Genomic DNA, 144,179 nt, shown 5'->3' with positions numbered 1-144,179 from the left:
TGCGTTATTGTATGTTTTGAGATGTCCACGTAAAATTTCATAGTGAACTGTCAGTTTTGTTTTTCTCCATCTCCTCTCAGCACTCCTGCAGTCTCTCTTTAGTTTTTTAGTTTCTGCATTTCTCCACCGAGGTGTCGATCTTGTCATATTTCTTTTTATTGAGAGTGGAGCCACCAAGTCCAGCGTTGATTTTATTTTATGGTTAAAATTGTCAACAATAAAATCACATGGTGCTGGTAAAATTTCTGCAGGAGTGCTCTGTAAAATCTGGATAAAATTTGCAGCCACTTCAGAAGTTAGGTAGCGTTTCCTCACTGTTCTCACTGGGGCCTCCTGCTGGTTAAAACTGGTGATTGTAAAAAACACACCAAAATGGTCAGACACAGCCAGGTCCACAACAGAGGGCGCACCAATGGACAGGCCATAGGTTATGACCAGGTCCAAGGTGCGCCCTCTGCTGTGGGTCGGCTGCGTGACATGTTGATTAAAATCAAGGCAATGGAGAAGGTTTAAAAATTCTCTCGACATAAGATCTGAGGAATTATCTATGTGTAAATTAAAATCACCGGTTATTAGTATTCTGTTATACATGCTATGTGTTATTGACTAGCTCTGAGAATTCACTGTTAAGAGGTGGACTAGCGGGGTGGTCTGTAGACTGTCATACAGAGGATGGGGGGGCTGCTAAAAACAAAGGCATGATACTCAAATGATAAATATTTGTTAAAGAAGACTTCATTTGACAACATGGTGTCTTTGGTGATTGACGCAGTTCCGCCTCCTCTTTGTCCCCCTCTAGTAGAAAATAAAAAGTTAAAATTTGGTGGGGAAGCCTCAGTGAGGCCTCTGTAAGGAGAATGCTGTCTAGGTTGTTATCTAAAATTACAGCGTTAATGATAAAGGATTTGTTTAAAAGACAGCGCACGTTCAGCACAGCTATTTTAATGTCTGTGTTGAACGTGCGCTCATCATGTCTTTCTAAAGGAATGTTAAAAACACAGCGTGGTCTAAAAAAACAGTCCTGGGTGTAATTTGTCTGTGTGAGATTCTGGTTTTGATGGTGTGGATGTTGTTCTGTGCCTCAGGTGAAACTGAACAGGGGGCGTGTGTAGTGTAGGAGGGGGAGGGTGAAGGTGAAGGTAAGTGAGGGGCAGAGGGGGCGTGTGTAGTGTAGGAGGGGGTTAACATTGACTCCCAATCCCATTTATCTGGTGACGTGTTGTGTTAGCCTAGCTCCCGGGCGCGGTGCTAATGTTGCCAATTCAATATATGTCAGGTATATGACAGCCAGACAGACGTTTCTCCATTTCCTCACAACGCCACATCAATGCCCTTTTTTGGTAGGAGGAAATGAGGCGGAGTCAAAATCTGACAAGATGGCGACTCCCAGAGGCGAGTACGATACAAGTTGAGAAAACAGGCCTCGACGGAGAAGCTACATCGATTTTTTTATACAGTCTATGGTCAAGAGCTTAAGATGAGCTTAATCAACTGGAGACCCTCCCAAATGACTGCTGAGGTTGACTTGGACAGCCTCCAAGACAGTGGTAGGGGCATCACCAGAGATGGAAGAAGTATTCTTCACAGGGTTGCACCAGCTATGTGTAAGTTCAAACAGGCTAGTTTGAATACAACTTACACCTAGTCCATAGTAAGTGTAAACATTTATGAGGAATTTGATCTATACTTGCACTTTTGTTTATACAGAGTAATACCGACCTGCTGGCAGCAGACTTGCAACATGACATGGACAAAAACGAAGCCCTTAGTCCTTCCCTAATGCCAAGTTCCCGCTACAAGACTTTCAAACTTGTCAGTTTGCTGCACTGTTCAAACTAAACAATCTCCGGCAAAACATGTTGCATCTGCTTGTAAAGCTTTACATAATGACGTAACACATTCAAAGGGGTGTCCCATTTCATAGGGGTATATTTTCAACCTTACCCTACCCCTTGTAACTCTGTTTCAAATGACAAGGGGCAAGGGGAAGGGGTATGGGTAGAAATGAGAAATGGGATTGGGCCTAAGTTTCTAACTCCATAAAAAGCTACGATAGCCGGTTTCCCAAACTTAGCTGTGTCAGGAGTTTTTGAACTGTAAGGCCTGTTTTTGCCATGGGGGGTCCTCACTGTGCATATTGGACTTCTCTGGACTGCAATACCTGTTTGGTCCATATTGGTACCTCAATGCATGTTTGCTGATCACATGTCAGATTTTAAGTTGTCAATGACTGAATCATGGGCTTGTTAACCTGACTATATAAGCAATCTGATCCTTTGTGTTTTTGCTTAATCTTGAATTGACACTAGGCCACAATTTATGTGAGTTGATTTATTGAGTATTGTCTCTTTGTTCTCTGGCTACTGAGCCTTGACAAATAGTTTTGTTCTGTATACTTTTTCTGAAACCACCTTGTTGAAATTTTTGTTTTGGATATGAACATTTTGCCTCGATGTTTTTTGGATATCTGTGCCTAGCTTGGCACCTAAAGGAACTTTCATTATACCTTACTAGATTATCCGTGTCTCTGCAGTTTTCCAAATCATCTGTAGCCTAGGGGGCAAGGATCCTCTCCTCTCACAAGGAAACCTGAGTTCAATTCCCTGGAAAGAAGGCTGTGTAGATGGTAACAACAATTTTATTTCATTTAAACATCATTCCCTTTTTTATTTTGGCCTGAAGCATTCTGCATGTGAGCTAACTTAATTGCGACTTGAATTAGGATCCATAATATTTTTGGCATTTAACTGTAAGCCCCACAGCTAGTGGGTGTTTGAGCTATGTCTGGGGTAGGCCGTATTTGGTGTGTGTGTGTGTGTGTGTGTGTGTGTGTGTGTGTGTGTGTGTGTGTGTGTGTGTGTGTGTGTGTGTGTGTATGTGTGTGTGTGTGTGTGTGTGTGTGTGTGTGTGTGTTCACCATGAATACTGTAAGTCTACTATTTAAACAATTCAAAGTAGTGCATACAATTATACCTATGCATGTGTTTACTCAAACAGGTTTAAAGACAAATAGATTAATTAAGAAAATGAATTATTAAATTAAATATTATCAGGAAGACAGCTCGCTCTCCCTGTTTACCGTAACAACAAGCAATGCACAAAACGACACATTTACTCACACAAAAATATAAAGAGAGACATTCACGAGGAAAGCTAACCCTACCCATTCTCTTCCCGTTTAGCCGCAACTGCCCTCCTTAAACCGGAACAGCTGCGCTCGGGGAAGTGACGTTAATAACGGGCTGCTTTGGGCTCAGGCGCTGAATCATCAATGTTGTGATGTTGTGGTATAACAGTTCTAGTTAACAGTGGACACATTGCACCGTTTTGGCTTATTTTTTAAGTGTGAAATCATCCTTTGCCTTTTCCAGTTGTAGTGGTGTGCATCTGCAAAACGGTCCATTTGGAACAATGATCCCTGCCCTGAACAGGCCGCATAACGCGTGAAATAGGAACCAAATGAATCATCGAGGCAGAGATTTTGCCTTGAGGCATTTTTGTAACTCGATTAAATAGGTGGTTTTCCACAATGGTCAACTACCCTGAATGAGGCGGGTCTATCTCGCCAAAATCGCCCCTAATTTGCATGTGAGTCGCTCAGTATGTCACGACCCTGGCCACTGTTTGCTTATGATTGTGGTTTTTGTGTTTCTTTTTGTCCTTTTGGTGTGCTTGGTGGTTTTTCTTTTTGTCTGTCTCTGTGTTCTTTTCTCTCCCTCTCCTCTGGTAGCTGCTGAGGGGAGGGCGTGGTTACTGAGGAGACAGCTGTCACACCTGCAGCCCATCGAGGAGACAGCTGACACACCTGCTGCCCATCACCGGCAATCACCCCGGCTACTTATGCTCAGCGCAGCCTTCCAGTCCACGACGGATCGTTGTATCAACTCTAGTGAGAAGACGCCAGCCATCTGAAAACTTGTGTAAACTATTTTTAGCGCATAGCTAATTCTGTTTTTCCTGTGTACACTACAGACACCAGCCCAGAGCCTGAACCAAGCCTGCCTTGCCAAACGACTCAAACCTCCAACCTGGACCCTGAGACTCGCCAACCTTCACAGACTACCCCCGCTGCATAGCCTCAAACCATATCTGTGTTCCACTCAATAAATTCTCTCGTTTTCCACTAATCCTTGTCTGCATTTGAGTCCCTGGTCCCCGGAGCCTGACACAGTAGGCCGTTTGACCGGGTAGAAAATGGCCCTGCTGGAGAGCAGGGCCTATTTTGTCCCCTGAGATATACCTGATTGCTGATTGGATGTAACTCTCAGCAGGATGTGATGTGTACAGATGCCACCACAACATATTGATTTATCCAGTGGTGTAGAAGAACGCAGCGCAGAAAATGATCTATGCACGGATTCAGAGTGATACGTCACCTCCGGAATCTCGAAAATCCCTCTCTGGCCTTTTTCTTGGAATGGAAAAACGGCAAGGGAACGGTCACTTGAGAGGGCGTGCCCTGAAACTTTCCGGGAGGCCACTCTACAGGGCTAATGGAAACACGCCTATTGTTTCAGCCCTAGAAATGAGCATGGGCCTTTATAATTCTCACTGTTGTGTGGACATAGCGTTTACTAGGTTCCATTGTCATCTCAGAAGATGCAACAATATTTTCTCTCTCTTCTTCTGTCTCAGCATAGCAGCACCTAGGTCTTGTCTGTGCACCAGGCAATGCAGTAATGAGGTGTTCTGTGACTTTTTTTCTCCCTGCAACATGCCAGCCTTTCTGTCTTCTCAACCTCCTGGTTTATAAATTAAGCACTGACATCCAAAATATATTTTGGTGTGGGAAGTAGCGTTTGTAAGACTAAAATATCTTCTGTGGAAAACATGTCTGCAATACACCAAGTTATTAAACTCAATCGGAACCAGAGGGATTATATCTGTTGTCATGGTAATAAAAGTGGAATTCAAGTGGAGATGAGGGATGTGGCTGGCAGTCAGTGACTGTGTTTACACGGACATGAATATCCTGTTTATGATCAGGTTATTGGAGTTTCATCATGTAAACACCATAATCCATTTTCAGAAACCAAGTCAAGCTTATCCCATTGATGAGGAACCTGAATATGCTACCTGGAATACTAACGGCCGGCCTTCTGGTATCTCCTCTTTCCTTTTGAGGTTGCACTGTGAGACACCGCATACCTTCTTGGGACCATACGCATTGATGTGTCATCCTGCAGGAGCTGGACTACCTGTGCAACCTGATTGGGCTGCAGGTACCTCCTCATACTATCAGTAGTGACGATTACAGTAGCAAAACAAAAAACTAGAGAGTCAGGAAGGATGAGGAAAGAGCAATTGTCTGTGGCCACCATATCAAAACCATTCTGTGTGTGCGTGCGTGTATGTGTGTGCCTCCGTGTTGGCGTGGGAAGGGAATAGTTCTATAATAAATGCAGTTCATTTGCAACTGTAATTACCAGTTGTTGTTACTGAGAGAGAAAACTCCTTCTGTCTGATTGGCATCCTCGTTTCTCATCTCACCGTCTTTCTGGATGACTACCAGGACCCACCTGCTTGTCTGTCTGTCTGTCAGATGTTCTTGCTGGCTTCCCACCAGGATGTCTATCTGGTTTTCCCCCTCATGGAGCTGAATGACTACATCACAGCTGTCAGATTAAAATACTCACATATGGTTTTCTATTGCATTTTATTTTACCATACAGTAGTTTTTTAGCTGCATGTTGTGAGGTGTGGTGCCTTCGCTTCAAGAATTCATCAAGCCTCTTGAAAACAGAGTGAGTGAAGAACATGGTGTCCATGGTGTTGGCTGTCTGCTCGGCTGGCTGTGTGGCATTCTTGCCTCTATCTATTCCTTCTGTCTTTCTCCTTTTGCTTATCTGTCAGTCTGTCTGGAATTCATTGGGGCAGACAGCACAGCCTGTTCAAAATCTGCTCAAAAAGTGAATGCAATGGAACATATGAGTCCAGTGTACAACACAAAATCCAAGCCACTGACCTTCTTTTAGCTATTTATTAACCACTCTTTGTTCTTTCTCTCTTTGCAGCCGTCTGTCTAAGCCCCACCACTCAGTCTGCTTTCATCTCCAAAGCTAGGACTACATTATTCATTATGAAAATTGACTTGGCATAAGACATGTGGGCTCTCTCTCTCTCTCTCTCTCTCTCTCTCTCTCTCTCTCTCTCTCTCTCTCTCTCTCTCTCTCTCTCTCTCTCTCTCTCTCTCTCTCTCTCTCTCTCTCTCACACACACACACACACACCTACACTCACACACACACAATTACAAAGTGGTTACAGTACCTTTTTAGTTGATGGAACATTTGAAGAAAGAAAAATAAATAATACATACCCTATCATAACAACCTAAATAACTAACAAAAGTTATCATGTTGGTCACATTTCCCCAATATGTTGCCTAACCCCTCCTTGAACATCATTTGAGAGTAAAAGTGAGAGTGAGAGTGATTCTGATGACTTTCAATTAGTGTATTCAACCATGGTGATTCTACTTTGATTTGTAGGGTTTCTGCTGCCCTGAGGTCCGTGGGGAGCTTGTTCCACCATTATGGAGCCAGAATAGTGAATAGTAAGGATTTTGTTGAGCAGTGGCTGTGCCCCCATCATAGTCACGGAGAAGCAAGCCGTTTGGCAGCAGCAGAGTGTAGCAAACAACAGCAAAGTTTAAGGAATAGATTCAATTCTGTGTTTGCTTGTGTCTGCTGATGACACAACTGTGGAGGGTCTTATCAGCAACACTGACAAATCAAACTATGAGGTGAACCAACTGGCCACGTGGTACAAAGATAACAGTCTCTACTTAAATGTAGGGGAAACTAAGGAGATTGTTATTGATCTCACATCCAACATCTATGCTGACCATCAACGGTGCAGCTGTAGAACTGGTGGGCAGCACCAACTATCTGGGTGTGAACATCACCAAGGACCTCTCCTGGACAAATTACATTGCATCACTCATTTACAGCTCCCACCTAGCCACCAGCATTGGGAGTGACCCATCATTCCTCACACAGCATCTTCAGTTTCTGGTCATCAGGGGGAAGATACCGCAGCTACTGGTGCGAGCATAGTGCATGTAATATCTCAGCATAGTGTATGCTTAATGTTAGCATGAAGCCCCAGCATTGATGATCTGCAGGGACATATCCCTAAATGATCGTCTTTGTTTTCAACACCAGTCAACTAACATTAGGCTGATGATTTTATTGTAAAGTCTTACTGGTGGCATTTAGACAGGGTGTTTGTGAGTGGCAGCAGTAATACAGAAGATGAATACACAGATGTTCAGAGAGTGCACTACACATTTGCCATTTAATTTCTCCCTGAGCCAAATAAGAGCTACTGCTACTAAAAATATATGTGTGCTCTGTATCTGAGGTGGAGCAGCTGTTGAAAGAGAATAGAAGTCTCAGCAGGGCTGATAGGCAGGAGAAGGTGTATTTATCCTCCTGCTGAGAGCAGAGCTATTCTGCAGTGCTCCATCTCTCACTCTGCTGTTCAATCCAAAGGGGAATCTCCCCCATTTGTTTCGCTGTGGGGGGTATCTCATTTGGCTTGAGATAAACTTGTTGATCTTGACAGCCTGTAAGCTTCATGTGAGCCTGTAAGCTGTGATGGTAGGTAACATGTGCATTATTGCCTGTGTGAGCTCTCTCTGTAATTCTTAGAGATGGTTGTGTAAAAACATGTTCAGGACTCGATAAACCACTGGTTAGTAGATTTGCGGTTACCATCTTTACTTATTATTCAAATAAATTTCTGAAGTTCAATTAAATGGTCAAAATTTGTTTTATATACATTTACCGCAATTTCAACACAATATGAAATATATGGCATTATAAGTGAACAATACAATGAATTTCTTATTCAACAAATCCCTTCTTTTGTAAAGAATAGTAATAGATTTAGATAATTTCCGTTTGGTATATTATATATGTGGCTTCCAACAAATATTATAATCTATGATCACCCCCAAAGATTTTATTTCATATACTCATATACTTCAATTTCAACTCCATTTAAGTTGGCCCTGGCAAAACTTAACACCATACATTTTGTTTTATCTTCATTTAATGATAACTTATTAACATCAAACCATTTTTTTTGACATAATCAATTCCCTTTCCACTTTTTTTGTCATGAACGGTACAAGGAGTAACACAGAGAAACGGGACCCAAATGCCGACACGAGAACTGAATACGATTTAAACAAGTATTTAATTAACAAAAGATAAACAAGCGTGTCCAGTGTACAGGGGGAAACGGTGTAGGGTCCAGGGAAAGGGTACAAAACGGGATCTCGGGAAACTAAAACGAAAAGGAACATAGAAACAATTAGCAACAAACAAACAATCACGGAGGGAATAAGCAATCAGAAAAACCGGGAGCCAACCACTGAGACACGGTACCACATAAATAGGGAAACGGTCTGGTGCCGAATATGTCCCACATCCGGCTTTTTATACTGCAGGGGAGGTGATTAGTGGAATCGGCCACAGCTGGGCAGAACCACGCCTTCCAGCTCCAGACAAACACAGAGAGGGGAGACACATGCAGGGAAAAACTGACAGGGGGAGACAAACACAAGCCCAAAAGGGAGAAGGGAAGGACTGGCAGGACTGGGATCCTGTGGGGTGGTCACAGGCTTCAGCTGGGAGACGTGGAAGGTGGGATGGATCCTGAGAGAAGCAGGAAGCTTGAGACGGACGGCACTGGGGTTGATGATAGCCTCGACCTCAAAGGGACCAATGAAACGGGGAGCGAGCTTCTTGGAGGTGACATTAATTAATCTGGTCATTGGGGACACAACCTGGCTGTATTTTTGGATGAAGTGACGGTAGAAATTTGCAAAACCCAGTAAACGTTGTAATTGCTTCCTGGAAGATAACGTCGGCCACTCTGTCACAGCTTGGACCTTTGCTGGATCCGCCTTCACCTGCCTGCTTTCCACGATGTTACCCAGGAATGTCATTGACATGAACATGAAAATCAAAATCTTGTCCAGGTAGACAAACACAGAACGGTTCAACATGTCACAGAGAACGTCATTAACTAATGCCTGGAACAGCAGGGGCATTAGTTAAACCAAAGGGCATCACCAGATACTCGAAGTGACCAAATGGTGTATTGAATGCGGTTTTCACTCGTCTCCCTCCTCAATCCTAACAAGATGATACACGTTGGTATCCAATTTGAAGAAGACGGTGGCGCCATGCAGCGGTTCAAACGCGGAATTAATCAGTGGCAGAGGGTACTTATTTTTAACAGTAATGTTGTTAAGCCCGTGGTAATCTATACATGGTCGCAACAACTTGTCCTTCTTGGCCACGAAGAAAAAAACCCGCTCCCAGGGGGGAGGAGGAAGGACGAATGATCCCATATTTAAGGGAGTCGTTAATGTAAGTCTCCATGGACTCACGTTCAGGTCCTGACAGGTTATACAGACGACTGGTAGGGAAGGGTAACAACTCAATGGGACAATCGTAGGGACGGTGAGGTGGCAGGGATAACGCCTTGGCTTTGCTAAACACCTCGGCGAGGTCATGGTAGACTGGTGGCATGGAGGACAGATCTGGAGGTTCAGGCAACAAGGGTCTGGGGTCACTGGGGCACCTAGAAGGGGCCGAACGAACGTGTCTTCAAGTGTAACAAATTTCAATTTACTTGATACTGTACAAATATTATTTAAATAAAGTATAAATAACCAACCACTTCTAACACATCACTCTCACAAACTCCACCAAGGAACATAGAATTTCTTCTGTCAAATGCTAAATCATAAATATTGTCTTCATCTCTAAGGTTTATTTCCGTCTGCCAACTTTGGGCCTATGTTAACAAAAAATCATTGAACTCATTAACAATTTCATCTACATTTTCAATGACTGAATTGTCATTTCTTACATAATGTGTTGGAAAATCATTTTTACTACAGTTTTTAATCATATCATTGAGGGAGCCTTAATTGTTATAATTTTGTACAGTTGATCAGAACAGTCTTTTTTGTAATCTCATAATGAAGGTCAATCTATTTTTATATTTTTTACACTTGTCCTCCTTTTCCTTTGTTCTATGATAAATTCCCTAAAAAGCCTATTTTTCTTTTAACAAGTTTTCTCTAAACCTTTTGTTAACCATGGTTTTCCCCTCTTTTGGGGATTTTGTCTAATTTTTTTCAACGGACAATGCCTGTCAAGAATGTATCTAAAAATGCATCATATGGTTCATTAGTATTCTCTACATAAACCTCCTGCCATGATTCTTAAGTTCTGCCTCTGGTGATTTTATTCTTACCATATTATTAGTCTGACTGCTTGTTCTTACTTTTAACTTGTTGTTCACTTCTAACACTGCAAAAACAGGCAAGTGATCATTTACATCAGTCACTAATAGACCACTAATTATTTTCCCCTCATTTATAAAAACGTTACCAATAAATGTTGCAATATCCTTTATTATCCTGTTAGGTTTTACAAAGAACAGATATAAAATCAAGCTAATCGTAACATTAACAAATTCTGTAGTATTCATATGATCATTCGATTTCAGCAAATCAAGGTTGAAGTCACCACATACCAAAATCACCTTATCATTATGTTTTTCATATAATTCAGAAATCTTCTTGTTAAATTGATCAATGCATGGACCTGATTTTCTGTAAATGCAACTAATTAATATGTTTTTTGATCTTTTAACCTTAATTTCGGCCATGCATTGGAATTACTGTGAGCAACTCTTCTGCCACAAATTGTTATCAACACCACGGACATAAATTGTGAGTTGAGCTATGTCAGTTATGTCCGTGCTCTCGTCAAGAGCGACTGAGTATGCATCAAAACATTTGTTATAAATATGTTTTCCTCTCAAACGCGGGACCCAGCAGGGCTGTCCGCACTCACCCTTGTTTTTCAACATAGCCATCAAGCCATTAGCCATTAGTCATCTGGCCTAGAAGCTAGAATGACTTGGAGGGCATCACTTGTTTTGGCCTAGACCACAAACTCTCCTTATATGCGGACGACCTCCTCTTATTTATTTCAAATTCCACATCCTCCCTCCCCCCAGTTTTATCAATTCTGGATCAGATTGGACAACTATTAAAAAGTGAGTTATTTTTTTGTTAACAGCTTGGCGAGATCACTCCCACAATCCATTTCTCCCTTTAAGGCAGCTGACAAGGGGTTCAAATATTTAGGGGTGTTTATCACCAGCTCCTTCAGGGACCTTTTTCAGAAGAACTTCCAGCCGCTACTAGATAAATGCAAGTCAGACTTGTCTAGATGGGCGGCCCTCCTCCTGTCCCTTGCAGGCTGGGTTAAGCTTATTAAGATGGTAATTTTACCAATGTTCCTGTATGTTTTTCAACACCTTCCAATTTTGTCCTAACAAATCTTTTTTTTTACTAATCTGGACTGACAACGTAACGCCTTTATTTGGCAGAATAAACCCGCCTATATCAAAACACATATTCTTCAACTCCCTAAACCTGAAGGGGGACTAGCAATCCCTAATTTCCGCCACTACTTTGGGGCTTGCAACATTAATAAACTTTTATATTGGCTCTGTGTCGAAGTTGCAGACATCTGCCTGCCCTGGGCTCATACTGCGACAACATCTTCTTCCTGTTTTTTGCATTCTACGATTTGCTCACAGCTGCCCAGAAGGTCTCACCTAATCCCGTTGTCACCAATACCATTAAAATCTGGCTCCAGTCCAGGAAGCAGTACGGCTTGCAAAGGGCTTCGACCCTTGCCCAAGTTTTGAATAACTTAACGACCTGTATGATGAAGATATTTTTGCGTCCTTTGCACCTATTTTAGAAAAATACAGCCTGTCTAATAGGCACTTTTTATCCAAAGCAATTCCCACATTTTCCGAACTGCCCTACTGAAGCTGAGATGGACTAATTCCTGTCACTCAACACAAACGACTGATATCTCCTTTATTTATAATAAGATTCCTCTTCTAAGCCCAGTCCCTACTGTATCATCTAAAAATGTATGAGAAAAGGATTTGCGGGTAGACATTACAGATTACAATCTAATGCTGGTCCACTCATGCTCGATTTGTGCCGGGCACTGCCTATCACAGTGGAAGGTGCTTCATAGAGCCCATTTCACAACGCTAAATTGGCTAAGATATGTCCTAGTCACAGCGATGCTTGTAACAATTGTAAGCAGTCCCCAGTCGACCATGCACACATAATCTGGACGTGCCTGAATCTTACCGAATTTTTAGAATAGAATAGAATTACTTTAATGATCCCAGCCTGGGAAATTATTTTGTAACAGCAGTAGTAGTGGGTCAGCAAATAAAAACTTTGTACATAAAATAAATAGAATCCAATATATACATAGTGTATATATACAGTGCACAGTGTGCTATAAACAATAAACAATAATAATATATACAACAAAATATGGAAAATATACTATAACAATAATAAAAAAATAAAATGAAAAAGTAGAGAGAGCAGAGTTCTCTGTCAGGCAGAGGTGATAGAGTTATTATAAAAAGTGATGGATTGTGGCAGGAAAGATTTCCTGTATCTGTTGCTACGACAGCGAAGCTGAAGCAGCCTTCTGGAGAAGGTGCTCCGCTGTCTGACCAGTGTGAGTTGGAGAGGGTGGAGAGGATTATCCATGATGGATAACAGTTTTTTCAGTGTCCTCCTCTCCACCACAGTCTCCAGAGTGTCCTGTTTGCAGACAATCACAGAGCCAGCCTTCCTGATCAGTTTGTTGAGTCTGTTGGTGCCGCTGGCTCCAATGCTGCTTCCCCAACAAACCACAGCAAAGAAAAGTACAATGGCCACCACAGACTGATAAAAGATCTCCAACATCTTGCTGCACACCTTGAAGGATCTCAGCTTCCTCAGGAAGTAAAGTCTGCTCATCCCCTTCTCGTAAACAGCTTCAGTGTTAGATCTCTAGTCCAGTCTGTGGTTGACGGTAACACCCAGGTACTTGTAATCCTCCACCGCCTCCACATCCTTTCCCAGAATGCCGTCATCCTCTTCTTCCTGAAATCTATCACCATCTCTCTGGTCTTGCTGATGTTCAGCCGCAGGTGATTCTGTCCAGTCCACTTCACAAAGTTGTCTACCAGTGCCCTGTACTTGTCAGAAAACTTTTGCAGGTGACACGAATCAGTGTTTTACTGAAAGTGGTGTATAAGGTGAACAGGAAAGGAGACAGTACAGTCCCCTGTGGGGCTCCTGTATCACTAAACACCACACCAGACAGAACACTGCCCATACGGACAAACTGTGGCCTGCCTGTGAGGTAGTCAGTAATCCAGGAGATCATTGTCTCATCCACTCCCATCACCTGCAGCTTCTCCCCCAGTAGCAGTGGCTGAATGGTGTTAAAAGCACTAGAGAAATCAAAGAATGTGATTCTCACAGTACCTCCTCCACCATCCAGATGCGAATGGGCTTGTTGCAGCAGGTAGATGACAGCGTCATCAACTCCCAAGTGGGGCTGGTAAGCAAATTGCAGAGGGTCTAGCAGGGCTCTCACCTGCCTCCTCAGGTTGACCAAACCAGTCTCTCCAGCACCTTCATGACGTAAGATGTGAGAGCCACTGGTCGATAGTCATTAAGGTCTGATGGTGGCGACTTCTTTGGAACAGGAATCAGGCAGGAAGTCTTCCAAAGCACTGGTATTCTCTCCTGACCAAGGCTCAGGTTGTAGAGGTGTTGTAGGACAGGAGACAGCTGGCTGGCACATGTCTTCAGGATCCTGGGGCTGATACCGTCATACTGGTGGAGTCTTTCCAGCTGTCCCCTAACCTGGCCTGCAGTCACAGTCATGCGGGGGAGGCTGCTGATGTCTTCAGTGGAGGACGAGGAGGTGAAGGTGGAGGAGGAGGAGGCAGAGGAGGAGGAGGTGGAGGAGGAAGAGGTGGCGAGGGAGGAGAGGTGCTGCACAGGAGAGCTCACAGCATTTGGATTGAGGGGGGAGGGGAGGAAGCATTTGGGGCAGTGAGGGTGTGTGGGGGTCTGGAGGTGTCATGGAGACGACAGAAGGCTGTGAGCTGAACCTATTGAAGAATCTGTTCAGCTCGTTTGCCCTCTCCAGGCTGCCTGATGACTTTCTGCCGCTCATCTTACATCCTGTGATCTGCTTCATACCAGTCCAGACATCCCTCACATTGTTCTGCTGGTGTTTGGCCTCCAGCTTCCTCCTGTAGACGTCTTTACAGGTCCTCAGCATATCCCTGAGTTCATGCTGCACTCTCCTCAGCTCTTCCCTGTCTCCAGACCTGAACGCCCTCTTCTTCTTGTTAAGAAGGGCTTTCAGGTCATTGGTGATCCATGGCTTATTATTAGGGAAGCGCCTCACAGTCCGGGTTGGCATGGTGGTATATTCACAGAACCTAATGTATTCTGGGATGCAGTCGGTCATGCTGTCCAGATCCTCTCCATTGGCTCGACAAGTTCATCCCAGTCTGTCGACTCAAAGCAGTCCTGTAGTGCGTCAGTGTCCTCCTGAGTCCACCTCCTCACGCTCCTAGTGTGGACAGGCTGCCGCTGAACAAGGGGAATATACTTAGGGGTCAGCAGAACCAGGTTGGGGTCAGATCTTCCAAGAGGGGAAAGGGCTGTGGGACTGTTTGCATCCTTAGCATTTGCATACAACAGATCCAGTGTGTTACAGTCTCTGGTGGGGCAGTCAACATACTGGTGAAAGGTTGGAAGGGTTTTATCCAGTGAGACGTGATTAAAATCCCAGTGATGACAATAAATGCATTAGGATGCAACGTCTGTAACAGCGGAGTGGATGACGTCACAGGCCAGCGCTGCATCAGCTGAACGAGGAACATACACACCAATAATGATGGCAGACATGAATTCCCAGGGCAAATAATAAGGCCTCATCCCCACAATCAACAGTTCAATGTCCGGGGTACAGAGACGTTTCTTCATGTGAACATGCCCGGGATTACACCACCTCTCACTCACGTACAGTGTAATCCCTCTTCCATTTTTCTTTCCGCTGCTTGTCACGTCCCTGTCCGCCCGAACAGTGCTGAAGCCGGGAATCGCCACGCTGTGGTCCGGGAATGTTTGAGTGAAGCCATGTCTCCGTGAAACACAACACACTGCACTCACGATATTCCCTCTGAGCCTTTATCAGCGCGGCGAGCTCGTACGTCTTGTTCCCCAGAGACCTCACGTTTCCCATGACAATCGCCGGTACAGCCGGTCTGTGTCTCCACCTCTTCACCCTCCGTTTCACTCCAGCTCTGCAGCCACGGCGTCTCCTCCGCAGCTCCTTCAGGACCTCAGGTCTGGCTCCGGGCAGCAGTACAGGTTCACAAAGTGCAATCAGCTGGTCGCGTGTGTAAACAATGCGCTCAGTGATGCACTCCTGACCCTCCGTTGCTAGGGTTAGCAAAACCATTACTAAAACAAAAACATCACAAAAAGTGCCGTAAAAGTATAAAAAAGAAAAAAAAAGAAAGGTGTTTGCCTCTCCCAGTCTCCAGAGAAGAGTCGCCAAAAGTTCTGGCAAAAACCAGAACAAAAACACAACAAAAACTTTTTAAAAACTTAAAAACCCACGGGAGCAGCTGTTACAGGCTGCCACCTAGTACGGCGCCATAGTCAGATATATTCCAAACATGCTCTCAACACAAATTTGGAACCCAATCCCCTGACTGCTCTGTTTGGACTCCCTCTGTCTAAAAATCTGCCCATCACTACACATTGTGCCGTGGCCTTTACCACCCTGCTAGTCAGACGTAGTATTCTCCTTAAATGGAAATATGTTTCTCCGCCGACTCATAATAGTTGTGATATGTGAAATTTTACAATGTCTACAGTTAGAGAAGTTAAGGTGTTTCACAAAAGGGATTTTTGACAGCATTCCACTACTTACAGTAATAGTCTTACTGTTACTCCTAACGATGCTGAGGAAACTTCCTAGTGCTTTTTTGTCTTTGTTTTTTCACTCTAAAGCAGACACACTGTACAACTGTTATATTTGTTCTTGTGTACCTGTCTGCAGAACTCAGTAATAATAAAAAATAATAATAATAATAATTGGGTTTTTAAACTGCATGTAAATGCACTGTCTGTTGCCTCACAGCAAGAGGGTTTCGGGTTCAAAACTGGGCTGGGGCCCTTCTGTGTGGTGTTTGCATGTTCTCCCCGTGTTCGCTTGGGTTCTCCGGCTTCCTCCCACAGTCCAAAGACATGCATGTGTTAGGTTAAGATGTATGGATGGGTCATCTGATAAGGGCATTTTCAGAAACATTGATATAGTTTAAAAGAGCATAATATTAATGTAATACTTTGTGATCATACTTGAGAGTTACAGACTGGGAATATTGTCGGATGTACTGTATATGTGACATGTTATCGAAATAGATGATTCTTTATCAGAAATAAATACAGGTATGTGTTCACTGCTTTATCTTTACCTGAGGAAGATCAACTGTGGTTGACATAGTTCCAGTCATCTCCACATCTAATAAGACAGTAGTGTGCTGGGGTTTATTTTCTATTTGTTAAGTTATTCAATACTCATGTAATTTTCTCAGTCAATATGTTTGTACTCTTACTCAAGTAATTATTCTGATAAGTACTTTTTCTTTTATTTAAGTGCAGTTTTTAGATACTCTACCCACCTCCTGTTGATAGAAGTGGGCAGTCATTAATGGATCAAGCTTATTATTGTCAACAAATCCCATGAAAGTAGACCAAAATTAAAAAAAATGGATTCTCCTCAGTGTTCCCTGTGGAGCCGAAGCCTGATATAGATTTGTTGTTTACAGACCTTCATTGTTGTTGCACAGGGTGACGTGTCCCTTCATCACCATGAACACACACTATACTAATCTGATTCAATCCAACTGACTCTGACTCTGCTTGGATTGTTGACCTCCACTCCAACCTGACCTGTTTATCAGGAACAAAGCTCCCACCAGTAAAGGCCTTAGTCAGAGAAAAGGCTAAGTTCTTATATAAGATGCACATGCTGTGCATTAGGATCGTTCGGGTTATGTTCTACAACTCCAGTCATGGACTCACACCTTGTTTCAAGTGATGACAGACTACATCAGTACTGACTGAAAAGAGCTGAAATAAACCCCAAATTATCTGCATAACCTTTATATAAAGTAGAAACTGTATTCAAGATCTTTGAGAATTACATTATATGGTTTGACCTGTCATCAAACAGGGTGTGTATGCAAAGCCACTGTATATAAAGAGGAACAAGTGTTCGCTGTAACAAGGATAGCATGAGAACAACAAATAAAACATCAGAAACAAACCCTAAGTCATCTCCATAATCCAGTCTAGTACGTTAATCAGGAAAGATGGCACCACCAACTTCCCTTGTTGTAAGATGAGAAAAGGAACCTGCAGCACATCCCTGTGATGAAAGCACAAAGACACGTAGTTTCCTCAATAAGTAAAGGAAACACTAACATGTCTGAAATGCATTGGCCCACATCTCGAACATCTTGATACATTTCAGCACCATGATGTGTCAGCAGTCTGCACCTAGTACTCATCCTACACCAATAGAAGCCCATACTTCCACATATTCTGCAGGAGAACAGGATTATGTTGCTTAAAGGAGCACTGTGTATGTTTTTCTCCCATCTTGTGGCAAAATTGTCAATTGCATTCAAAGGAATAGCGCTCCCTAAAACCTCGCCTTTTACATGCATGCGCTGCAACCTGGATGCAACTATGATAGCTGCTATGTGCCAAGAAGCTATGACATCATAGTAATGAGAAAAGCTTGTGATTTAGACAGTGACATGGACTTATCTGTTGAAAAGAAAGCAGGTGACTTCAGCCTCCCTTTTGAAATCTTTCTCCTTCATTAGCTCTTTCCACCTGGGAAAAACTACCCTGATGTTTGCCCTCGTTTTCTACCGGTCGCCAGTCATGTTGCCTTCAATTCTCTTTTTTTGCTTTTTTGGCGACGATGATTCCCTCTCCTGTGGCGTGGCATAAGTATGATCTTGCATTATGAACAAAAGTGCAGTACAGGCTTTCAAATTTGCCAGGGCAGTGACAAGCATGTTTCAATGAGCTTTTCTACAGTCTTCCACAGTCACGCTGGCTCTGAGCAAAACCGTGTTTAGCCTTACTGGTACCATGCAGCGCCTTATGTCCCTCTTGACCATTCATAGTTTTTTTATAGACCGGAAGGACGTAGAAGCCTCCATAGAGCTTACCGTCCTATATAAATACAGATAAGAAATTTTTCACTCAGGAGGATAAGTCAGATTGTTGGAATAGGTAATTGTACACCGATGAGGACTTATTTATGAATGAAAGAAGTTGATTTGAGGTAATAAATTACTTAAAACACTACAAAGTATCTATTTAAACCAAGGGAAGATGGTAGATAAGGAAAGCAGTGTTAGAAAGGACCAACACCAGGCCTTCAGAAAACAAAGCAATGGACCAAGTGAGATCAAGAGCTGGACCTTCCTCTTCAAGTGTAGCCATGCCAGAGAGCACTACTCTGGACCAGAGAACACCAGGACAAGGAACCTAAAGAGACCAGATAATACCAGAGCCTGCAGTACATAGAAGAGTTGTTGGTGACCAGTGTATCGCTTTTAGTGTGCAAGGTTGTGCAGCAGAGGCTACAAACAACTTTGGTTTGATGTTCTGCTCTCACCTGCCACATAATCCTCAATTTTGGGCCACAGTGATCACTAGGGAAGTGCACAACATGGGATATAATGATAATGCCAAACTAGTGACCTCATTGTGATTCCAACTAGCTTAACAAATACAGTACAGTTTTATTTATTTGTTCTGGTCCTTCATCATTTGGGCTTAGCATGACTACACTTAGTTAAATAAGGTCTTCCTGTATGAAACTGATAAAAAGAAAATACAAATTATAATAATCCAATATTTTACATGAATTGCACAATTTGCATGTTCTCCCTATGTCACTGTGGGTTTTCTCCTTGTCCTTCCTAAACCCAAAGACATACTTGTCCTGTGTGACCGGTGTCCTGTTCAGGGTGTACCCTGCCTGTTGCCTAATGTCAACAACAGTTATGAATAATGGATGGTTTGGATGAATCTCACAGTTGTGGCAATATTTAATTTAGGTTGAGTAAACAATATAATAACACAATTTAAACTCTCAACTGCAGGATTGAAAGCATTGAAAGGATGAGTTAGACATTGTAATATTTGACTTTAATTTTTTTAACATGTGTGTGAATTTGCTAACATCAAAGAACCAAAACATCAAAGTTGCAAGCCAGAAAACCAAAATGGTGAGCCCAAAGATGTTATTAACACTAGAGCTCAGGAAAACTGCATAGTAAGGTCATAATTATTCTGTGGTTTTGTCACTAGGTGTGATCCTTTTACATGTCAGTAGTCATGTGGTCCATTGTTAATGTAAAAGTTTGGATTGTAGTCGCTTTAAGTTTGCTGATATTCGTTTGTAGATTACAAAGATGCCTGTGTGATCACCACAATTTACAGTATTGACCTATATCCGCACTGTGGAGATAGGTCTGGCTATGCCAACCGTATAGAGGAAAAAACGGTGAGTCAGAATTATATCAATGTAGGTCTTATTTGTGAATCATGTCACTAGAATTTAGATTTATGTTTCATATTTATTCATCATCCTGTCTCTGTAGGTTTGCTTCTGCAGCCACAGAATTAAGCAAATAAAGAAACAAATAACTGCATGCAAAAAATAACTGGAGACCATTTTCCACCTCTGCCTTCATTTTGATCTAACACACCTGTAGCATTTCCTGACTGTATCTTGCATGGTTAACACAGCTATCACAGTGACAAAATCTGTTCACAGACAGACAGACATATAAACACTTGGCAAAACACTCAAAACCACCTCTGTTTTAGCTATCTACAGTAGGTGTCTCCAGAACCATGATGCAAACACACACACACATACAGATATGCAGCTAGTAATCATGCTTTACCTGAGGCATACAATTCTCCAGTATGAGTAAATTAGTAAACTGCTATCTCTGTAAAAAAAAAAAAAAAAAACGTCTCATTTTGCAACACTTATTAGTTTGATCTGTTTTAGAGGAGAAAAATATTTAAATGGCAATAGCGGACAATTATGTAATCCAGTTTCTGCACTCTGCAGACATTTTATAAATTATTTTCTTTCCTGTTCAGATGTATTTGGTTAAAATTGCATGGGTAAAATTGCACGCCTGCAACTGTGAGGGTTCAACCTGCCTTGGATGGAAGGAAAAGGAACTAGAGAAGTAGAGAGAGAAAAAGAGAGATCCATGTGTGCTCATCAAACATGAAAAAGCCGCCTTGGTGCCAGCAACACCCCAGGATAGATTTTAATTTTTGATAATGCTAATGCACTACATCTCTCTGTTTGTGCATGTGTGTGTGTGTGTGTGTGAGAGAGAGAGAGAGAGAGAGAGAGAGAGAGAGAGAGAGAGAGAGAGAGAGAGAGAGAGAGAGAGAGAGAGAGAGAGAGAGAGAGGGAGAGGGAGAGAGAGAGAGAGAGTCTTGCCCTGTACTGAAGGCCAAGGGCAATCTAATCACACTAAAGAATGTTCTTGGCCACGCTGTACCCTGTTCATTGTTCATTCCCGCAACCATCACACACTGCATGCATGACTTAAGATATTATTTTCTGTATGTGCTACCAGGCAATTCATTTTTTGTATTTCTTACCATGTTGCTGTATATCAGATGTAGGCCACAAAATATAAATTTCATGTAAATCAGAGTGTCTGTCACATAAGCTTTACTTGCTGCTGTCAGTAGGTGGCGCTATGACTCTGACTCAATATAAATTCTCTAGGATAAGTTAAGAAAAACACCATACCTGTAAAGTACCTAAAATGGCGGGTTGTCAGAATGACTTATGACATTATCGTTTGAGATATCAACTATTCCTTCACGATTAAGCGTCACATTAGTGGGATAATTATACCAACAATATATGAAATTAATCCAATAATCTCTGTAGAGTTCAAAAAAGTTTGCATAAGATAAATGAAACCCACAAAAAATTCAGAATGGCCAACTTCCTATGGGGTGGAGCTCATGGAAGGTGAATTGAAATATGTCAGAATTTATTTAAGCTATGTAGGTACCAAATTTGTGAATATCTGAGCAACTTTGTTTCAACTTGTCCATACGTTAGGGGGGGGCTACCTAAACACCAATAAATCAAAAAATGAACATAGACGCACAAAATCCAAGATGGCCGACTTTCTGTCTTGCAAAAAAAATTGGTCGTCTGTCTTTCGGCTGACGTACAGATGCATTACTTGGAACCTGACAATATGGATTTACAGTACATATGACAATTCTCGTGTGAGCTTGTGTTTTAGTGAGAATAAGGCTGCTGTGCAAGGTAAGGCAAGTCTGCCTAGTTTGACAAAATGTTTAAATAACTTTAGAACTAGACTTTAACATATGGCTCCTCTACGAGATGGAGCTACAAGATGACTGACCTGTCCTTGTTGATGTACTGATTTTTCTGCTTTCATAAAGGTAGGCTATGTATTAGACTGCATGAGTTTTAGCCAGGTGTACCTAATAAACTGGCAACTGAATGTAGAAGAACTTCCTGTAAAATTATATTTTAATGCAGTCATTTACCGTTATTTTGAAAATATTACTGACTGCCAAGTGTAATGATTCATGCTTTGCTGTGTCAAAAATGAACATCTCTGTTCATTAGTGAATAAGACAATCTCATCTTATTTAGTATGATTCAGCAACCAGAGGGCACTGTCATTGCATCCAGGGCTTAACACCACTCAACACAATTGTTTAAAAAAATGCAAACAAGCAAGAATATTTCTTCTCCTTTACAGGAGTGTTAACTTGTGCAGCACGCCTTTTCTCCAGCACTGAAAGTTCCTGAACCTATTGCTTACAAATTTGGAAGAACTCAGAAACAGTGGTAACTGTAGGGCTTTGAATGCACTACTCAATAAGTGCTTAGTGCCTTTGTAATATAAATAGCAGATAGAAAGTACAGAGGGTTCAGTACAACAACTTAAGTACTTAAATCAACTGTATTGCTGCAAAAACAAAATCTAAATTTGAATGATCTTTTTCCACATGAATGAGCCAACTCAAAACCTTCAGTATGTAAACTGTGGGCAGGGAACCTTTACAGATTCATGTTTGCGTCTGTGTACTGTATGAAACCACAAAAGGGCCTGCATCACTGTCCCTGATGCAAAATGGGTAGTATTCTCTTGTTACCGCCACCATTAATTGTTACTAAACCGAACACACTCAGTGACCGGCCACAACTACTGTTTATGTAGCCCAGTGTATTTTAAATTTCTGCAAATGGACGGTGATAGTTGACCCACTACTGCCAGACTTACTTCATTGTTTCCTGTGTATCATGTTCAACAGAATGATACAATTGGAGTTAAAGCTGTTTTAAAACCAGGGGCTAAAGGGGGCTCCCTACTTCTGGTTCTCTTGCTTGGAAACACCCACCCCCGGTGTGTAAAAGCCTTAACCTTTACATACTCTCACATAAATCCTACATTATTTAGCCTATTATAGAAATGTGTGATGACTAAGGTCGACCTCACAAGTGTTATGTGCCAAAAGTGTAAGTTAAGACAGTTACAGTATGTTATACTTATGGCTAAAAATCTGTGTGATAGAACAACTCTAAGTGCATTTGAATTCCAGGATCTTTAAAACAACTTAACATTAAGCTAGACATGAACTGGTTGCATGTCTTATCTATCTATCTCATGCTATCAGCAGCTGGACTGTTGCACCATTGTACTAACCCATGCTAATGGAATGACCAAGAACACTCACATCACACCAGGTATTAGCAAACCCTCTGCTGTATTGCCAATTAAATACCCCCAATCTCACACATACATAGTGCCGCACAGGTGCATACACACAAACACACGCACGAACACACACACACACACACACACACACACACACACACATATTTTTGACTGTGTTATATACATTCTTTGACGCACATGCATTCATCGGTCTCTCTGGTGTGACAACACTGTCAACACCAGAAGCTGGCTGAAGAGGAGGAGGACGGAGAGGAGGAGGCTTGTGCTATGCTGAGTGGTGATTGGTAGTTGTCATACCAACGAGGGAGGGCCTGGTTAGAGGCTGGTGGGGGAGGAGCCATAGACTGATTATAAAAACCTTGTGAGCAGCAGCTTCTCCTCTCCTGAGCAGTCTCCACTGTATTTTTATATAGTCAGTCAATCCTGTTATCTGGCCGGCCAGGCAGCTCACAGTACTCTGTGTGGAGGAAGGAGGGAGGGTGGAAGGGTGAGCTGTCAGAGGGACTGGAGTTGGTCCATTTTCTCCGTCTGTCCATCACAGTGATAGAGCTGCCTGCATCTTGTGGATTTATCTCAGAGTGAGTGACGCCTGGAAGGCGAGGGAAACCTAAGTGGAGAGGAAAAGAGTCTACTTCCCCCCTCCATCCCTCCAGTGTGTGGATGACCTGTGCTCTTCTGTAAGTAGCTCTGCTGCAGCCACATCCATTCACATTTTGCATGAAGACATATTGACCCTGCAGCATGGGTCAGAGGTCAGGGGAGTTGGATAGATTGCTGATTTAGGGCTCAACTTGAGCTTTTGTTCATTATTTTTTCATCAAGATTCCTCATTAGATTACTGAACATATCAGGAGGGTCTTTCTGCGCTCCATTAGGGTATCTTAAATGGTTATTTTACTCTCTTTTTGGTCTGAAGCTCTGTCTCAAGGTTGAACTTTAATGGTGTTCAGTGTGAGTGCATTTCTGAGCAATACAAACTATTGTTGTAACTGTTGTAATTGGTATTAAGCTATGCCTCTTAATGGGAGAAAGCACATTTTGTTCCATACAAAACTATTTGCTATATTGATAGTTCTGTGACTAATGGAAATCACATAAAGTCACACTGTAGTTATCACTTATTTACTTATAATAACCGTGATAATAGAAGGCTCTTCCGTGTCTTAATTTGAAATGTATGTAACTGTTGCTTCTGTTTTGTGTCCACCAAAGCCAAAAGAACATCTTTGGATATTTTCAGATAACACAGCCACCCACAAACCAACCAACACACTCACTTGTCCACCTTTCTCCTCTGAAATGAGCCTTATGCATTAGTACTGACATGTAAACTGACACTGGAGCACTACTCATGTAGCAGTACAGAAGTCTGTCCATAATTACTGTACACACAACACTGTTTACCTATAAGGGCCTGCGGGTGTAAGTGTGTGTGTGTGTGTGTGGGTGTGTCATTGTCATGAAGCAAAACATCTTCTAGAGGGCGTCGTTCAGATTCAAAAGTTACTCCAATAAATTTTGAAAAAAAAGTTTATGACAACAACAGACATGGTGACAACGGAGGAGATGACTATCACTTTCGGTACTTCAGGATGTCCGTCTGGGCTTTTAATGATTTGCCCACTCCTGCTATTCACGGCACTTTTTGAATACAGTGCCGGACACTGCCCCCACGATTGCCGGTGGTACTGCAACATATCCGTATGCGTAACTAACTTAGAGCATAAATGAGCCTTTAGGGTCCTCAAAAGTATCCACGATAGAATCTATTATTTTTATTTTTCATGTTACAGCATGTAGGTTTATTTGGAATTAAGTTTAATTTTAATGCAGCTATGACATGACCATTAGTGATGTCCAAATGAAGCCATGAGTCCACTAGATGGAGCTCTCTCAACTCTCATCAACAAAGGGTTGAAAACACACTGAATTACCATTCATCGAGCCCTTTTCTTTAAACCAAGAGCTCCATCTAGCGGGGTCAACAAATACAAGTAATGGTTTATGGTGCTTCATTTGGACATTACTAGTGATTATTAGCCAGATTTTTAATCTGACCATATAATAAACCTCTGTTCCGAACAACAGTAACTAGCCATGGCACATCTGTCAAGCTTTAGCTTTCTCAAAATACCGTAGCAGTGTGCATGGGGCTTTATAGGAGTGGGCTTAATGACCAGAATCCAGAGAGTTTGCATGATTCTGCCAATTTTTTCTCACCTTTCTATAATTAAAACACAGGTATAAAGAATTTATTTAACAGTGTGTTTTATCTGCTCCGGTGTAAACAGTTAATGTTAACATGCCTTGCTGACTAACTTACTGCCTAGCACAGTAGGAACCTAGTGTTGTGTCCAAGCCACAGAGTATTATATCCTTAGCTAACTATTATTATGTGGGACTACAGTTCCATTCAGGACCAACACATTTACTGCATGGAAGACAGTAGGCATATGGCTGCAAATACATCAGAGTTTAGGCTAAAGTTAGTAATTCGCCTGCTCTTTATGTGATTTTGAAAGGTTTCTAGGGCTGCATTCCTAACGAATCTGGCATCCCCATTCATTTGAATGTGGGTGTTGCACTTAGGCTGCAGTGGTGGGAACCACAGGTGATGCCAAAAAAAAGTGACCAGTCATGTAACCTTAATTTTCCGAACCCATCGGTTATTGGTCCATATTGATGATTTAGCCTCTTGGGCAACAACCAATATTTCATAATTTCTCATTACCCAGGCCAAGACTTCCTCTTCCATGTCCAGGTCCGATGACCTGATGTCCTTGAGACGTGAAAATGGAAATGGTTTTGAGAGACAACGTCTCATATGACATACATTTTTGTTTTAAAGCTGACGAAAAGCTTAATTGTTATCAAATGATAGCCAGTGGTTTCAGAAATTGACCAATGCGTTCTCCCTTTTTGCCAGGGACAGTGACAATGAGAAGAAGATAAATGAGAAGGTGTTTTTGTCTAATCTCTCTGAAATCAAGAACCCAGTATTTCGAACATTTTTTTTTAATCCATAGCTTGACGGGTGTAGCAATAGTTAGTGGAGCACGTTTAGGGGCCGAAGGTTGAGTTGATTTAATGTAGTATAGAAACAACATTTGTAGATTAAAACACTCAAAAAACTCCAACTCCACCGCTGAGCGCCGCTGTTTTGGAGTTTACCCTGGTGGACAAGAGGGTCGCCTCCTTACAGGTGGTAAGGGGGAAAACTCTGACTGTTGTTTGTGCATATGCACCAAGCAGCAGAACTGTCAACTGATCACCCTCTGGTGATGAGTTGGGTCGGAGGATGGGGGAAGATTCTGGACTGATCGGGTAAGCCCAAAAGGGTGGTGCGGGTGAACTAGGAATGTCTGGAGGAGGCCCCTGTCCGAGAGATCTTCAACTCACACCTGCAGCGGAGCTTTTCTGGCATCCCTGTGGAGGTTGGGGGCATTGAACTGGAGTGGGCAATGTTCAAAGCTTCCATTGCTGAAGCTGCAGCGGTGAGCTGTGGCCTCAGGGTCTTAGGTGCCTCAAGGGGCTTTAACCCTTAAACACCGGGGTGGACACCGGTGGTAAGGGAAGCTGTCCGACTGAAGAAGGAATCATTGGCATTGGTGGACACAAAACAGAAGCAACAGTTACATATGTTGGGATGGGCTGTCTTGGTTGACACGTCTCTTCAACATTGCGTGGAAGTCTGGGACAGTGCCAAGGGAGTGGCAGACCGGGGTGGTTGTCCCCTTGTTCAAAAAGGGGGACCCCAGAGAGTGTGTGCCAATTACAGGGGTATCACACTACTCAGCCTCCCTGTTAAAGTTTACTCCAAGTTGCTGGAAAGGAGGGTTCCTATGGTCGAACCTCAGATTGAAGAGGAACAATGCGGATTCCGTCCAGGACGTGGAACAACTGACCAGCTCTTCACTCTTGCAGGGATCCTGGAGTGGGCCTGGGAGTATGCCCATCTGGTCTACATGTGCCTTATGGATCTGGAGGAGGCATATGACCGGGTCCCCCAGGAAATACTGTGGGAGGTGCCACAGGAGTACGGTGTGAGGGGGTAATTTCTGTGGGCCATCCAATCTCTGTACACTGAAAGCGAGTGCTGTGTCCGGATCCTCAGCAGTAAGTCGGATTTGTTCCCAGGGGGGGGGGGGGGGGTTCGACTCCGCCATGGGTGCGCTTTGTCACCAATCCTGTTCGTGATTTTCATGGAGAGGATATCGAGGCGTAGTCAAGGTGGGGAGGGGTTGCAGTACGGGGGACTGAGGATCTCGTCTCTGCTATATGGAGATGACGTGGTCTTGATGGCATCATCGGTCAGTGACCTTCAGCACTCACTGGATCGGTTTGCAGCTGAGTGTGAAAAGGCTGGGATGAGGATCAGGACCTCTAAATCTGAGGCCATGGCTCTCAGCAAACTGGTGAATTGCTTACTCCAGGTAGGGAATGAATCCTTACCCCAAGTGAAGGAGTTCAAGTACCTCAGGATCTTGTTCACGAGTGAGGGAACGATGGAGCGCGAGATTGGCAAGAGAATTGGAGCAGCGGGTGCGGTATTGCAGTCGCTCTACCGCACCGTTGTGACAAAAAGAGAGCTGAGCCGGAAGGCAAAGCTCTCGATCTACCGGTCAATCTTCATTACTACTCTCACCTATGGTCATGAAAGCTGAGTCATGACCAGAGAACGAAGCCAAAATGGGTTTTCTCAGGAGGGTGGCTTGAGTCTCCCTTAGAGATAGAGTGAGAAGTTCAGCCAGTTGAGGTGGTTCGGACATCTGGTAAGGATGCTCCCTGGGCACCTCGGAGGGGTTCCAGGCACGTCAAGCTTGGAGGCGGCCTCGAGGAAGACCAAGGACCAGGTGGAGACATTATATCCCCATACTGTCCTGGGAACGCCTCGGGATCCCCCAGTTAGAGCTGGTTAATGTGGCCCAGGAAAGGGAAGTTTGGGGTCCCTTGCTAGAAACTGCTGCCCCTGTGACCCGACCCTGGATAAGCGGTTGAAGATGAGAGAGATGAGAGAGGGAAATGAGGCGGAGTCAAAGTCTGACAAGATGGTGACTCCCGTAGGGAGATGATTCGATCAAGTTGAGAGAACGGACCTCGATGGAGAGGCTACGTCCATTTTTCATACAGTCTGTGAGTTCCTGTCACTACCCTCGAAGAACTGTAGCAACAACACTCAATGGACTCTTGTTCATGTGAATGTAATGCTTTCGTTGTAGTATATATGTTTTTGTGATCGGTGTTAACTGTTCTTATGTGTGTACATGCTGTATTAATGAATTTCCTCAGCAAAGGACAATATATTATACATGTAAGCATGTCAAGTTAAATACAGAACACTATTTTTAGACCCAATCTAAATCTATACAAAAGTATGCACATAGTATTCTGTCAGTCTTTGAAAGCTTTTAGTCTTTATTTTGGTTTTCAAATTGGTCATATTTGAATTCAAGTTGTCCTTATGACACTAGCAGAGCCCATGTACACATAGTACAGTTTCTTTTTCTGAACAGTTTTCTGTTTTTTCTCTATCTTTTGCTCTCTGATAATGGTTGTAACTGTGAGTCCAAAGTAGCAATCTCCTGCCTTAACATGCTGCAGCCGAAGCACAATGTAATGTTTATATAAGCAGCTTATTATTGAGTCCCTGATTCATCACACAGCCCTGGGCCCACTCAGCCATGATAATGTGAAGATAGACCTTACAGTATTTAACAATAGCCCTGGCACCAGCACTAAACCCCATTCACTGATGAACAAACATATGCAAGCATTTGGTCAAACACAGCAAATGGAAGGTAGTTTGCATTTCACACTGCACCGGCTCCTGTGATGAAACACTGGAAGGTTAAATCATGCAAACAAGGATATTTTGTGAAAACAAATCCACAACCCAGTCCCCAGAGTTGTGGGGACAAGAATAAGCATTGGCATTGTATGTTTCCGGAAACCACAGAAACGTTGAATCTAAATGTTTTTGCAACCGATGGAACCTGCTCTCATGTTGAATCTACTTGTTTTGGTTAAGACATCAAAACTACATGGTTCGGTTTAGGTATCTAAACTACATGGTTAGGCAACAAAACTACTTGGTTAGGGTTAGGCATCAAGAACTTGATTAGGTTTCACAACCTTGATGTGATAGCTGTAATCTACTGGTGGAGCCTGTTTCGCCAACAACACAAAGATCACTAACATAAGATATATTGGCTCAGTTACTGCTTTTGTGTTTTTGTGTGAAGGGTGAAGGGTGAATGGTGTGGGCAGTGTACTGTTTTATTTTTGCCATTTTCATTCCATTGTAAGCAGCTAAATTTGCCAATAGCACCCAAGAACATTGTGTTCCTATCACATCATCATCATCATCCTATTACACTATTTTAATTGTACAGTACTTCCCCATAGGTCAGTGCACAGTCAAAAAGTATATTTATATTCAGTGTTACTCACCAAAATCCAATGGGTGAATGCAGTGCCTTTCTCATAAAAAAATTGTAAAGCTGATCTTCAATGGTACATTGTTAAAATTGTCTATTGAGGCAGGAGGTCTTTCCACTATTAAAATAATAGCAGATTTTTCAACAAATTTTCAAGCAGTTTGGTTTGTTACAAATGCCAGACATGTATTGATGATGCAGGATAATTAGCTAAATTAATAATGCAGGATTTCATAAGAAAATACCTTATCTTGTGTAGATAGTAACAGTATGCAGCTTTAAGCCGTGGTTCTGAACCCTGTCCCTGTGCCCTGTCATTGAATCTCTAAAAAAAGATCTAAAGGACCTAAATTGATGCTGGGCATGCTTTCCTCACTCACGCCCAGTACGCTTCAAAAGATCTTCACAGGTGGGTGGGCGGTGCATTCACAGCCGAGCTATCCAGCTTATTTAAAAAGGTCCATCGTATCTGTGGCTGCCAATGCTTTATTAAGAATTATGTTTTCAGGCACTGTCTGGCGGAGAGAAGCTGTTGATGATTGGTAGGGGCATCCTGAAGTCCAGGATTTGCATCTCTGGGCAGATCAGTTGCCTGCGCATGCGCTTTACATAATTGCAGGCCTCTTTTTCCCAAGTTGCTAGTCTAGTGATGTAGCTATGATGGCTTATTAGAGGTTGACACTGACACTGGCAGAAGCCACCTTGGGAAATGTCTAATGTCTTGTGTTTGAGCGGTGTGAGGTAAGCTGTGAGTCACAGAGCTGTCAGAAGCAGAACCATAAGCCACAACCTGAGGGGAAGTCCCAACACATCAGAATATTTACACACAATATGTGATATAAAGTAATCGGACAGATGTTAAGGTTTAAAACTTCCCTGACATGTGTAACTAATTTAATAGGCATGGTATTTTTGGTCTGCTTGGTCCAATAATTAAAAAGTAGTTATATAATATTATTATTTTAAGTAATAAAGTAAATAACCACTTAAGAAATATCTAATGATCACTAATGGAATTAGCAAGTAGAGACAGCATGTGTCAACCATGGATCATTCAAACCACCCACATACTAAGGTAATCCTCACACTGAAATAAATTACCCACTCTTACTATGTTCATAGCATTTACAGTCTGCAAATAACCTTAAATAAACTAGATACTAAATTAAGAAGTTGAGGTGCTCGCATATTAAGTTATATTTGTGCCACAATTATGAAGGAGAAATGTGAGATTTTGAGCACAGAAAAATAAATTTTGCGAGCACATGAATTCTATTTTGAAAAGAAGTTATACATGAGCAAAACAACATTTCATTTGAGTAAACAAACACCTATTCTGTGCTCAATAGATGTGTTTTCATGTTTGCGCGTATCCATTTTAACTTGCATTAATAAGCCCTCACACTCAGTTTTACTTATATGCTCTCTCAAAACTCTTGCTCGCTGCGCTGCAGACCGCTGCACACGTGCTCTCAATCTCTCCCTTAAATGCGCGCTCAACTTTGCCTTTACGCTCGCTTAACTTGGCACAGCCAAGATTCCAACTAATAAGAGATCTAGAAAAGCTCAATGCAGATTGGCTTTTTCGCCTCCAATCAGCTCACTAGTAGAAGTATTACAATGTTTATCCCGGACCCATTCAGAAACATCAACAGACCACAGTGGAGCACAGTGGAATTGTTCGACTAAAGCTGGATTATTAATTTTTATTATTTACTATTGTGACCGAGGGTTATAGTCGCCTATACTTGGGTAGAATAAGAAATAAAAGATAGGGAAACCCTGAATGGAACAGTGTACTTTATTTCTTCCGTCAGACGCACACATCGCTGACACTTCCACCATGTCCCCTTCAAAATAAAAGCACTCAAGAAGAAACTAGATAAGACTATTACTACAGAGTATTATAGTGCTGCTGTATCATGTTGTTTGGATTATCATTATATCTTCATGTATCTTGAGACATCATGTGCAGCGGTCTGCAGCGCAGCGAGCAAGAATTTTGAGAGAGCATATGAGTAAAACTGAGTGAGAGGGCTTATTATTGCAAGTTAAAATGGATAAGCGCGAACATGAAAATACATTTATTGAGCACAGAATATGTTTTTCTTGCTCAAATTAAATGTTGTTTTTCCTTGCATATAATTTCTTTTCAAAATAGAATTTATGTGCTTGCAAAATTTATTTTTCTGTGCTCAAAATCTCACATTTCTCCTTCACAAATGTGGCACAAATATAACCTCATACTCGCTAATGCCAAAGTAACAACCAGCTGAATAATGCTAAGAGTAGCTGCTAATACTACTTCCAAAGCCTGGGCTCCAACAGAGTTGGAGCAATAACAGAAGTCTTGAGCTGGTTTATTTTAGGACATGTGACCACCTGATTGGGAAACCGAACTAATCTACACTTAGTTGCAACATTTTAGTAAAAACTGTATCCTCCTTTGTATAAAAAGTTAGCCAGTGCATCACTGAATGTTGGTGCGTCAGCAATTGTCTGGGCACTTCTGATGTAGCACTTCCAGTTCCTTTAATAAAGTGTCCACCATGTGTACAGATATGTATTGAACTGCCTGAGAGTTACATGAATGAATGGAATGCACATTATTACTACTAAAGCAGTGGATATGGCTGCAACAATTCATATCAGGGGGAAAAAAAATCAAAATTGTTAGTCACATGGTCTGACTACAGTGTGACTGAAGTCCACAAACATGGACGTTTCTAGAATTTGATGTTTCTGAGAAAGAAAGTGAAAACTACTACTTGAAACTACTTGAATAAGATGTGGACATGTTGCAGTTCAGAAACTTCCTGCTGCACTTAATATTTACCAGTGGTGACAGCAACGCTGTTATAGAGGGCTGCAGGGGTGAGGTATTTTTCTAGGCCGACCCAGAAGTTAACATTGCATATGGGGCACCAGCTCTACCTGATGAGCTAGTGGGCACCCCACCACATACCTTATTCAAAGCAGCTAACCAAAAACCCATTCAAAAACCCCAGTGACTTTGAGACGAGGGAAACCGAAAGAGAAATGCTTATTTTATTCTACAGAACTATTGTTTTTACCGTGTGTGTGTGTGTGTGTGTGTGTGTGTGTGTGTGTGTGTGTGTGTGTGTGTGTGTGTGTGTGTGTGTGTGTGTGTGTGTGTGTGTGTGTGTGTGTGTGTGTGTGTGTGTGTGTGTGTGTGTGAGTGTGTGTCATCATGGAAAATTGTGACACTTAATGTAGCAAGAACAACCACAATGACTATTTTCCTTTAGATTATTAGGGAAGGGGTCACTGGCTCCCTACTTTATGCCCCTGGCCTGATTTAATGTTGCAGTTAGTCCCAATATGGTTTCTAGTTCTTCCTGTCAGCAGGAAGTTCCCCAATCTAATTTTATAGTTTGCCCTTTTGGCCTTGTCCGAGTAATTTCATGCTTTCTGTCACAACAGACGTCCATTAGACGGATCCTGTCTGGGGACATAACTGTCTGTGTTGCTGCTACCTCCTGCCACTCTCTTTCTCCTGACTCTTCTTCTGATTATCTTTTTTCTCTCCTCCTTTACCCATGAGGCTTTTCCCTCTTTCATTCCTGCTGTCCCTGTGAGCCTAATTTGCTGCTTGTTTCAAGTTTTATTTGGCAGCTAAATCAGCAGCAGAGACATTTTTTATTTCAGGCGTGCCTCACATGGCGTGGTAACATTTCTCATCGTCTGCATCCCTTCTCACCTTTGATATCTGAGGGTGAACTGGACTGGACTAGACTGCTGTGTAAAAATGTGGTTGTAGTCTTCTGTCACCATCCAGACCTTGAGAATTAGCAGGAAACAGATGCATGAATGGATGCTTAGAATGAGTTGTTGTGTATTAAGCACGTGGGACTATTTCTTTCTTGTACTATACGTATAAATATTTGTAAATCTCCAAATAAAAGAACTACCAACACATTTGTGGCCTGTTGCATAAACCATGGTGGCCCATGATATAGAATGCCAGTCTGATGTTGACCCCAGCGCTGTTGTTATTTACTTACAGCGTCTTCACACAGTAGGCCTACTGTTCACATGGGGCCAGGGAGTGACATGTATACAGACACAGATAGGAAGACACAGTGTTTTATTGTTGGTGTCAACACTGTCATTTCTTCTGCTTGTGACAGAATCATTATGAGCACCTATCTTATTAGTATCTCACTATTCAGAGAAAAATTCTGAGGAGAAGTGAGTTGGATGAGGAGCTAAGGACAATTAGAGATAAACAAGGTCAGAAAAAGATAACTATATCAGGCAGAGAAATGAGGCGTGTGAAGTATAACAGGGCAAATAAGGCAGGGATTGTTGTCTAGTGAGACCCTTTTCCAAGTTAAGATGGGATTGAGGGAAACAAAAGGTAATTTTGATTATGGCTACAGCCTGGACACAAACAGAAGAAGAGGAGAATGTGACATCATATTTCTAAATTATTTTGCGTAGCATGTCCTAAATATATCAAGTAAGTGCATGCTGGATTTTATTTGTAATTAATTACAAGGACATGGGCTCAAGCCCGAGGTAGATTGTTAGTCTTGGCTTGACGTTTTTCTCCACAGGACGGCACAGAGAGCCATCTGGCAGAATTGATTATCACTGTGGGACAACAGGAAGAAAGCCCTCTGTGTTTCTTCTATCTTTTAAAGCACCACACAGGGCTGGAGCCAAGCCTCTGTAACGTGCCCTTTTAAGAGAGTTCAGGGTGAAGATCGCTGCAGCCTGTAGGGACTAAATGGGAGGTGTTCAAAACTGGCTTCATGTAGATGGTAACATTTATCATTTAACAGATATCATCATGACAACTTCTCCAGTTGACTTTTTACATTGAGACAAATGTTTTTTGTATTAGGTTACAGGTTACATATAAGGTTGACATATTAGAGTCAAAGGATTCTACAGACCAGATACAAATCAGAAAATACTGGTAACAGCCTTTGAGGAAATATATGAGTTAAATGTTGTATAAATCAGAGTCTGAATGGTATATGAACAAACCCCTCTGTATAGATTGTTTTGAAAAGACGGCATTTAAAGTAACATAAAATTCTGTCAAATGAAGAATAGTATTGCTTCAAGATGAAAAATGACAATGTGTAATGTGAAAGGCGTTTCTTGTAGTGCAGTTTCCCTCAGCTCTACAGACACTTTTAGAGTCTTTTTAAGGAACTCTGCTCTCATCAACCTTGTTTCCAGCAGCATCAGGCAGCTGTTATCAGAGGGAAAAGTTCTGTTAAACCTGCTGAACACCATCTTCACAGCAGAACAACACAGTTAGAAACTAGCTGCTGACCACAGTGGAGTAGTCAGCAGATAAAAAAGACAGATGTTTTTCTCAGAAGCTGGTGTCAAAAGAAACAAAGCAGCTGACAGTAATAATTGTTGTAAGGACCATGACAATTTCAGCCTTGTACTTCACAACTTAAAAAAGCTACATGACATTATTACAGTTACAGCTAAAGGACATTATTACAGTTACAGCTACAGGACTTTATTTGTGTTACAGCTACAGGACTTTATTAAAGTTACAGCTAAAGGACTTTATTACAGATACAGCTAAAGGACATTATTACAGTTACAGCTACATGACTTTATTACAGTCACAGCTACGGGACTTTATTACAGTTACAGCTACAGGACTTTATTACAGTTACAGCTACAGGACTTTATTACAGATACAGCTACATGACTTTATTTCAGTTACACCTAAAGGATTTTATTACAGTTACAGCTACATGAATTCATTACAGTCACAGCTACAGGACTTTATTACAGTTACAGCTACAGGACTTTATCACAGTTACAGCCACAGGACGTTATTACAGTTACAGCTACAGGACGTTATCACAGTTACAGCCACAGGACGTTATTACAGTTACAGCTACAGGACTTTATAAAAGTTACAGCTAAAGGACTTTATTACAGTTACAGCTACAGGACTTCATTACAGTTACAGCTACAGGACTTTATTCGTGTTACAGCTACATGACATTATTTGTGTTACAGCTACAGGACTTTATTACAGTTACAGCTACATGACTTTATTACAGTTACAGCTACATGACTTTATTACAGATACAGCTACATGACATTATTACAGTTACAGCTACAGGACTTTGTCTCTGTTACAGCTACAGGACTTTATTACAGTTACAGCTACATGACATTATTACAGTTACAGCTACAGGACTTTATTAAAGTTACAGCTACATGACTTTGTTACAGTTACAGCTACAGTACTTTATTACAGTTACAGATACAGGACTTTATTACCGTTAAAGCTACATGCATTTATTACAGTTACAGTTACAGGACTTGATTACAGTTAAAGCTAAATGCATTTGTTACAGTTACAGCTAAAGGACGTTATTACACTTACAGCTACATGACTTTATTACAGTTACAGCTACAGGACTTCATTAAATGTTACAGTTACAGGACTTTATTACAGTTACAGCTACAGGACTTCATTACAGTTACAGCTACAGGACTTTATTAAAGTTACAGCTAACGGACTTTATTACAGTTAAAGCTACAGGACTTTATTCGTGTTACAGCTACATGATATTATTTGTGTTACAGCTACAGGACTTTATTACAGTTACAGCTACATGACTTTATTACAGATACAGCTACATGACATTATTACAGTTACAGCTACAGGACTTTGTCTCTGTTACAGCTACAGGACTTTATTACAGTTACAGCTACATGACATTATTACAGTTACAGCTACAGGACTTTATTAAAGTTACAGCTACATGACTTTGATACAGTTACAGCTACAGTACTTTATTACAGTTACAGATACAGGACTTTATTACAGTTAAAGCTACATGCATTTATTACAGTTACAGGACTTGATTACAGTTAAAGCTAAATGCATTTGTTACAGTTACAGCTAAAGGACGTTATTACACTTACAGCTACATGACTTTATTACAGTTACAGCTACAGGACTTCATTAAATGTTACAGTTACAGGACTTTATTACAGTTACTGCTACAGGACTTTATTACAGTTACAGCTACAGGACTTTATTACAGTTACACCTAAAGGATTGTATTACAGATACAGCTACATGCATTTATTACAGTCACAGCTACATTACTCCATAAAAGTTACAGCTACATGACTTTATTACAGTTACAGCTACATGACTTTATTACAGTTACAGCTACATGACTTTATTACAGTTTCAGCTACAGGACATTATTACAGTTACAGCTACAGGACTTTTTTACAGTTACAGCTACAGGACTTTATTACAGTTACAGCTACAGGACTTTATTATAGTTACAGGACTTTATTACAGTTACAGCTACAGAACTTCATTACAGTTACAGTTAAAGGGCGTTATTACAGTTAGAGCTACATGACTTTATTACAGTTACAGCTACAGGACTTTATTACAGTTACAGCTACATAAATTTATTACAGTTACAGCTACATGACTTTATCACAGTTACAGTTACAGGACTTCATTAAAGTTAAAGCTACGGGTCTTTATTACAGTTACAGCTACATGACTTTATTTCAGTTACAGCTATAGTTTGTTTTTATTACAGTTACACCTTCAGGACTTAATTACTCTTACAACTACAGGACTTTATTACAGTTACAGCTACATGACATTATTACAGTTACAGCTACAGGACTTCATTACAGTTACAGCTACAGGACTTTATTACAGTTACAGTTACAGGACTTTATTACAGTTAAAGCTACATGCATTTGTTACAGTTACAGCTACAGAACGTTATTACAGTTACAGCTACATGACTTTATCACAGTTACAGTTACAGGACTTCATTAAAGTTAAAGCTACAGGACTTTATTACAGTTACAGTTACAGGACTTTATTACAGTTACATCTACAGGACTTTATTACAGTTACAGCTACATGAATTCATTACAGTTACAGCTACAGGACATTATTACAGTTACAGCTACATTCCTCCATAAAAGTTACAGCTACATGACTTCATAAAAGTTACAGCTACAGGACTTTATTACAGTTACAGCTACAGGATTTAATTTCAGTTAAAGTTACAGGACTTTGTTACAGTTACAGCTACAGGACTTTATTAAAGTTACAGCTACAGGACTTTATTACAGTTACAGTTACATGACTTCATTACAGTTGAAGCTACATGACTTTGTTACAGTTACAGTTACATGACATTATTACAGTTAAAGCAACATGACTTTGTTACAGTAACAGCTACATGACTTTATTACAGTTACAGCTACAGGATTGTATTACAGATACAGCTACATGCATTTATTACTGTCACAGCTACAGGACATTATTACAGTTACAGCTACATTACTCCATAAAAGTTACAGCTACATGACTTTATTACAGTTACAGTTACAGGACTTCATTACAGTTACACCTAAAGGATTTTATTACAGTTACAGCTACAGGACATTATTTCAGTTACAGCTACATGCATTTATTACAGTTACAGCTACAGGACTTAATTTGTGTTACAGCTACATGACGTTAATGCAGTTACAGCTACATGACTTTATTACAGTTAAAGCCACAGGACTTTATTACAGGTACAGCTACAGGACTTTATTACAGTTAAAGCTAAAGGACTTTATTACAGTTACAGCTACAGGACTTTATTTCAGTTACAGCTACAGGATTTTATGACAGTTACAGCTACAGGACTTTGTTACATTTACAGTTACAGGACTTCATTACAGTTACACCTAAAGGATTTTATTACAGTTACAGCTACATGACTTTATTTGTGTTACAGCTACATGACTTTATTACAGTTACAGCTACAGGACGTTATTACAGTTACAGCTACATGCATTTATTACAGTTACAGTTACAGGACTTAATTTGTGTTATAGCTACAGGACGTTAATGTAGTTACAGCTACATGCATTTATTACAGTTACAGCTACAGGACTTAATTTGTGTTACAGCTACAGGACGTTAATGCAGTTACAGCTACATGACTTTATTACAGGTACAGCTACAGGACTTTATTTCAGTTACAGCTATAGGACTTTATTACAGTCACACCTAAAGGACTTTTTTACAGTTACAGCTACATGACTTTATTAAACTTAAAGCTACAGGACTTTATTACAGTTACAGTTACATGACTTCATTACAGTTAAAGCTACATGACTTTGTTACAGTTACAGTTACATGACATTATTACAGTTAAAGCAACATGACTTTGTTACAGTAACAGCTACATGACTTCATTACAGTTACAGCTACATGACTTTATTACATTTACAGTTACAGGACTTCATTACACTTACACCTAAAGGATTTTATTACAGTTACAGCTACATGACTTAATTTGTGTTAAAGCTACAGGACGTTAATGTAGTTACAGCTACATGCATTTATTACAGTTACAGCTACAGGACTTAATTTGTGTTACAGCTACAGGACGTTAATGCAGTTACAGCTACATGACTTTATTACAGTTACAGCCACAGGACTTTATTACAGGTACAGCTACAGGACTTTATTTCAGTTACAGCTACAGGACTTTATTACAGTCACACCTAAAGCATTTTATTACAGTTACAGCTAAAGGACTTTATTACAGTTACAGCTACAGGACTTTGTTTCAGTTAAAGCTACAGGACTTTGTTAAAGTTACAGCTACGGGTCTTTATTTCAGTAACAGCTACATGACTTTTTAGAAGTTACAGCTACAGGACTTTATTACCGTTACACCTTCAGGATTGTATAACAGTTACAGCTACATGACTTTATTTCAGTTACAGCTACAGTTTGTTTTTATTACAGTTACACCTTCAGGACTTAATTACTCTTACAGCTACAGGACTTTATTACAGTTACAGCTACATGACATTATTACAGTTACAGCTACAGGACTTTATTTCAGTTACAGCTACAGGACTTAATTACAGTTACAGCTACAGGACTTTTTTACAGTTACAGCTACAGTTGTTTTTTTTTTACAGTTACAGCTACAGGACTTTATTTCAGTTACAGCTACAGGACTTAATTACAGTTACAGCTACAGGACATTATTACAGTTACAACTACATGACTTCATTTCAGTTACAGCAACATGACTTAATTACAGTTACAGCTACAGGACTTTATTACAGTTACAGCTACAGGACTTTATCACAGTTACAGCTACATGACTTTATTACAGTTACAGCTACAGGACTTTGTTTCAGTTAAAGCTACAGGACTTTGTTAAAGTTACAGCTACAGGACTTTGTTTCAGTAACAGCTACAGGACTTTATTACAGTTACAGCTACAGGACTTTGTTTCAGTTAAAGCTACAGGACTTTGTTAAAGTTACAGCTACAGGACTTTGTTTCAGTTACAGCTACAGGACTTTATTACAGTTACAGCTACAGGACTTTATTACAGTTACAGCTACAGGAATTTATCACAGTTACAGCTACAGGACTTTATTACAGTTACAGCCACAGGACTTTTTTTTTTACAGTTACAGCTACAGGACTTTATTACAGTTACAGCTACAGGACTTTGTTACGGTTACAGTTACATGACTTCATAAAAATTACAGCTACAGGACTTTATTACAGTTACAGCTACAGGACGTTAATGCAGTTACAGCTACATGCATTTATTACAGTTACAGCTACAGGACTTAATTTGTGTTACAGCTACAGGACGTTAATGCAGTTACAGCTACATGACTTTATTACAGTTACAGCCAAAGGACTTTATTACAGGTACAGCTACAGGACTTTATTACAGTTACAGCTACAGGACTTTATTTCAATTACAGCTACAGGACTTTATTACAGTCACACCTAAAGCATTTTATTACAGTTACAGCTAAAGGACTTTATTACAGTTACAGCTACAGGACTTTGTTTCAGTTAAAGCTACAGGACTTTTGTTAAAGTTACAGCTACGGGTCTTTATTTCAGTAACAGCTACATGACTTTTTAGAAGTTACAGCTGCAGGACTTTATTACCGTTACACCTTCAGGATTGTATAACAGTTACAGCTACATGACTTTATTTCAGTTACAGCTACAGTTTGTTTTTATTACAGTTACACCTTCAGGACATAATTACTCTTACAGCTACAAGACATTATAACAGTTACAGCTACATGACATTATTACAGTTACAGCTACAGGACTTTATTACAGTTACAGCTACAGGACTTTATTACAGTTACAGCTACAGGACTTTGTTTCAGTTAAAGCTACAGGACTTTTGTTAAAGTTACAGCTACGGGTCTTTATTTCAGTAACAGCTACATGACTTTTTAGAAGTTACAGCTGCAGGACTTTATTACCGTTACACCTTCAGGATTGTATAACAGTTACAGCTACATGACTTTATTTCAGTTACAGCTACAGTTTGTTTTTATTACAGTTACACCTTCAGGACATAATTACTCTTACAGCTACAAGACTTTATAACAGTTACAGCTACATGACATTATTACAGTCACACCTAAAGCATTTTATTACAGTTACAGCTAAAGGACTTTATTACAGTTACAGCTACAGGACTTTGTTTCAGTTAAAGCTACAGGACTTTTGTTAAAGTTACAGCTACGGGTCTTTATTTCAGTAACAGCTACATGACTTTTTAGAAGTTACAGCTGCAGGACTTTATTACCGTTACACCTTCAGGATTGTATAACAGTTACAGCTACATGACTTTATTTCAGTTACAGCTACAGTTTGTTTTTATTACAGTTACACCTTCAGGACATAATTACTCTTACAGCTACAAGACTTTATGACAGTTACAGCTACATGACATTATTACAGTTACAGCTACAGGACTTTATTACAGTTACAGCTACAGGACTTTATCACAGTTACAGCTACAGGACTTTATTACAGTTACAGCCACAGGACTTTTTTTTACAGTTACAGCTACAGGACTTTGTTACGGTTACAGTTACATGACTTCATAAAAATTACAGCTACAGGACTTTATTACAGTTACAGCTACAGGATTTTATGACAGTTACAGCTACAGGACTTTGTTACATTTACAGTTACAGGACTTCATTACAGTTACACCTAAAGGATTTTATTACAGTTACAGCTACAAGACTTTATTTGTGTTACAGCTACATGACTTTATTACAGTTTCAGCTACAGGACGTTATTACAGTTACAGCTACATGCATTTATTACAGTTACAGTTACAGGACTTAATTTGTGTTACAGCTACAGGACGTTAATGTAGTTACAGCTACATGCATTTATTACAGTTACAGCTACAGGACTTAATTTGTGTTACAGCTACAGGACGTTATTGCAGTTACAGCTACAGGACTTTATTACAGGTACAGCTACAGGACTTTATTTCAGTTACAGCTACAGGACTTTATAACAGTCACACCTAAAGGACTTTTTTACAGTTACAGCTACATGACTTTATTAAACTTAAAGCTACAGGACTTTATTACAGTTACAGTTACATGACTTCATTACAGTTAAAGCTACATGACTTTGTTACAGTTACAGTTACATGACATTATTACAGTTAAAGCAACATGACTTTGTTACAGTAACAGCTACATGACTTCATTACAGTTACAGCTACATGACTTTATTACATTTACAGTTACAGGACTTCATTACAGTTACACCTAAAGGATTTTATTACAGTTACAGCTACATGACCATATTTGTGTTACAGCTACATGACTTTATTACAGTTACAGCTACAGGACGTTATTACAGTTACAGCTACATGCATTTATTACAGTTACAGTTACAGGACTTAATTTGTGTTATAGCTACAGGACGTTAATGCAGTTACAGCTACATGACTTTATTACAGTTACAGCCACAGGACTTTATTACAGGTACAGCTACAGGACTTTATTTCAGTTACAGCTACAGGACTTTATTACAGTCACACCTAAAGCATTTTATTACAGTTACAGCTAAAGGACTTTATTACAGTTACAGCTACAGGACTTTGTTTCAGTTAAAGCTACAGGACTTTGTTAAAGTTACAGCTACGGGTCTTTATTTCAGTAACAGCTACATGACTTTTTAGAAGTTACAGCTACAGGACTTTATTACCGTTACACCTTCAGGATTGTATAACAGTTACAGCTACATGACTTTATTTCAGTTACAGCTACAGTTTGTTTTTATTACAGTTACACCTTCAGGACTTAATTACTCTTACAGCTACAGGACTTTATTACAGTTACAGCTACATGACATTATTACAGTTACAGCTACAGGACTTTATTTCAGTTACAGCTACAGGACTTAATTACAGTTACAGCTACAGGACTTTTTTACAGTTACAGCTACAGTTGTTTTTTTTTTACGGTTACAGCTACAGGACTTTATTTCAGTTACAGCTACAGGACTTAATTACAGTTACAGCTACAGGACATTATTACAGTCACAGCTACATGACTTCATTTCAGTTACAGCTACAGGACTTTATTACAGTTACAGCTACAGGACTTTATCACAGTTACAGCTACATGACTTTATTACAGTTACAGCTACAGGACTTTGTTTCAGTTAAAGCTACAGGACTTTGTTAAAGTTACAGCTACAGGACTTTGTTTCAGTTACAGCTACAGGACTTTATTACAGTTACAGCTACAGGACTTTATTACAGTTACAGCTACAGGAATTTATCACAGTTACAGCTACAGGACTTTATTACAGTTACAGCCACAGGACTTTTTTTTTTTACAGTTACAGCTACAGGACTTTATTACAGTTAAAGCTACAGGACTTTGTTACGGTTACAGTTACATGACTTCATAAAAATTACAGCTACAGGACTTTATTACAGTTACAGCTACAGGACGTTAATGCAGTTACAGCTACATGCATTTATTACAGTTACAGCTACAGGACTTAATTTGTGTTACAGCTACAGGACGTTAATGCAGTTACAGCTACATGACTTTATTACAGTTACAGCCAAAGGACTTTATTACAGGTACAGCTACCGGACTTTATTACAGTTACAGCTACAGGACTTTATTTCAATTACAGCTACAGGACTTTATTACAGTCACACCTAAAGCATTTTATTACAGTTACAGCTACAGGACTTTATTACAGTTACAGCTACAGGACTTTGTTTCAGTTAAAGCTACAGGACTTTGTTAATGTTACAGCTACGGGTCTTTATTTCAGTAACAGCTACATGACTTTTTAGAAGTTACAGCTACAGGACTTTATTACCGTAACACCTTCAGGATTGTATAACAGTTACAGCTACATGACTTTATTTCAGTTACAGCTACAGTTTGTTTTTATTACAGTTACACCTTCAGGACATAATTACTCTTACAGCTACAGGACTTTATTACAGTTACAGCTACATGACATTATTACAGTTACAGCTACAGGACTTTATTTCAGTTACAGCTACAGGACTTAATTACAGTTACAGCTACAGGACATTATTACAGTTACAGCTACATGACTTCATTTCAGTTACAGCTACAGGACTTAATTACAGTTACAGCTACAGGACTTTATTACAGTTACAGCTACAGGACTTTATCACAGTTTCAGCTACATGACTTTATTACAGTTACAGCTACAGGACTTTGTTTCAGTTAAAGCTACAGGACTTTGTTAAAGTTACAGCTACAGGACTTTGTTTCAGTTACAACTACAGGACTTTATTACAGTTACAGCTACAGGACTTAATTACAGTTACAGCTACAGGACTTTATTACAGTTACAGCTACAGGACTTTATCACAGTTACAGCTACAGGACTTTATTACAGTTACAGCCACAGGACTTTTTTTTTTACAGTTACAGCTACAGGACTTTATTACAGTTACCGCTACAGGACTTTGTTACGGTTACAGTTACATGACTTCATAAAAATTACAGCTACAGGACTTTATTACAGTTACAGCTACAGGATTTTATGACAGTTACAGCTACAGGATTTTATGACAGTTACAGCTACAGGACTTTATCACAGTTACAGCTACATGACTTTATTTCAGTTAAAGCTACAGGACTTTGTTAGAGTTACAGCTACATGACTTTATTACAGTTACAACTAGAGGACTTTATTACATTTAGAGCTACATGACATAATTACAGTTACAGCTACAGGACTTTATTACAGTTACAGCTACATGACTTCATTTCAGTTACAGCTACAGGATTTCTTTTCAGTTAAAGCTACAGGCCTTTTTACAGTTACAGCTACAAAACTTTATTACAGTTACGGCTACATAACTTTTTTACAGTTACAGCTACAGGACTTTATCACAGTTACAGCTACATGACTTTATTACAGTTACAGCTACAGGACTTAATTACAGTTACAGCTACAGGACTTAATTACAGTTACAGCTACAGGACTTTATTACAGTTACAGCTACAGGACTTTTTTACAGTTACAGCTACAGTTGTTTTTTTTTTACAGTTACAGCTACAGGACTTTATTTCAGTTACAGCTACAGGACTTAATTACAGTTACAGCTACAGGACATTATTACAGTTACAGCTACATGACTTCATTTCAGTTACAGCTACAGGACTTAATTACAGTTACAGCTACAGGACTTTATTACAGTTACAGCTACAGGACTTTATCACAGTTACAGCTACATGACTTTATTACAGTTACAGCTACAGGACTTTGTTTCAGTTAAAGCTACAGGACTTTGTTAAAGTTACAGCTACAGGACTTTGTTTCAGTCAAAGCTACAGGACTTTGTTAAAGTTACAGCTACAGGACTTTGTTTCAGTTAAAGCTACAGGACTTTGTTTCAGTTACAGCTACAGGACTTAATTACAGTTACAGCTACAGGACTTAATTACAGTTACAGCTACAGGACTTTATTACAGTTACAGCTACAGGACTTTATCACAGTTACAGCTACAGGACTTTATTACAGTTACAGCCACAGGACTTTTTTTTTACAGTTACAGCTACAGGACTTTGTTACGGACAGTTACATGACTTCATAAAAATGACAGCTACAGGACTTTATTACAGTTACAGCTACAGGACTTTATTACAGTTACAGCTACAGGATTTTATGACAGTTACAGCTACAGGACTTTGTTAGAGTTACAGCTACAGGACTTTATTACAGTTACAACTAGAGGACTTTATTACATTTACAGCTACATGACATAATTACAGTTACAGCTACATGACTTTATTTCAGTTACAGCTACAGTTTGTTTTTATTACAGTTACACCTTCAGGACATAATTACTCTTACAGCTACAAGACTTTATGACAGTTACAGCTACATGACATTATTACAGTTACAGCTACAGGACTTTATTACAGTTACAGCTACAGGACTTTATCACAGTTACAGCTACAGGACTTTATTACAGTTACAGCCACAGGACTTTTTTTTACAGTTACAGCTACAGGACTTTGTTACGGTTACAGTTACATGACTTCATAAAAATTACAGCTACAGGACTTTATTACAGTTACAGCTACAGGATTTTATGACAGTTACAGCTACAGGACTTTGTTACATTTACAGTTACAGGACTTCATTACAGTTACACCTAAAGGATTTTATTACAGTTACAGCTACAAGACTTTATTTGTGTTACAGCTACATGACTTTATTACAGTTTCAGCTACAGGACGTTATTACAGTTACAGCTACATGCATTTATTACAGTTACAGTTACAGGACTTAATTTGTGTTACAGCTACAGGACGTTAATGTAGTTACAGCTACATGCATTTATTACAGTTACAGCTACAGGACTTAATTTGTGTTACAGCTACAGGACGTTATTGCAGTTACAGCTACAGGACTTTATTACAGGTACAGCTACAGGACTTTATTTCAGTTACAGCTACAGGACTTTATAACAGTCACACCTAAAGGACTTTTTTACAGTTACAGCTACATGACTTTATTAAACTTAAAGCTACAGGACTTTATTACAGTTACAGTTACATGACTTCATTACAGTTAAAGCTACATGACTTTGTTACAGTTACAGTTACATGACATTATTACAGTTAAAGCAACATGACTTTGTTACAGTAACAGCTACATGACTTCATTACAGTTACAGCTACATGACTTTATTACATTTACAGTTACAGGACTTCATTACAGTTACACCTAAAGGATTTTATTACAGTTACAGCTACATGACCATATTTGTGTTACAGCTACATGACTTTATTACAGTTACAGCTACAGGACGTTATTACAGTTACAGCTACATGCATTTATTACAGTTACAGTTACAGGACTTAATTTGTGTTATAGCTACAGGACGTTAATGCAGTTACAGCTACATGACTTTATTACAGTTACAGCCACAGGACTTTATTACAGGTACAGCTACAGGACTTTATTTCAGTTACAGCTACAGGACTTTATTACAGTCACACCTAAAGCATTTTATTACAGTTACAGCTAAAGGACTTTATTACAGTTACAGCTACAGGACTTTGTTTCAGTTAAAGCTACAGGACTTTGTTAAAGTTACAGCTACGGGTCTTTATTTCAGTAACAGCTACATGACTTTTTAGAAGTTACAGCTACAGGACTTTATTACCGTTACACCTTCAGGATTGTATAACAGTTACAGCTACATGACTTTATTTCAGTTACAGCTACAGTTTGTTTTTATTACAGTTACACCTTCAGGACTTAATTACTCTTACAGCTACAGGACTTTATTACAGTTACAGCTACATGACATTATTACAGTTACAGCTACAGGACTTTATTTCAGTTACAGCTACAGGACTTAATTACAGTTACAGCTACAGGACTTTTTTACAGTTACAGCTACAGTTGTTTTTTTTTTACGGTTACAGCTACAGGACTTTATTTCAGTTACAGCTACAGGACTTAATTACAGTTACAGCTACAGGACATTATTACAGTCACAGCTACATGACTTCATTTCAGTTACAGCTACAGGACTTTATTACAGTTACAGCTACAGGACTTTATCACAGTTACAGCTACATGACTTTATTACAGTTACAGCTACAGGACTTTGTTTCAGTTAAAGCTACAGGACTTTGTTAAAGTTACAGCTACAGGACTTTGTTTCAGTTACAGCTACAGGACTTTATTACAGTTACAGCTACAGGACTTTATTACAGTTACAGCTACAGGAATTTATCACAGTTACAGCTACAGGACTTTATTACAGTTACAGCCACAGGACTTTTTTTTTTTACAGTTACAGCTACAGGACTTTATTACAGTTAAAGCTACAGGACTTTGTTACGGTTACAGTTACATGACTTCATAAAAATTACAGCTACAGGACTTTATTACAGTTACAGCTACAGGACGTTAATGCAGTTACAGCTACATGCATTTATTACAGTTACAGCTACAGGACTTAATTTGTGTTACAGCTACAGGACGTTAATGCAGTTACAGCTACATGACTTTATTACAGTTACAGCCAAAGGACTTTATTACAGGTACAGCTACCGGACTTTATTACAGTTACAGCTACAGGACTTTATTTCAATTACAGCTACAGGACTTTATTACAGTCACACCTAAAGCATTTTATTACAGTTACAGCTAAAGGACTTTATTACAGTTACAGCTACAGGACTTTGTTTCAGTTAAAGCTACAGGACTTTGTTAATGTTACAGCTACGGGTCTTTATTTCAGTAACAGCTACATGACTTTTTAGAAGTTACAGCTACAGGACTTTATTACCGTAACACCTTCAGGATTGTATAACAGTTACAGCTACATGACTTTATTTCAGTTACAGCTACAGTTTGTTTTTATTACAGTTACACCTTCAGGACATAATTACTCTTACAGCTACAGGACTTTATTACAGTTACAGCTACATGACATTATTACAGTTACAGCTACAGGACTTTATTTCAGTTACAGCTACAGGACTTAATTACAGTTACAGCTACAGGACATTATTACAGTTACAGCTACATGACTTCATTTCAGTTACAGCTACAGGACTTAATTACAGTTACAGCTACAGGACTTTATTACAGTTACAGCTACAGGACTTTATCACAGTTTCAGCTACATGACTTTATTACAGTTACAGCTACAGGACTTTGTTTCAGTTAAAGCTACAGGACTTTGTTAAAGTTACAGCTACAGGACTTTGTTTCAGTTACAACTACAGGACTTTATTACAGTTACAGCTACAGGACTTAATTACAGTTACAGCTACAGGACTTTATTACAGTTACAGCTACAGGACTTTATCACAGTTACAGCTACAGGACTTTATTACAGTTACAGCCACAGGACTTTTTTTTTTACAGTTACAGCTACAGGACTTTATTACAGTTACCGCTACAGGACTTTGTTACGGTTACAGTTACATGACTTCATAAAAATTACAGCTACAGGACTTTATTACAGTTACAGCTACAGGATTTTATGACAGTTACAGCTACAGGATTTTATGACAGTTACAGCTACAGGACTTTATCACAGTTACAGCTACATGACTTTATTTCAGTTAAAGCTACAGGACTTTGTTAGAGTTACAGCTACATGACTTTATTACAGTTACAACTAGAGGACTTTATTACATTTAGAGCTACATGACATAATTACAGTTACAGCTACAGGACTTTATTACAGTTACAGCTACATGACTTCATTTCAGTTACAGCTACAGGATTTTGTTTCAGTTAAAGCTACAGGCCTTTTTACAGTTACAGCTACAAAACTTTATTACAGTTACGGCTACATAACTTTTTTACAGTTACAGCTACAGGACTTTATCACAGTTACAGCTACATGACTTTATTACAGTTACAGCTACAGGACTTAATTACAGTTACAGCTACAGGACTTAATTACAGTTACAGCTACAGGACTTTATTACAGTTACAGCTACAGGACTTTTTTACAGTTACAGCTACAGTTGTTTTTTTTTACAGTTACAGCTACAGGACTTTATTTCAGTTACAGCTACAGGACTTAATTACAGTTACAGCTACAGGACATTATTACAGTTACAGCTACATGACTTCATTTCAGTTACAGCTACAGGACTTAATTACAGTTACAGCTACAGGACTTTATTACAGTTACAGCTACAGGACTTTATCACAGTTACAGCTACATGACTTTATTACAGTTACAGCTACAGGACTTTGTTTCAGTTAAAGCTACAGGACTTTGTTAAAGTTACAGCTACAGGACTTTGTTTCAGTCAAAGCTACAGGACTTTGTTAAAGTTACAGCTACAGGACTTTGTTTCAGTTAAAGCTACAGGACTTTGTTTCAGTTACAGCTACAGGACTTAATTACAGTTACAGCTACAGGACTTAATTACAGTTACAGCTACAGGACTTTATTACAGTTACAGCTACAGGACTTTATCACAGTTACAGCTACAGGACTTTATTACAGTTACAGCCACAGGACTTTTTTTTTACAGTTACAGCTACAGGACTTTGTTACGGACAGTTACATGACTTCATAAAAATGACAGCTACAGGACTTTATTACAGTTACAGCTACAGGACTTTATTACAGTTACAGCTACAGGATTGTATGACAGTTACAGCTACAGGACTTTGTTAGAGTTACAGCTACAGGACTTTATTACAGTTACAACTAGAGGACTTTATTACATTTACAGCTACATGACATAATTACAGTTACAGCTACAGGACTTTATTACAGTTACAGCTACATGACTTCATTTCAGTTACAGCTACAGGATTTTGTTTCAGTTAAAGTTATCCTCAAAGCAATTTCAGTCAAAAACAACTGGACTGGTTGTTTGTCTAGGAAGACGTTTCACCTCTCATCCAAGAGGCTTCATCAGTTCATGTACGCATCTGACCAGGCTGGGACTGATCCAACTAACTGGTGTGGAGATCCAGGTATTTAACCTCTCACAAGGCCGATGATGTCACTGAAACCCTTTGTGCTCCAAGTGCCCACGCCCGTCGTTAGAGTGACAGTCGGTGGTGGGCAGTTGGTTTTGACGTTGTTAGTGCTCTATTGAGTCTGAACGACAGTCGTTGGGGTCACCCGGGCCATGTGTGAACAGTTGTCCTTTGAGGTTAGATTGTTGAATCTCCTGGGAAGGGATGAAAGGGCGGCATTGTAAATTGGAGATAAGTGGTGTCTCAGACCCCCTCCTCTGTTTAGCGATGGTTTCTCCACTTTTACATAGATGGCTTCTTTTACTCCTCTTTCAAACCATCTGTCCTCTCTGTCCAAGATTTGGACATTGCTGTCATCAAAGGAGTGGGCTTTCTCCTTGAGGTGTAAGTGGACAGCCGAGTCCAGGCCTGAGGAGTTAGCTCTCCTGTGTTGAGCCATGCGTTTATGCAGTGGTTGTTTTGTTTCTCCAATGTAAAGATCTTTGCATTCCTCGTTGCATTGGACAGCATAAACCAGGTTGCTTTTGTGGTGGTGTGGTGTTCTGTCCTTCGGATGTACTAGTCTCTGTCTGAGTGTGTTACCGGGTTTGAAATACACAGGGATGCAGTGTTTGTTGAAAATCCTCCTGAGTTTCTCCGATACCCCAGCCACATATGGGATGACTATGTTGTTTCTCTTGTTTTCTTTTTCTTTCTCAACCACTTTGGTTTTCTTTCTGGAGGCAGCTGCCGTTTTAACAAAGGTCCAGCTGGGGTAGCCACAAGTTGTGAGGGCGCCTCTCAGGTGCTTGCGTTCTTCCCCTTGGGTCTGTGAGCTTGTGGGTACGTTATCAGCTCTGTGTTGCTGTGTTCTGATAACTCCTAGCTTGTATTCCAGGGGGTGGTGGGAGTCAAACAGTATATATTGATCTCTGTGAGTGGGTTTTCTGTGTACCCCTATGTGGAGGCTCCTGTCATTCTCCATATGGACGTCACAGTCCAAGAAGGGCAAGCTGTTGTCTTTAACTTCCTCTCTGGTGAACTTGATGTTTCTGTCCACTGAGTTGATATGTTCAGTAAAAGTTTGCACCTCTTTGGATTTGATCTTAACCCATGTGTCGTCCACATATCTGAACCAATGGCTTGGGGTTACTCCTTTAAAGGTTCAGTCTGAGATGCAAACAACAAAGGCTTACACCAACTAGCCTATGTTTGAATTCCACTATGAGAGGGCATAGAGTGGAGAAAATCATAGAAAAGGCTCAAAACCAACTCCTCGGTGAGCGAATAAGGCAGGTCAATTTCACCATTGAAGGGCTTAAAGAGAAAGCGGACCTCTCACTCCAGAAACTCACATCAATCCTACCTGTCTCTATCATGGAAAGTGTTGTGGATTTCACCCAGAAAGCCCAACTATCTCAGCACAACAAGAGCAAAGAGAGACAAACCAAGAAATTTCACAATTTGCAATCCCGGGACACTGGCAAAAACACAGAAATACTCACTTGGAGGCAAAAAAATGACTTTTCAGCAAAGGAAGAAACACAAAACCGATGGGTTAAGAATTTGTCGGACAGAGATCTTTCCCACCCAGAGAAGGAGGTCTTAGCCAAGGGCTTGAACTTTGCCATGACACCAAAAGAGGTACCCGTTGCGGAGTTGATTACGGCTACGGAATCAGCTATAAAGAAAAACAACCTTAATGGAACTGAGGCTGAACAGCTAAGGTTGAAAGTGTCAGCAGCGTTGTCCCAGGCTAAGGTCCCCCCATCCAACCTCACCATTGAGGAGAGAAAAGCAGTAACGGCACTGAGCAAAGACCACAGCATCACTATCCTTCCAGCAGACAAGGGTAGATGCACAGTTGTTCTCAATACAACCGATTATCAGGCAAAGATCTCTGCATTACTCAGTGACTCTAACACAAACTCTGAAACGAGACCCTACCAGCGGTTACAAAAAGAAGGTGATAGAATGTCTACAGCAACTACAAAAAGAAGGCGTCATTAGCAAACCACAGTATTACAGGCTTTACCCCCAGGACTCAACCCCCTGCTTATATGGACTCCCAAAAATCCATAAAGAAGGGGCCCCGCTCAGGCCCATTGTCAGCAGCATAAACTCGGTCACTTATAACATTGCCAAGCATGTTGCCAATATTCTGGCACCACTGGTGGGAAACACCCCACGCCACATCCAAAACTCCATGGACTTTGTGAACAAAGTCCGAGACCTAAAAATGGATCCAGATGAAACCATGGTGTCCTACGATGTGACTTCCTTGTTCACCTGTATTCCAACCATGGAGGCCTTGGCCACGGTAAGAGAGCGGCTCACACAGGACATTTCCTTACAAAACCGAACAAATCTCAAACCAGACCACATTTGCCAACTTCTGGATTTGTGCCTGAATACCACATATTTCCAGTTTAATGGCATTTTTTACAGACAGAAACACGGCTGTGCCATGGGTTCACCAGTATCCCCTATTGTGGCAAATCTGTACATGGAGGAGGTAGAGGGCAAGGCGTTGAACTCCTTTAAAGGAGTAACCCCAAGCCATTGGTTCAGATATGTGGACGACACATGGGTTAAGATCAAATCCAAAGAGGTGCAAACTTTTACTGAACATATCAACTCAGTGGACAGAAACATCAAGTTCACCAGAGAGGAAGTTAAAGACAACAGCTTGCCCTTCTTGGACTGTGACGTCCATATGGAGAATGACAGGAGCCTCCACATAGGGGTATACAGAAAACCCACTCACACGGATCAATATCTACTTTTCGACTCTCACCACCCTTTGGAACACAAGCTTGGCGTTATCAGAACACTGCAGCACAGAGCTGATAACGTACCCACTAGCTCACAGGCTCAAGGGGAAGAACGCAAGCACCTGAGAGGCGCCCTCACAACTTGTGGCTACCCCAGCTGGACCTTTGTTAAAACGGCAGCTGCCTCCAGAAAGAAAACCAAAGTGGTTGAGAAAGAAAAAGAAAACAAGAGAAACAACATAGTCATCCCATATGTGGCTGGGGTATCGGAGAAACTCAGGAGGATTTTCAACAAACACTGCATCCCTGTGTATTTCAAACCCGGTAACACACTCAGACAGAGACTAGTACATCCGAAGGACAGAACACCACACCACCACAAAAGCAACCTGGTTTATGCTGTCCAATGCAACGAGGAATGCAAAGATCTTTACATTGGAGAAACAAAACATCCACTGCATAAACGCATGGCCCAACACAGGAGAGCTAACTCCTCAGGCCTGGACTCAGCTGTCCACTTACACCTCAAGGAGAAAGCCCACTCCTTTGATGACAGCAATGTCCAAATCTTGGACAGAGAGGACAGATGGTTTGAAAGAGGAGTAAAAGAAGCCATCTATGTAAAAGTGGAGAAACCATCGCTAAACAGAGGAGGGGGTCTGAGACACCACTTATCTCCAATTTACAATGCCGCCCTTTCATCCCTTCCCAGGAGATTCAACAATCTAACCTCAAAGGACAACTGTTCACACATGGCCCGGGTGACCCCAACGACTGTCGTTCAGACTCAATAGAGCACTAACGACGTCGAAACCAACTGCCCACCACCGACTGTCACTCTAACGACGGGCGTGGGCACTTGGAGCACAAAGGGTTTCAGTGACATCATCGGCCTTGTGAGAGGTTAAATACCTGGATCTCCACACCAGTTAGTTGGACCAGTCCCAGCCTGGTCAGATGCGTACATGAACTGATGAAGCCTCTTGGATGAGAGGTGAAACGTCTTCCTAGACAAACAACCAGTCCAGTTGTTTTTGACTGAAATTTCTTTGAGGATAACGATGACCTGGACGAATGAGAACATTCACAGGCTTTCAGTTAAAGCTACAGGACTTTGTTAGAGTTACAGCTACAGGACTTTATTACAGTTACAGCTACAAAACTTTATTACAGTTACAGCTACAGAACTTTTTTACAGTTACAGCTACAGGACTTTATCACAGTTACAGCTACATGACTTTATTACAGTTACAGCTACAGGACTTAATTACAGTTACAGCTACATGTCATTATTACAGTTACAGCTACATGACTTCATTACAGTTACAGCTACATGACTTTATTACAGTTACAGCTACAGAACTTTATCACAGTTACAGCTACAGGACTTTATCACAGTTACAGTTACAGGACTTTTTTACAGTTACAGCTACAGTTGTTTTTTTACAGTTACAGCTACAGGACTTTATTACAGTTACAGCTACAGGACTTTATTACAGTTACAGTTACAAGACCTTATTACAGTTACAGCTACATGACTTCATTACAGTTACAGCTACAGGACTTTATTACAGTTACAGTTACAAGACCTTATTACAGTTACAGCTACATGACTTTATTACAGTTACAGCTACAGGACTTTAATACAGTTACAGCTACATGACTTTATTACAGTTACAGCTACAGGACTTTATTACAGTTACAGCTACAGGACTTTATTGCAGTTACAGCTACAGGACTTTATTACAGTTACAGCTACATGACTTGATTACAGTTACATCTACAGGACTTTATTACAGCTACAGGATTTTATTACAGTTACAGCTACATGACTTCATCACAGTTACAGCTACAGGACTTTATTACAGTTACAGTTACAGGATTTCAATTCAATTCAATTCAATTCAATTCAAAAAACTTTATTTGTCCCCGGGGGGCAATTCAAGCCACACAGAGCAGCCTATAACGACAGTGCAATTATACAAAAAGCTGCAGTTACAGCTACAGGACTTTATTACAGTTACAGCTACATGACTTGATTACAGTTACATCTACAGGACTTTATTACAGTTACAGCTACATGACTTGATTACAGTTACATCTACAGGACTTTATTACAGTTACAGGACTTTATGACAGTTACAGCTACAGGACTTTGTTAGAGTTACAGCTACATGACTTTATTATAGTTACAACTAGAGGACTTTATTACATTTACAGCTACATGACATAATTACAGTTACAGCTACAGGACTTTATTACAGTTACAGCTACAGGATTTTTTTTCAGTTAAAGCTACAGGACTTTGTTAGAGTTACAGCTACAGGACTTTATTACAGTTACAGCTACAAAACTTTATTACAGTTACAGCTACAGAACTTTTTTACAGTTACAGCTACAGGACTTTATCACAGTTACAGCTACATGACTTTATTACAGTTACAGCTACAGGACTTAATTACAGTTACAGCTACATGTCATTATTACAGTTACAGCTACATGACTTCATTACAGTTACAGCTACATGACTTTATTACAGTTACAGCTACAGAACTTTATCACAGTTACAGCTACAGGACTTTATCACAGTTACAGTTACAGGACTTTTTTACAGTTACAGCTACAGTTGTTTTTTTACAGTTACAGCTACAGGACTTTATTACAGTTACAGCTACAGGACTTTATTACAGTTACAGTTACAAGACCTTATTACAGTTACAGCTACATGACTTCATTACAGTTACAGCTACAGGACTTTATTACAGTTACAGTTACAAGACCTTATTACAGTTACAGCTACATGACTTTATTACAGTTACAGCTACAGGACTTTAATACAGTTACAGCTACATGACTTTATTACAGTTACAGCTACAGGACTTTATTACAGTTACAGCTACAGGACTTTATTGCAGTTACAGCTACAGGACTTTATTACAGTTACAGCTACATGACTTGATTACAGTTACATCTACAGGACTTTATTACAGCTACAGGATTTTATTACAGTTACAGCTACATGACTTCATCACAGTTACAGCTACAGGACTTTATTACAGTTACAGTTACAGGATTTCAATTCAATTCAATTCAATAAACTTTATTTGTCCCCGGGGGGCAATTCAAGCCACACAGAGCAGCCTATAACGACAGTGCAATTATACAAAAAGCTGCAGTTACAGCTACAGGACTTTATTACAGTTACAGCTACATGACTTGATTACAGTTACATCTACAGGACTTTATTACAGTTACAGGATTTTATGACAGTTACAGCTACAGGACTTTGTTAGAGTTACAGCTACATGACTTTATTATAGTTACAACTAGAGGACTTTATTACATTTACAGCTACATGACATAATTACAGTTACAGCTACAGGACTTTATTACAGTTACAGCTACAGGATTTTTTTTCAGTTAAAGCTACAGGACTTTGTTAGAGTTACAGCTACAGGACTTTATTACAGTTACAGCTACAGAACTTTTTTACAGTTACAGCTACAGGACTTTATCACAGTTACAGCTACATGACTTTATTACAATTACAGCTACAGGACTTAATTACAGTTACAGCTACATGTCATTATTACAGTTACAGCTACATGACTTCATTACAGTTACAGCTACATGACTTTATTACAGTTACAGCTACAGAACTTTATCACAGTTACAGCTACAGGACTTTATCACAGTTACAGTTACAGGACTTATTTACAGTTACAGCTACAGTTGGTTTTTTTACAGTTACAGCTACAGGACTTTATTACAGTTACAGCTACAGGACTTTATTACAGTTACAGTTACAAGACCTTATTACAGTTACAGCTACATGACTTCATTACAGTTACAGCTACAGGACTTTATTACAGTTACAGTTACAAGACCTTATTACAGTTACAGCTACATGACTTTATTACAGTTACAGCTACAGGACTTTAATACAGTTACAGCTACAGGACTTTATTGCAGTTACAGCTACAGGACTTTATTACAGTTACAGCTACATGACTTGATTACAGTTACATCTACAGGACTTTATTACAGTTACAGGATTTTATTACAGTTACATGACTTCATCACAGTTACAGCTACAGGACTTTATTACAGTTACAGTATTTCAGTACAGGATTTCAATTCAATTCAATTCAATTCAAAAAACTTTATTTGTCCCCGGGGGGCAATTCAAGCCACACAGAGCAGCAAATAACGACAGTGCAATTATACAAAAACATTTTAACCTAACAAAAGAATAAAGTGTAAGAGAAGAGTAAGTGTCAGGATGTTAGTGTGTTAGTACAGGTAGAATAAGTGTCAGGATGTTAGTGTGTTAGTACAGGTTAGATATGGAGGACATCGTCGGCGTGAGATGTAGAAAGACATGCGTGTATCAGATGTAAGCAGACATGTGAACGGTTGTATAAGATGTAAACACGCAGTAAACTGTTAAAACAGGTATAAACAGAACTGTAGTGCCGAAAAGATATAAGTGGACAGTGATCGGATTCAGATGAGGTCAGACACCTGTTTATTACAGTTACAGCTACATGACTTTATTACAGTTACAGCTACATAACATTATTACAGTTACAGCCACAGGATTTCATTTCAGTTACAGCTACAGGACTTTATTACAGTTACAGCTACATGACTTTATTACAGTTATAGCTACAGGACTTTATTACAGTTACAGCTACAGGACTGTATTACGGTTACAGCTACAGGACATTCCTAAATTACAACTACAGGACTTTATTTCAGTTACAGCTACATGACTGTATTACAGTTACAACTACATGACTTTACTACAGATACAGCTACAGGACTTTATTTGTGTTACAGCGACAGGACTTTATTACAGTTACAGCTACATGACTTCATTACAGTTACAGCCACATGACTTCATTACAGTTAAAGCTACAGGATTTTATTACAGTTACAGCGACATAACTTCATTACAGTTACAGCTACAGGACTTTATTACAGTTATAGCTACATGCCTTCATTACAGTTACAGCTACAGGACTTTATTACAGTTACAGCTACAGGACATTATTACTGTTACAGCTACGTGACTTTTTAGAAATTACAGCTACAGGACTTTATTACAGTTACAGCTAAAGGACTTTATTACAGTTACAGCTACAGCTACAGGACATTATTACAGTTACAGCTACGTGACTTTTAAGAAGTTACAGCTACAGGACTTTATTACAGTTACAGCTACATGACTTTATTACAGTTACAGCTACAGGACATTATTACAGTTACAGCTACATGACTTTATTACAGTTACAGCTACAGGACATTATTACAGTTACAACTACATGACTTTATTACAGTTACAGCTACAGGACTTTATTACTCTTACAGCTACAGGACTTTTTTTTCTGTTACAGCTACAGGACATTAATACAGTTACAGCTACAGGACTTTATTACAGTTACAGCTACAGGGTTTTATTTCAGTTAAAGCTACAAAATGTTGTTTCAGTTACAGCTACAGGACTTTGTTACAGTTACAGCTACAGGACTTTATTACAGTTAAAGCTACAGGACTTTATTACAGTCACAGCTACTGTACTTTATTACAGTTACAGCTACAGGACTTTATTTCAGTTACAGCTACAGGACTTTATTACAGTTACAGCTACATTCCTTTATTTCAGTTACAGCTACAGGATTTTATAACAGTTACAGCTACATGACTGCATAAAAATTACAGCTACAGAACTTTATTACAGTTACAGCTACAGTTGTTGTTTTTTTACAGTTACAGCTAAAGGACTTCATTACAGTTACAGCTACAGGACTTTTTTTTACAGTTACGGCTACAGGACTTTTTAGAAGTTACACCTACAAGACATTATTACAGTTACAGCTACATGACTTTTTAGAAGTTACAGATACAGGACTTTATCATAGTTACAGCTACAGGATTTTATTACAGTTACAGCTACAGGACTTTATTACAGTTACAGCTACATGACTGTGAGAATGACGACAATTACAGCCGGATGATACAGCAAAAAAATGATCCATAGGCAAGGTTTGAGGTGGGTCATCAAGGCGATTCTTTATTCATTGCCCTTGGCAAACCGTATAGGCACATCAGGATCACCAAACAAAAGAGAACCCCAGGCTGCCAAAATGGCGCCTATTTATAGGGTGTCAACCTATTACCCTGGAAGAATCCATTCTCCAGGATCCCCTGCCTAAAACATTTTTAACCCACCATTGTTTTTATTTCTGTATCTGCACCACATCATCTGTGACTTATATACATCCTACTCTACATCCACTGACAGAGAAAATACACCAATACACTTCATATTACCTCCACTAAAATACAATGCACACATTTACCATCCCCACACCAATTTACACTTGGCTGCCCCCGGAACTATATAAGTGGCGTCCGTTTCCTGGGGAAGCCTTTTGCCTGCACACCCGGAAGACAAAAGACTGGTGAGTACACAACACTCTTGATTTATCCACTGCACACTCATTAAGCAACACAATACACATTTTTAACTTAGCTCCTTGTTTGATCAATTAACAACTTAATAGGCACATTTAACCCCATGTCCCTCTGCTCTAGGTAAACTGCGTGGCCTACACAGCACCTATCAGCCAGATCAAGACCCGCCAAACATCAATCACATGGCTACAAATCCAAAAATAGTGTTAAAATGTATTGTGCAAATCTCTAATAAAGTGCTGTTGCTCTTCTTAAAGTGTCTGTGCAATTATTAAAGTGCATCTTTATTCATACTCGGTCTAAAGTGTGTGGTGCCATGTGTGCAAAACTGGTGACGATGTGCTCTTCGTCACAATGACATTATTACAGTTACAACTACAGGACTTTATTACAGTTACAGCTACAGGACTTTATTACAGTTACAGCTACAGGACTTTATTACAGTTAATTCAATTCAATTCAATTTTATTTATAGTGTCGAATCATAACAAAAGTTATCTCAGGACACTTTACAGAGTAGGTAAAGACCACACTCAATGACTTCTTTATGATTTACATAGACCCAACAATTCCCCCGTAGAGTGCGGTGGCAACGAAAACCTTCCCTATTACAGGCAGGAACGTCAGACAGACCCAGCTCTGTGGAGGACGGCCATCTGTCTTGACCGGTTTGGGAGAAAGAAAAGGAGAGAGAGAGAGAGAAAAGACGGACAGATGGACAGAGAAAGACAAAGACAGACACAAAGACAGAGACGGACACACTTCCAGTAACTATAATATCTATAGTAATGTGAATATGATTTATGTGTTATGGCGGTTAATACAGCAGAATATTAGAAACAAGCACAGCTAAGGTTATAGATTATAATAGTAGCAGGAAGCGTCGCAACACGGCAGCAGGCACCACCACGATCAGCAGAGACCTGCGAGACGACAAAGCACAAATAACTCCAGGGAAAAAGTTGAATTAGAAACATGCATTGATGAGACATGAATGATACAGGCAGAGAGGAGAGAAGCTCAGAGTATCTGGAAAAGTATTATCCCCCGGCAGACTAGGCCTATAGCAGCATAATTAAGCAGAACAAAATCAGCTTAAAAATAACATTGCTAAGGGCTTGTAAGCCCTAGCTGTAAGCTTTATCAAAAAGGAAAGTTTTAAGTATAGTCTTAAATATGGGGACAGTGTCTGCCTCCCGAATAACGATTGGGAGTTGGTTCCACAGGAGAGGAGGTTGGTAGCTGAAGGCTCTGCCTCCACTTCTACTTTTGGAGACTCTAGGAACGACAAGTAGCCCTGCATTCTCAGAGCCTAGCGATCTAGTCGGGTAATACGGTACTATGAGCTCTTTAAGATACGATGGAGCCTGACCAATAAGAGCTTCGTAGGTAAGGAGAAGGATTTTAAATTCTATTCTAGATTTTACAGGTAGCCAGTGCAAAGAAGCTAATACAGGGGAAACATGTTCTCTTTGATTTGTTTTAGTTAGTACACGAGCTGCAGCATTTTGGACCAACTGGAGACTCATAACAGACTTATTGGAGCAGCCTGATAATAAGGAGTTGCAGTTGTCCAGCCTAGAAGTAACAAGTACAAGGACTAGTTTTTCTGCATCTTTCTGAGACACAATGTTCCTAATTTTCGCAATATTATGCATGTGAAAATATGCATTCCTTGTTGTAAATTTTATGTGGGAAACGAAGGACATATCCTGATCAAAAAATAACACCCAGATTCCTTACTGTGGTGCTGGAGGACAACACAACATCATCCAGAGTAACAATGTCTTTAGCTATTGAGTTTCGGAGGCCTTTGGGGCCAAGTACAATGACTTCTGTTTTATCTGAGTTTAACATCAGAAAATTGCAGGTCATCCAGCTTTTTATTTCCTTAATGCACATTTGAAGTTTACTGTGGTGCTGGAGGACAACACTGGTTTGATCGACAAATATAATTGTGTATCATCAGCATAACAATGAAAGTTTATGGAGAGCTTCCTTATAATATTTCCTAAGGGAAGCATATATAAGGGGAATAGAATCAGTCCAAGGACAGAACCCTGTGGGGCTCCGTGACTAACTTTAGTGTGAATGGAGGATTTGTCATTAACATGTACAAACTGAGATCTATCTTATAAATATGACATGAACCAGCTCAGTGCGGTTCCTTTAAAGCTACAGGACGTTAATACAGTTACAGCTACAGGACTTTACTACAATTACAGCTACAGGACGTTAATACAGGTACAGCTACAGGACTTTATTACAGTTAAAGCTATAGGATTTTATTTCAGTTAAAGCTACAGGACTTTGTTACAGGTACAGCTACAGGATTTTATTTCAGTTAAAGGCACAGGACTTTATTACAGTTACAGCTAAATGACTTTATTACAGTTACAGCTACAGGATTTTATTTCAGTTAAAGGCACAGGACTTTATTACAGTTACTGTTAAGCGCACTACGTTACGGGGATACGTTTCCAAAGTCACAGGTGGGCACGTCACAACAAAACACAGGTGAAATGATAGTGGGAGTGTCATTTACCTTGATTGAAGCGCGGGCCAGTTATAGCGTGCACTAATACATCCCAATTAGTCCAAACGAAATGGTGAATGAGCACGGCATATAAACGGGAGCAAGAACTAGTTTGCATGTTGTCTCGTCGGGAGAGATGCGCCACCGGTAAGCTGCTGTTTTGGTCCATTGAGCGAGCCACGGTTTTAGTTTGCTTGTCTGTTTATGTTGCGCTGTACTACCGTTGTGTGTTGTGTGTATATATGCAGTTGTATGCTTGATAACGTGGTGGTCACGCCGATGGAACATTGGTTACCGTCTGATGCTTAAATGTTTAACTGCTTGATTGTGTCCGAGGCTATATCGCGGTAAATGTTTTAAAGTTGTAGCATCTCCATAGTCACGAGTGCACTTCCTGTTTGCGGTGCAGGCTGGGTAATGTAGTTGATCACTCTTACATAGGAAATGGTCTGCTATTCTTAGCGCTGCTATTTAAAACTACTCACTGTTTCCATTTAAAGCCAACATATTGAGTGTGTGGCTTGTGTGTGCAATGTTTGTGTGGCAGTACAATGCTTAATGTATGTTTTAATACACTGCAATGTTTCTTAGGCCTGGAATTGCTGCATATTCGGTTTAAACACTAATTATACTATACTATATTATTTTATCTATATAATGCTATATTATTATAACACTAAAAAACTATAATGTAATTTATGAATGTATATTTATAATATTCAGAATTTATATATTATGTAGCTTTTACAAACTAGTTTTTCTATTCTACAGGTTTATAACCTGTAATTTGTGGATCAACAACTGTATGGAAAATCAAACAAAAGAAATAAAAAACCACAAAGAGTTATAACAACGTGTCCTCTTCTGACGCCCCGTTCGGTGGGGAGAATCATCAAAGAACCGAACAGTTATAAACCGCGGCCCGCTGCACTGGAGAGTGCAGCGAAAATAGCCAAAGACTGCTTCATCAAGGAAGCTCAATCAACCAGCTTGCCTCTCACTTCTGCAACTGCCCAAGTTCACCACTAATCAAACTGCCCATTAACTAAGGATAAAGGAGCTTGCACATATTGGCAATAACAGCTCTGCACAAAGGGAGTAAAAGATGGCTGACTTGGACAGGCTTAAAAGTGTGCGTTCAAGAGCACAAGCTTCATTCACAAAAAGAGCCCACTCTCTCACCAAACCCGGACTATTGGAATCAACTGAAATTCTCAAGGAATGGATGGTGTTCAAGATTGACTTTTCCAAAGTCACAGATGCGGGATATGAGTATGCTGAAGCCCTGAGGGAGTCGACGGATGCAGAGATCAAGGCATCTGCTGAACAAATTGATGCTAAGACAGCTGAATGTGAGGACAAGTTCCTCGAGGTGAAGAAAGCCTCCCAGGACACCTTTTGGACCAGCTATGCAGAGGAGGCATTCTTCAAGCAAGCCAAAACGGCTGAGTCAGCCGTCAGCCAGGCAGAGGACGAGGAAGCTAACCCTCTGAAGTCAATCAAGGGCCGCAGGCTGAGGAATAGAGGTCTTGAAAGAGAGGTCACTGAACTCGGAGAAATGCTGATCGAGTGGAAAGAGTTGGTTCCTAGTTCGAAGGCAGTAGAGCTCAGGACACGCCACAAGGCACTAAAGAAGAGAGTCCTGGCATTGAACGATATACTGGTGGAGGATGAAGCAGACCAAGTAAAGGATGGAGAAGGAAATCTGGGAGATGATGGCAGCGTGGTTGGTGATCCGCTAAGAGATGCTTCACCCCTTCTTGCTGACATGTCTGGTGGTTTCAAGCTAAGGCCCAAGATGAACATGGGGGCATCAAACATGAGCACCCGGCCTCTGCTACGTCCAACCCAGCCCCTCTTACAACAAAGCAGCCCTATGACCCCAAGAAACCCCGACCTCAAGCCTCAAATCAGCCTTGAAAGGGCACGGCTACCCACTTTCTCTGGTGACATGAGGGAGTATTACCGCTGGAAGACTGAGTGGGAGGACCTACAAGAATTGGGTAACCCCCAAGGTGCAGAGTGTATAAGAAAGTTCCACTTATTAAATAGTCTCTACGAGAAGGTCAAGAAGGATCTCGTCCTATCTAGCTGTGGATCCGCTGATGAGATGTTCTGGCTGCTGGACAGCAAATACGGGAACAAAGCAAAAATAGTCCTAATGATAACCAATGAGGTCCAGTCTCTTCCCCCTGTCAAAGGAAACAGTCCAAGAAGAACCATTGAATTGATCCAGGCTGTGGAAAGGGCACTGTGTAACCTCCAGATTCTTGGTGAAGAGGATGCTGTAAAGAACCGTGTTGTAGCTCAATCTCTTGAAAGCAAGCTTCCCAGTTTACTCAAAAAGGAGTGGATTATGCACAAAACTGACCCAGCAAACCAGTTCTCTCGACTGAACCACTTTGATTGCCTCCTGAGATTCCTCAAGAAACAGGAGGAGATTCTTGAAGAGTTGGATCAGTTGGAGCCAAACCCTGCAGACAAAGGCCCTGTGGAAAAGGGTGCTGCAGACTACCCAGATAAGAGTGGGAGGAAGGGTGCTGCAGACTACCCAGATAAGAGAGGGAGGAAGGCTTTCACCAAGACCACAGCAGGTCAGAAGGACAACAATCCCAGCTGCACTGTCTGTGAAGATGACTCCCATGCTGGCAGGCTATTTGCATGTAGGGTCTTCAGAGAGCAAGATCTCTCAAGCAAAAGGACTCATTTGAAGAAGCTAGGGCTGTGCTCCAAGTGTTTGAGGCCCCACCCTATGGATGGGAAAGGATGCACACCCAGATACCTCTGCCCAAAAGCAGACTGTCGGAGAGAAGGGGTGTCGGACCACAATTACCTTCTGTGTCCTAAGCCACCGACTCCAAAGAAGGACAGCAGCAATGGGGAGCAGAGCACTATAAAGACTGGAGGAAAGAAACTTGGCTTAACCAGCAAACAAGAGGAGTTTCTGGCAGAGCTTACTCCAGAACAAAGAGAAAAGTATAAGAACGCATTCTCAAACAAAATATCCTCAACTGTATGCGCCAAGGCTGGAAATGGACTGCAAGAACATCCAGTGGTGATGATGCTGATGGAAGTAACAACAAACTCGGGTTGCCTTATTGGCACCCTAATCGACCTCGCATCTGACACCAACTATATCACAAATGAAGCAGCCGATCGCCTTGGACTATGCGGTGAGAAAATCAAGCTCATTGTCCATGGAGTCGGGGGGATGAAGAAAACGGTCCTGACCAGAAGATATTCCCTGCGGCTGAAGGTGAAGACATCCAGAGGAAAAGTGGCAGAACATAGAATTCTCTGCTATGGCCTGGAAAATATCGCAGAGGTGACCCAACCAATCACTGCTGAACAACTGCAGAAGTTCTTCCCCAGTGTACCCAGAGACGAGCTGATCCGTCCCACAAAGATTGACCTTCTCATTAGTCACCGGGAAGGTCGTCTTGTACCCCAGTCAATCAAGATTGTGGGGGACCTCGTCCTCTGGGACGGCCCGCTGGGAAAGACTGTCGGGGGAACCCATCCCGATCTCATTGAGACCGCTGACCTGGCTGTGTACCACTCTGAAACTCACTTTGCGAGGACCATGAGATCAGCGGTGATGGCATACAAAGAGACCATCATACCTCAAGAAGAGGAAGGAAATGTGCTTGTCCGGAGCACCACAACCACCAACAAAGAGGTCTTTGAGTGGTTTAGGTGGGACAGCATTGGAGCGGCGTGCAGTCCTCAATGTGGCGGCTGTAAGTGTGGCAGGTGTCCCCCTGGAGGGAAAGAAATGACCCTCAAGGAAGAGCGGGACCTGGAGAAGATAAAAGAATGTCTGACATACGTGCTGGCAGACAAACACAGCAACTCTCCACATTGGGACACAGCCTATCCCTGGAAGGCAGACCTCACAACACTACCAGACAATCGAAGGGCAGTGGAGGCTACCTTCAGAAACACTGAGAAACGTCTGGAGAAGGAACCTGTGTGGAAGGCTGCATACAAAGAACAAATACACGAAATGGTCTCAAGAGGAGCTGCTGCAAAACTCACAAGAGACGAAGTCAACAGCTGGGAAGGACCCAAATGGTACATCAGCCATCTGGTTGCACCGAACCCACACTCCTCCTCAACCCCTGTGAGAATTGTGTGGAACAGTAGCCAAGAGTTCCGAGGCATAAGTCTAAATGATCTCCTTCACAAGGGTCCCGATGTCCTCAATCCCATCAGAGGTGTCCTTCTGAGGTTCAGGAGTGGACTCCATGCCGCACTGGGTGACGTAAAAAAGATGTACAACTCCGTGTGGCTGAAAGATGATGAAGTCCACCTCCACCGCTTTCTCTGGAGAGACAAACCTGAGGACGAGATTGAGGTGTTTGCAGTTGTCAGAGTCAATATCGGTGATAAACCCGCAGGATGTATCGCCCAAGTTGCCATGAAGGAGACGGCCAACCTTCCTCAGTTTGCTGATATGGTTGAAGAACGGCGAGCTCTGACTGAGGATAGCTATGTCGATGACATCCTAACTTCACACGATGACCTCAAGACGCTGGAAAGGATCACAAAAGGGGTAGAGGAGATCTTGAAAGCGGGAGGCTTCTTTATCAAACCGTGGGTCCTGTCACACCAAAGTGGGAGGAGTGGATCCCCTGCTGAAACAACTGCTGACTCTAGCGCAGAAGCAACTGTACCCAGGATGCTGGTACTGCCCAACCAAATGCAAGATGGGGAGAACAAGGCACTTGGGGTCGGCTACGAACCTGATACAGACAAACTTCGGTTGCTGACATCTATCAACTTCTCTAAGAAAAGAGGGAAAATGAGGACCGGACTTAATCTGAGCATGGAGGATGTCAGGGAAGGAACACCAAATCCCCTTACCCGACGCATACTTCTTAGCCAGGTTGCCGCATTGTACGACCCAATTGGTCTTGCCTCACCAGCCAAACAGAAGGGAGTGATGATGGTACGAGAATCGTTCCAGGAAGCTGGCAAGGACAATCCATCTAAAGATACATGGGATGCCCCTCTCTCACTAAAACTTCGGGAAGCCGCAATAACGCTCTTTGAAGAATACGTGAGACTTGGCCAGGTCAAGTTTGAGAGAAGCCTCACACCGCCTGGAGCCATGGGCCCACCAACAGGGATCACATTCTCAGATGGAAGCGAATCCTCCTATGGAGCCGTGCTCTACCTGCGATGGGAAACCCGAGACAAAATTATAGTGAAGTTGGTGGAATCCAAGGCTAAACTCACCCCTCTCGACCAAAAGGGAGATGTGATCAAGGCCGAACTATGTGGTGCGGTATTTGCTAGCCGCCTAAAAAAGTACTTTGAGAAGCACTGCCACATTAAAGTCAAGCAATGGATTCACTTTGTGGACAGCCAAACAATCCTGGCAGCCATCCAAAAGGACAGCTATGGCTACCAGACCTTTGTCGCTAACAGAATCGGTGAGATTCAGAAAGCTGGACAAGTGGAAGATTGGAGGTGGATTGAAGGCAAACGAAACATTGCTGATATACTTACCAGAGGTGCAACTCCTGAGGATCTTAACGAAAGGTCAGAGTGGCAGCAAGGCCCTGAGTTCCTGAAGTTGCCTGAGACCGACTGGCCTATGAAGATGGCCAGTGAAATCGCACCCTCTGCTGCTGAAGATGTGGGAAAACTTCAGCGGAAAGCCCTCTCAGCAGTGGTCACCAGGGCCCAGTCAAAAGGAAGACCTTGCCCCAATAGGCCTGATGTCAAGGCTGAACCCAAGATCAAGGCAGAACCAAAGATCAAGGCAGAACCAAAGCATGAAGAAGCCAACTGTAAAACGACCTCACCAGCTGTCCCAGGTGCAACATCCATGGGAGACAAGAGAAGACCCTGGGCAATTGGACTGGTGCGCCTTGTGGAACCTCAACGCTTCAGTTCTCTGTCCAAGCTGTGTGGTTCCATAGCCTGGACTCGACGGGCTGCAGAAACCTGGCTGAGAAGACGCCAGGCACCAAAGTGGGAGGCAAACCACTCTAGTCTGCCTATTGAGGAAAGAGTGCAAGCTTTCCAGGACCTGGTCCTCGCAACCCAAGAAGGCAGTCTGTTCCTGGACTCAACGCTGAACCGCTTGGTGGTCCACAAGGACGAGAACACCGGAATCCTTGTCTGTGGAGGACGAATCCAGTCCTGGAAAGAAGATGGAACTGTTGTTCCTTTAATCCCATTTCATTCATGGCTCGCAACCCTGCTGTCAAGAGAAGCTCATGATGAGAACCATGAAGGTGTTGCTGCCACACTACTGCGCACCAGGAAAAGGGCATGGATTGTGCAAGGTCGGAGAACAGTAAAGAAAGTTGTGAACGACTGTATTACATGTCGAAAACTGAAAGGAAAAATGTGCCAGCAGATGATGAGTGATCTGCCGCCAGAACGCTCACAGCGTGCCAACCCATTTGAGTACACCACGCTTGACCTCTTTGGCCCCTTCGAAATCAAGGATGCTGTCAAGAAAAGAATAGGAAAGAAGGTGTGGGGCATAGTCTTCTGTTGCATGGCATCAAGGGCAGTTCATGTGGACCTGGTTGACGATCAATCATCTGAAAGCTTTCTCCAAACTTACTCTCGCTTTGTAGCGTTGAGAGGCCATCCTAGAAAGTTGTGGTCAGATAGGGGAACCAATTTCATTGGAGCTAAACCTGCCCTACAAGACTTGCACAGATACCTAGCTACCTTACCAGAAGCATCCATAGAAGACAATGCCACCAAGGGTGGGACTGAATGGGTATGGAACTTTCATCCAGCTGATGCACCTCATCGCAACGGGGCTGCGGAAGGTGCAGTTAAGCTCATAAAGAGGGCTCTCACTAGCCTTGGAGGGACGACAAGCTCACTTACCTGGGGTGAACTCCAAACCCTCTTCTTCCAGGCAGCTAACCTCACCATTCAAAGGCCGATTGACGCCAGGGCACAAGAGCAAGAAGATTCCGTAGAGTATCTGACCCCCAACACTCTGCTCCTCGGGAGGACCAGGCAAGGAGGAGATACAGGAGGAATTGACTTGTGCACCCATCCCTGGCGTCGACTCAGAGCCATCCAGATTGGTGTGGATATGTTCTGGAAGAAGTGGAGTGAACTTGCCGGACCAAATCTCTTCATTCGACCAAAGTGGCACAAAACCCAAAGGAATGTCGCTGTCGGTGACGTTGTTTGGGTTGCCGATCAGAATGCACTGCGAGGACAATTCCGGCTTGGACGGATCCAGGCAGTGCACCCCGATAAGATAGGACTTGTAAGAGACGCAGATGTGAAGCTGTGTGCAGGTCTCCCTGCCTCCTTAATAGTTGGGCAACTGAAGAGGAACCCTCAGCAGCTGACGCCAGTAATTCTACGGAGAGACGTGAGGAGACTAGTCGTCCTCATCCCTGTGGAAGACCAGTGACTCTTAGACCTCGTCTCGTCGGCCAACAGCTCTGCAAGCACTTTCCAAGTGTCAAAAAAAAAAAAAAAAAAATGTGAAAATTGTTATTATATGGTGTAATGTCTGTCTTTGACCGCCTTGAATCGCATGATCAGTCGGTCAAGTGGGAGGTGTTAAGCGCACTACGTTACGGGGATACGTTTCCAAAGTCACAGGTGGGCACGTCACAACAAAACACAGGTGAAATGATAGTGGGAGTGTCATTTACCTTGATTGAAGCGCGGGCCAGTTATAGCGTGCACTAATACATCCCAATTAGTCCAAACGAAATGGTGAATGAGCACGGCATATAAACGGGAGCAAGAACTAGTTTGCATGTTGTCTCGTCGGGAGAGATGCGCCACCGGTAAGCTGCTGTTTTGGTCCATTGAGCGAGCCACGGTTTTAGTTTGCTTGTCTGTTTATGTTGCGCTGTACTACCGTTGTGTGTTGTGTGTATATATGCAGTTGTATGCTTGATAACGTGGTGGTCACGCCGATGGAACATTGGTTACCGTCTGATGCTTAAATGTTTAACTGCTTGATTGTGTCCGAGGCTATATCGCGGTAAATGTTTTAAAGTTGTAGCATCTCCATAGTCACGAGTGCACTTCCTGTTTGCGGTGCAGGCTGGGTAATGTAGTTGATCACTCTTACATAGGAAATGGTCTGCTATTCTTAGCGCTGCTATTTAAAACTACTCACTGTTTCCATTTAAAGCCAACATATTGAGTGTGTGGCTTGTGTGTGCAATGTTTGTGTGGCAGTACAATGCTTAATGTATGTTTTAATACACTGCAATGTTTCTTAGGCCTGGAATTGCTGCATATTCGGTTTAAACACTAATTATACTATACTATATTATTTTATCTATATAATGCTATATTATTATAACACTAAAAAACTATAATGTAATTTATGAATGTATATTTATAATATTCAGAATTTATATATTATGTAGCTTTTACAAACTAGTTTTTCTATTCTACAGGTTTATAACCTGTAATTTGTGGATCAACAACTGTATGGAAAATCAAACAAAAGAAATAAAAAACCACAAAGAGTTATAACAACGTGTCCTCTTCTGACGCCCCGTTCGGTGGGGAGAATCATCAAAGAACCGAACAGTTACAGCTACATGACTTTGTTACAGTTACATGACTTTATTACAGTTACAGCTACAGGATGTTGTTTTTTTACAGTTACAGCTAGATGACTTTGTTACAGTTACATGACTTTTAAAGTTACAGCTACAGGACTTTATTACAGTTACAGCTACAGGACTTTTTAGTAGTTACAGCTACAGGACATTATTATAGTTACAGCTACAGAACTGTATTACAGTTACAGCTACATCACTTTATTACAGTTACAACTAAATTACTTTAATACAGTTACAGCTACAGGAATTTATTACAGTTACAGCTACAGGACTTTATTTCAGTTACAGCTACATGACTTGATTGCAGTTTCAACTACAGGACTTTATTACAGTTACAGTTGCAGGACATTCTTATAATTACAGCTACAGACATTATTACAGTTTTAGCTACATTACTTTATTATAGTTACAGCTACAGTATTTTTTTTTTTTTACAATTACAGCTACATGACTTTATTACAGTTACAGCCACAGGACTTTATTACAGTTACAGCTACAGGTTGTTGTTTTTTTACAGTTACAGCTAGATGACTTTGTTACAGTTACATGACTTTATTACAGTTACAGCTACAGGTTGTTGTTTTTTTACAGTTACAGCTAGATGGCTTTGTTACAGTTACATGACTTTATTACAGTTACAGCTACAGGATGTTGTTTTTTTACAGTTACAGCTAGATGACTTTGTTACAGTTACATGACTTTTAAAGTTACAGCTACAGGACTTTATTACAGTTACAGCTACAGGACTTTTTAGTAGTTACAGCTACAGGACATTATTATAGTTACAGCTACAGAACTGTATTACAGTTACAGCTACATCACTTTATTACAGTTACAACTAAATTACTTTAATACAGTTACAGCTACAGGAATTTATTACAGTTACAGCTACAGGACTTTATTTCAGTTACAGCTACATGACTTGATTGCAGTTTCAACTACAGGACTTTATTACAGTTACAGTTGCAGGACATTCTTATAATTACAGCTACAGACATTATTACAGTTTTAGCTACATTACTTTATTATAGTTACAGCTACAGTATTTTTTTTTTTTACAATTACAGCTACATGACTTTATTACAGTTACAGCCACAGGACTTTATTACAGTTACAGCTACAGGTTGTTGTTTTTTTACAGTTACAGCTAGATGACTTTGTTACAGTTACATGACTTTATTACAGTTACAGCTACAGGTTGTTGTTTTTTTACAGTTACAGCTAGATGACTTTGTTACAGTTACATGACTTTATTACAGTTACAGCTACAGGATGTTGTTTTTTTACAGTTACAGCTAGATGACTTTGTTACAGTTACATGACTTTTAAAGTTACAGCTACAGGACTTTATTACAGTTACAGCTACAGGACTTTTTAGTAGTTACAGCTACAGGACATTATTATAGTTACAGCTACAGAACTGTATTACAGTTACTGCTACATCACTTTATTACAGTTACAACTAAATTACTTTAATACAGTTACAGCTACAGGAATTTATTACAGTTACAGCTACAGGACTTTATTTCAGTTACAGCTACATGACTTGATTGCAGTTTCAACTACAGGACTTTATTACAGTTACAGTTGCAGGACATTCTTATAATTACAGCTACAGACATTATTACAGTTTTAGCTACATTACTTTATTATAGTTACAGCTACAGTATTTTTTTTTTTTACAATTACAGCTACATGACTTTATTACAGTTACAGCCACAGGACTTTATTACAGTTACAGCTACAGGTTGTTGTTTTTTTACAGTTACAGCTAGATGACTTTGTTACAGTTACATGACTTTATTACAGTTACAGCTACAGGTTGTTGTTTTTTTACAGTTACAGCTAGATGACTTTGTTACAGTTACATGACTTTATTACAGTTACAGCTACAGGATGTTGTTTTTTTACAGTTACAGCTAGATGACTTTGTTACAGTTACATGACTTTTAAAGTTACAGCTACAGGACTTTATTACAGTTACAGCTACAGGACTTTTTAGTAGTTACAGCTACAGGACATTATTATAGTTACAGCTACAGAACTGTATTACAGTTACTGCTACATCACTTTATTACAGTTACAACTAAATTACTTTAATACAGTTACAGCTACAGGAATTTATTACAGTTACAGCTACAGGACTTTATTTCAGTTACAGCTACATGACTTGATTGCAGTTTCAACTACAGGACTTTATTACAGTTACAGTTGCAGGACATTCTTATAATTACAGCTACAGACATTATTACAGTTTTAGCTACATTACTTTATTATAGTTACAGCTACAGTATTTTTTTTTTTACAATTACAGCTACATGACTTTATTACAGTTACAGCCACAGGACTTTATTACAGTTACAGCTACAGGTTGTTGTTTTTTTACAGTTACAGCTAGATGACTTTGTTACAGTTACATGACTTTATTACAGTTACAGCTACAGGTTGTTGTTTTTTTACAGTTACAGCTAGATGACTTTGTTACAGTTACATGGCTTTATTACAGTTACAGCTACAGGATGTTGTTTTTTTACAGTTACAGCTAGATGACTTTGTTACAGTTACATGACTTTTAAAGTTACAGCTACAGGACTTTATTACAGTTACAGCTACAGGACTTTTTAGTAGTTACAGCTACAGGACATTATTACAGTTACAGCTACATCACTTTATTACAGTTACAACTAAATTACTTTAATACAGTTACAGCTACAGGAATTTATGACAGTTACAGCTACAGGACTTTATTTCAGTTATAGTTACATGACTTGATTGCAGTTTCAACTACAGGACTTTATTTCAGTTACAGTTGCCGGACATTCTAATAATTACAGCTACAGACATTATTACAGTTTTAGCTACATTACTTTATTATAGTAACAGCTACATGACTTAATTACAGTTACAGTATTTTATTACAGTTACAGCTAAAGGACTTTTTACAGTTACAATTACGGGATTTTATTACAGTTAACACTACAGGACTTTATTACAGTTACAGCTACATGACTTTAATACAGTTACAACTACATGACTTTATTATAGTTAAAGTATTTTATTACAGTTACAGCTACAGGACTTTATTACAGTTAAAGCTACAGGACTTTATTACAGTTACAGCTACATAACTTTATTACAGTTACAGCCACAGGACTTTATTACAGTTACAGCTACATGACTTTATTACAGTTACAGCCACATGACTTTATTACAGTTACAGCTACATGACATTATTACAGTTACAGTTACAGGATTTTATTACAATGACAGCTACAGGACTTGTTTACAGTTACAACTACATGACTTTATTACAGTTACAATTACGGGACTTTATTACAGTTAACACTACAGGACATTATTACAGTGACAGCTACATGACGTTATTACAGTTACAGCTACATGACATTATTACAGTTACAGCAACAAGACTTTTTAGAAGTTACAGCTACATGACTTTATTACAGTTACCACTAAATGACTTTATTACAGTTACAGTTACAGGACATTATTACAGTTTCAGCTACATTACTTTATTAGTTACAGCTACATACCTTTTTTACAGTTACAGTATTTTATTACAGTTACATCTACAGGACATTATTACAGTTACAGCTACATGACTTTTTAGAAGTTACAGCTACATGACTTTATTACAGTTACAGCTACATGACTATATTACAGTCACAACTACATGACTGTATTTCAGTTACAGTTACATGACTTCATTACAATTACAGCTACAGGACTTTATTACAGTTTCAGCTACATTACTTTATTAAAGTGACAGCTAAAGGACATTATTACAGTTACAGCTAAAGGACTTTTTTACAGTTACAGCTACATGACTTTATTACAGTTACAGCCACAGGACTTTATTACAGTTACAGCTACATGACTTTATTACAGTTACAGCTACAGGACTTTATTAATGTTACAGCTAAATGACTGTATTACAGTTACAGCTACAGGACTTTTATTACAGTAACAGCTACATGACTTTATTACAGTTACAGCTACAGGACTTTATTACAGTTACAGCTACAAGACTTTATTAAAGTTACAGCTACAGGACTTTATTACAGTTACAGCTACATGACTTTATTAAAGTTACAAATACAGGACTTTATTACAGTTACAACTACATGACTTTAATACAGTTACAGTATTTTATTACAGTTGCAGCTACATGACTTTTTTACTGTTACAGCTACATGACTTTATCACAGTTACAGCTACAGGACTTTATTACAGTTATAGCTATATGACTTTATTACAGTTACAGCTACAGGACTTTATCACAGTTACAGCTACATGACTTTATTACAGTTACAGCTACAGGACTTTATTACAGTTACAGCTACATGACTTTTATTACATTTACAGCCACAGGACTTTATTACAGTTACAGCTACAGGACTGTATTACAGTTTCAGCTACATTACGTTATTAAAGTTACAGCTACATGACTTTATTACAATTACAGCTACAGGATTTTACTACAGTTACAGCTACAGGATTGTATTACAGTTACAGCTACAGGACTTTATTACAGTTACAGCTACAGGACTTTATTACAGTTACAGTATTTTATTACAGTTACAGTTACAGGATTTGATTACAGTTAAAGCTACTTGACTTCATTACAGTTACAGCTACAGAACATTATTACAGTTACAGCTACATGACTTCATTTGTGTTACAGCTACATGATTTTATTACAGTTACAGCTAAATGACTGTATTACAGTTACAGCTACAGGACTTTATTAAAGTTACAGCTAAATGACTGTATTACAGTTACAGCTACAGGACTTTATTACAGTTACAGCTACAGGACTTTATTACAGTCAAAGCTACATGACTTCATTACAGTTACAGCTACAGGACTTTATAACAGTTACAGCTACAGTCCTTTATTACAGTTACAGCTACAGTACTTTATTACAGTTACAGCTACAGAACTGTATTACAGTTTCAGCTACATTACGTTATTACAGTTGCAGCTACAGTACTTTTTACAGTTACATCTACAGGATTTTACTACAGTTACAGCTACAGGATTGTATTACAGTTACAGCTACAGGACATTATTACAGTTACAGCAACATGACTTTATTACAGTTACAGCCACAGGACTTTATTACAGTTACAGCTACATGACTTTATTACAGTAACAGCTACAGGACTTTATTACAGTTACAGCCACAGGACTTTTTAGGAGTTACAGCTACAGCACTTTATTACAGTTACAGCTACAGGACTTTATAACAGTTAAAGCTACAGGACTTTATTACAGTTACAACTACAGGACTTTATTACAGTTACAACTACAGGACTTTATTACAGTTAAAACTACAGGACTTTATTACAGTTACAACTACAGGACTTTATTACAGTTACAGCTACAGGACTTTATTACAGTTACAGCTACAGGACGTTATTACAGTTACAGTTACATGACTTTATTACAGTTACAGCTACATGACTCTTTAGAAGTTATAGTTACAGGACGTTATTACAATTACAGCTACATGACTTTATTTCAGTTACAGCTACAGGACTTTATTACAGTTACAGCTACAGGACTTTATTACAATAACAGGACATTATTACAGTTACAGCCACAGGACTTTATTACAGTTACAGCTACATGCCTTTATTACAGTTACAGCTACATGACTTTATTATAGTTACAACTACAGGACTTTATTACACTTACAGCTACATTACTTTATTACAGTTACAGCTACATTACTTTATTACAGTAACAGCTACATGACTTTTTAGAAGTTACAGCTTCAGGACTTTATTTGTGTTACAGCTACATGGCTTTATTACAGTTACAGCTACAGGACTTTTTAGAAGTTACAGCTACAGGACTTTATTAAAGTTAAAGCTACAGGACTTTATTACAGTTACAGCTACAGGACTTTGTGTCAGTTACAGCTACAGGACTTTATTACAGTTACAGCTACAGGACTTTATCACAGTTACAGCTACAGGACTTTATTACAGTTACAGCTACATGACTTTGTTACAGTTACAGCTACATGACTTTTTAGAAGTTACAGCTACATTACTTTATTACAGTTACAGCTACATTACTTTATTACAGTTGCAGCTACATGACTTCATTACAGTTACAGCTACATGACTTTGTGTCAGTTACAGCTACATGACTTTGTTACAGTTACAGCTACATGACTTTTTAGAAGTTACAGCTACATGACTTTATTAAAGTTAAAGCTACAGGACTGTATTACAGTTACAGCTACAGGACTTTGTGTCAGTTACAGCTACAGGACTTTTTAGAAGTTACAGCTACATGACTTTATTAAAGTTAAAGCTACAGGACTTTATTACAGTTACAGCTACATGACTTTGTTACAGTTACAGCTACATGACTTTTTAGAAGTTACAGCTACATGACTTTATTACAGTTACAGCTACATGACTTCATTACAGTTACAGCTACAGGACATTATTACAGTTACTGCTACATGACTTTTTAGAAGTTACAGCTACATGACTTTATTACAGTTTCAGCTACAGGACTTTATTACAGTTACAGCTACATGACTTTATTACAGTTACAACTACAGGACTTTATTAAAGTAAAAGCTACAGGACTTTATTAAAGTTAAAGCTACAGGACTTTATTACAGTTACAGCTACAGGACTGTATTACAGTTACTGTTACAGGAATGTATTACAGTTACAGCTACATGACTTTATCACAGTTACAGCTACAGGACTTTATTACAGTTACAGCTACATGACTGTAATACAGTTACAGCTACATGACTTAATTGCAGTTACAACTACAGGACATTATTACAGTTACTGCTACAGGACTTTATTACAGTTACAGCTACATGACTTTATTACAGTTACAACTACAGGACTTTATTACAGTTATAGCTACAGGATTTTATTACAGTTACTGTTACAGGATTTTATTACAGTTACAGCTACAGGACTTTATGACAGTTACAGCTACATGACTGTATTACAGTTACAGCTACAGGACATTATTACAGTTACAGCTACAGGACTTTGTGTCAGTTACAGCTACAGGACTTTGTTACAGTTACAGCTACAGGACATTATTACAGTTACAGCTACAGGACTTTATTTCAGTTACAGCTACAGGACTTTATTACAGTTACAGCTACATGACTTTTTAGAAGTTACAGCTACATGACTTTATTACAGTTACAGCTACATGACTTTATTACAGTTACAACTACAGGACTTTATTAAAGTTAAAGCTACAGGACATTATTAAAGTTAAAGCTACAGGACTTTATTACAGTTACAGCTACAGGACTGTATTACAGTTACTGTTACAGGAATGTATTACAGTTACAGCTACATGACTTTATCACAGTTACAGCTACAGGACTTTATTACAGTTACAGCTACATGACTGTAATACAGTTACAGCTACATGACTTAATTACAGTTACAACTACAGGACATTATTACAGTTACTGCTACAGGACTTTATTACAGTTACAGCTACATGACTTCATTACAGTTACAACTACAGGACTTTATTACAGTTATAGCTACAGGATTTTATTACAGTTACTGTTACAGGATTTTATTACAGTTACAGCTACAGGACTTTATGACAGTTACAGCTACATGACTGTATTACAGTTACAGCTACAGGACATTATTACAGTTACAGCTACAGGACTTTGTGTCAGTTACAGCTACAGGACTTTATTACAGTTACAGCTACAGGACATTATTACAGTTACAGCTACAGGACTTTATTTCAGTTACAGCTACAGGACTTTATTACAGTTACAGCTACAGGACTTTATTACAGTTACAGCTACAGGACATTATTACAGTTTCAGCTACAGGACTTTTTTACAGTTACAGCTACAGGACTTTATTACAGTTACAGCTACAGGACATTATTAAAGTTAAAGCTACAGGACTTTATTACAGTTACAGCCACAGGATTTCATTTCAGTTACAGCTACAGGACTTTAATACAGTTACAGCTACATGACTTCATTACAGTTATAGCTACAGGACTTTATTACAGTTACTGTTACAGGACTTTATTACAGTTACAGCTACATGACTGTATTACAGTTACAGCTACAGGACTTTATTACAGTTACAGCTACAGGACATTATTACAGTTTCAGCTACAGGACTTTATTACAGTGACAGCTACAGGACTTTATTTCAGTTACAGCTACAGGACTTTATTACAGTTACAGCTATAGGACATTATTACAGTTTCAGCTACAGGACTTTATTACAGTTACAGCTACATGACATTATTACAGTTACAGCTACAGGACATTATTAAAGTTAAAGCTACAGGACCTTATTACAATTACAGCTACATGACTGTTTTTCACTTACAACTACAAGACTATTGGAAGACAACCCTAGTTCACCTGCTGGCATCATGTGAAAATACTGTATGAATTCAGGCCGTGTTAATAGAAGATAATAGATTTCACCAAACACTTCACTGGTGCAAAATTTGTAATATCTCTATTGTTGCTGTATGTCTACATAATATCTGCAAAAAATGGATTAGTTGCATTACAGACTAAACACACCAGCTGTATAACAGTGATTCTCTTTTACAACTGTAACCACCATTTATCTCCTTTAAGTAAAAAGAAGGAGTGTGTGTGTGTGCGTGTGCGCGTGTGTGCGTGCTTGCGTGCGTGCGTGCGTGCGTGCGTGCATGCGTGTGTGCGTGCATACTTTCAGTCCATGAACTACCCGAGCACATGGTAATATAACCTCAGGCTGAAGGTCATTTTTAGCGCATATGACCCATCACACACATACACAGATGGCACAGACAATTGTGTGCATCTGCTTACCTCGATCTCTCTCTCTCTCTCATACACACACACACACACACACACACACTGTCTAACAGCACAGAAGGATAAGCAAGGTATGAGACAAATGTAACAAATGTCACACATAATCACATAATTTTTTTGTCATGTGTTGTATATTATCTATGTTATGGCGTTGAAGAAGATCTTCCTCATTTCTTATTTGAAGGCTCAAAAGCTTTGTTTTCAAGCCAATATTCACAGAACACAATTACATCCTGACTTAGTGTCTCTGTAGTAGTGCTGTCATTGAATATTCCAAATTCAAATATGTATTCAAAAATTAAGATAAGCATGTGAGTATGTAAATTAATATTTGAGTGGGACAGACTGACAAAGTAATACACAGATTTTCCAAAATAAACTGTTATCCTTTTCAAAACAAAGAAATCCAATTCCCACAGTGCAAAACCTGCAGGATACATTACATTTCAGATATCATGACGCCTTAATGTCCTTCTAAGGACATTTGTACATATACACATCCAGTGCTTAAGATCTTGGGCAAGGGGATTGCTTCTCGTCGCCCTTTTTTGTTTATTTTATGCTTTCTTTTGTGCATGTATAATTTGTGTATTAATAATGATGGCCCCTTGTGATGGAGCCGTTGAAAACCATAAAAATTAAGTTAAACGTTTCACTTATTTCACCAGAGGAAAGGGGATGCTGGAGATGGACAAGCTGTGTGTCCACCATTCATATATTGACTTTCTTTATAAATGCACTCAACAGCGTTGGCTGATCTGCACAATGCAGAGAGAGAGAAAGAGAGAGAGAGAGAGGTCTGCAGTCTTTAAACGTAATTTAGTAGTATGGGACATTATTTTTTTTATAGCATTTAACATGTTGTTAAGTTGATCTTTTAAAAGACATTCATGTTGAAATAAATAAAGCCATACAAATAGGTATGTATCCTACTCTATTAGTTTCCCCTCTTACAGATACAACGCACAAAAAAAGATATTCAGATACAATATACAAACTGGTCACTGCCATTCACTGGACAAACACAGGGGTCAGATGAAGCTGTAGTATCACTGTTAGCAGGCTAATGGTCTGGCCTGACACTGCCAGTGCCAGAGCTCCGTATTTAATAGCCAAAACCTGGATGAAGGAAAACAGTGAAAGGCAGAGAGACTTTTATATCTGAGCATGTGCATGTGGAGTCACAGTGTGTATCTACATGCCCGTGCTGTATGTCTTATACGTAGCTAGACTGTTGAATATGTGTCATATTTTCTGATGATGGTGCCCACTGACCTGGATAAAACAGTGAATCCCATCTAAAGCCCCACATCGTTTCCATCAGCTGGCCCCATTCTAAATGAGTACACATGAGGAGAGATGTGTATATTAATTTAGCCTAAGCTGACATGGAACACTAGACCACTGGCATATTTCTTTTTTCTGAATCAAACACACTTCTCCTCAACTCCCCAGAGGCAACAACCTCTGAACTGCTCCAGTGGTCACTGGCCAAAAGGACAATATTTGGGTTTCTATAGGGCAGCTTATGTTTCTACCCAATCCACCCACTCCAATAGCTCTACAAGGTAATCTATGTGCGTACATGAATTGAACTGGGTTGCTGTTGGATTTATTCAATAATATGGTTTCTTCATGGTAAACAATAACCATTTGTTTCCATCATCAGTAGGGCATTAGAGTCACCTATCCATTCTTATTCCCAGGGAGTCAAATACCTACACACAAGGTGCCCTTAAGCATCTGTTGTAAATGCACCGGGCAAATATCCAATTAAGTCAGACCGGACTTTGAGTAGACATGTTGTTTTGTGAAAAAATATGTCTTTTGATTAAAGGATGAAAATAGTTCAAGGAAATGTGTTTGTGAAAACATGTTAGTCAAAAAATGTTTTCTTATCTGAATGGTTAGTTGAAAGGATTTTCAGGAGTTTTGAAAATTGCAAAAAGTTGCAAGAAGCAGCTTAAACTTCAACTTTATGCAAATGAGGAGCAGAAAACAAGCCAGCAAACTGCCAGCTCTACAAGTGAGCTCATGTGTGAATACAGTTGCTTATTCTCCGGTATATCTAGAGAGTTGAGTGGGGCGTCTTGATAACATTTGGACTATGTGTTGGCCAACAGCAGAGCAAAACAAACGTCCAACAGGGAAGAAGAAGGGTGATTTACATAAAGATGGGAATATAAATGTGTAACTGGAGGGGCGATGGGTTTCTGGAATTTCTGTCAGTATGGACAGACACCAAAATCTTTAGACAAATTCAAATTCACTCGGTTGTTTGTGTCCAAATTAAGAACAGGTTCCATCGGTGCACCATTGTCCTCCTCCCTGCACATTCTATCCAGGCGACCTCTTCACCTAAACCAAACGGAGTATTGCCAGTTGTCCTGTGAGAGGTTTGAGATGGAGAATCTGCTATTGTGTGCTGCATGTGTGAAAGAGAAACTCTGGACTATCTTTTGACCTGATTCTCCCTACATGGTCTTGGGTTGGTGTGAAAACGGCTTGTGTTTTGGTGTTATGGTTTTTATCAGGTTCAGGCCCAAAACTGCTGCCGTGATTCAGGTTTTGACTTGAGCAGAAACTGATTGAATCTGATTTTTTAGGCCCCAGCATAGCTTTGCTTTGGCACAGTTAACTAACAAAAGTTGTGGAGTTGGACAGTATAAAAGGGCCCTTAAATGTCTTTGTGTCCAGCAATGTGCATGTGAGAATGAGTGTGTGTGTGTGTGTGTGTGTGTGTGTAGTCACAGCCACAGTTTCCTCCTTTTGACAGAGTAACTCTGAGAATGAAATACTCTTGATGACTGTAAGCATCCAGACCCTAAAATTGTGACCTTCTCCAAAAAGAGGAGTCTGTTGTCTACAAGATAAATGAAGCACACCGCCAGTTTTACACACACTGTCCACTGCAATCAGAAATTTTCTCATTCATGACCTCAGCAATTGTTCAAGAGGGCAAAAAAAGAGAGCAAAGAGAGGCTCCCAATCAGAGAGAGGGCTGTTGCAGTTCTCTTTATCCTGTTTATAAGAGACATTTTCAATTCGAACACCAGAGCTGATGAGATGTGAGGAGAGTAGAGAGAGTGTAGTCTTTGCCATGGGTGAGAAACTGCGAACATGTCCAACCCATGTCCACTTGTGGCCATCTGAACACACACACACACAAACACTGTTTTGTTGAAGGAGATGGTCTATTAAAAAAGAAGAAATAGACTATTAAAGGTGCTATATGGATTCCATTCTTGGCCATGACTTAAGGCTGAGCTGTTAACAAGAAAGTCTGCACGTTGAAAGTCTCTACATTTTTGGTAATTTTTCTGTGATGCTCGACAAATATTTGGGAATGAAGTTATTTTAGATATGCATGAAGGCGCTGGATTTTTACTGCACTCAGCCAAAGCTGCAAGCAGTATTTACATTTGAAACATTTTACATTTGAAGGCTCATTTAGAGAAACTTCAAGTGTGCTAGTGAAGTGCAAGTTATCTTGAAAATCAGCATGTTTCTCATGTGTTTGGTGGTAAACACCCACTGAGGATGTGCTGCTTTTATATTTAGAACACAAGCACAATGTGTTCTGTGCACTTTCCTTGGATTATTTGTCACTGAAGTTTGTCATTACTGATCTTTTCTTTGTGTACAGCCATGGTTGACTTTCTTTGTGCAAAACTATCTGGTTCCGATGTTTTTTCTACACAAAGAGATTAATTTAAAAACTTTAGCTCATAACTCAAAGTCTTTGTGGAAAAAAAATTAAAATGGTTCATACTGCTCACCGCCAACCACAACTCCCAACAATAATAATACATTTTGTGACAAAAGATGGTATGACTTCTCACTACGTGATACTGATGTACGGGCATACATTATGGTAAGAAGTTAGTGGTCAGAGAGCCACATTAGGACAGGTAGCACATACTAAACAATTACAAGAGAAAACATCCACAACAAAAGGCACATCACACATCACACTGCCAGTGTGAGCTAGAGGATATAGTGAGGGATGTTAAATGAAATATTATCATCTTTACAGTATTTGTTTTTCTTGTGTGAAATGTTTTCTAGGATGATAAAGATCAAGTCGTAAAACGTAGTAATAGCAACCCTGTAGTCTAAACAGAGATACAATAACACTTAATTTGACTGATTAGGAAGACTGACTTAATAGAAAATAAAGCAAGTCAAGTCAAGTTTATTTATATAGCACATTGCATTCAACAGGCTTAGACTCAATGTGCTTCAAAATTAAAATCAAAAGATCATACATTAAAAAAACAAGTAATAAAAAGTTATAAAATAAAAACATAAAGCATAGCATAAAAACAGCTATTACAAGGCAAAGAGGAGTAAAAGTAATTTTTCATCAACATCAAAACGTATCGCAACAAGCCAAACTAGACACAGCACTGTGACACAAAAGGGTCTTTGTTGTTTTTATAATGCAGTTGCCAATATGTTTGAGTGGATTACATATCTGTTTTAGACCAGAACGTCAACTCCAGTGTGCTTTTGTTCATTTGAACTCTTGTATTTGTGAGGTACCCCCCCCCCCCCCCCTACATTATAGAGCTCTACCCGACTGAGGCACTGAGGAGGCCTGCCTTCATAAAGGCTCCCTGTCAAATTCTTAAAGGGAAACACATCAGCCACAAATACACTGGTACTTCAGTCAGCCTAGTGGTATTGATTTCTCTCTGTACAGTAAGCCTTTTTCTCCTCCATTGTTAACCCCTTAATCTGCTTCATTTGAACGCTCTTTATTGCTCTGATATTGTGTATTTTGTCTGACAGTTAACTGACTGTCAGGTTTTTATGTTCATTCTAGCCAATTGTATCATAGTGTCAAATACTGTGTCGATACTCGAGCAATTTAAAAAAAAAACTTGCTGCCATCATTTACTCCATAGAAATACATGGGGAAATAGGATCCAGGTCCAAAAATACAGGAATTCTGCTTTAATCTTATTTTATAATTATCTAACTTTTCCACTTAAACCACATGTGCGTGTGGCAAAACCTAAGATGATTGATTGCCATTGATTAACTGTGCCCTGTGCTTTCTTATTAACAAGCTGTAACTTGTCAAATGCACTTTGCATTTTTCATTCATCCTTTATTTAATCTTGAAGAATCATAGAGGGCATTCCCTCATTTTCCCTCATGTCGATTTATCCTTCAGTCTTCTTTTCCTGCCTTTGTTGCTGCATTGGTGCACATCTTGGTGATGTTGCCCCCTGTTGATAGGTGGAATAGTGTGATACCATTGGTAGGATGGTGTATTGCATGCATACTGTTTATGCGTCCTTGTGCGCAAGATAAACAAACCAGGGAACCACTCAAAGAAAAAACTGCTCCATAGGACCACAAGATGTCCAAAATCCCACAGTGAACCTTTAACATGCAGTCATGTTCTTTCAGTGTAAAAATGACACAAAAACACAAAAACATTAAAGACCCTGGAAACCCAAATCCCAAATATCCTTCTAAATATGTTATTTAGGAGTGTATGTACATAGATTAAGTATATAAAAATTATTAACAATTAGTTTAAATTCAAAATATTGTCATTTCAGTTTTTTTAACTGTCCTGATTTTGGGTTTGAAGTGGGCGTGATGACATACTGACATCATGTCATTTTTCATATAAAAACCCCTCAGTCAACTCAACCCCTGACAACTTTTGAAATATAGCTCGCTATATTGCGAATGTAACATAGTTAAAAAGGTTCATGTTAAATAAATCCCGTTAAATGGGACAACACTGCCATCTACAGTTCTAAACCTGCTGTAGTAGCAAAGGATTATGGGTAATCCTCAAAGCAACGGAGGATTACATTCAGGTAACGTGTCTGAGAATGTCTGTGGACAAAAACAATGTTAACTTATTTCCTTTCCTAAGTACTTAAAAGCTAAGCTGACTGTATTTGGTAAGATATAAGTTATTTTGCATTAAGTTTGTCACGTTTTTATTAAGTCAACTGGTCTTTTTTTTAGTGTTTTGTTGTTAGTGATTTCCCTCCAGTGTCGCTAGCTAAAAATAACATGCACCGTCTTTCCAAACAGAGCATTCGCTGTTCTTTTGTTATATACGCAGGTACGTTGGTGTTAAAGAGACTGCAGTAATGTCCTGTGGTGTAATTACAATGTTATGTAAGTAAGTTACATCATTGTTAAAAAATACAAAATATAAAATGGATAACAGTCCAGTTTAAAAAAATGTATGATATATTTTAAATATGAAATATTTCTTTGTTATTGTATTTTATTTTCATTCATAATTTAACAGGCAGACCGTTTTTATTGTGGTTATTGTATTTACATAAGTTTAAATCTATACGATCACTGTATACTGTGTACTTTAATTAATTTTGTAAGCATGAAAAATGTAAAACAAACTGTAACGAATAGGTAATCCTAAAAGCAACGGAGGATTACATTGAGAGCATGCGCTGTTTGTCCACGACAGATGATTGAACGCCACCATTATCTTTTGTTATATACGCAGAACGAATAAACGTCTGTTACCCAAACCTGATCAGCTCCGAGATTAATTTGGCCAGAAGACACCCCACAGAGAGGTCACACATGTTTTATCCATCTATCTTGCTAACAATAGCTATATATTTATCTGTAGTTAGTTGTCTAGATATCTATTGTACCTAGCCATTTTTTTTTTTTTTAAATCATTCGTTGTCAAGCTATCCACCTAGTTATCGTTACCTATCCGGCTATCTAGCTCCGCCGCATCATGCCTGTGTGTGTGTGTGTGTGTGTGTGTGCACAGTCCCCGGGTGGCCAAATACCGGTTAAGAAAACAGTGTTTCCGCCTTTTATTACCCATCTATGGTAGTCCACCGGAGAATCAGTGGACCATGTTTTAATGAGGTGGACTTGACCACAAAAACTGCCATATGTGCAGCTCACATTTCCCTCATGACCGGTTCAACAGTTGCGGCTAAAGGATCTGTCTATCGTCTGGATCTGCTCCATCTATTAGTCCTCTCTCTCTCTCTCTCTCTCTCTCCACACAGCCCATATGTATAACTCATGTCGCTAACATGGAGGTAGATCATGTGAGTAACGAACCATAGATAGTTAAGTTAAGATATACGTTACTGACTCATTGGTGTATTATTAGATTATATAACGCCATCTAACTTGGATGTGCTGACAGTTAGCCTCGATGAGTCGTAGCTAAGCTAACATGAGTGTGATGTTCACTGATGTGGCGTGTCTTGAGCAAACGTTAATCACTGTTAATGTTATGACATTAGTTTAGTTTGTAACTGTAGTTTGTTTAGTCCGTGTTAGCTTTGGCGTTGTTTACTAACGTTAGCAGGCTGTGTAGATGACACTCTCAGAGCTTAATTTGGCCGACAAAGTGAGATTATTTCAGAATGATCTTTGTCCCGCACAGATGATCAGTAGGTCTGAACATTCATCACTGGCTGTGAGACTGATGCCAGACTGACGCAGCCCTGTGGAGTGAACACAAATTTGTTTACACCCTGTTGTTGTTACATTTCACACATAGGCCCGAGATAGGCCTTTGCATTAATGGAGAGGTGTCAGAGTAAAGGGAAAAATGGAAGATATTGCTCATAATGTGTGGCTTGATGTTGATGTTGACGTTGTGGGATGAGTAATAAGAAGGGAAACACTTTTTCCAGACCACAGTTACTCACAGTGAGGACTTTGTCAATCATTTTTGTTTGACCAAGAAAACTGTCTGAGTCTGTCTTTGATGCTCCTGTTGACTGTTGGATTAACACTTTTTTACAGTTTACTGTCGTCGTCTGCTGAACTTTGCCAGTAAAATATTCTTGTTAAATTCTACCAGAAGGTAAACAATTTCTGCTGGAGTAAAGGGAGCTTAGTGGTTTGACATGGTGCTGTGTTTTCGAGTTTAAAAATTGAAGCCAGAATTCATTGCAAATTAGCCTTCCTTAAAATATTCAAGAACCAGGTTTTCCTCCTTTGCAATCTCTCTTTTATTCTGGTTTGTTCAACACCCCGTGCGCATCACGTCATGAAAGCCTTGTATTGTTTTAAACCATGAGCTGTATATTAAAATCCCATTACTTGATTGTGTTGACTTACGTATTATTTGTACTGTGTGGGTTAGACAGTCACTGCTAGTAGTGCAAGCTGTTGCACATATACAATTGTTGGGATGGATTGTTATCACTTGGATCTGGATCCACCCAGGCACTCTGGGCTTTTATTACGTTTGTTTTCATTTCTGTAAATTTGACAATGCACAGGGATTGTTCGGACAGAGTAATATCCTGATAAAGGGGAGAGACAAACACACACATCCACAAATCCATGTCAGTAAAGGAGTCACACAGACCCCATGACACCAATCTCTGCAGCACACATACATAGATAAAGAAGAGAATAGAAGTAGTGCAGGAAAGTGATAAGTAACTAGTAGGGGTGGATGTGGTTGTGTAACCTGCTGAGGGAGAGGGTATATTGATCAGCTGATTTCCTGCTGTTTTCTGCCTCATTATCCGATGGCAGAAGATTTTGACAAGCTACACACAAAGATCCATCACAGTTGCACAACCTGCTCTGCAGCTTGTGTCATGTAGGTGCCAGGGAGTGTTTACATTTTAGCTTCTTTGATTTATGGTGTCCTATATTTTCTGTACATAATTAAGATAGTTCAATATTTGCCTTTCTAAATGCTTGCATTCATCAATTTATTTTTTATTTATTCTTTATTTAAATGGTCATCAATTGACTGATACGGAACATGATATTCATTTAAAGTTGTTTAAATAGATTTTCATCTATTTAATTGTCTTTCAAGTTACTATCTATCAAAGACTATCTATAATTGTGAGTTAAAACAATGGTGGTTGATCATGTGACCCACTAATGAAAGCTTATATTTGCCTCTTTGATGAGTACAATATCTGTGTCTGTGGCTGCATTCCCGGGGTAAATGCAAATAGGCTGCCTTGTTCGTGACGCTGCTGACAGTGGTTGGACTGCCAGCCCAGATCGTCACCATAAAATGTATAAAAAAAATGGATCCCTCGGGGTCTGATCTCTCAACTTGATCCAATCGCCCTCACCTACGCGAGTCGCCATCTTGTCAGACTTTGACCCCGCCTCATTTCCTCTTACCAAAAAAGGGCATTGATTTGACGTTGGGAGGAGGGAGATACGTCCGTTTGGCTGACATAAACCCCTGAGGAGAAGTGAGGGCCAAAGGCTAGCTGTCACTCAAGAGGCTGTGCCCCTAATTATTCATAAACTTCAACCTGCAATGAAATAAAAACCCAGCCTGGTACAAAAAAATCACTCCCCTCAGTGTTGTCATAGAGATATGACCTTAACACACAGTCTAGAATATTTTTGGTACCAGGCATTAAATAGGTTTAATTATGCTGTGAAAACGGCCTGTTTAACATGGGGGTCAATGAGAAACTGCTCTATTGCGCAAACTACTCCTACTGGACACTACTGGACAACTCTGGTGGTGCGAGATTATTAACCCCGTAACAGCCACGGGTGATCTTCCTGTTTACATGATGCTCTATAAAAACAATCCAAAATAAAAATATGTTATAACTAGAACATTCATTCTTACTGCAGCAGAAAGCGAAGGCTTCTGTCTCTCCTTTGACCACATTGAACATTGATTCAATTAGCGCATTTCCTGACCGTATAACAAATAAATTAACCTATTTATGTTTGTGTTTACTCTTTTTTAGGGTCAGCCCAGCAAACAGAAGCGGAAGCAGGCTAACACGCTTTAAATATTAGGCAGCACTCTAATCTCTATAGAATGTGACTCATAGGGAAGTGTTCTGCAAGACTGCAGCCTCCACTTTGGAATACAGCCACAGTAACCGTGAAAGTAACAAGATGGAGGTCTCTAAAAGAAAAGGCTCGTATCTCAATCCTTATGGAGTGCAACTTCAACAATTTATTTTTTAATCCATTCTTTATTGTCTCTTTTCAGTTCTGGAATTGGTTGACAATGTAATACGTACATTGTATTTATAATGAAAAATAATGTTCAATATTATTTAATTAATCATAAGTTATTTGTTTAAGAAAGCAGTCTTCTGAGTACCTTTGCAGAGGCATAACGATTTTCATACCAGCCCAGAAATTAATTATATGCTACCATATCAGTAATTTGTGAAGTTTTCCCCAAAAAATCAGTATCAGTGTTTGCTCAAAAACCCCATATCAGCCGGGCCCTGCATGTACTGTATGCATTGATGGATTTAAGTATTGATTATGTATCTTTTAGTGAATGTGTCTCTCTCTGTCTGCCTTTCTTCTCCCAGGGTCTTTTCCTCAGCACAATGAACAAGATGAAGAACTTTAAGAGGCGTTTCTCTCTTTCTGTTCCTCGCACTGAGACCATTGAGGAGAACGAGTTCACCGAGCAGATAAACCAGCTCAACATACACCACACTCAGGGTAAGAACCCTCATTTCCCTCATTCAGCCAAGGGGGACCTGTTCACATCCTCAAAGATATAGTCTTCACACCTGGTGGTCAAAGTTTGTTTTTTAAAAGATTATTTTTAGGCTTTTTTATTTCTTTTACTTAGTAGAGAGCTGAAGACGTACAGGAAATGGGGTAGAGAGATAGGGGATGACATGCAGCAAAGGGCCGCAGGTTAGATTTTAACCTGCCAAGGACACAGCATATATGGGGCCCATACACCACCCACTCTGCTAGAGGCTTCCCAAAAATAAAATTGTCCTGAAACCAGAGAGCACAGAGAGCATATATCATAGCTGTCGACACTGGATGATTCTGCAATATTACATTTAATGAACACAGCACTGATTAGTTCGGAGCAGTACGGTGAAGCCATTAAAACGTCTTTTTTAACCACTAATATTGCTCCAAATAACACCAAACCTCTGCAGCAGCATGATAAGAGTCCATTAACATAAAACAAAGCACCAACAATGTAGTTAGTGAACCAAGAGTTTATTAAAAGAGGGTTTTCAAAGACTTACCTACTGGCTCCACTACCAGCTCCTCTTGTAGTAAAGTCCATTCAAGTAGATTACCAAAGTCAATCCAAAAGGAAGGAGCCCATTGGTGCTTTGTTTTCTGTGTAGGGACTCTTCTCATGCTGCTGCAGAGGTTTGGTGTTATTTTGAGCAGTATTAGTGGTTAAAAAAGCCATTTTAATGCCTTCAGTGTACTGCCCCCAGCTAGTCATTTCCAGCTGTTATTGACTCTACCGAATTTCTCTTTTAATAGTTCATACATGAAAAAACTGTCTCGATGGCTTATTTGATGTATGTGAGTGCCGGAAAAGATCATGGGATGATTTTGTGCCAGAATTTCACTTTGATTTTTGGGATGTCATTGTCTTGTTCTCAGCTTGTTGCACTGTCCCCCATTGGTCACAAAAAGCAATGAATGCAGCTTTTAATCCTCATTAATGTCAGGGAAAGAGTATGCTAATGTTGACCCCTAATATCAGACCCACAACTAAGTTTGCCTGTCATTGTCTACAGCATCAAAGTCTGACATGTACACACCCACTCAAAAATCCACTTCCACACCTATATTTCCTACGTAGGGAAATAGTGCATTGCTTCTTCTGCTTTAAACACTGATATGTTACTCTTAGGCTTGCCTAATATCTCCACTGTTACCTGTGGCATGTGTAAGTTGCCGCAAAAAGTGGTATTTTGTAACACCAGGGATTTCCGTTTTTCATAGTGTCTAAGAAAGCTTTTTATAATCAATAACCGTTGGTTAATTAAGCACGTTCAAAGTCCTGAACCCTGAGCTCCAATTCCTTGTCTTTTGGTTCCTGTGCAATTGAGCAGCTCATGTCTAATAGTAGAGAATAAACTGCAATCTCATTCTGGTTTTTAATACCAAATACAAAAGGTTTCCTTCCTTCCAGGTCCATAGATTAACTGGGGGTTTTCCGGCTATGACTGGTACCACCACCGAAGCTTAGACACCGAGGATAAGCAGGCTTCAAAGGGAAATGAGCGTTATGGTGGGATAAGTAGGGCTAGATAATGTAAAGGAAGTGAAGAGTGTCTCTGCTTTATAATGTAGAGTGTGACTGTGAAGATAGTATAAAGAGATGGAAGAAATGAATTGCATGAATACATGCACCTTAGATCAAAGAGCTACAAGAACAATGTCATCACTGTGCATTGTTATTTATGGATATTTATTTTAAGATTTATTTATTTGCATTTAATGCAAAAAGGTAAATAGAGGAAGAGATGTGGATCATGAAGGATGCAGAAAATACTGAAATGGGTCAAGTCAAGTACACAAGCATTACAATGTAAGCGTCATGTAATATAATCAAGTGGTTACATCATACCTGTTTGTTTATTACCACTCAAGTAAACCAATTTAAAATCAGGAAACTAAAGCCTGTGTGGACATACAGCTCAGTGAGGCTGTTATTCAGCTCTCCAACAGAGAGAAGCAGCTGGATATTTAGCTTAACCCCCCAGAGTACATCCGTCTGCATCACTGTCGGCTCCTGAAGGTCAGGAAAGAGGTAACTAGACAGAGACAGACAGAGAGAGAGAGGAAGGGGACAAAGAAATGAAGATAAACAGCCAAGTGAAGGAGAAAGCAGGTACGAAGAGAGAATGAATGGTTGACCCAAACCACGGTGATGCTGATGTGATGAATTATATCATGCTACCACAGCGTTAGGCTCAGCATGTACTGCTGTTAAGACATCATCTGGCATTTTTGCATGGATTCATGTATGTATTATTATTGGACCAACTGCAACCTGGCAGCCACGAACCAAGCTGATGTAATCACAAGGGAAAGTAGAAACATGCGCATCACCTATCAAGAGTCAGTAATGTATTTTGACAACACAATATAATTTATATTACTAATATCTATATTGGTATGTTACTTTATAGCCAAGATATAACACATGTGGTTTAAAGGATACTGCCTGGGGAAAAGTATTCCATTTGTGGACAACTTTACAGCTTTTTTTAACAGACGGCCTGCACCCTAACCAAGAGGGGTCAAGACTAGGGATGTCCGATAATATCGGCCCACCGATATTATCGGCCGATATTGAGTTAAAAATGTAATATCGGGAATTATCGGTATCGGGTTTTTACAACCGATGTTAGTTCTGTAGGCTTCAGCATTTCCGAGTGTACCTGAATGCAACACGGGCCGTAGGCTTCAGCATTTCCGAGTGTACCTGAATGCAACACGGGCCGTTTACAAGCGCGTGCTTGATGACGTATAACAACAACACGCTTCACTCGTAGGTTGCTAACCTTGGCTAACAAGCTTCAGCTCGCCCGGTGCATGAGATGTCCGTGGTTTGGAAGTATTTCCAAGTGTCACCTATTAACAGTATATGTGCGCTTTGCAATGACTGCAAGGCGTTAGTTATGAGAGGAGGAAACAAGGCGTCTTCCTTTAATACATCTAATCTGATTACGCAACTCAAGAAGAATCATGCGGAGTTAAACGCTACATCTGTGCAGCAAAGTGATGAGAAGAAGCAACAGCCGACACCGAGAAACAAACTTTTTTTATCGTTCAAGATGCCGGATTCACCAAACGTGTGGAGTTCCTGGAGCCCCGTTATGTCTGTATAACGCCCAGTCACAAGTGTTTCTCAGACCATTGTTTACCCGGACTGTACAGCATTGTTTACCGTCACGTCAAGAAGGTAATTTCTGGTGCTGTATCCATTAGATCCAATACAGGTTAGCATGTTGAGCTTGACTGCTGATTTATTGATTGTATTATTTGCCAAGTTACGGCCGGTTACTCAGTCTGGAAAAAGAGGACTAAGTTTGTTTACTACTCTGGACTGAAGCTATGCATCTTCCTTGTTGTGATGTTGTCTGTAGTGTTGTTTGAGGCAAAATATTCTCTCTAAAAACACAAACAAATAAATGAATGGCACTTTTTTCAATAACTTATTTTGTACAGACTGTGTTTACATTTGAAAAGCGTGTTGCATTTATGTATGCATCCAGTGGGGCATCACAATAAAATTAGGCATAATGTGTTAATTCCATAATAGGTGATATGTGATGAATTTTGGTGTAAAAAGGCTGCATATATCGGTATCAGGTGATATCGGTATCGGGTGATATCGGTATCAGGTGATATCGGTATCGGAAATTAAGGGTTGGACAATATCGGATATGGGATATCGGCAGAAAAGCCAATATCGAGCATCCCTAGTCAAGACTTTTATCTGTCAACATTGACGTGACTGTCCAGTCCTGCACCACCACCACCTCCTGACAACAACCCAGTGTCGGGATCAGAATGCAGAGTCACAGTTTAATACACCTCTCTGCGCTGCCCTTAGTCTTTGTCAATAGAGGATATTTGGAGGCTGAGCTTGCCACCATTCAGTACTGAAGAGATTTCTATGTTGTCATCTGGGAAACCCACAGTGAGCAGGCAGAGTACTGTCTACAGATTGGACCCATATTTGGATAATGGGCTCCTGTGAGTTGGAGGACGGTTGACAAAAGACCAAGACTCTGCATCCTGTTGCAATCAGGATTATTATTAATTAAATCAAAAATGAACAGAAATGGAGCTATACAGAAAAACTTGATACAAATCAACACCAAATCTGCGATAATGCAACAAAATCAGAAAATTAAATGTGGACTTTTAAACATCAGATCTCTGTCATCTAAAGCTGTATTAGTAAATTATCTGATATCAGATAACCATATTGATTTACTCTGTCTGACTGAAACCTGGCTGTGTCCTGAAGAATATGTTAGCCTAAATGAATCCACTCCTCCCAGTCATATTAATACTCATATTCCTCGAGGCAGTGGCTGAGGAGGAGGTGTTGCAGCTATTTATGACTCAGGCTTATTAATCAACCCTAAACCTGAACTGAATTATAATTCATTTGAAAGTCTTATTCCTTATCTTTTACATTCAACCTGGAAAACTGTGCAGCCAATTATACTATGTTATAGAGTACCGTGCTCCTGGTCCGTACTCTGAATTTCTGTCTGAATTCTCAGAGTTTCTGTCAAATTTAGTCCTTAAATCTGATAAAGTTATCATTTTAGGAGATTTTGATATTCACACAGACGTTGATAATAATAGCATTAGTATTGCGTTTTTTTCTCTCTATTAGATTCGATTGGTTTTAGTCAGAGTGTACATAAACCTACTCACTGTTTTAATCACACCCTCGACCTTGTAATTTATTTTACAGGACTACTCACCTCTGGGCAAAAGTTTCTACACTAGATGTTTATCTGATAGTGCTGTAACTAAATTTAAGGAATTGATTCCATCTGCATTTAATTTAATGCCTTATCCCACTATTCAAGATTACTGCACTTACGTTAGTTGCTCTGAAATTGATCACCTTGTTGACAGTGTTGCAGGCTCACTACGAACACTTAACTTTGTTGCTCCTTTAAAAAAGAAGATAATGAAACAGAGGCAGTAAGCTCCGTGGTTTTAAGTCACAAACCTGTGAATTAAAGTAGTATGGCGACAATTGAAAAGTAAGGAGGTTATATTGAGATATTTGAGGACTTTCAGTCAGGATTTAGAGCGAATCATAGCACTAAGACAGCACTGGTGAAAAACGACCTTGTAAAACGACCTTGTAATAGCTTCAGACAAAGGACTTTTCTCTGTACTTGTTTTACTAGATCTTAGTGCTGCCTTCGAAACTATTGACCATTGCATCCTGCTACAGAGACGTAACAGACGTTCCTGCCTGTTATAGGGAAGGTTTTTGTTGCCACCGTACTCTATGGAGGAATTGTTGGGTCTACAGTATGTAAATCATAAATAAGTCATAGAGTGTGGTCTATACCTACTCTGTAAAGTGTCCTGAGATAACTTTTGTTATGATTTGGCACTATAAATAATATTTAATTTAATTGAATATATGCAAGATTATGGGTTGGGCAATATGATATATCTAGCCTCGTGAGACCATTCTGATCTTGTGAGCTCCATTGTATTTTACTCGCAGATCAGTCTGGTAGGGGGAGAAAGTTTTCCATGCGACCAAACCAATCAGTGTTGGTTTTGAGGAGGATTTAATTGTGACGAAACGAGAAGCGACTGTTCAGTGTAAACAACATAGCGGCTTCTGCTGATGAGATGAGCGCAGCTATCGAGCAAGCCGCTCACTAACTCTTTTTTCTCTTGGATCCTTCTGTTGAAATATGGACCAGGCACCTGAAATTTTGCCTTTTATCTGTAAATTTGCGTTACACAAATATCCTTTACCAACATGTTGTTTACTTTCTGAGCTTTGCCCCGACACTGTTAGAACGTCATATGATCTGACTGGTTGATTTGTCCTATATGTTGGTGATAGACAGATGGTTTATCCGATCAGCAACCAGTTTTTTTGCCCCTTCCCAAAAGATCTCCAAACAAGAGTTCCCAGATAGATATGCTGAGCAATTGCGAATCAATCCATCTGGCGGAGTCTGGTTAGTATATACCATGAGGCAATATACATTTTTGCCATATTTTTTATACTATGGTATGACTGTCTCCCCATTGATATCTCTGGCTGTATATATGGTCATTGGTCAATGTTACAAATAAACTAGTATGAGTGTCTTATGGCAGCATTGAATGTACCCATCCAGTGCCATGACAAAACAAACATTCATCTAGAGAGCTTTAATTTTAGCCACAATGGCCACTCCTAATGATTTCCATAAATAGAGGGAGATTTTGTACATATATATAACTGTGCATACAATTCTTGTTAAATATGCAGCTCTTGCACGAGTGAGTTAATATTCTTCAGTCTTTATCAGATTTTTGGATTCTCTCATATCATGCCTCACATTTAAAAACAAACTGACAAACAAAGTAAGTCAATCAGTCTCACATCACTGAGCATGATGAACTATAATTAGCATCCCCTAAAGCTGCAGCACATACACACATAAGATAAAGCAACACATTCATTCATTCATCTTCAACCGCTTATCCTGGGGTCAGGGTCGCGGGGGGTGCTGGAGCCGATCCCAGCTGACATTGGGCGTGAGGCGGGGTACACCCTGGACAGGACGCCAGTCTATCACAGGGCACATAGAGACAGTGCTAACCACTACACCACAAGTGTGTGTGTCCGTGTTTATGTCCTTAGGGGTAGCCAGTACTTACTACCTGACTAACCACTAATATCCCACATTAGGCAAGATATCCTTGTCCACTTTCCATATATTAGTCCATTAAAATCTGTTTAGCTGAGATCCCATACGAATCTGAGAGTAGGCTAATCACATAAGCGCTCTGATGAGAGCTTATTTTTCATCAGTGTCTCTGTAGAACAAAGTGTTTAAATCAAAGCCTCTGGCACACAGTCAAAGCCTTTATTACCAAGCAGGTGAGATTTTCTTATCTTGGTTATGTTGACTGGCTGTTGTCCAAAACACACTGCCATTTGCTTTTACAGATAAAGCACCATCTACCTCATATAACCTGCTTGACCCTGATATACTTATTATTAGCGCAGTTAAAGCTACTCTGCAGAGTTGTTCTATTAATCAACAGAGTTAAAGTTGTACTTTATAAGATTTGAGATACCTTGTGTCTAGTGTCTTCTTTGGCAGTGAGATGAAACTACAGGCGAGCCTGTTCTTTCAGAGCCCTCCATCTTGTCACAATCAATACGTGTGTTGACTTTTTTCTGCTCTTTTGTAAACTTTATTGAAACACATTCACCGCTCTACTTCCAGTCCGTAACTTATAGACAAATCTGGCGAGCCATTTGTGTGTTTCGCCATCTAGCTGCGCTGCCATTACTGCGGTGGCGTCTCTCTCCAGTATGCACATGATTGAATGAGAGCTGTCATTATAAATGTACCTTTTCTACTTTTTCCTGTACTTTTTCTGCAGCATTACTTTTAACAATGTCTAGGAAGTCGGGGAGCACCTGTGCAATTCTCTGCTGCTCCAACAGCAGTGGGAAAGTTCAACTTTGGAAAAAACTGAATGCGAACAACTCAAACCTTTACCCTCATTTTTTTACATTTTTGTTGTCTCAGGTTTAGTAAATGCATGGATTGTGTTTCTTTTTCTTCAGAAATTAGTAGGGATGTGCCCGACTAAAAATTTTCATACTTGAATCTGATTCTTAACGTCTTGCCTATAGTTGACTAATCATCGAATCAGTTATTTTTTGCTCATGAAAAACCCTCTGATCCAGGGTGGCAAGCCGTGGACATAGTGCAGAGAGCAGTGGGTGCACATGAGTCCAGTGCTGTGTTGTCACAGCAAAGGGTTATTGAGAGATGTGATTTATGATTTCTGATAGGGACATCTTATAAAAAATATTTGTTGTTATAACATAAATGTGTTTGGTTTGTATCTTTCATTGACAATAGCTGACCGTATATTTAGAACTGTAGTTTCACTTTCAAGGCGCAGACTGTGTTGGGTTGAGCGTCTATAATGAAAAAGCGCAAATAGGCAAATATTCAAGTGAAATGATGCTGCTGATGATCCAGATAGATTTAAAGCTCAGCCAAGATGCGCTCTGACGGTGCTGGATCTTGGATAGTACAACTTAGTCTACGGGGGGAGGGGGTTATTCCGCACACTAAGGTGACAGATTAAAAGCATGTGAGTTATTTTCACATTTTTAGCAACAGTATTTATTAATAGGCTTATAATTATAACCAAATAGGCTATTTAGCATTTATATGTAAAATCAAACATTCAGCATCCCCAGAGCCAGAGTGGAATAATCCATTGTTTCATAACCACATTTTGCGATGATTCGACTTTGAGATTGGCAGTCGAATCAGGCTCCTCGGAGCGAATCATCGAATAGTTGACTAGGGGTCGCCCCTAGATATTAAACATAAAAAAATTCATCTTTGAGTAGCTTTATAGAATTTACAGTCTATTAAAATGAAATGACAGAGGCAGTTGCTGTTGCTGCAGTTGCACAGAATTGCTGTATTAAAGGTTTTATCTGCAACGGGACATTACTGCAGGATAACAAAATGTGCAATATAGCTGCCATTTACTGTATTATGTGAAAATAAAAAATATAGAAGACTAAAAATCCATCCACATCACACCTGAAATCTTCACTGTCAAGCTGTGATTGATCTATTTGCATAATTTCAATCAGCTGTTTCTCAGTAGCACTGGAAAATGATACAGGAGATAAATTTGTGTTTAAATCTACAATATGAACAGCTGATCACTTTGACTTTAGCCTACAAGTTAGGTTTAGAACATGATGCTATCTGTTCTGAGCATTTGTAAATTTGGCAGTAAAAATCCATTGTTTTTGTTTTGGTTGAGCTTGTTTGTAAAAGACGTTCAGACATTTTAAATGTGTAACAACTGCATGCATTTGGTGTCAAAGCAACAATAATTGTATAGTATACACAGACAGATGTCGTGCTTACTGTGTTAAGAGTGTAGGGAAATTGTTCAGAGTATTGAAAAAATTGTCATAGCAACTTAAAAAACCTGTAAATAGATTCAACTATTACAACTTTAAACCTGCAAGTAGCAAGAACACAAAGCTGACACATTATCACCTCAAACAGCTGTTAAGGCCAAAGTGTTAGCAGTCAGATGTCTAGCTACATACAACTGACACAGATCAATATTGTTTCATTTGCAGTCATGTTTCTAGCTCATTTTATAGTCCAACCTCTTTTTAGCTCTGATGTTGTCTCGGACCAACTTTGGATGTATTCTTTTTAGGGGTGTGTATCTCTCCTTTATAAGACAGTGTCTAAGTGTCTAGATAGTGGGGCTACCAAACGATTCAGGGATACATTTCAATATACAACAATTTGGTGTGATTGCATGCAGTACGATGTCGATGTGACATGATGCAATCTGATACAGTTTGTTCAATAAAGACATTCATTTTCCATGATAAAATTAAATAAGTGCATTCTACAAAAGTGGCACTGCTGCTTACCTTCAAATAAAAGATGAGGGAATAGGTAGGTATCTTTGTTCCTTTACATTATGGCATGGGAATGAAATGGAAGGCAAATTTCTCATTTCAGAATAACATGTCATTGGGTTTATTAGGTTTTCAATAGACACAGGTAGAAAAAAAAGACTTAGCCTACTGTATGAACAAACCTACTCTAATGTATTTGTTATGTCACCAAAGACATAACTTTATCTCCATTTGCTGAACTTTCACTTCCCTTTCTATCGTGCTTCAGGCAGGGCTTTCAAAACAGTCTAATTAAGCCTCAAAGTTTATCTTGTACGAAAAAGGTATAGTATCTCCTACGTAGGAGATAAACTTAAGTTTTGGCCGACAATGCCTGAAAAAAAAATTCCACCTTTCCTTTCAGGGCTTCCATATATTCCCCAACACACGTCCACAGTTGTTTCTATCCTGACTCCTCTCTGCCTCCTTCCCGCTCACTCTAACCAGTTTCAGACGGAAATGTTACAAAAACGGATAGTGTTTTTCATATCTCAGCAATCAGGCAGTTTGTGTGCATATGTGTGTGCTCATTACTGACCCTAATTAGCATCAGGGATCAAAGGAGTGTTGTAGCTGTGATATTCAAGTGACTAGCAAACAGGTTGTCATTTCATCCCCCAGCCTCTTTAGAATGTCAATCCATCTGACACAAAGTGGCCTGTTCGAAGCCTCTCTGTAACACTTTTACAAATGCCTTGTTAAACCATGCATTTTGAAATCAGAGAGCCACCTTGGCCTGTCTGCCTTCTTTGAATTTGTATTGAAATGTACTCACTAGCAGCTTGTTATATGATGTGTGTGTGTGTGTGTGTGTGTGTGTGTGTGTGTGTGTGTGTGTGTGTGTGTGTGTGTGTGTCAATGTGTGTGTTTAATTACAGTTTTTTATGATCGCTATAACATTCTTTTCAATACCTTGAACAATTTCCTTAATTCTTAGTGCACTAACACACCTACGACACACAATTGTCAAAACAGTTAATTTCATGCTCAAAATCACACATGAACTCCAACACAAATTTTCAAAATACATTAATACACTAATATAACACAATACATATTTACCAAAATGCCTCAAAAAAAATAATTCTAACACATGTTCTCTTTCAACAGGAACATTTAGTCAATCATAGCACAATGTTATAAAAAAACATTAACATCAGATGGAATTACAGAAACTGCATTGTATTGTATTGTAACTGATTATAGATTGTGTTTTGCACTGCCTTTCCTTTGAAACCTCACTACATTTTGTTTGGGTTTTTTTTTTTTTTTTGGGGGGGGGGGTTAGTAAATGCATGCATTTTGTGTATTTTGTTGTTTCAATACAAAAAAAGCTTTATAAGATGTAGGGTTTATGAAAAAATAAGACAGAGACAATTGCTGCAGTAGAGGCTTTATTTGCACATTACTGCAAAATAACAAAAATATAGCTGCAATTTACTTCATTGTTTTTCAACCCTCTTACTAAAAGAATGGCCTAAGTCATATTTTTCTTTTTTTATAAAGATATTTTATTGAAGCCTTTTATACATATACAATTCACAAACAAGGCAAACAAAGGAACAGACAAATCAAATAAGAAAACCCTCATTATATATTAATATGTATTTTTTAGTGAAGCTTGCATTCAGAATTTGTACGTCTCCCCGAATCCAAATCCTTGGGTCGGGGGAAATCTTGACATTTGTAGTTTTTGAAAGTTTATTGATGATGTATTTCTAATAGATTTCCAAGCTAGGGCATTTCCAGAGCATGTGAAGCAAGTCCCTCACATAGAATCTACATCTCTGACAATTTGGAGAGAAGTTGTGGTGTATTTAATGCAATCTATATGGAGTGTAATACGTTCTATTAAATATATTAAACTTTATTTGTCTGTGTTTTGTTGAGATTAGTACTGACTGCGAGATTTTAAGGATATTACCCCAGTCATTGTTGTTGTATCTTATGTTAAGACCTGATTCCCATTTCTTCTTTGTATTTATCTTATTGTATATTGTAACGTTATTTTTTTAAATACCATAAATAGACGATATCAACCCCTTACTATTGTTAAATGTTTCACCAAATTGTTTTTCAAACGAGGAATCTGGGGGGATATGAAGTCTGGACAGTTGTTGCGGATCCAGTATCTGATCTGAACGTATTTAAATAGATTATGTTTGAATTTCTCTCTCAGTTGTTGAAAGCTTGAAAGTTTACCTTGGATATATAGATCTTCAACTGTTTATGCCCTTACTAACCCAATCGCACATTATGCCATCTGTAATCTTATGTGAAATGTTGGGGTTATCACACAGAGGAGTCTTCCGAAACAGAGAGATGTTTAGACTGATGACAGCATGAGCTTCACGCCATGCAAAGAAAGAGTTCAAAATGATAGGGTCCTTAGTGATGCTTAAAAGTATTTTTTTAGAAGTTAGGAAAGGAAGAGACTTCAGGGGAACATGTTTTAACCGGTGTTGTTCAATAGGGAGCCACCTTTCCACACACTTGTAAATAACACGCTTAGCCCCAACACCATACTGAGCAGACTCAGCTGCAAGGTTATAGCATCTAAAGTTGGAAAGATTAAACCCTCCTTTAGATAATGGAGCCTGACGAGTTGATAGTTTGACTCTGGGAAGTTGACCTTTCTAAAGCAAGCTACATAAAGATTTATTTAGGTAATCAAAGAAAGTTTGGGGTATTTAAAATGGGATGCATTGGAAAAGATATAAGAATTTGGGGAGGATACACATCTTGCATCTAGCAATAGCCGGAGGCTCTATGGCTATCAAAAACAACAATGGGGAGCTGGGGCAGCCCTTACGAATCCCTCTTGATAGTGAGAAGGTATCTGATAAGACCCCATTTGTTAAAATTTGTGATTTAGGGCCTTTAAACAGTGTTTTAATGTAGTGAATAAATTTAGCGCCAAAATGTATCGCTTCAAGAATTTGAAAGAGAAAGTGGGGTTCCATCCTGTCGAACGCCTTTTCTGTGTCCATTGACAGTATTAGCATGGGGTCCTTTTGTGAGTGGGCTTCTTGAATTATATGGAAAAGTCTAGGCAAGTTCTCCGATCCATATCGATTTTTTGACAAAGCCCGACTGATCAGCATTAACATTTTTTTTTTTAATTATACAATCCAATCTTGATGAAATTAGCTTTGATATAATTTTATAGTCCGAGTTCAGAAGACTGAGAGGACAATAAGAAGTACATTTTTGACAATCCGTTCCCAATCCCTGAGCAGCCAGGGTCCTCCTGGGTGACTGTGAGAGGAAAGCAAAGTTCTAAATCAAAGCCCATGGTTAACCATCCACCCATTCACGTTTCAAACAAGTTTTCTCCACTCAGTGACACGCCTGCTGAGGAAACAACACTGGTTATTGCAGCTCCATTCTGAGAAACCTGAACTTAGTGACACCAGGGACCATAGTAAAATGCGTCCCAGGGGCCAGAGCGGGCGACATTGAGTCCTATTTGAAACTGCTGGCTAAGGATAAACGTAAATATGGTAAGATTGTTATTCACGTCGGCGATAATGACACCCGGTTGCGTCAATCGGAGGTCACTAAAATTAATGTGGAGTCGGTGTGTGCGTATGCAAAAACTATGTCGGACTCCGTAATTTTCTCTGGTCCCCTGCCCAACTTGACTTGCGATGACATGTATGGCCGTATGTCATCATTCCGTCACTGGCTGTCTGGATGGTGCCCGGTAAATAATGTGGGCTTCTTAGATAATTGGCAGTCTTTCTGGGGAAAACCTGGTCTTATTTGGAGAGATGGTATTCATCCTACTTTGGAGGGTGCTGCTCTCATCTAAGAACCTGGACGCAGTTGTTAGCGGTCTAAAACCATGCCAACCCAGTGTTGGGATCAGGAAGCAGGGTCACAGTTTAATACACCACTCTGCGCTGCCCTTATCGCAGGTGCCCAGGAAGCAGAGTGGCAGTCTAACACACCTCTCTGCGCTCCCTGAGGAGTATTTTCCAGCTCAGTATAGTATACAAACGCTGTGTGTCCCACGATCTTTTAAATTAACCAGATCAAAAATGAACAGAAGAGGAGCTATACAGAAAAACTTGATACAAATCAACACCAAATCTGCGATAATGCAACAAAATCAGAAAATAAAATGTGGACTTTTAAACATCAGATCTCTGTCATCTAAAGCTGTATTAGTAAATTATCTGATATCAGATAACCATATTGATTTACTCTGTCTGACTGAAACATGGCTGTGTCCTGAAGAATATGTTAGCCTTAATGAATCCACTCCTCCCAGTCATATTAATACTCTCCTATATTCTCCATATTCCTCGAGGCAGTGGCCGAGGAGAAGGTGTTGCAGCTATTTATGACTCAGGCCTATGAGCTAAAGACATTGGGCCTCATTTATCAAACGAACGTACGGCAGAAAAACGTGCGTACGACCATTTCTTGGCGAATGTCGGCATTTATCAATTTGGACGTGAGCGGGAGCTACGATCAAATCTCACGTCTGGTCTGAGATCGTGTACGCACATTTGCAGTGCAGCACAGCAAAACCTGTCTGAAAATAATTAACAAACCTCAGCTGTCATTAAGCAGAAGCAGTCACATATTAAGAACAGATCAAAAAGGATTCTTAATAAAAAAATTAAAAAAATTGTGGTTGGAGCAATTGATTGTACTCATGTGCGTCTGAAGGCACTATCCATGAATGATTACGCATTCATCAATCGCCAAAACTACCACTCGATAAATGTACAGGTGATTTGTGATGCCAAGCTGTCGCTTTTAAACGTGGTGGCCAGGTGACCAGGGGGAACACACGATTCTTTTAAATATCAAAACAGCTCGGCTCCAGCCCCCCGCGACCCCGACATTGAATGAATGAATGAATGTGTTGGCGCGCGGCTGCAGCAAGACACACTGCAGAGCCAAAGTCATCTCCTCAGTTCGTGGCTACCCTCGATAAATTGCATCAAATCAAACAAGGTATCAGATGATTAACATCTTGGTATGGTTCTTTTAGATGACAAAGGTATCCTCTTACGGAATACCTAATAACCCGCCGGTAGCGCCGGTGTTGTGTTAGGTGGAAACAACAGCCTTCTGATCCAGAATATCACCTATAATGCGAGGGGGTGCATTTCACGGCAGGGGTGCTGAATACGGCACAACACCTGTCCAACAGTGCGCACAGGCGCACACGGGTCTCAGTGGAGCGCTGCCTCGGTTTGACTTCCTCCGTTATTCTTATACAGCGTTTTTATGGGCCCCTTTTATTCCACTCTTAAGACTGCCAAAAAGCTCAGCTTTATTTTGCTCCATCTCGGATGTCAGGATGCCGATCTGTGTGTCGGAAAAGTTTCTTTTCTAACCTGCGTTCCTTCTCTGCATGTTTGACCTCAGTGGGCGAGGCCTCCGAAACAGGAATATTTAGGGGCGTAACATGTTAAAGACGATTGAATTCAGCCGCCGCATTTATCAAGGCCCGCTCATTCATACGCTGAGATTGGTCAGATACGAATGTTTCATAAATGTTTCATCACACGTGGGTCCTTTCCTGCGACCAATTCTGTAAGGAATCTGGGTGTTATTTTTGATCAGGATATGTCCTTCAATTCTCACATAAAACTTATGACAAGGAATGCATATATTCACCTGCGTAATATTGCGAAAATTAGGAACATTGTGTCTCAGAAAGATGCAGAAAAACTAGTCCATGCATTTGTTACTTCTAGGCTGGACAACTGCAACTCCTTATTATCCTGCTGCTCCAATAAGTCTGTTAAGAGTCTCCAGTTGGTCCAAAATGCTGCAGCTCATGTACTAACTAAAACAAATCGAAGAGAACATATTTCTCCTGTATTAGCTTCTTTTCCCTGGCTACCTGTAAAATCTAGAATAGAATTTAAAATCCTTCTCCTTACCTATAAAGCTCTTATTGGTCAGGCTCCGTTGTATCTTAAAGAGCTCATAGTACCGTATCACCCGACTAGATCGCTGCGCTCTGAGAATGCAGGGCTACTTGTCGTTCCTAGAGTCTCCAAAAATAGAAAGGGAGGCAGAGCCTTCAGCTACCTAACTCCTCTCCTGTGGAACCAACTCCCAAGTGTTATTCGAAATACAGACAATGGGCCTCATTTATCAATCTTGCGTGAAAACGGGCGCAGATCTGAGCGCAGAATTGGTCCTATGACAGGACCCACGTGTGATTTATGAAACATTCGTATCGGACCAATCTCAGCGTACAAATGAGCGGGCTTTGATAAATGCGGCACCTGAATTCGATTGTCATTAACATGTTACGCCCTTAAATATTCCTGGTTCGGAGGCCTCGTCCACTGAGGTCAAGCATGCAGAGGAGAAACGCTGGTAAGAAAAGACACTTTTCCGACACACAGATCGGCATCCTGACATCCAACATGGAGCAAAATAAAGATGTGTTTTTTGGCAGTCTTAAGAATGGAATAAAAGGGGCCCATAAAAACGCTGTATGGAAAAGAATAACGGAGGCTGTCAACCCGAAGCAGCACTCCACTGTGACCCGTGTGCGCCTGTGCGCACTGCTGAACCTGCGCTCCTGCTCTGTAGCAGGGTTTGCCAGCGGGGTTATTAGGTATTCCGTTAGAGGATAACCTTTGTCGTCTAGAAGAACCATACCAATATGTTAATCATCTGATACCTTGTTTGATTTAATGCAATTTATCGAGGGTAGCCACTAACCGAGGAGATGACTTTGGCTCTGCAGTGCGCTTTCCTTTTCATTTATTCATCTTCAACCATGTCCCTGTCCAGGTCACGGGGGGCTGGAGCTGAGCTGTTTTAAAATATAAAAGAATCGTGTGTCCCCCCTGGCCACCACGTTTAAAAGCGATAGCTTGGCATCACAAATCACCTGCACATTTATCGAGTGGTATTTTTGGCGATTGATGAATGCGTAATCATTCATGGATGGTGCCTTCAGACGCACATGAGTACAATCAATTGCTCCATCCCCAATTTTTATTTTTTTAATTCGTTTTAAGAATCCGTTTTGATCTATTCTTAATATGTGACTGCTTATGCTTAATGACAGCTGAGGTTTGTTAATTATTTTCAGCCAGGTTTTGCTGTGCTACACCGCAAATACACAGGCTCAAATTTGCGTACACGACCTCAGAACAGACGTGAGATTTGATCGTAGCTCCCGCTCACGTCCAAATTGATAAATGCCTAAGTTTGCCAGGAAATGGTCGTACGCACGTTGTTATGCCGTACGTTCGTTTGATAAACGAGGGCCACTGTCCCCATGTTTAAGAGTAAACTTAAAACTTTCCTTTTTGATAAAGCTTACAGCTAGGGCTTATGAGCCCTTAGCAATGTTGCTATTTTTAAGCTGAGTTTGTTCTGCTTTATTATGCTGCTATAGGCCTAGTCTGCCGGGAGATAATACTTTTCCAGATACTCTGAGCTTCTCTCCTCTCGGTCTGTATCATTCATGTCTCATCAATGCATGTTACTAATTCAACTTCTTCCCTGGAGTTATTTGTGCTTTGTCGTCTCGCAGGTCTCTGCTGATCGTGGTGGTGCCTGCCGTGGTCCTTTATGACGCTTCCTGCTACTATTATAATCTATAACCTTAGCTGTGCTTGTTTCTACTATTCTGCTGTATTAACTGCCACAACATATAAGTCATATTCACATTACTATAGATATTATTATAGTTACTGGAAGTGTGTCTGTCTCTGTCTTTGTGTCTGTCTTTGTTTCTCTCCGTCCATCTGTCCGTCTTTTCTCTCTTTCTCTCTCCTTTTCTTCCTCCCCAACCAGTCAAGACAGATGTCCTTCCTCCACAGAGCTGGGTCTTTCTGATGTTCCTGCCTGTAATAGGGAAGGTTTTCAACCCCACCGTACTCTACGGGGGAATTGTTGGGTCTATCTTTATCATAAATAAGTCACATGAGATAGGTAACTAAATAAAATAATAATTATTATTATAATGTTAGCAACATTACCAACAGCCAATAAACAACTAAAGAGGGTGGTCAAAGTAAATAAATGTTGGTGAGTATGAGAGATAAGGGGTGCCAAAGAGAAAAATATAAATAAATAATAACAAAAATGATTGTAGTGTTTACCGTAGTCAGTTATTATTGTCAATACATTTAAAAAAATCCGCCACTGAGGAAGGTGATGCAAACCTTCTGATGCTGTCCTCATGTGAAATCTGTAGTTTAGTTGGATGATGCAGGGAATAAGCAATTCCTCTTTCCCTAAGGCTCTTTTTAATATCCTTAAAACCGTGTTTAAAGCGTTGCAGACTGGGGCTGCAGTCCGAGAAGATGTAAACACTGCTGTATTCATAGCAAATCTCTCCCCTTTGTCTGGCGAAGCACATTATTTTCTCCTTGTTCTTCCAGTTGAGGAGCTTTGCGATCTCGGGTCTCGGCCTCAGCGCGTCTTCTCTGCCGGCGGGGGGCTTTCCCAGACGGTGAGCCCTCTCGCAGGTACTCGGGGTAGGAACGTTTTTAACACCGAGGATTTCCGGTATGACTCGCTCCAAAAATCCTGCGGGCATCACGGCCTAGAACCTTCTCTGGGATTCCGATTACGCAGATGTTGTTACGCCGGCTTTAGTTCTCTAAATCGTCCACTTTGTCTTTGAGGGACTGTACCTCCTTCTCCAGTGACCCAATGTGTGTGGCAGCATCTTTAATGTTGTCCTCATTTGCTGATATGCGTCCCTCCATTTCTTTGACTTGGTCAGCTAGAGTTGACATCGGCGTTTCAATTTTAGAGAGTGAGGACTGGATGGAAGTTGTTTTATGCTTTCCTGAATCACATCATATAATTGTCTCGATATCTCTTCCTTGCTTTCCTGAATCACTGCATCAAGAGTAGGGCTTCCACCTTTAGTCCTTTAGTCATTTTGGTTGTGCATGCAGGCCTGGCTGTTCGCTTAGCCCACGGTGTAATATCCTTAAGACCTCTCAAATTATACTGTGCCATATGCCACCACAAATAGTCAATTCTTTTCTAGAGTTTTAGTACCATGGTTATAAAGGAAAGATACTGTTAAGGTACGCCTGTGGACCTCAAGCTTACATTACATGTCCTCCATCCTTGACTGCAAACCTGATGTCCTAAGTCATATTTTTGACAAAAAAACTTAGCTCTTCATGATGCTGGCCTCCTCTGATAAAATCACCTACATCCTCAGTTGAACAGATCATGCGATCCTACCCCTGTAGTACAATGGCCTATGTCAAGAGTGTGAATTATATATATATATATATATATATATATATATATATATATATATATATATATATATATATATAATTATATTTTTCCGAAGTTACAAGACATAGTGACTTATCCAATTGTATATGCTTTTCCAGATGGTGTCTGCTTCAAAAAGAAAGAAATTCTATCTGGGCTATGTAGTGAAGTTATTGCCATGATGCAGACTCGTTCCCTTTTGGTCAGTAGTTCCCCATGATCCGTCACGGTAGTGGGAGAAAAAGTAGTTCACTGTTTTGCCTAAGTCACTTATTCCAGAAGTAATTTGGCCACAAGTCACAATGTTGGTAAATTGTCATCTAATGTTACATAATTGACTGACAACATTATTTTTATGTCAGTAATCATCTATTGTCATAACCATTTTGTGTGAAATAATGAATAAATATCAGCTCTATATTTGTTTTTTTGAAAAACTTAAAAATAGGGCATTATTTTATTTTTACTGTATTGAAATGTGAAAATAAATAATATTCAAAAAATACAGAATACTAAAGAAGATCTGGCTGGTCTTCTGCATTTGGCCACATGTTCTCATCCACATCACACCTGAAATCTTGCATAATTTCAATCAGCTGTTTCTCAGTAGCAATGAAAAAAGATACAGGAGATATATTTGTGTCTCAATCTACAATATGAACAGCTGATCACTTTGACTTTAGCCCATAAGTTAGGTTTAGAACATTGATGGTTCAATACAAGGCTCCGCCCCTCCGGTCCGCGTGTCGACGTGTCCTTTTGCAAGACACTGAACCCTGAATTGTTCCCCGTGCTGCGCATTGGGTGTGTGAATGTGGTGTGAATGTTTATATTAGATTAGATGGTATGTAGATGTCCACTGCCATCAGTGTGAATGTCTGTGTGAATGGGTGAATGTGACAAGTGTGAAAGCGTCTTGAGTAGTCGGAACACTAGAAAGGCGCTCTATAAGTCTATTAAATGGTAAATAGACTTATTTTACCATTTGTAAATTTGTCAGTAAAACTCCATTGCTTTGGACTTCGTTCAGCTTGTTTGTCAAAGAAATTCAAGCATTTTAAAATTGTGTTAACTGTATGCATTTTGTGTCAAAGCAATAAGAAATGTGTTAATTCTGGAGCCCACACGGACGTTGTTATGCTAACTGTGCTAAGAGTTTGTGAAAATCGTAAAACATGTTTGTCATAACAATTGTAAAAAAAACTAATGTAACACTGTTGAATATTCTGTAGTATGAGAGAAGCCATAGGTCATGCAGTTAATATTAATGTCAGTGTGTTGAGGGGGAGGCTTTAAGGATTTACATGATACTGTAAGCTTTAACAGTATGTTTACACATTAACTATTTACACATTCATGTTTACAATTATTATTTATTAGGGGTGGAACGGTTCACAAAATCCACTGTTCGGTTCATATCACGGTTTTTCGGTTCGGTTCGGTTGTTTTTTTCTATTTCTTTTAGATTCTAAAAATACCATGTATCAGATCTGTAGCCTAATAATTTTTTTTTTTTATCAGATATTCTTAAGGACACGTCATGCAATCATGCAAAAACTGAAATAATAAGGCAGCTTGCTTAGGGATTACTGTTACAATCTTAAATGAAAGTGAAGTGAGATTTTGAAACAGTAGGAGACACATTGCTGCATTTACGCGTTTATATATTTAGTTGGCAAAAAGGTAAACAATTGTTTGCCTTCTAGGTAAGAATATAAACACTTTTATATTATCAAATCTTAGAAAAAATGAAGAAAGGTTTTATTTCACTAAAATACGCACAAACAGCAATCACTGAACTGACTGAATAAAGGCTACATCAGGGTTATTTAATTCATTTGGAAAACGAAAATGATCCAAAATGAGGGGCTGTAAAAATATGAGCATCACATTAATGGATATTGTAAAACAATGCTGTGACTTAGGAGTGCATACAGTATATTGTCTTTATTTTATCAATGTAAATATTAGGCCTCAAAGTGCAACAAGCTTGTCAAAAAACAATCCTTGTTGAATGAAGGCTTATCCTACATTGCACCTCGTAAACCGAACGGTACACACGTGTACCGAACTGTGACATGCTCACTGTACGGGACATAAACGTAAAACGTAAACCGTTCCACCCCTATTATTTATATATTTACAGGTTTAAACATTTACCTTAGAACCTAAAAGAGAGTTATGTTAATCTCCGGAATCTGCCTCAGTGGTTTTCCCACCAGTTGCTTAAGGTAAAGCCTTTCTAGCCTCTGATTGGTTAAATCAGGGACGTGTGATCCAGGCGGTAGGAAGTAGGGTTGTTAAATAGGGAAAAAGAGTAAAGTTTTGCTTAAGAAAGTTATCCGTCTCCATCCTGCTGTTTCTTCTCCTAAAGGGTGATCCAACCACCACATATCAAACCCTCACGTTACATTTGGTGGCAGTGTGGTGTTATTTTGGTGGTTTTGCACATTTTGGTGAGTTTTATCCCCCTGAACTGTGTAACTTGTTACCTTTTGTGCTACCTGGATTTTCTTTTCATTCTTTGAGAGCAGCTCTCGAACTGAAAGCTCAGTTTTGGAGATATTAAGGACTTTTGGCAGTTTTTGCTAAAAAAAAATGTTTCATGCTTTGGCGATTTGGAATCGGACATTTTTTTTTCTCTCCGAATATGTCTGAGGATGAGAGTGTATCTGTGCATGAACTGCAGCCTGCTCCCACACACCAACAGGGATCAGTTGATGTTACAAGAACAAATGCTGCTCCTTTATCCCTACATACTCTCTCCAGTGCCCTAAAAATTGACTGTCCCCCTGCTTTTAAAGGAGATGGGACAGAATCTTTCACAAGTTGGTCACGCTGCTTTGAAGTAGCAGTACAGGCTATGATTTCACCTGACGCAGATTTATCTACAGTGTTAGCCTCAATCCTTCCAACTCGCTTCACCTATGCTGCATTTCTGAACTGGGACAGCCTGCCTCCTTTGACCAAGAGACACTATAAATTAGCGAAAGACAAACTCAGAGATGTTTTGGGGCCACAATACTCCCTACCGTTCTTCTAAACAAATGTGAATGCTCGCCCTTGTAAACCAGGTGAAAGTTTGGATGTGTACAATGCAGACATCATTCGTCTTGTGTTAGAGGCTTTCCCAACTATGACCACAATGCACTAGGAGGTGAAAAATGTTGCCGCTTTGTTACTGGCTTAGACTCAAACTTACAGTCAAAAATTCATGAGATGGGTGCAGGGAACCTTGAGGAAGCCGTGTGCATTGCCAGCCGCTGTGAGAGAGCATGTGCAGCGCTGCAACTGACCACTACAGGATCTCCGAAACTCCTACCTTCAGAGCAGGTAGCTATGGTTCGGTCTAAACCTACTGATGGCAAACTACTTCAGGCTGTGGAGCAGCTTACACTTACTATAAACAGTTTGAAATTAGAAGTACAGAATGTACAAGAGAAACACAGCTTCCTTGCTCAGCGTTTGAAATCTAGACCTGACAGACCCTCCTCCTGTGATGCTCGATACAGTGCATGCAGTTCCTCCCCTTCACCCTACAATGCCAGACAACGTCCCAGAGACTATTACCCACCTAAGCCGTATTATAGTCGGGACTCTGAGCCTCCCTACGAATGTTGTCCACCACCATCTAATCACCAGAGGCGCGGAGAGTGGGACAAGAGTGACAGACTTGACCAGGGTCACTCTCCATTTCGCCCATTCTACCAGCATATCTCCGGATATGGCCGCCATGACGACACAAACAAATACAGACACCGTCCTAGTCCAGCTCCACAGAGAAATAGAGATGCAAGCCCACACACTAGGAGCAGTGTTCAATTCCAGTCTCCTGAAAGGCACCCACACCCCAGCTCCAAGCGTCAGGGAAACTTTCATTAGCTGCTGTTGAGGAGAAAACATCGGCTACTGCATTACAGCCCCAGGATGATACTCCACAATTTATACTGGATAACAATGACTTAGGACCTGATTACTCGGTTTCTTCTAACATCTTGGCTATTGTTGAAGAAATTGAAGTCTGCACCCTAATTGATTCTGGCTCATTTGTCTCCATTGTGAGCGAAGATTTTCGAAACTCCCATCCAGCTTTAAAAAAAACGCCCCATGACAGTCTCCTCTGTGCCAGCTCGTTCAGCGAATGGACAGCGCTTGGACATTTTAGGCAAGTTAAGTGTTGGAATCAGACTTGGAAAACAGGTATGGTAGCAGGAATTCGAAATCCTCAGAGGTGCTTACCAGCCAGTCATATTAGGTTGGGATTTTCTGGAAAGGCACCATGCCCTCCTTGATCTCAAAAACAAAGTATTGCAACTATAGGACATGAAAATTCCCCTAGTGCCCAAAAGACATGAAGTGGCAGCTTGCTGTAATGTTTCAGAGCTGGTTCCCACTAAGATTTCAGTTATGAGTGAAACACTCATCACAGCCTGCAGGTGCGCACCTACACCTGCTTCTCCTATGCCAACTGACTACTGTGGTGTTCTCATGCCCAACCAAGCCTGTGATATCATCATCAGAGTGGATGACGCACTGGATGCTCTGTCGGGCTCTGCCTGGTTCTCCACAATGGACCTTCAGCATGGATATTGGCAAGTTGAGCTGGAAGAGGAAGACCGTGAAAAAGCAGCCTTCACAACAGGCAGAGGACTGTATCACTTTAAAGTAGGGATGCTCGATATTGGCTTTTCTGTCGATATCCGATATTCCATTGTCCAACCCTTAATTTCCGATACCGATATCACCCGATACCGATATATGCAGCCTTTTTACACCAAAATTCATCACATATCACCTATTATGGAATTAACACATTATGCCTAATTTTATTGTGATGCCCCACTGGATGCATACATAAATGCAACACGGCTTTTCAAATGTAAACACAGTCTGTACAAAATAAGTTATTGAAAAAAGTGCCATTCATTTATTTGTTTGTGTTTTTAGAGAGAATATTTTGACTCAAACAACACTACAGACAACATCACAACAAGGAAGATGCATAGCTTCAGTACAGAGTAGTAAACAAACATAGTCCTCTTTTTCCAGACTGAGTAACGACTGAGCCGTAACTTGGCAAATAATACAATCAATAAATTAGCAGTCAAGCTCAACATGCTAACCTGTATTGGATCTAATGGATACAGCACCAGAAATTACCTTCTCGACGTGACTGTAAACAATGCTGTACAGTTCGGGTAAGCACTGGTCTGAGAAATACTTACGACTGGGCATGACATAACGTGGCTCCACAAGTTTGGTGAATCCGGCATCTTGAACGATAGAAAAAGTTTGTTTCTCGGTGTCGGCTGTTGCTCCTTTCATCACTTTGCTGCACAGATGTAGCGTATCACTCCGCATGATTCTTCTTCAGGTGGGTGATCAAATGTGATGTATTAAAGGAAGACGCCTTGTTTCCTCCTCTCATAACCAACGCCTTGCAGTCATTGCAAAGCGCACATTCACTGTTAGTAGATGACACTTGGAAATACTTCCAAACCACGGACATCTCATGCACCGGGAGAGCTGAAGCTTGCTAGCCACGGTTAGCAACCTACAAGTGAAGCGTGTTGTTGTTGTTATACGTCATCAAGCACGCGCCTGTAAACGGCCCGTGTTGCATTCAGGTACACTCGGAAATGCTGAAGCCTACAGAACTAACATCGGTTGTAAAAACCAGATACCGATAATTCCCGATATTAAATTTTTTACTCAATATCGGCCGATAATATCGGTGGGCCGATATTATCGGACATCCCTACTTTAAAGTAATGCCAATGGGACTGACCAATGCTCCAGCCCCATGTCAACGCTTAATGGAGATGGTACTTAGTGGCCTCCCTTGGGACAGCTGCCTAGTCTATTTAGATGATGTCCTCATATACAGCCGCTCCTTCAGCAAACATCTCCAGCATCTGGAAGAAATACTCTTCAGATTCCAGTCAAGTGGCCTAAAGTTAAATCCCTCAAAATGCTCTTTTGCCCAAAATCAGGGAACATTTTTGGGCCATGTTGTATCCAACAACGGCATTCAGCCAGATCCACGAAATGTGAAAAGTGTTCAAGATTGGCCTACTCCACGCTCAGCAACCGATGTAAGATAATTTCTGGGACTTTTTGTTCATATTACCGGAAGTTCATCAGTAGCTTTGCACATCACAGTGTTCCACTACATCGACTCACGGAGAAGAATGCATACTTCCTATGGACTTCTCAGTGTCAGGATGCATTCACTTACCTGAAACATGCTCTTTCAAGCCCCCCTGTGGTTGCATTCCCAGATTTTACACTGCCATTCTCCCTCTACACAGATGCTTTGTGTGCTGCTATAGGTGCGGTGCTAGCTCAGAGACAAGATCATCAGGAGAAAGTAATTGCATATGCTAGCCATGTTCTGGCAAAGGCGGAGAAGAAATGGTCAGCCTACAAAAGGGGACTCTGGGCTATTGCCTGGGCTGTATGTCAATTTCGCCACTACCTCTACAAGCAACCCTTTGTTATTTTCACAGACCAAAAACCTCTTTTGGGTCTCAGAAAAATTCCCATCAAAAATGACAGAACTGGTCGTCATGCACGTTGGGCTCTTGAACTTGATCCTTTTGAGTGGACTACAATTCACAAGGATGGCCGCAGCCACCTCAATGCAGATGCATTGTCATGTAGCCCTGCTAACACCAGCTCTACAGAGCAAAGCACCTCCTGCGTTGGCCCTGCCAGTCCACACCCTGACAAGAGTCCTGTAGGTCCATCTTGTCATGTCAGTTCGGTGCATGACCAAAGCTCCCGCAGTACTGATCCAGAGCCTGTTTCTGGTATGCAGACTCTACTGCAGCCGCCTTCTCCAGAAGTACAGTGTGCCACAAAATCTGTCTGCTCCACATTTGTGCTTCAACTCCCGGAAGAGGATCTTAAAGAGGAATAGCAGCAAGATTCTGTACTCTCTGAGGTCATTAACTGGAAAGTTAAGGGTCAGAAACCACCATACTGGCGAATGAAAAAACGCACACCTGCTGATAAAGCACTGTGGCAAGAGTACCACAGACTTACCTTTCATAATGGTTTGCTCTGTCGTGAAGTTCTCAACCCATATACTAAGTCAGTGCAGCAACAACAGCTGCAAAATGTTTGTTTGAAAACTTTATCTGTGAACACGGTATTCCAGAAATGCTGCATACAGATCAAGGGCATCAATTTGAGTCTGACTTAGTGAAATACCTATGTGAACTGCTGGGCATCCAGAAAACAGGAACCAGCCCATATCACCCTCAGTGTGACGGCATGATTGAGAGATTCAACAGAACACTCATTGATCAGTTAACCAAGTTACTACTTCAGCCCAGCCCTCACTCTACAACAGGTTTCACTCTGTTCTTTCTCACACACGGTCAGGCAGCTGGATGCCTGCTAACCAGCTTTTACCCAACAACACACCCTCCTCATCTACTCACAGCTCACCTACTGACTATGTGGCACTATTGACCCAGAAACTTCAGTTTGTCTTTGGTTCTGCTGCATGGTATGCTTCTGGAGACCTTGTGTGGTTAAATGACCCTACTACATCTAAACAGAAACTTGCTCCTAACTGGAAATGCCCCTTTGAAATAGTGGAGTGACTCAGATCTGATGTGGATTCTCCGGGAGTGACATACAGGATTCATTTCGTCTTGGATCAATCTGACAAGACCCAGATTGTCCATTAGAACCGTCTCAGACCTTACAATGCTCCTGTGCCAGATCAGGGACATAAGACGCCTGATTGTGACTCATCTGTGCAGTCTCAACTCCCTTGCTTGACTTCATTATCAGGTGCTTTGCCCTTTAAACCTTCCAGGCCTGCAGCAAAGAGGAACTACAATGTACCTGGCTGCGGTGGTGCCTCCTCATTGGACCCACAGCTCCGACCTCAGCTTCAGCCTCAATCCCACTCGCCCCCATACCCTGCGCCTTGGACTCAGTGTTTGACTGCTCCCCCCTCTGGCCAAGTCATGGCTGGGACATCTCCTGCTGTCCTCTCTGCCTCTCCTGGTCAGGGCTCTAGTTCTTCACTGCGCCCCAGCAGACGTCAAGTGAGAACTCCCAGTTACCTTATGGACTATGTTCTTAAATGAAACTGTTGCTTTGTTCTCTCTAGTAACAGTTCTTTGTTTTTTTGCTACTGTGAAACGAGGACGTTTCTTTTGTGAGAGGGGGAGGAATGTAAGCTTCAACAGTATGTTTACACAGTAACTATTTACACATTCATTATTTATATATTTACAGGTTTAAACATTTACCTAAGAACCTAAAAGACAGTTATGTTAATCTCCTGAATCTGCCTCTGTGGTTTTCCTCACAGTTGCTTAAGGCAAAGCCTTTCTAGCCTCTGATTGGTTAGTTCAGTGACGTGTGATCCAGGAGGTAGGAAGTAGGGTTGTTGTTGGCATGTGGACGGGGAAAAAGAGTAAAGTTTTGCTTAAGAAAGTTATCCGTCTCCATCCTGCTGTTTCTTCTCCTAAAGGGTGATCCAGCCACCGCATATTGAACCCTCACGTTACAATACTTACTCCTTAACAGTCAGACCTGCTTCCCTTCTAAGCCATATGCCCATGAAAACAAGGAACGGCTGTAACACAGGCATACATATGCATCAGATACTGCCGATGAAATGTACACATGTCCACTTCACATCCCACACTCACCACACCAGTGAGGTGGTCAACACTTTCCATTGAAACAGGAGATGAAACGCTTTCAGCAGGTAGCATTCAAAAGACACCGACCAGGCATCAAACACACAGCACATACAATGTTGTATAATGAGGATCGGAGTCTATTCTTCCATCCTCAGTAGGTGGATAGTTGTGGCAATGCTGGTGTGTTCAAAGTATAATTGTCTGATATGTTCGTTCAGCTGCCTTAACTATGATTTCTTCTGTAATCTGATGGAAACGTGTTCTGCCAAAGCTGACCAGTTAGATATTGCATGTTCACTGTAGACGGGTAGTTACATTTTTATGAAGGGCATGTCAGTTATGGTGTAGCAAAGCTGCCTAACCCCTTAACACAGAACTATAATCTTGCTTATGTTCGAGGTCATTTAGAAACACTAACACTAGTTTGCTTACCAGAGAAAACTGAAATGTTTATTTTTCAATTGGAAAATTTCCTTCTCATATCATGGTCACAGTACTTTCAAGATTAATAGGAGAAGCAAGACTGAACCAAAGCAGTAATGTACGAGCCATGAAACAAGAAAAGCTAAAATGCTCTGTACCACTGAAGGGCTGCAGAGTTTGGTGACAATTCTCTGTTGGTTCGTCAAACAGTGTGACACTGCACACAGTTTAGCATTTTGTAAAAAATAATTTTTGCTTTCTTGCCAAGTGTAAGGTAAGAGGATTGACACTCTTGTGATTATATGTTGAATGTTAATCTGGATCCAATTAGCATAGACACTGGAAACAGAAGGAAACATGAATGTATAGAGCTTCAAATGGGCTGTTACACTAAAAGATATTGGATATTAATTACAGTCTGTGAATGTTCTTATTTGTCCAGGTCATCGTTATCCCCAAAGCCATTTCAGTCAAAAGCGACTGGACTTGGTTATTTGTCTAGGAATATGTTTCACCTCTAATCCAAGAGGCTTCATCAGTTCATGTACGCATCTGACCAGGCTGGGACTGGTCCAACTATCTGGTGTGGAGATCCAGGTATTTAACCTCTCACAAGACTGATGATGTCACTGGAACCCTTTGTGCTCCAAGTGCCAACGACCGTCGTTAGAGTGACAGTCGTTGGTGGGAAGTTGGTCTCAACTCGTTAGTGCTATATTGAGTCTTAACGACAGTCGTTGGAGTCAGAGGAGGCCATTTGTGAACAGTTGTTCTTTGCGGTTAGATTGTCAAATCTCCTGGGAAGGGATGAAAGAGCATCATTGTAAATTGGAAATAAGTGGTGTCTCAGACCTCCTCCTCTGTTTAGCGATGGTTTCTCTACTTTTACATAGACAGCTTCTTTTACTCCTCTTTCAAACCATCTGTCCTCTCTGTCCAGGATGTGAACATTGTTGTCATCAAAGGAGTTGGCTTTCTCCTTGAGGTGTAAGTGGACAGTGGAGTCCAGGCTTGAGGAGTTAGCACTCCTGTGTTGGGCCATGAGTTTATGCAGTGGTTGTTTTGTTTCACCAATGTAGAGATCTTTACATAAACCAGATTGCTTTTGTGGGTGTGTGGTGTTCTGTCCTTGGGATGTACTAGTCTCTATCTGAGTGTGTTACTGGGTTTGAAATATACAGGGATGCAGTGTTTGTTGAAGATCCTCCTAAGTTTATCTGATACCCAAGCCACATAGGGAATTACTTTGTTGTTTCTCTTGTTTTCTTTTTCAACCTCTTTGGTTTTCTTTCTGGAAGTAGCTGCCGTTTTCACAAAGGTCCAGCTGGGGTAGCCACAAGTTGTGAGGGCGCCTCTCACTGATGAAGCCTCTTGGATGAGAGATGTAACGTCGTCCTAGACTAATAAACAAGTCCAGTTGCCTTTGACTGAAATTGCTTTGGGGATGTTAATTACAGTTCGAATATTAACTACATTTGAATGTGTTGAGTACCCAGATCCTTCAAGAATCCATTCTATTGATTATTGAAGCTGTTCTGGCCTAACACATCATTGTCTTTTCCTTTGGCATTCTTCTATACATGTGCAAATATTGAGTGATGTGGTTCTCCTCTTTCAGGCCTGACTCCAGACAGGTTGGGTCCTCCATCTCATGATGCAAGCCCTTCAAGCCCGGAACTAACAACACCAGGAGCTCAGTCTCTGTCAAACCTTCACTTCCACAGCAAGACCCAGCACAGACGTTTCTCCATGGAGGCAAGTAGCAAAGGTTCAGAGCAGCTGTAGAGGGACACAGGTGAATATGGCTGATGAGAGGTTAACAGGCAGTGTTCACTTTGGGTTCTGGTCATGCTGTAGTCACATGCTGCCCAGCCTTTCTTTTGCAGTAATCTAAGTGTTGACAATTAAGTACTAATAGGAAACTGTCAAGGCATTTACATACCGTATATAAAGCATTAAACGCCAGTCTGACATAGATATTAACGGTGGCAAATTTAGTATGTTCTGTTTAAACTCTTTCCCAGTAGTAATTTCTTCAATTCCACATCTGCCAGCTCAAAGAGATGAGTCACCTTGAAAAGCGTGTACCCATTGCCAAAGCAACAGACTTTTCATTGGAAATGTGATAGAGTTCACAGTTCCACCTTTTCAGAAAACGCTCCCTGTGGAGCGAGCTTGATTCCACACAACTCATAGTCAAGTGAAGCTATGCCAGAAGGAAGTGAGTGCTCAGGAAGGATTCTGTGCTGTGAAGACAAAAATAATGTTGCAACAGGGGCTGGGAGCTTAAGGCAGGGACTAACCAAGACAACTTCAAAGAACTAGTAACGACATAGGTCACCTGTTGCATCGCCTGACATCGCCCAAAAAGTGGCACTTGAACACACCACATAGATTACAGCCAGTGGGTTGTGTCTAGCTGGTAACTCTAGACTTGCTAAAACTTGTAAAAACACTTGCAAGGCTCACTTCTTGCCCACCCATACTAACTAACTGTTCAAGGTCAATGTCTAACCTTAACCATCTGACCTTGTTGTGGAAGAATCTGGTCAATAAAGAACAAACAAACAGGATCAGCTTTTCTCCGTGGTTTATTGTTAAAGTATTTCTCTGCAGAAAAATGTTCACTCCAGCTGCTTCATGCACAAGGCTAAGAATCAGGAGGAGAAACCCCAAACCCTTACAGTGATTCTCTTTTTAAGGAGGAGAAAAAACAAAGATGAGGTCAAAAACACTTTTCAGACTCATCATTCTTCACCCACACATATGTAAGCAATAATGATTTGTCATCTCCTATATATACAGAACAGGATACATGGGCCACACAATGCCTCTGTCTCTTCTGGAGTTATCTCATGTCATGCTGTAGTCACACTTATTATCACAGGCCTACTCAGCAATGTACAAACAAGATGATTATTTCAGATTGTGGGATGAGGTAACAGTCAGCAGGTTGTGTTTTACGCCCGTGCCTGTGTCTTCTCTCCTCAATAAATGGCATGGACTACACGCGGCATGGAGGTAGGCTGGCTAACTTACTCATACAAACATAGCAACTACTAACGCCATTTGGCGTATGCCTAGCTTGAGGGAGCATATCTATCAGTGGCAATTGCTCTAAGACTGCAAGGGAAGCTCAGCTTCCCCTGAAATGTCACCAAAAAAAAATAAAAAAGTGTCGAAATATGTACTGCTGTGTGTACATTTCATTGACTAAATACGCTCTAGAAAGCCTTCATCTTTTGTTCAGAATCAGCTACTTATCACAGGTAACCAGCAAAACTTCCTTCTCATTCATCCCCACAGCCCCACAGCACTTTACACAGTCTGATGCTCAGCTTCTACTGACTTCAATGGGGAAGAGTAGAGCAGGTTGTTCCACTTCACCCAAACTAGACGGTCATTGGATAGAAACTGGGCTTTGTCCCGCTCATCGGTCGCTCAGCATCTCTGTGGGTCTATGGGACAATGGGCTGGCCCGGATGCTCGGCTTCTGCATGATGATTGGATTAGCTGTCTGAGGCAGAATCCTTGTTTGATTGACAGCTAAATGAGCGAATCAGCGACCTTGAAGAATAAACATCCAAGTTTTTCATTCTGTTTTTCTGAACTGATCCAAAGACTTTACCGATCCCCAACAACTTTGTTAAAAACGACTAGCGTTGTGTTTGGCAACTCTGTTGTGTCACTTTGCGGTTTCTTTCCCCAATGAGCAGCGGCAGCATAGTAGCATGGCCAGCAGCTCCAGGGCCGTTTAAGCAGCCTAGCCCTGCTGGCCATTGAGAGGACACTGGTCAAGTCCCTGGAAAAGATGCCTAGTTGGTATGACAAGGTCACAGATCATTTTCTTGAAAAGGAACAAAGGGTAAATTTTACACATAAATAAACAAACACATTTAGGATGTAGGCCGGAAAAACAAGTTAAGCAGACCAGCAGCCGCCACTGGTACCTATGTTCCCTGGGTCCAATGTACCCCGGATCCTTTGTTCCACGCTTTTTGTTACCAGGGACCCTCAGACCCTTATTTTGAAAAAAGGTCAGATGTTCGCCGCTTGTCACAGAAAGGGTCCTATGTTCCCCAGTCTGTTATTTTTTCCACAATCAGTGCTGAATTCCCCGGCAAATATGCTTATGTAGACTCTAACACTACCCCCTAACCCTGACCCTAACCTTAACCTCTGACCCGGGAAACATATGACCGGGGGAACATAGAGATGACCTCTGGCTTGAGGCGTGTGCCTGTGATATTGTAACATGTACAAGCCTGAGGGGGGATCTGTGGCGTGTGCACGAACTGTGCCTGAGAGTCAGCTCTGCGCTGAGTGGACAGGATGACATGGGCGCTGTGTATTTTTGCAAAACAAACAACATGCTCTACATGCAAGAAGAGGCGGGAATGATTTATGTTATTCTATCAGAGAATAGTGTCGGCATCAGTGAATATGATCAAACAAATGTTGCAGACTGGGACTTTAAATCAATGTCTAATTTTAACCATCTAACCCTAACCCTTCAAATTGAATGACTAACCTTAACCATCTCACAAGACTTTCAAAAACCTTAGGTTACCATTTCTAGACCCAGCCTACAGCCATCTAGTACATCCTTTCTGCTCCTGCGTCCCAAAACCAGACAGGACGGCTTAAAACAAGAGAGTTATTACATTACCATGTGTGAGTGAACAATAACACAAACAAAAAAATAATCTCAGCAGATATAACAAGTTTGTTTTTGCTCTAAAAAGCCTCTAGACTTTAGCTGTTTGTTCACTTTCCTCCCTTCTGTTTTTCTTCTTGTCACTGAATGAACTGACAGTGGTGTGTCCCTGCTTGACAATTTCAATATCTTCATTCAACAAGCACAATAAATGTATGTAGATCTTTCTAATAAATTAGTTTACAGTTATAACTAATGACTATACGGTTAATTAATGCTTTATAGATCAGTAATTTATTCATAAGGACAATTTTAGGGTTGTGAGGATGTGAAAAATCTCTAGCTTGTGTTCAACACAGTCTTTTTAGCTAGCACTTTAGCTAATTCATTAGGACAACCTTTCCAATGGACAGTTCAACCATGTATCTTCTGGGAAATGGCTACAGAGCATTCAGATCAAAATTGATTTATTAACTCATTAACATTTACAAGACTCGACTTATTACTGTATTGAAAGAGCCCTTCATTAATAAATGACTTCTTAACACTTAAAGGCCCTGCACATCCATGGTACAGCCATACAGATTATTTGACTTTTGACTGATTGGCCTCTTCTCAGGACTGTGTGTGGTGTAAAAAGACTGTGACATGTAATTGATTGGTTCACTGGCTTCCTCCCACGGTCCGAAGAAATGCAGGTGTTAGGTTAACTGATTACTTGAAATTGCCTGTAGGTGTGAATGTGAGTGTGAATGATTGTCTGACTGTCTCTATGTGCCCTGCAATAGACCCCCCCCCCTCAACAGTGACAAGCGAACAAACAAAGGGTTGAATTTCCATTCATTGAGCCCTTTTCTTTAAACCATGAGCTCCATCTAGTAGACTCAACAAATACAACTAATGGTTCATGAAGCTTCATTTGGACATCACTAGTCTTCAGTAGTGCACACCTGAAGGCTTATCTAGTGAAATGTCATGACAATATATTGGTTCACTTTCTAAAAAGCCATCACATTTGCGTACTTGCCAACATTGACTTTTCGAAATACAGGAGATTTTTTTCAGGCCGTATTTATGTTATGACAAAATCTCAATTTATCACAGAAACACTCTGGTTTAACACTGTACAAAAAATATTACAATTAATTAACACAATATTAAGAAGTGTGATGTCTATGTATGCATCTGCTCCTGAATTTATGTGTGTTGTTGTAGGCTCACGTCATTCTTCCCACTGTGCCCTATATTAAAATCAACCCTACCTACATGGCCAACTAGCAGATATTTATTGAAACTGTACACGTATTAAGATTTTTTTAGGGGGAACACCATCCTGCCAGGACATCAGCAAAACTAATAGATACATTAGGTTAGCTGGCCTGTCTGCCTTCACAGAGAGCAGCTGCGAACAAGGCCCTTGAATTGGGGTTGTGGGTTGCCAGGTTGTAGAGAGACGGATTACAGGTTGATTGTGTTTCATAGACGATCTAGCAACTAGACATGTGACATGAGACAAACATTGAATTTAACTGGGAGAAGACCTTGAAATACAGGAAACAAAGGAAAAACTAGATTGTTGGCAGGTATGAATAAGTTGAACCAATCTATAAAATGTACATCGTAAATCTACAAAAAAAAAATAGATGTTCATCCCACCTACACACCTGCAAATTTTTATGACTGTATCTTGCATGGTTTTGACACTATCACAGCCTAAATCTGGCCATAGTCCGAGTGATGGACTTATAAACACCTGGCAAAATACTCAAAACCTCCTCTGTGTTAGTTCCTACTACAGTAGGTTTCTCCAGGACCACATTTTGCCATGATGACACACACTCACAAAATTCATCTGAAACACCTCCAATGTAAGATGTTAGTGCCTGCCTTTGTACACATATTGAGCAAATGCAACACTTTGTGTTACAAATGACATATTTGGAAAACATTCTTCCACATTGTAGTTTCATACATAATATATGAATTATTGGTAAAGACCTTTTATGATATATGCCTACTTTTTTATGTGGTACCATGTTAAGTAATGAACATATGCATTAGATATACAGGGTATCCATGACAATGGATGGTCTTCAGACTTGTTAACTAAGATAAGCTTAATATAGCTCATGGCCATAGGTCTGATTGTCAGTTAGGCTAGAGCATGAATGAGCAATGTTTGTATTACAGATTTATAGTCTAAAAAGGTGTCTAAAGTCTACACCCACAATCCTGCAGGATGTCAGTAAGCGCATGTCTCTGCCCATGGACATCCGCCTGCCTCCAGAGTTTCTCAAGAAACTGCAGCTAGACAGTGAAAACTCTCTGCTCTGCAAACCTCTCAGTCGCATGTCTCGACGTGCTTCACTGGTTAGTGCTGTCTGTCTGTCTATCTATATATCTTACATTATAATATACAAGGACTTAGGCCTATAAAGTGTTAACATGACAGTGGTTCTGTATCATCTCATATTGTTTAGTTGCAATCCATTTGATGGATTACTCTTGAACCAATGATTATTATAGTGCATTTTCCTTTCAGCAAATTATTTGTTCTCTTATCTTGCCTTCCTGCTATTATTAGTATATTGGTCCTCCTGTATTATTACTATAATGAGTCATTATTGTCACATTATTTTCTTTGACATTTCCCCCAGTTCTCCATTACAGTAAGAGACATTTGTTTCCTGCCAGGTTAACAGCATAAAGAAGGATTTGTGCTTGATTAGCTTTGTAAAACATCAGCTAATGTGATCTCTTGACTTTTCTCTGGTTTAATCAGGAGAGAGAATTATAACAGTGAACAGTGTATGACCAATCTGCCTTTTTTTCATGCCTCTAGTCTGATATAGGCTTTGGGAAACTGGAGACATACGTGAAGCTTGGCAAACTGGGTGAGGTATGGCTCTACCGATTACTCACACATTCACCTTTTAACAATATTCAAAGGATAAATGGTGATGATAACCCTTAGGGAAGACAAGAGTCAAAATGTCAAAATGGGTAAGAGATATAGGTTTGTTATATGCCAAAACAAGACAAACAACTCATGTGTCCATTGTTTGCATTAGTCTGGCTTGTGTGTGCTAACAAGAATAAAAACTGCATTCACACTGTGTGCTTTAACATGTTGCACTCACAATGCACAGTCATGCGGAGGAGGAGGAAGAGGTCTTTAAAGATTGCACAACACGGCCACTGCACCTATATTCCACGCCATTTATCTGAGAACAGTTATTGCCTTAAGGAGTTAGGAAAGATTAGTAACAGAAGCTGTCTGCCTTGGTTAGTTAGCCTTAGTCTCAGTCACAAGGCTCAGCAGCAGATACATGAGGTGGTTAGTGATCTAAAAGAGTTGCTTGTGTAGTCAATTATCATAACCAGTGGTCCAAAAAAAGGTATTGCTCTTCTAAGCTTGCAACAGTTGGTATACAATTATTAGACCACCTGCAATCAACTACATAACGGTAGAATAATTGTCAGCGGTTCCAAGCTGGGATATATGAAGGCTTACCTTGAGCTGTGATAGTCAGTGATCAGAAATAATCAGATCCCAAAGAACTAAATATGCAATAAATGTATTTAATCAAAGCCTGCTTAAGAAGCTTGCATTATGTTCATGTAATGTTTTGAGGAAGATCATGGATGACAGCAGTTAAAACTGCTAACCTCATTAATCAGATGGGATTCATTAGGATATCTGTTGTGATTTATGTGTATGTGCTATGCATGTTGACGAGAAAAAAACCCAATCTAGTTCTCTTAATTGTTATTAATCTAATGATATTAATTGAAAAAAACATACCTGCTAGCATTTCAGTACCAGCTGTTTAGAAGATAGTATTATCAGAAGGTTACCTGTGTGTGTGTGTGTGTGTGTGTGTGTGTGTGTGTGTGTGTGTGTGTGTGTGTGTGTGTGTGTGTGTGTGTGTGTGTGTGTGTCTTTTATTAATGCAAACATTGTGTGTTTGTAGGGGACGTATGCCACAGTGTTCAAAGGGCGAAGCAAACTAACAGAGAACCTGGTGGCATTAAAGGAGATTCGTCTGGAGCACGAGGAGGGAGCACCTTGCACTGCTATCAGAGAGGGTACACACACATCAACCAACATACACACACTGCATTTCCAGTCCAAGGGGGCTGCCCCTGTGTGGAAAATAATCCTTTTTTTAGGTCAAGCCATATCAGAAGGAAGTGACTGGAGCTTATTTTAATCCTCTACTTTCACTTACTGTAAATACTGTATATCTTAATTATTGCTCAGGAGGTAACTATGTTTATCTGGCATCACAAATAAATGTATGCAAATGTAACTCCTCCTCCTCTATACAACCACTATGTAATAATGTAACCACTATATATTATTTTGACATTAACTGTATAGTAGTATTGCCTTTATGTAATCATTTGTCCATACAAAATGAAAGATTTGACCTTTCAGAAAAGAAAACAAGTTGTAGAAATCTGCCCTTATTCTGACCTTCTACCTTGAACTTCTGTATCCCAAAACCATACTGAATAGTATAGTTATTTTGTCATCACTCTCGCGTATCTGTACAAGGCTAGACAGATAGTGTACAAAAACTCAACCAAATCTTCTTCAGGTGTACGATTTTTTTTGTTTTTTGCTGATGCTGTTTCTGTAAAACTGAACAACACAGGACAGAATTTACTTACATACAATACATAAACATACATAAAATACTGACACTGTAAACGTGCAGAATCACTTTTTACAAACAATACGTATGGACAAATCCACTCCAAGGCTGAAACATGAAGAAAACACTGCACACTGCTAGATTTTGACTGAGGCACATGGAGAAGGGAAAATGAAACTTAAGGAAAACGAAACTTATAGAAGAAGAAGAAGAAGAAGAAGAAGAAGAAGAAAAAGAAGAAGTGACCAATACCAAAAGTCACCACTCTGTGGCAACAAGGGCAGGGGTTCAGCGCAATAGTGTACAGAGGAAAAAAGGCAAAATAAAGTGTTCTCAAAACAGTCCATATGTAAAAAAAACAACAACAAAGAAAAACACACACAGTGTGCTATTGTTTTACACTGTGTTTTGAGACAGCACCAGGAACCACCTCAGAAAACAACAAATAAAATTATGCTGCATCTTTATTAAGTTGTATTGTTAGTTAAAGTCACAGTTTAATTGCTAAATGTACTATATTCCCTTAGTATGAAAGGTAAAGTATTATAATTAACTATAATGCTAACTGTAAAAACGGTATACTATAAAGGCGTGTGTATATACTATATAGGATTAGCATGTAGTATGGAACTGAGACATGTCTAGAGACAGATTACCTCTAGTGGCATTTATATGATTTCTCTAGGATTTCTCTTTAACATACATCCGCTGAGGACACAGCTGATTTAAGAGCAGGTTTAAGAGATTTTGTTTCATACAACCCAAGTTTAAACCTAACTAGGCTATTGTCAGAGCAGCAGCTCCGCATTGTCAGTAGATTGTTTTATAGTTTTTCCACTGTTGCTGTCGTTGTGTTGGAGTCACTTGTTAGACGCCTAGAGAAAAACTGTCAGGTGTAAATGGTAACTGTGTCCTGCCTGGTATGGAGAGTTGTTTCCTCTCATGCAGGCAACAAATGTAGTCAATGGCAGTCGGCTGGGTCATGTCTAGATGGTAACCCAAGATTTGCAAAAGGCTCACGAAATGGTTTAGGTTAGGCTTTGTTCTCAAATGGTTATGGTCAGATGGTTAAGGTTAGGCTCTGTCCTCAAATGGTTAAGATTAAACATTGATCTTTAATTGTTCAGGTTACATGTTTAAAGTTAAATTCCAGTGTAAAATCATCCCAGGGTCTTTTTCAGCAAATACATTCATCAAAAAAGCCATCGAGACGATTTCTTTCGTTTAACAACTATTAATGGAGAAATGCTGGACAGTTGCTAACAGTAATTAATGTAATGCGGTTAAGACTGCTTAGCTAGGGGCAGCACCGTGAAGGCATTACAACTTCTTTTTTAACCACTAATACTGCCCAAGATAACACCAAACCTCTGCAGTAGCATGAGAAGAGTCCTTACACATTAACCGAAACACCAACAACGTAATTAGTGAACCTAGAGTTTATTAAAAGAGTGCCATTTAATATGTAAGGACTTGTGTCATGCTACTGCAAAGGTTTGGTGTTATCTTGAGCAGTATTAGTGGTTAAAAAAAGGCCATTTTAATGCCTTCACCGTACTGCCCCGAGCTAATCCGTTTAGCCGCATTCGGCTGTTAGCAACTCTACTGGATTTCTCTGTTAATAGTTGTTACACGAAAAAATTGTCTCGATGACTTATTTGATGAGTGAATTTGCAGAAAAAGAATTTCACTTTAAGGTTAGTCATCAATCTTGAATAGTTAAGGTTAGATGGTTAAAGTTAGATATTGAACTTGAATGGTTAAGGTTAGTCATCTGGAAGCAATTCTAGCAAGAGGTTTTGCAAGTTTTCACAAATCTAGATTTATCATTTAGACACGACATCAACAACAGCAAACAGCAACATGTATCTCTCTTTCTTTTGTCCACCCAGTGTCTCTGCTGAAGAATCTGAAACACTCAAACATTGTCACGCTGCACGATATCATCCACACTGACCGCTGCCTCACTCTGGTGTTTGAGTATCTTGTAAGTACATTGGCAGTGCAGCATGCATTTGTTAAAAAGCTGTTGACCTCTATCACACATGTGGGCTATGGATAGATATGAGTGTGAATACTGTGGCCTTGGTGTCTTCCAGGACAGTGACCTTAAACAGTACTTGGACAACTGCGGGAATCTTATGAGCATGCATAATGTCAAGGTGAGTCACATGCATGAATCAGGTGTCATCCACTACCGACTATACACCAAGCAGGGACTTGTATCCGTTCACAATACTCCAATACTTCAATATTCAAAATACTTCAATTTAATCCATTTCACTTATCTGAATTAGTTGGTCATTTAAAAGGGAGTTTTTATGTCACCACACAGAACTAGAATTCCCCAAATTAATGAGTTAAGTTAAGAGTTAAGTTAAGTTTCAGTTCCAAGGAGGAGGCAAATTCTATTGATTTCTTGATAAAGATAACAGGTTAGAGGTTAATTTCTAACATGAATCCATATTCCATTTCATTTCATTTCATACAAATGGCAAGTCTTGATCCTCCTAATTTTCAACTTTCTCTTACAGATCTTCATGTTCCAACTTCTGCGTGGTCTGTCCTACTGTCACAAAAGGAAAATCCTCCACAGAGACCTAAAGCCTCAAAACCTGCTGATCAACGACAAGGGCGAGCTCAAACTGGCCGACTTTGGTAGGAAAACCGACACATTCATGTACAGCAGTGGCGATTGCTCTAAGACTGCAAGGGAAGCTATGCTTTCCCTAACCCAGAAAAAAAAAGGTGGTGAAATATGTATGTATGTTCATTGACTAAATCTGCGCTACAAAGCCTTCATCTTTAGTTCAGAATCAGCTACTTATCACAGGTAACCGGCGCAACTTCCTTCTCATTCATCCCCACAGCCCCACAGCACTTTACACAGTCTGACGCTCAGCTTCTACTGATTTCAATGGGGAAGCGTAGAGCAAGTTGTTCCACTGCAGCCAAACTAGACGCTCATTGGATAAATGCTGGGCTTTGTCCCGCCCACTTGTTGTTCCACTGCAGCGACACTAGACGCTCATTGGATAAATGCTGGGCTTCGTCCCGGGGGGTCTATGGAACAGTGGGCTGGCCCGGAGGCTCGGCTTCTGCATGATGATTGGATAAGCTGTCTGAGGCGGAATCCTTTTTTGATTGACAGCTAAATGAGCGAATCAATGATCTTGAAGAACAAACAACCACCGGAGCATTTTCAAAGTTTTTCATTCTGTTGTTCTGAACTGATCCGGAGACTTTACCGATCCCCAACAACGTTGTCTTTGTCAAAAACGACTAGCATTGTGTTTGGCGACTCTGTTCCATCACTCTGCGGTTTCTTTCCCCAACAAGCAGCGATAGCTCCAGGGCCATTTAAGCAGTCTAGCCCTGCTGGCCATAGAGAGGACACTGGTCAAGCCCCTGGAAAAGACGCCTAGTCGGTACGACAAGGTCACAGATCATTTTCTTGAAAAGGAACGAAGAGTATAATTGACATATACATAAACAAACACATTTATGATGTAGGCCAGAAAAATAAACTTCCCCTCCTTGAAAGACCAGCAGCTGCCACTGATGTACAGCAGGCATAAACATCAAAAAATGCAAATATGGTCATAAACACTCAACTGGAAAGAAGATAGCACGTTTCCTGCCAGGGTTTGTTTTCAATTATATTTTACTGCCACTGTGAGATCTTCTGTCCTGATTACTTTAGCACCCTTACTTGTTGTATCCTAGCAACTGTGCCCCTCTCTCTCTTGAGTTTTCTTCATTTTATTGCTGGAAGTGGGTAGCTTAACCCACCAGTAATCCCTTACTTACTCTCTGATGCAGTTTTACAGAAGGATTTACAGAAAATGCATGGAAGCAAAGATAGAGAACACTGTATCCAACACTGACACTAGCATTTTTGAATGTGGTACTGTTTGTTATGACTGGTCATGTGGCCATCCTGCTTGTTGTTGCTGTCCAGCATCTTGTAAGATCACATTGGCACTCAAATAAACAACATCCCTCAAATGTACCCCACTATATGAGACTTAATGCATTGAACTGTTTCATATATATACTTGTGGAGACACACAATACTTGTAATTTCGAGGGAATTTGGGTTATGCCATGAGAATGAATTTGAAGAAAAAGCTGGCATGCTGAAATGGTCTTATGAAATCCATTCAGCTGTTATTGAGGTCTGGCATTGTTAAAAACTGACCAGTGTTGTGTTGTCCAGGTCTGGCAAGAGCAAAGTCTGTCCCCACTAAGACCTACTCCAATGAGGTGGTAACTTTATGGTATCGACCACCTGACGTGTTGTTGGGCTCTACAGAATACTCCACACCCATCGACATGTGGTGAGTAGAACAATATGGATATTTGATTATCAGGTGTCTAACATGTACATGCCTACCAACACAATGTGTATATCTGCACATTTTACTGTATTAGATACACTACACTGCAAACTGTCCAAACTGGAATACATGGGAGAACATTCTGGAGCAACAATGATGTGGTGTGATTGCATTCACCAGCACTGTTTTTAAAAGTGAGAATTGAGGTCGGATGGATGGATGGATAGCATCAGGAATCAGACTTGGTTAGATGGATAGCGTGTTTCTGAGAGGATGATCAAACATGAAAGCAGTAGGACAAAAATTGGGCTCGTTCAGTATATTACAGCAAATTAAAGTATAACAGCAAATTTAGGAAAGTAGGTATGTGCCAAGTTGTATTATCGCTTGCATTAAACCTTGAGGGAAATTTGAAAATTACATCAAAATGATTCCCTTTGGCTATAGGAGTAGGAGCCAGGGGCATGGGGTATTTATAGGGGGATTGATTGATTGATTGATTTATTGATTGATTTTATTTGACCATTCATGATATTAAGTATGAAACAGCATTATGTGTCATACATTAAAAAACATAAATATACAGGGATGACACAATAAACCCCAGAGATTTGTTTTCATTGCGGTCCTTATGGGGCAGGACAAGAGGGCAAGTAGCGGCAGATCACACAGGTTCACAGTCCAAGATAGTAGGTCCACAGTAGATGCCAAATACTGTAAAAGTGGTAAACATCATCTGAAAGCTGGGAACCTGAAGATTAATTTGAGCTGCAGCTCAGCACTGGGTGTCAAGGTTCAAAGTCATACATCTGTTATAAAACAAACTTCAAACTTATTTTGTGAATGTGTATAAGAGCTTTGTAAAGTATTAATTAAGTTCATGATGGCCATTCTCATGCTCAATTATGTCTCATAAGTTGTTGCAGCCAGGTTGATACCATTTGATACACCGGTTTGGTGCACAATTTAACCATTTAAAAAAAAAATACTTTTGACATTTGGAGATGTCTGCAATAATCGATTGGATGGCCAGCACTTCTGTTGTGTAAACTGTGCATAAACCCCCTTAATGTGAATATCTGTAGGAAAGCCATCCATCTTTTTAGGGTCCACTCACCCACCATTCGTACTGTGCCCAAGCACGAGTCATGGCTAAAGTCTAATTTGTTTGACTTGTTTCAGTACAACTGTTCCATGCTTAGGCAGTTGAGAGAGGTGGGCTTTCGTAAAGCACAGATGTACAAGCATGAGCACGAACATTGTCGGCGGTCCTGAAACTATTTATATGCAACTGTTCCACATGACAGACATTTAAAAAGATGCAGCTGAAGGGTTCATGGTGGTCTGATGCGGAGGTGGAGTGTTTACTGTCCAAGAAAGTGGAAATGAAAATATTCAAAAACAGTTGGACGAAAACAAAAACGCTGTGTAGTGACGTATACCCAAGAAGCAATCCAGGCCCGGGCCCCGGGGGAGACAGGATGGGAGACAATCATGCTATGGCACAGCTTGGATCAACTGGGCTAAATGTGAGTGCACCCTAAATGGCCTAGGTCTCTAATAATAATAATAATAATAATAATACATTTTATTATTATACGGGCTGGTTATGAAGAGCTTTGGATGTTAGTAGAAGGAGTTTGTAATGTATACGTTGTTGGAAAGGGAGCCAGTGGAGTTGCATGAGAACTGGTGTAATATGATCCCAGGACTCGGTACAGGTGATGATTCTGGTGGCGGTGTTCTGGATGGTTTGTAGACGGTGGATGAGTTTCAGTGGTGAGGAGGTAGTTGCAATAATCTAGGCGGGAAGTGACCAGAGCATTTATGGGGATTTTGGTGGAGTGCTGGGTGAGGGAGGGACAAAGTCTGGAGATATTGCAGAGATGGAAAAAAGGCTGTGTGTGAGATGTTATTGATGTGCGATGTGAATGAGAGGGTACTGTCCAAACTAACGCCAAGACTTTTAACTTCGGTTGAAGTGGGGACCAAACAGCTGTTGATGAGAATACTGAGATAGGAGTGAAATGATGGAAAGTGATGATTTGGATCCACTGAGAATCTCCCTTTCATTGACATTGAGTTTGAGCTTGTTTGATTTCCAGTTTGTGGTGGTTTGCAGGCAGTCCATAAGCCACCGCAGTAGGTGGTGATGTAGTGTCCGGTTTGGTGGTGATGTAGATTTGGGTGTCGTCAGCATAACAGTAAAAGCAGACACCAAAATAAAAATAATGAAATAATGGAAGATATTGCCAAGAGGGAGGATATAGATGATAAAGAGTAGGAGACCGAGGAAAGAACCTCGTGGAACACCGTGAAGCAGTGGTGAGGGGGATGATCTGGTATTTTCTCCTTGGATAAACTGCGAACAGACAGGTAAGAATGGAACCACTGAAGAGTAAGGCCAGAGACCCCAGTGCCAAACAATCAAAGAGGATGCTGTGAGATATTGTGCTGAATGCAGCACTGATGTCTAGGAGTATGAGGATGGTGAGTAGGCCAGAATCTGCTACTTAAAGAAGGTAATTTGTTATTTGAGTGAAAGCTTGTTCTGTGCTATGATTTGGACGGAAATCAAGAAACCGGAGGTTATTTTTTGATTTACGGTATGGGTATGACTGAAGCACTTTTGAGTAGGAAGGGAACATTACCATTTGACAGGGAGGACTGAACAATTTGCGTGATGAGTAAGGAGAGTGTGGGAGGACAGGCCTTGACCAGTGTGGTAGGGCCAGTGCAAGTCAAGTCAGTTAGCAAGAACTAAAAATACATATGTAGGAGTGTAATTTCTGATTCTACTGATATTATTAATGTACTAGTTTTTTTCTTTGTAGTGGAGTGTTCTTTAATAGCTTTTTATACATACTATTCATTATTGTTACCTCACCTTACTTATATAATTATTTTTTTTTAATTTTGGTACAATTGTATAATTTGGTCATTGTTCCCTCTAAGCATCCAGCCCACTCTTTCTTAATTAGTTTCTTATTAAAGCTATTCTTACCTTTCTGGCATTTTTTCACTTTTCTTTTGTAATCTTGAAATGCTCCTAATAAGGGTATGGCACTCTAAAATGTAAAAGAAGTCCACCAGGTGTTGAAACTCATCCATATTCAATTGTCATATATTTCTGCTAAAAGTCTCATCAATATTCATTTGCCGAGCTTCCTGCCTGTCATCTGTTAAAGGGTCCCTTCCGGTTGTCTATTGCTGTCACCGCTTGCAAGTCGTGTGCCTCTCTGGTAGAGCAGGCTTATTGTGAACATTGCATAAATGTGGCCTATTGTCCCCTCCTAACTTTTCCAGCCTGTGCCGAATCCGTCCTATATTAGAGGATGTCATTTAAGAGATTCTTTGTCCTGTTTGACTATGATGAAGACACACTTGAAGGTGATAATTCTACCTGCTATCCGTGTGCTCCCTCATGTTTGGATCTCACGTCCCAAGTATCTCCTGTTAAAAGATTGCCCTGTTGTGAGGGCATCAGACAGGTGTACAACTTCTTCTGAAGCGGTTGAAGTTTGTCTAACTCTCCTTTCATCTGCATCATGGTCTTACTTGAATTGTCTCATTTTTCAGTAAACTGATTGCAGTCTCAACATAGATCAAAAGCTGAACCTAGATCAAAGCTGCGAGCTGAAAACTTCCAGGTAACCCCAAAGCACATAGGGGCACCAAAACAATGGTGTCAGCCCGGACTGAGCATGGCTGTTTTCTTGGTAAATCAAATTAATGTCTAACAACTTGAGGATCATCCAGGATTTCCATGAATCATGCATATCTATTCAAATCTCAAAGGTTATTAGCAAAAAATTAGTCACTAGTCATACAATGGAGTGTACTTAATCTGCATTTACTTTCATCATTTATTTGTACTCATTAGCAGTCTGCCATGATGAGAAAACCCGCACAGCTCCGGTGCACCACTAAGGATTATGTGGCTCTCTAGCAGCACAACAGTCTTTTATGAGCTCACCTCGCTGCATATCCTCTTATCAGACCTCAGTACGCCTGAAACAAAAGACTTTGTCCACTCACGCAACACGTTTGCACTTCTGATCAGAGCTCTTTGAATATGTGTTTATTTATTGAACACAGCCTCAACTAGACTTATAATATTGGAGGACTCTTGTTGTTTCCCTGTATCTTCATCACCTGCCTCGTCTTCCAGGGGCGTGGGTTGTATCCTGTATGAGATGGCAACAGGTCGTCCCATGTTTCCTGGTGCCACAGTAAAGGAGGAGCTACACTTAATCTTTAGGCTTTTGGGTAAGACATTATAATTATATCCTACAGACCAGGCTAAAATAATAATTAAAAATAGTATATGAGGAAAGAACAAGTGATGTAAGTATCTTGTGACCACAGTGAACCAAACATTTCTTTATCTTCCAGGCACTCCAACAGAAGAGACTTGGCCTGGTATCAATAGTAATAAGGAGTTTAGGTCTTACCTCTTTCCTCAATACAGACCTCAAGGTCTCATCAACCATGTGCCCAGGTAACACGAACATGTGTTACTGTCAGATCAGCTGAGTAGTGTCTGAAGGAAAACACAAAAACACAAGTCCTAGGGTCTACACTACAGTCAGGCTAGATAGGGGTTTATAAATGAATAACTAATTAATAATTATTTAGCTGATCTTTTTATTTTTTATTTGCTTTGCTGTTTATTCTTTTTTTGTTGTTGTTTGTTCTCCCCTCTGTGTCAGGGATACAAAGAAATCTTAATTATTAACATTTAAGCTGTTGAGCTGCTATAAAATCATTGACCCCTTCAATTACCCTATATTTGCTTCAACCTTTAATATAACCTTCTATTATTTTAAATCACCGTTTCCTTTGTAACCTTTAACATAACATTAGGCCAGCCCAAAATTGATGCAACTTAGACAAACCATCGGCCACTACATTTGGTAAATATCATTTGCTGAATGATTGCAGTCAAGAAGGAATACTGGCCAACCAATGATGGGCTGATAAATCATTGTACACATAATGCTAGCAGCTCGATGAGGCTAAATGTAAAAGACTCCACGTAAACATGCTCAAAATATCAATGCTACCTTGCTGATGTTAACAGGCATACGGGTTACCATGTTCACCATCTTTGTTTAGCTTGTTAGCACACATAGGCCTACTATCCAAATAAGGACTAAATGCAAAGTACAGCTGAGGCTGATGGAAATGTCTGCTGCTGTCAGTTAACAACATCTTGACCTGATGATGACACCGGGTGAAGGTATCCCCTAAGTTGTGTGTTTTTCATGACAATCCATGCAACAGTTGGCGATACATTTCAATCCAAACCACAAATGGGAACATCATAGTGGCGCTTGAGGAAATTTCATTCATCATCGGGGAACCATGAATGTCTGTACAAAACGTTGCTTTAATGGCAATCTATTGAGCATCTCTGATAATACCAAATACATTTTCATGAATTGCACCTAATGGCTTTATTCTCGCAAGAGCTTTCAAGTTGGTCAGTCTTAAGAATAGTTTACAAACCTGTGATTAAGAATGTTTTAATATTATACAAAAATACAGTACATGTAAGAGGTCATTCTGGTGGAAAACACTTCACAGTATATCAGCGTGTATTAGTTTCCTGAATAATCAGAATACAAACTAAACTTTTTCTTTGTCTCCATCAGGTTGGACACAGAAGGGATTGACTTGCTGTCTGCTCTGCTGCTGGTATGAGACAAAAGCACAATGACCTTCACTGACCTGGATATTAGACCAAAGTGAATTGTGATTCCAGAGCATTCTGATCAGCTGCTTTTGTATTGTGATTGCAGTATGACACCAGGAGCAGAATCTCCTCTGAAGCAGCTCTGCGACACCCCTACTTCCTGAGTCTGGGAAATAACATACACAGTTTGGCAGACAGTAAGACACACACACGCACACACACACACACACACACACACACACACACACACACACACACACATAGAAACACGCTTTTGGGTATATAAGAGGTCCAAAGCTTTTGGCAACTCTGCCATCTCATCTGTGACCTTTCTAAAAGCCATAGTTGTGTTGTTTGGTCAAATTACACGACCAGAAATCGCACAGAAGTGCACAGTGCTAGCAAAAACGGTCTGCCAGTACACACTGATCGTTTAAAACGATCTGGGTTGTAAATAATTAAAATGCTGAGCTCACCAGTGCTCTTTCTTTTTTTGTTGCCTCTTATTAAACTTGCATGTGGCTATTTATTTGTCTCATTTAGGTTTTTTGTCTAAGGCTCCCATTATTAGCATATAGCCTGTTAGCTCAACTGTCCATCATTCAGTATGAATACATGCAGTTTAAAAACCTGATTTGGGTAAAGGCAATACCTCCACAGGCGCCCGGCCACAGTTAGCTGCAGGGTCAACGGCAGATGACCACCATTCATTGATGTTTCACCCATAACACAGGACATTTCCTGGTGGACTTCTCCCTGACACCCCCTGCAGCTAACCTACTTCAGGAGTTGCTAGCTCCCCATTTATCATCCCATCTTCTTCGCCAGAGCAAAATGTTTCTCTGCCTCTACGGAATGCTCTCTGGTGGCTTTGTGCAATCCTTTACCTTGTAGCCCTACATCTCTGAGTAGGCATGTTGTTGAGTCTCCCATAAAGCCTCTTGCTTCAACCTCCACTAGGCAGAGCCATGATACTTTTTCAAAGCCTTAACTATTAAGAGGCAACACACTAATACATTTTATAGTGTTTATCTGTATGTTTATCCGTGTTTCTAAGTCATTCTCTGCCTCCTCTTTGTTGTAGCTGCTTCACTGTTTTCCCTCAGAGAACTACAGCTCCAGAAGGACCCAGGCCACCGCAGCTCAGTGTTTCAGCCTTTAGGTAATGTTCCTGCCACATAATCTCTGAACACTAGAATGACTTTACTCCAAGTCAACATTATTAAAAGCTTATTTCGTCACATACTGGGCAGCAATAGCAGTTGTGTATTTAGATCGATGTTCTGTGCATAATGTAGGTACAGCTTCCAATGGTGGTGCACAAGATGTACATCCTGGGTGTATGCTATGCATTCACATTTGTTTTTCCTCATATTCTCATAGTCAATAGTTTAATATTACACATAATATGGCTCACACAAGTTTTGAGCCTTTAATGATACATATGGAAAAGTAACACTGTAAGTGTTTTGTGTGTTTTGTTCCGGACCACAACATCTGAAAGGCTGAAGTGTCTGCAGATGTACTTCACTAATAAGCAAAGCTCTGGAAGAAGCTACCATGTTGACTTTGTTTACTGTGGCACAAATAAAAACACCACAGAGAAGAGCCTCAGGAGTAAACAAAGGGGTTGTCTACTAAATCAATGCAGATGGCTGTCACCTATTTATATACTCTAAAAAGTTAAGTCTCACTGTGACTTTATGTCCCACTGGTTATGCTCATATGAAGCCTTAATACCTAACTTGATAACACTTAACTTATGCTAGCAAGTAGCATCTGATAAAGATTACACAAAAGTGCATTACAATAAAGGCATGAGTTATTACTACCCAGAAAATATATAGTATCATCTGTTTCAATTGGTGCCTAACACTGAATCATTTTAAAAAAGTGATCAAGCACAATTTGTCTCTCTTCAGGTCGAGGAAAGAACAGAAGACAAAGCATCTTCTAGAGATCACAGAACAGGGTCAGAGAAGAGAAGCCACCACAGCTCAGCACATTCAGAAGCATGCTCACCTGTGTGTACACACCTTCATTTAAACACAGACACATGCACACTCACTCACTTCCAAGGCAGCTGACAGTGGAAATAAACAGTTTCTGAAAACAAACTTGTACTGCACTTGAAATGACTGACACACCCACACACACACACACACACACACACACACACGCAGTACATATTTGCACACATTTGCACAATAACCGACACTGAATATGCTGCCATTACTTAGTTGCAGAGAGATTAATACGTTTCCTGCCGACACACATGCATTTCAGCCCAAGGTTTCAACCATTTGGCTCTGCTCTGTTATAGTGTACATATAAACGCAAGCTTGTATAATTTCCATTCAGAGCACACCCAGGGCTCCAGCCAGGTAAGGTAGCTACCACATGTGGAAGCAACATACAATCGCAAGTGTACAGATGTGAAGGTTGTGGTGTGAGTGGAGGTCAGTTTTAAGTAAAGTCTAATAAGGTCAACTTTCTTTTTTTATTTGCTAAATGTTTGTCTTACTAAAGTGTAGGCTTGTCTCTACAACAAAAGATACACTCTGATTTTGTTATAACATGCCGGGAATTCAGCACATATTGTGGAAAAAATAACAGACCGGGAACATAGGACCCTGTCTGTGAAAAGCGGAGAACATCTGACCTTTATTTAAAAAAGGTCTGCTGTTCCCCGATCACATACAAAGCGGCAGGATACATAGGTACGCTCCCCTTGCCTGATAATATGCACTTGCTAAATAACATAGTTTGAGCATTCAAATTATTTTATGTCTTTGTTAGCTATAAATAAGCTAACAGGCTAATTATGTTATCATGAGGCTGCCCCTTACCTCACACAGTATGTAATGCATAAAATATAGAGCTAATGATGGTTAGCTACCAGGAAATGCCAGCTCGCTAAGAAGCTGGCGTAATTAAAACAATTTAAACAATTTATCTATGATGAAATGATTAGATCAAAAGAGTCACCAATATGATAGCTATGGCTTTGTTATGTCACCTGGTAGTCTGGAAGTTGTACATACACAAGCAGTCCAGACACTGAAGTAGTTACAATTCCCTGTTCAATTACAATAAGTCTACTTACATGAAACAAAGTCCATAAAATCAGACTCCATTAAGAATATAAAACTGCCTTCCTACAGCACCCCCATGTTTCATATTAGCATGGGTTTTGTTCCATATTGACTTTCACTACAGTCTTTGAAGTTGCCTAGGTAAACAGTGCATGATATTTTGGCTTGTGAAGAATCTTTATAGTGTAGCCAATGTGTTAGGAGGCATTTGCTTTGTGTGTGTATTTCTCAGTCTCCTATTTGCACAAACCAGAAGTGTCCTCTGAAGCCTGCTCCCTTCCCCTGTGTCTTACCTTACGTGGTTCCAAAATATGACTCCATATCGTACCAAAACTCCTTAATCTTACACTAGTAAACTGGGAAGGTATGTCCTACAAGTACTTTCTAGTAGCAAATAATTTTTAGGAGGACTCACCACTACCCCTTATATTTTGCACAGCTTTATTGCACCTATTGTCAGGGAGCAGTTGGCTGTAGGACCACAAAAGTAGTGTATAAAAGTACTTATAGTATGACTTAAAAACAACTAGAAAGTATATATATCTGCAGAAGTGAATCCTTAGAATCTTCCTTGTATAATGTCGTTCACGGTCCCCTTGTGACTGAGCCTAGACGATGAAATAATCTGTAGACACAAGAGTGATGAGGGCTTGTGGCTAAGATGCACTCTCCTCTCTCCTTAATCTTGGCTTTGAAAACATGTTGCTTTTCCTCTAAAAGACTTCCTCAGGTCTGACTGGTATGGCTGAAACAAACCAGTTGGCTAACACAGTGTTTGAATTGGACCAAAAAGGTGCCAGTGCCCTTATTCAACAGTTTGTATGATCATTGCATGTGTTCATGTTTTTTTTTTTATAAAGGACATCTTCAGTGCTGTTTTCTCAGCGTTAAGCTAGCTATCTGTTTATACAGATATGCAGCCGTTAGCTACGTGAGAGTTTATGTGTACTTACCTGGACTCACCAGGAGGTGGCGGCAAGCAATAAGAGGGTACTAATATCAACGAAAATGAGAAGTGTCTATACTCAGTACCTGTGAGTCCTGGCATCAGTCCAACCACATCTGTAGCCAAAAGCTGTTCCAAACAACCACACTCAGAATTGATAAGTCTGGCGTCATAGTGAGGGGTAAGACGGGATATTTCAAATGGGCTGCTGCATGAATCTCACATGCTACTCAGTTTGTTGGCTTTGGAAAGTTACAGAATTTATAGTAGTAATTTATAGTGTAGATCTGATCCAACAAGGGCTTTGTTTGAAGAAGTCCTCAGCTCCCACTATATTATCAGAGCAGTGGCAATGGTGTGTAGATTGCCACACAGACCCTGCCAAGAGCTGAACGACTCTCACATAACAGCCGTGTTGTCAAATGATCTACATGTGAACTTAACAACTGTGAATATAACCTGACTCCGCCAGAGGGATTGATTCACATTTGCTCAGCTCAGATATCCATCTGGGAACTCTTGCTTTGAGATCTTTTGGGAAGGGGCCAAAATATTGGTTGCTGATTACCAACATATGGGCCAAATCAACCAACCAGATCAACGAAGCGTATGGCATGCTAACAGCGTTGAAGCAACGGTCAGAAAGTAAACAACATGTTTGTAAAGGATATTTACCGTTTGTGTCACATGAATTTACGGATAAAATGCACAATTACAGGTGTCTGGTCCATATTCCAACAAAAGAATCAAAGAGAAAAAAGCGTTAGTGAGCGGCTTGCTCGATAGCTGCGCTCATCTCATCTGCAGAAACCGCCATGTTGTTTACACTGAACTGTCACTTCCTGTTGCGTCACACTTCGAGTCGCCTTAAAACCATCGCTGATTGGTTCGGTCACTGGACAAACTCCAAATTTTCTCCACATTACCAGCAAAATACAATGGAGCTCACAAGATCAGGATGGTCTCGCAAGGCTACTGTGAACAATCTTAGAGGGTTAAATGCCTGGCACTCCCAACCTGTCAGTCAGAACTAAGGAAGACTTTCAGATAGAAGCAAAACGTCTTGAAGAAATCTATTACAAGTCATTTGCCTTTGATTTAGCAAATCTAAAAGATTGGATCCCCAGAATTGAACGGGTAATTCATTACTGAGACTGTTCAGGGAAGACAGCGGTTAGACCAGTAACCAGAGATACTGGTTTGACCCTCAAAAGCAGAGTGTGTTCAGCCGAGCATTGAACACCCAAAGCACTCCTTTGCCGACTGGTTAGAGGAGTCGTATATGTGCAAGTCAGGGAAAGTTATATTTGTGTATGAGTGAACAGACAAAAGCTAATTAAAGTGAAATGGCCACTGAAAGATTTTTCTACCTCTGAAAATAAATGAAGCTGAGGGAATAATCACATTGTGACCATTCAACCTTTCTGTTCAGCTGTCAGTGAGTGAAAGGAAAAGTGAAAGCAATGAGGAGATAACTTTAAGGCAAACATATTGGGACCTCAGAGGGATGCAGAGCTGTGGATGTTTCACTTCCAACCTCCCCTTCCTTCCCTCAGTGGCAGAAGTATTACTGTGTGTTTAGTTGTGGTAAATGAAGCTATTTTAAATACTGTAATGAAAAATAAATGATATATATGTATGTATTTTAACAGATGTTTCCATTTCATCTTTCTCAGTGAGTTTTATGCCATTAAAAAAATAGAAAGCTAAAATAAAATAAATAAAAAACCTGCAGATGTCTAAATGTTTTATGAAAGATAAGTTTAGATTTTGTATAAGATGTGATATTTTGTGTGATTTGTCTACACTGAAATGAGAAAATGAATGTACTGTGACTGCCAAAAGGCACACAATTGATTGATTGATTGATTTAATTCATGATTAAATAAACTACTAAAAGGTCTGGCACACACTCACCTGTTCAACATCTTTTTTCTCTGGCTACTTATTGTGATGATTCTGTATGATGTAGCTCTTGGAGGACACAGTACAAAGGCAGATGTATAGTATCATAGATGGACAGAAGATGGTGCTGTCGGTTTCCTGCTCATCAATCGAGGATGTCACTTTGTTTTTTTTAAACTTATGCACAGCTGGTGATAGAGGCAACAATGCATATACACTCACCGGCCACATAATTAGGCATACCTGGTGCTCAATAAAAAGTGTAAGTGGGGTCTTCTGCTGCTGTTCCCTATCTGCAAGAAAGTAGGTGGTGTTGTGTTTTCACAAATGCTCCCCTGCATTCCTCTGTTGGAACCAGTGGATATTTGAGTTACTGTTGCCTTTCTATCAGCTCCAACCAGTCTGGCCGTTCTCCTCTGCCCTCTGGCATCAACAAGGCATTTGCACCCACAGAACTGCCGCTCACTGGATCTTTTCTCTTTTTAGGACCATTCTCTGTAAACCCTAGAGATGGTTGTGCGTGAAAATCCCAGTAGATCAGCAGTTTCTGAAATACTCAGACCAGCCCGTCTGGCCCCAACAACCACGCCATGTTCAAAGTCACTTAAATCACCTTTCTTCCCCGTTCTGATGCTCGGTTTGAACTGCAGCAGATCGTCTTGATCATGTCTACATGCCTAAATGCATTGAGTTGCTGCCATGTGATTGGCTGATTAGAATTTACGTTAATGAACAGTTGGACAGGTGCACCTAATAAAGTGGCCGGTGAGTGTATATAACAGCACCAATAGTCAACAGTATGATCCTGGGTTTCCTGATCTCTTTTTGGCTATGCTGAATTACAATATCAATTACATTTATATTTTATTTTCAAAATAACATACATAAAGAAATAAACTATTTTCCCCAAAACCTTTCATTTGCATAAAAAATACTTAATTCAAGGCTTATTGTAAAGAGCTGAGTGGGAATAACATGCTGCAGTGGCATGACATCAGATATATGTCATCGTCAGTGGCATTACCATCACAAATGTGATGATATTTTTCATATTTCAGGATATTTTATGAACACATTGCACCCATGACATTAACAGACTCTGTCTTGGTGAATAATGATCAGACATTTGATCCATTATCACATCTGGTACATTCCGCTTCACTTCATCTAAATTGTTAGTTAAAGGAAATACATTTATACATACATAAAGTTGGGCCTCTTTAACACCAAAA

General features: G+C 40.2%; 1 protein-coding gene across 1 annotated transcript; it reads left to right on the top strand.

Annotated features, from left to right (window-relative positions):
• The first annotated feature begins 23,342 nt into the window (after positions 1–23,342).
• On the top strand, positions 23,343–139,210 carry cdk18 (cyclin dependent kinase 18). The gene is made up of 16 exons (XM_083939183.1): positions 23,343–23,476; positions 89,652–89,787; positions 119,264–119,400; positions 124,541–124,672; positions 125,145–125,201; positions 126,277–126,391; positions 128,856–128,950; positions 129,063–129,125; positions 129,498–129,621; positions 131,183–131,303; positions 135,475–135,572; positions 135,699–135,804; positions 136,961–137,003; positions 137,108–137,198; positions 138,086–138,163; positions 138,924–139,210. Exons 2-16 carry the CDS (start codon positions 89,670–89,672, stop codon positions 138,956–138,958), a joined length of 1,413 nt encoding a protein of 470 aa, XP_083795309.1. The 5' UTR covers positions 23,343–23,476; positions 89,652–89,669; the 3' UTR covers positions 138,959–139,210.
• Positions 139,211–144,179: the final 4,969 nt, after the last annotated feature.

The sequence above is a fragment of the Echiichthys vipera genome (genome assembly GCF_963691815.1).
Source record: "Echiichthys vipera genome assembly, chromosome: X".
NCBI classification, from domain to species: domain Eukaryota; kingdom Metazoa; phylum Chordata; class Actinopteri; order Perciformes; family Trachinidae; genus Echiichthys; species Echiichthys vipera.
The sequence above is the reverse complement of the archived record's forward strand: the minus strand, read 5'-3'. Positions and strand labels throughout refer to the sequence as shown.

Excerpts from the sequence above, each read along its gene's own strand:
- cdk18 (XM_083939183.1), top strand. The coding sequence starts at position 89,670 with ATGAACAAGATGAAGAACTTTAAGAGGCGTTTCTCTCTTTCTGTTCCT. Across the intron at positions 126,392-128,855 it reads TTGCACTGCTATCAGAGAGG|TGTCTCTGCTGAAGAATCTG; the intron begins GTACACACACAT and ends TTGTCCACCCAG. Across the intron at positions 138,164-138,923 it reads CTCAGTGTTTCAGCCTTTAG|GTCGAGGAAAGAACAGAAGA; the intron begins GTAATGTTCCTG and ends GTCTCTCTTCAG.